This window comes from Pongo abelii, chromosome X, assembly GCF_028885655.2.
Source record: "Pongo abelii isolate AG06213 chromosome X, NHGRI_mPonAbe1-v2.0_pri, whole genome shotgun sequence".
NCBI classification, from domain to species: Eukaryota; Metazoa; Chordata; class Mammalia; order Primates; family Hominidae; genus Pongo; species Pongo abelii.
This window is the reverse complement of record NC_072008.2, coordinates 141355860-141492345: the sequence shown is the minus strand read 5'-3', so window position 1 is coordinate 141492345 and position 136486 is coordinate 141355860. Positions and strand designations below refer to the sequence as shown.

Sequence of the window (136486 nt, the reverse complement as noted above, 5' to 3'; positions counted from 1 at the left end):
CTGTTATGACTAATGATGCTGAGTATCTTTACATATTTTGCCATTCAACATGTATTTTCTTGTAAAATGTCCATTTAAATCTTTTATTCTCTTTAACAATTAGGTTGTTTGTGTATCGAGTTATAAGAGATCTTTATATGTTTAAGATAGAAAGCCTTTGTTGGATATACGTTTTGCAAATAGTTTTTTCAGTCTGTGGCTTGCCTTTTAATTTTTGCAATGTTGTATTTCAAAGAGGAGAAAATTTTAACTTTGATGACGTTTATCAGTGTTTTCTTTATGGTTCATGTCTTTTGGTCCTATGTAATAAAACTGTGCCTGTCCCAAAGTTACCAAAACCTTATCCCATGTATTATTCTAGAAGTCTTATAGTTTTTGCTTAGTATTCTGGTCTGTTACCTGTTTCAAAATAATGCTTGTTTATGGCATGAGATAGGAGACAGTGTTCATTTCATTGTTTAAATATATATTTTTAAAAATCTAATTATCTTAGCAGCGTTTGTTGAAAAGACTTTCTTTTCCCTATTGAACAATTTTGTTTAGTCTTAAAGCAATACTACACTATCTTGATTGCTGCAGCTTGAAATCGGGTAGTGTAATTATTTCGACTTTGTTCTTGCATTTCTGTTAAACTTATTCCTAAGTATATTCTTCTCTGTGATACTATTATAAATGGAATTGTTTTCTTAATTTCATGTTCCAGTGATACATTGTTAGTGAGTAGAAATAAAATTGCTTTTATACATTGATCTTCCTGATGGATTGACACTTTTATCATTATAAAACATCCCTTACAAATGTCACTAGAGAAAAAGCTTTTTGTACTAAGTGAACCTCAGGTCAGTTCAAAAACAAGGAGTCTTGCGAGTGAGATCTTCCAGGGAGCCAACAGATGGGGCAAATAATGACAATTCTTTGGGAATTAAGCTTTGTAAGAGCCCCAGCTCTGTTCTGCAACTCTGTCAGCTGTCAGGCTTCACTTTCAACACTACCCATTAGTTTCTTAAGTTGCAACAGAGCTAGAGAGTGGAGAATGGAACTAGGGCAAGTTAAAATGCCATAAAGCTTGCTATTTTTATTGATTCAGCCATGTTTTCTTGAATAAATATTTTCTGGCTAGGTATAAGCCTTTGGGTTATGTCTATAGTTCTGAAAATGTTGATCCTAACTATTATTGCCATTATCCTTGTTGATATTTTGGAGGAGAGAAATTTTGGTGGTTGTTACTCTGCCATTTTCACTGACATCACCCTCCTTGTTATGTTATGCTATGTTGAAAACTAGACATTTTAGATAATATATTGTAGTAACACTGAATATTGATCTCCTGTGGACTTACTGTTGGTGTTGCTTGCTTGTTTGTTTAGTGACTTGGCTAGACTATTTTATTGAAGTTGTCCCCCACCCCCTAGCAGAAAGCCCCTGATGTTGTTCTTGAACTTGAGCATGTGCACATGAACTTCATCATGTGCACAGTCATCCTGAGATGACAGTGGTTTTAGTAGGGCTATCTTTGACTATCTTTTTCTATGATCATACCGTTTTAGGCTCACTAATTGCCTGCTAATAGAGCTCTTGGTATTCACAATGCCTTAGAGTATACATTGCTCTGTAGCCTGATCCATTTAAATTTCAGTCCCTTTGGAAATGTAGTTTTTAGCGAAAGTCTTTGAGGTTTGTTCTGATCCCAGGAGAAATCTTCTTTACTATTTCTTTCCCTGGTTCTCTTTGGTAAACTCAGCCCTAGGTAACCATAAATCTGTTTTCTTTATAGATTTGCCTATTGTGGATTTTTTGTGCAAGTAGAATCATACCATATGTTGTCCTTTGTGTCTGGCTTCTTTCACTTAGCATACTGCTTTCAAATTTCATCCATGTTGCAGCATGAATCATTATTTCATTTCTTTTTATTGCTGAATAATATTCCATTGTATGGATATATCACATTTCATTAATCCATCCACAAGTTGATGTACTTATGGGTTGTTTCCACTTTCATATTATTGTGATTAATGACACTATGATTATTATACAAGTTTTTGTGTGTACACGTGTTTTACTTGTCATGGGTGTATACATATGAGTGGAATTTTGGGGTCATATGGTAACTCTGTTTAACTGTTGGGGGAACTATCAGACTGTTTTCCAAAATGGCTGCTCCACCAGCAGTGTATGAGGAGTCTAATTTCTCCACATCCTCACTAAAATTTGTTAATGTCCCTTTACTTTAACCATTTTAGGCGGTAAAGTGGTATTTCCTGGGTTTTAACTGGCATTTCCCTAAGCCTGATGTTATGTGCAGGTTTTCTATAGATGCTTTTTATCAAGTTGGTAAAGTTCCTTTTTATTTATGGTTTGCTGAAATTTTTTTATCATGAATGAATGTTATAATTTGTCAAATGTGCTTCAACTTCTATTGATATTGTTGGGGAGGACAAACTTTGCTTTTATCTTTTAGGTTCTGTTTTGGGGCCTGTGAATTAAACTGACAAAAGACAGGCAAACAGGAGAAAAAGTTTACAATTTTTATTGATGTTAATATTTTAAATTTTACATGTGTGAGGGCTTCATAGAAAAGAAATGAAAAACAGTGAAAAAGGAAAACAAAAGAAATGAAAAACAACAATAAAAAAATGAATAAAACAGAGAAAGAGTTAACTGGGGATACAAAATCAAAATGTGTGTAATATTTAAATTTTACATGCATGGGGCTTCATAGAAAAATGAAAAATTAAAAAATGAAAAACAAAAATAAATTTAAAAAAGAGAAACAGTTAATTGGGGACACAAAATGTAGACAAGAAAAGTTTGGTGCAAAGGGGAGAAAGAACAGATGACTAAAGAGTCAGAGGAAGAAGAATTGGTGGAGTGATGCTCTTGAGAAGGTAAGATTTCAGATCTAGTGTGCAAGTTAGAGATTTGACCTTAGATAGGAGTAAAAGCATTCATCTATGTGAACTAGTGGCAAGTCTGCATATTCTGGTGTTAGTTCCCCCCAAATTCATCTACCTAATGCAGGTACAGAGAAAAGCAGTGTCTTATGTTTGACCAGAGTTGTGTTTTTGTCAATGGTCTATGACCAAGAAAGACAAGGGTCAGTAATTGAGATGGTCAGCAACCCGGTGATTACAATGATTAACATGGAATTTCAGCCCTGTAAGGAGAGGAGAGAGGACATCATAGGTTTGAGTAAATGTGATAGAATCAATGAATGGGAATTTGCAGTGGGAATGAAAGAGTGTTAGAATCAAGATACTAAAATGAATAAACTTAAAGTTGAAAGTGCTCAGAGATTGAAGTGCATTACATTTTTTTATACTGTTCCTGATATTTTATTTCTGGTTGTTCTCTCCATTTCCTAAGATATTTATCTTATAATCTTTTGTATTTGTGGATTTGTTTATTTCTACTTGTTGTGCTCTCAACATCTGTTTTTTGTTGTTGTTGTTTTTTTTTTGTTTTTTTTTTTTTGAAGGGGTGGGTTGCCCCTCCACACCTGTGGGCATTTCTCGTTAGGTGGAACGAGAGACTTGGAAAAGAAAGAGACACAGAGACAAAGTATACAGAAAGAAAAAAGGGAGCCCAGGGGACCGGCGTTCAGCACACGGAGGATCCCGCCGGCCTCTGAGTTCCCTTAGTATTTATTCATCATTATTGGGTGTTTCTCGGAGAGGAGGATGTGGCAGGGTCATAGGATAATAGTGGAGAGAAGGTCAGCAGGTAAACACGTGAACAAAGGTCTCTGCATCATAAACAAGGTAAAGAATTAAGTGCTGTGCTTTAGATATGTATACACATAAACATCTCAATGCCTTAAAGAGCAGTATTGCTGCCCGCATGTCCCACCTCCAGCCCTAAGGCGGTTTTCCCCTATCTCAGTAGATGGAATATACAATCGGGTTTTACACCGAGATATTCCATTGCGCAGGGACGGGCAGGAGACAGATGCCTTCCTCTTGTCTCAACTGCAAAGAGGCGTTCCTTCCGCTTTTACTAATCCTCCTCAGCACAGACCCTTTACGGGTGTCGGGCTGGGGGACGGTCAGGTCTTTCCCTTTCCACGAGGCCATATTTCAGACTATCACATGGGGAGAAACCTTGGAAAACGCCTGGCTTTCCTAGGCAGAGGTCCCTGCGGCCTTCCGCAGTGTTTTGTGTCCCTGGGTACTTGAGATTAGGGAGTGGTGATGACTCTTAACGAGCATGCTGCCTTCAAGCATTTGTTTAACAAAGCACATCTTGCACAGCCCTTAATCCATTTAACCCTGAGCTGACACAGCACATGTCTCAGGGAGCACAGGGTTGGGTTAAGGTTACAGATTAACAGCATCTCAAGGCAGAAGAATTTTTCTTAGTACAGAACAAAATGGAGTCTCCTATGTCTACTTCTTTCTACACAGACACAGTAACAATCTGATCTCTCTTTCTTTTCCCCACGTTTTTTGAGATGGAGTTTCACTCTGCTGCCCAGAGTGGAGTGTTCAGTGGCACGATCTCAGATCACTGCAACCTCCATCCCCCGGGTTCAAGCGATTCTCCTGCCTCAGCCTCCTGAGTTGCTGGGATTACAGGCGCCTGCCACTACCCCCAGCTAATTTTTGTATTTTTAGTAGAGACTGGGTTTCACCATCTTGGCCAGGCTTGTCCTGAACTCCTGACCTCGTGATCCACCCACCTTGGCCTCCCAAAGTGCTGGGATTACAAGTGTGAGCCACCATGCCCGGCCACATCTGTGTGTTTTAAGGATATAATATTATTAGGTTCAGACACATTTAAAAGTAATTACAATTTTCTTATTTAGTTAGCCATCACTTTTTTCCGCCCATGCCTCAGCTGTTGGGGGTCTTTGCCTGAAGATGTGACACAGATCTTCATTTCTGAGAGGTCTGAGTCATCCATGGTACTGCCTATTTATTTTAATTGCTGTAGCTTTTCATTACCTTTTAGTATGAACATAAAAGCACCAAGGGGAACCCAAGAAAATCCTGAGTTGATTCCAAATATGGCCCTCCCCCATTCCCTCTTTTATAATGTAGCTGCATCTGATTTCCCCTTAGTAATCAGGGTAAATCACCTCAGTCAGTGACATAATCCCCTACTTGACTGTTGTTTCTATGGCATGAGGTATTCAAAATGGCCAGGTGGCAGTCTTATCTTACTATTCAGTGGAACCACTCATATGATCGCTGATGGAAGCATTCCTCCTTGGGAACTGACACTTCCAAATCAGCAGAGCTAAAAGTGGCAAGAAGAAACAAAAAATCTATGAGTTGGCTGTTAAGAGGTCCTAGTAAGAGAAGTAGCTCCCTCTTCCACCCCTTAATTCCTGGACACATGTATTCTATCTATGGGGGAAACAACACCATATAATGGTCTCTGTTTTAAAGCATATATTGCATCCTTTTAGATAGAACTTCATCCTTTCAGGATGTTGTCACCCAGGGGATTCCTGATTTTTCATTAAGTCTATCCACCTTTCAATTGTATCAAGCACTTTTGGGTGATGGGTTATATGATAAGACCAGTACTGAACTTCCTTTGATGTGAAATTAATTGTACAATCAAAAACAATGCTATGTGGAATACCATAATGAAGTATGTGGCATTCTGTGAGTCCACATATGGTGATGCTGGTATAAGCATTATGAATAGAGAAGATAATCCATACCCTGAATATGTGTCTATTATGATGAGGACAAATATCTGCCTCCTTGCCATAATATGGATGTTTGTGTCCCATTCCCCCCACCAAATTCATATGTTGAAACCTTAATCCCCAAGGTAATAATATTAAAAGGCGAAGTTTTTTGGGAGGTGATTAAGTCATGAGGGTAGAGCCCTAATGAATGGGAATAGTGTCCATATAAAACAGACAGAAGAAAGTCCCCTTGCTCCCTTCACCATGTGAAGACTCAGTGAGAAGGTACCATGTTTGAACCAGGAAGCAGGCTCTCACCAGACACTGAATCTGACAGCACCTTATTCTTGTTCTTCCCAGCCTCCAGAACTATAAGAAATATTTTTTGTTTTATATAAGCTACCTTGTTTATTGTATTTTGTTATAGCAGCCTCAGCGGACTGTGACACACATCCACAATGGAAGAGATCCAATGTAACTGTCCTGCCACCAAGTTGCTGGCAGGTTTGCCCAGGGAACGTTGCCATATCTGGAGCATAGTGTTGTTCTTTGCTATTTGTCAGGTTAGGACCTCACTAGTAATGGTAGCCAGATCAGCCTTCATTATGGAAAGTCCATGTTTCTGTGTCCATAAGACCATTGGGCAAGAGGTGGGACAGATGGACAATTAGATTGATTGTCATGCACAGAAAATGTCCCCAGTGAAAAGTAGTAGTCTTACTTGGACTACCGGGATTATGGGATAACAGAGCACACTCCATTGTAGTATATGGTGCCTACAAAATCCAAAACTTGCCCACCAATCACTGAGCTTCTTTTTTCCAATGATGTAACAGGTACAGACAATACATACAGTGAAGCATAGATGGGTATATCCATCCTGCTACAGTACATTGACATACAAGAGAAGAGCTGAAATGTAGGATATAGAACTATACACACCAATGTAGGTAAATTTCACAATTATAATAGTTGAGTGGGAAAAAAGGTAGCATAAAAGTATGTACCAAATAGTAAGAAAAACATGTCAAGCTGTGTGTGTGTGTGTGTGTGTGTGTGTGTGTACATATATTGGATACACACACACATAGATAGCAAAGGTATCCAAAAGGCAGCAGGATGTTGAAGTGGAACTCTATTTAGTCTCAGACTTAGCTAATGCTTCCAAAATTGGTACCAAGTGCTTCACATCTTGCAAGGAGTTGCCTGACTATCAGTGGAAGACTGGTAAAGAAGGCAATCACAAACAATCATGTAAGCTCTGACCACTCACCCATGTGTGAGTATGTACTCACATTAGAGAATCTGGGTGACTTGGAGAGCAGAGAGGCCCACTTAACAGAGGCTGAATAGTGTCCTCAGCTTACAGGAAGAAAATGCTCTTCACCTCAAACTTCCTGGAGTGATGGCACTTCACAAGGGCCACAAGAAGGGCTTGAATCAGCTTCTCAAAAGATAGAATCACAAAGAAACTTAAAAAGGAAGTAGGATAGCAGAAAGAGAGGAGAGAAAGGGGAGAGAGGAAGAGAAGGGGAGAGAGAGAGAAAAATAGTATTTGGTTTGGTCTGGAGTATTCTAAAGGAAGTTTTCTCAAGAGATCTGTGTGGAGGCCTTATGTCAGGGAACTGTAGGGACTTGAGACCTAGTGATTTAGTCCGTGAACAGCCATTAAAGCACTCACTGAAGAAAACAAAATCAGATTTAAACAGCTGCTAAACTCCATCCAGATAAGGGAGATGTTTACTGACCTGGAACTCTTGCCTTTCACCCTATTCAACAGACCCTGGTGGACCAGTATGCAAAAGGGGAGGGATGCAGATGATGTCTGAGTACAAGTGGAAGGGTCACCGCCCTTTCCCACTGCAGGTTGCAGCCTGGACCCAGCCTGAGCTGGGGGAAGCGAGAAGCTTTGATATGGGAAGATTAGAGTTGTGATGATTATCTTGGACAGGGTGTACAAATTACTAAACACTGACCAAGTGGAATACTAAGGTCACAAAAGACATGTTCTTATCTAGCAGTGATCAAAAAATGTGTAGGGCTAACTCTAGGATTGATAATAGGGAGCAGAGATGAAAGAACCCAGCAGAATGGATGTGGCTTGGACATTGGGAGGGGTTATGGGACAAAATAATTTGAATTTGGCGTCTACTTATTTTACACAACAGCCATACAGACATGAGAATGACAAATCCAAAATTCAGAATCGAGCTTACGTGAGGGACAAATGAAGTCCTTTAGTTTAAAGTTGCATTTTCTTTGCTGGGAGGTGAGTAAACAGGCAGTTCCTCTACTGTTACCTATGCATTTCTGTATTGCTGATCTACTTTCCCAACACCGTGGTTTTTCCAAAATATCAATTTTGTCCAATAACTCTTTTTATGGCAACTGAAGATGGTACATGAGCTCAGGCCCGTGTAATCTACCAGTCTTACCATCACCCAGAAGCATCTGGCCTTATACAGTGCTGGAATGGCCTGTTGAAAAGTCAGTTGTAGCATTATGTAGGAAGCAGAAACCTGCAAGGTTGGAGGGCTGTCCTACAGGATATGGCTCTAGTTCTGGACCTGTAAGCAACCTATAGTGCCATTCTCCATTGCCAGGATGGGATAGAGAACGACTCTCTCCACTCTTATGCCCCCCAAAAATGATTCACAGATTTTCCCCCTTCCTTCTCTCCAAAAATAGGACTTGGATAGTTTAGAGGCTAAAATATTTGAGCTAAGATGCCTCTTCCTTAGAAAATATCCACAGTTCCATTATCTTGGAAACTGACATTGACTCCTTGTTCCCTGTCCATTTTCAAGTCTTTGGATAACAAAAGTTGGGGTTGAGAAGGGGTCACTGTCCTGAAGGGGTGAGTGACCAGATGACCAAGAGGAGTTTGGATTGCTGCTTCCTAATGTGAGAAAGATGACGAGTTCTGTACCTGAGGGGATTCACTGGGGCACCACCTAGCACTTCCGTGTCAAGCTGTAATGTTCCACGGAAAACTGATGCAATTCCATAATGGTATCACTTCCAAAAATTCATATCTTTCAGCAACAAATTCCTAGGTTATTCCACCAGGTACGCATCCACCAACATTTCCAGGTGCTGATAAAGTATAAGAAATTAGTTTTGTAGGGAGATAAGATGACTTTTCCTTCACCCATTCCATGAGAATGTGTGGGAAACTTTCTTGTAACCACTAAAGTTACAATTTAGGATCCGTGTGGTATTATAATCAAATTGACCTCATACCGTGTGTTATGCAAGGGTATTTTTTCCTCTGATCAAAGCAACAGTGAGTGCTGGCTGTGGAAAAAAACTGGTGAATTGGTTAGATTATTCTCAGTTTGTTCAACCAGATATATGCTTCTCTACAAGGCTCTGTGTTCCAGAAGGCTGATACCATGGACCACATCACTTTGGCTTCCTTGCTCTCTGGTTAGTAGATGATTTGAGCAATGAGAGGCAGCAACCAGAAATGAAAGAGTAGAAGAAGAGTGTCTCCTGACACCGTGTGCGCACTCTCCACTCAGCCTCTAATCCCTGGCAATCAGCTGCGTCCAGATTTCCCCCGAGGAGGCTACTTATGGCCTCCACTAAGATTTCCTGAGAAAAATCTCTTTAGGAGAATCTGGCCAAATCTCATCCCTCTCCTGCAGCCACTCCCCTTGTAAAATTTATTTGTGAGTCTGACTTCTGGGGACACAAGTCAAGCCCATTAAGGATATGCTGAGTAGCCACAACCTTCCAGTAAATTTGAAGTGTAGGGGATTTTCCTCTTGAGAACTCAGCACACTATGCAACCCCTGTGAAGTGGCTTCCTGGTCTCCAACTCACCCAGACTTCTAGTGTGAGTAGACACCCGCAGGTGGGTGAGTGGTCAGAGGTCACATGATTGTTTGTGATTGCCTTCTTTACCAGGGCTCCGTTGTTAGACAACTCCTTGCAAGATGGGAGTTAGTTGGTATCAACTGTTTTGGGGCACTAGTCAAGTCGGAAACTGGACAGAGTTCCACTTGAATGTGCTGCTGCTCTAGTTTGGATAACTTTACTGTCTATGTATATATCCAAGTACTGCTTGGCACAATTGAGTAACTATTTGGTACATAATTCTGTGCTACCTGTTTTCTCACTCAGTATAATAGTGAGATTTATCTGCATGTAACTCTGTATCCTAAATTCTGTCTCTTCTGTTGTGTGGCCATGGAGTGTAGGAGGTTGACTGTTATCAGCCTCTGCTCCTGTGGGTTTGGCTCCTTCTTGCCCTACCTGCTGCTTTTTCAGCCTCCATTCCCCACCTTTTCTCCGCCTCACAGCCATGTTCGATGCTGGACTGCAGGTAAATAGTCACCGACTCAGGAGTGTCCAGGAAGCATTCCCCGCAAAAGTGCACCCAGGAGGCCCCTCTACCTGGCAATCTCTAACCCCTCCCCTCCATTCTACAGCCAGCTGCATCCTCTGAGGAGAGGCTGGTGGCTCCTTTTTGGTAATGCTGAATCAGAGCAGGAACAGAGAAGGCAACAGGGACAGAGGGGAGGGTGAAAAGGACATAGAGGGGTTAAATTTTCTACCCCATAAAAAATCTGAGCCAGGTGCGGTGGCTCACGCCTGTAATCACAGCACTTTGGGAGGCCGAGGTGAGCAGATTACGAGGTCAGGAGTTCAAGACCAGCCTGGCCAACATAGTGAAACCCAGTCTCTAATAAAAATATGAAATAAATTAGCCGGGCATGGTGGTGGGTGCCTGTAATCCCAGCTACTTGGGAGGCTGAGGCAGGAGAATCACTTGAACCCGAGAGGCGGAGGTTGGAGTGAGCTGCGATCGTGCCATTGCACTCCAGTCTGGGCGACAGTGCGAGACTGAGTCTCAAAAAAAAAAAAAAAAAAAAAAAAATCTGGAGGAGACCTGACTAAGGGGCAAGAGAATAATGAGCCTAAGCCTTAGATGTAGGGGAGGGGACACAGGAGGGGCCTTGGGGAATGCTGGACAGGTTGTGAGAACACAGGGAATTGGAGAGGAGAGGAAGTGGGGACAGAAGGCCTGCTCACAGGCTTATTTTGCATCTTTAAAGGACATTAAAGGACAAGAGACATGCTTAGAATTTGTGATGGCTTTTGTAAAGTAAAAATAAAATCCTAAGCCCTCACCAACAAAATTGACCCTCCTTTGGCCAAGGGGACCCTAGAAGAACCTTAGAACTGAGTTCCTGGTCATGAGCAGATTGCAGGTCAGACAAGCCTCATTATACTGCCTCTCTTTTATGGTTCAGACACAACTCATCAGCATTAATGTTCAAATAGACATCATAATAAGGACAGATAGTCTGATCTGTATCAATAAGATACAAAATTACAAACAGTATTCAAGGATGTCAGGCAAGGGTTAAGTCATGCACACTTACACTGAAAGAATAAAGTATATTCCCACTGCCACAAGCTTTTCTTTTTCTCTAGCAGTTAAACAAGCACTGACCTAGAGATAAGCAATACTGAAACAATTGCAACTCACTTATTGCCAGATGCTGACTAACTGACCCTCACTCTCCTGTACCATAGCCATAACTACAGCTTTCACTGGGCAATCGATTGATTGCAGTAACTATCTCCTAATAAGAAACCACCAGCCATGGACTGGCTCTGGCTGGATTATAGAGATTGCGCATTTGTGTTCCTATGTGCCCTGAAAGATCTGTTGTCGTACAGGGCCTAAATGTGATACAGTTAAATGTTATGCCTGCACCCCAAGGTGAACATGTGTGGTATGTTACAGGGATGTTTCTTGAAAACGAATGTGTCAGATCCTCCTTATGAATATTCATAGCTCCTCCTGTAACTTGTAGAATTTTTATGTTCAGCCAACCCATTCAGCATAAAGCTCCTGCCCCAACCCTTCCTCCTTCCAAGTGCCGGTCTGTGGTCTTGGCCAGAGGCACACTTCCCAGCCTGTGGCATGGCTGCTGTGTAGGCTGCAACCCTTTCTAAGAAATAGAGTTTCCTTGTCTCCTTTTATAAATTTATACATTGTGATTTTACATAAGTTAACACTTTTATGGTTCACCTTATGTAAGTTTCATCTTACTCCTAACTTGGGCTTGCCAATATCCACCATGGCTCTGACCTCTTTGCTCTCCCTGTCCCCACTTCACCTTTAGCTCTCACTTCTTAGTGACCAGTTGCCCATATAATTCCCATTTCAGGTTTCTTGGAGTGAGTATCTGACTTGCTCAGCACATTCCTTGGGGACAGAGCTTTTTGAATGGGAGCTATCTCACATGTCTTGTTGGACTATCGGGTGGCTTCCCTTCAGGAAAATTAACTCTCTTTGATTAGCTGTGGCCTGAAGGTTTGTTTGACATGCCAAAAAAAAAAAAAAAAAGCCACCAGGACATTCTACTTTCCCGGGGACAATGAGCAGGGCAATTGCCTCTAGTAGGCTCTGTGGACATGATATCTGCAATGTTAAGGCATATCCCACACTCCCAACCCAGCTGTTGGTCTGCTCTTAAACAATGTCTTTTCACCAGGACAAGCATTAGGTTTTAGAGGGGAACACCAGGGCTGTCTCTCCAAAATGGCTAGGGAGAAGAGTCTTTGCTCTTTGAATGCCAAGTACTACATCACTACTTCACACTGTTTTTCCGATTGATGGTGGGGGACATCTGGTGTGCAGCATGATCTCACTCTCTGCTCCGTGTCTGAGCACCCCGCACTGTGCGTTAGGATGAACAAAAGCCCCTTCCAGTGTAACCCAAGTAAGCCCTGTCAGCAAACACATATCCAACCCAAAGGAGTGAAATGACAGACTCAGTTTTAATAGCTCAAACATGGGAGGAGTTTATTGTTCTAATTGTAATTAATGCCTCAAAATTCTGGGCAGGTCTCAGCACATAAGCCACATGACTTTTTGTCCAAGGCCATGTTCACCCTGGAGTTGCTTTATGACAGCATCCATACCCATTTTGACAGGTCGATGTCACTTCTGTGCCTGCCCAGTTGTCTGTTGATTAAAAAGACCAGCACATTTTGGGTGGGCTTCTTGCATTTGAAGGACTTGTCAGGCTTCTTGATGTTCAGTGCAAGCTTGTTGGGACTGGCTTTAGGGGGTTCTATATCCATGACGCAACGGCTCCAAACAACCTCAGGAAGACAGCTCAACTAAGAAAGCCTGAAAAAGACGATGAATTCCAGTTAATCAAGTGGACCTGGGACCTCTTCTTCACTGCCACACACCCACACAGCCACATATCACGCACATCCACACACACACACACACACAAACACACACACACTCGGCTACCAGCAGTAGTCACAGGCGATTGCTTTGGGCCATCATCTGATTTGAAATGCCAACCATATCATTTATTCAATCTGTCTCACACATGGGGCTGTATAGGAGCCTGATGGGACCCGAAACATTAAGGACACACTGTTGCATCAACCCGATCTTCATCTGACACACACAGACTTGTTAGATTGCACTCAAAGCACTAGCTTAAACTCAAGTGTTAATGTAATTCTTATATCCACACTAATTTTAACTCAATTTTATGTTGCTCTTTTGCAGAGCTGCCTTCTCACCTCTGTCTCCTTTGAATATCATTGGTGAAGCAGGTATGGCTCTTACTCCAACCCGCGGTGTAAGAAATAAACTGTACATTCTCAAGCGATACCTAGTTTCTAAGGCCCATCCTGCTGAGTTTCCATCGGGGGAACGTAATCTCAGTGATTTAAAGATTGTACTCACCTCTGATACTTGACGCTGTCTCACCCTCAAAAATGCTGTGTGGTATTTTATTTGAATCTGGCACAATGCTAAGGCCAGGGGTGGATGCCAACTGTGTTCTCAATTTTGGGCTCCCAAGAGAGATTAAAGGACTTGCCCAAGGTTACATAGAGGTGAGACTGGAACTGAGAAAGCCTGTATCTGAAGCCTTGTGGTCCTACCCACTCTTCTATAGTGTCTCTGTATCAGTTTGAACAAATGACTCTCCTATACCCTCCCCTGATTACCAAACAGGGCTGGGGTTTATCAGATAGGTTAGTTAGGTAATGGCACAAAAGTATGCTCTATGATCTTAGTATATCAGGATATTTTACCTGTCAGGCCACTCATATTGCTTTTTAAGAAAGATCTGGACCAGAGGGTAAACAGTAAGAGGAAACATGCTTTGGCACTCTCTCTCTTTCCCTGAGTCCCAGGGCCTTATTGGTTCAGTACAAAGTGAAGTCATGGTTACTATGGTGACTCACAATTTCCCTCAGAACCTAGTGCCAACAGTGTGCAAGATTCAAACACTGGCCACTATCACCTGGCTTCCTTCAGGTTCAGGACTCAATAGGGTGAGGGAATTTGCTGGGTGAGGAAGCAGGTATATCCAGTGGCTTGGCGCCATCTGCGTCTCTTTCCTGGATGAAACACTCAGCTATCCTGGCCTCAGAGCTTTTTCCTGGCTTGTGCAAAATTCCTTCATTAAAATTTCTTCTTTGTGTAGATAAACAGCACCCACTGCATCTTGCCAGGTTCCCTGGGTAGTGATCTTTGTGTGCCATGCTCCAATCAGGGAATTAGTCTCAGGTCGAATTTCCCACTTACTTGTCAATCTCTGCATCCTGCCTTGGTCATGACTCTGCAATTACTCCTTCTATAATATATAATTCATGTAAATGGAATGTTTGTTTAGTTGCAGAAATTAAACACTGCAATTTGACACTGCTGTGTCTCACACACTTAACCCCCTCCCAAAGCTCAGTGCAGTGGAGCTCCACACTTTTATTATGTGAACCTAGGGTGCAAGTGGGCTTTTAATGCTTCGGAAAATCTTATGCTAAAACTGGTCCAGTTCCTTGAGACACACTCATATGTCTCAAGTCATAGTCTCTTCCAAGTCTCTGATCTAGAATAACTATATTATTGCCATTAAAGTGTAACCCATGTGAGTATTGTCTAGATGCAGGACATGATTTTCCAGGCTGTCCAAGTGTATCAGGGTTCTCTTAGAGGGACAGAACTAATAGGAGATATTTTATATATATATATATATATGAGTTTATTAAGTATTAACTTACATGATCACAAGGTCCCACAATAGGCTGTCTGCGAGCTGAGGAGCAAGGAGAGTCAGTCTGAGTCCCAAAATTGAAGAACTTGGAGTCTGATGTTCGAGGGTGGGAAGCATCCAGCAGGGGAGAAAGATGTAGACTAGGAGGCCAGGCCCGTCTCAACCGTTCACATTTCTCTGCCTGCTTTATATTTGCTGGCAGCTGATTAGATTGTGCCCACCAGATTAAGGGTGGGTCTGCCTTCCCTAGCCCACTTATTCAAATGCTAATCTCCTTTGGCAGCATCCTGGAGACACACCTAGGATCAACACCATGCATCCTTTAATCCAATCAAGTTGACACTCAGTATTAACCAGCACAAGTCCGCCCCTTGTCAACTTGAACCCATACACATCTCCTCAGAGCACACATAATCTTCAAATAAAGACAATAATTGTCAGGCCTCTGAGCCCAGGCCAGGCCATCGCATCCCCTGTGACTTGCATGTATACATCCAGATGGCCTAAAGTAACCGAAGATCCACAAAAGAAGTAAAAACAGCCTTAACTGATGACATTCCACCATTGTGATTTGTTCCTGCCCCACCCTAACTGATCAATGTACTTTGTAGTCTCCCCCACCCTTAAGAAGGTTCTTTGTAATTCTCCCCACCCTTGAGAATGTACTTTGTGAGATCCACCCCTGCCCACCAGAGAACAACCCCCTTTGACTGTAATTTTCCGTTACCTTCCCAAATCCTATAAAACGGCCCCACCCCTATCTCCCTTCGCTGACTCTCTTTTCGGACTCAGCCCGCCTGCACCCAGGTGAAATAACCAGCCATGTTGCTCACACAAAGCCTGTTTGGTGGTCTCTTCACAGGGACGTGCATGAAAATAATAAGGTCATAATTATGTCTAACATAATACAACTATCGTTCATACAACTGGAAACGCACCGATCCCCAACCCAAATATTATTACATAAAGTTAATAATACTAAATGCTGATACAAAGTCAATAAATCTTATGTCACATGATAAAGGAAAAGGAAATAAAATAAAGATATTTTCTTAGTACAAGTGTATACATGCACAAACATGTTTTTAACAAAAGGAGAAAATAATCATGACAACTACAGTCCTCATTTCTGCAGCTGGTCACGTGGTCATAGCTGGTATTGATGACTACCTTCTTCTACTACCCATTCTGTATTCCCTTTGCCTTCAGCAAGCACCTCCGCAGGTCGTGGTTTTTTTCCTGGTGGAGTGACTGAAACTTTCATTCCTGAAGGGTCTGGGTCATTTGTAGTCCTGCCTAGATTGGGCTGTTGTAGTTTCCCATTGGCCTTAATCACAGGGCATGGTAATACTAAGAGACACCCTAATGGATCTCCTGTATTCCATGCATATACTTTTTTTTTTTTTTTTGAGACAGTCTTGCTCAGTCACCCAGGCTGGAGTGCAGTGGCACGATCTCGGCTCACTGCAACCTCTGCCTCCCGGGTTCAGGCGATTCTCCTGCCTCAGCCTCCTGAGTAGCTGGGATTACAGGTGTGTGCCACCACGCCTGGCTAATTTTTGTATTTTTAGTAGAGACGGGGTTTTACCATGCTGGCCAGGCTGGTCTCTTAACTCCTGACCTCAAGTGTTCCACCCGCCTCAGCCTCCCAAAGTGCTGGGATTACAGGCATGAGCTACCATGCCCAGCCCATGTGTACTCTTTCTTATGTCCGTTGTGGAATAGTAGGCTGATTTCATCTTGATAGTCTGGGTCAGTCACCCCAGTCAACACTATAACTTCCTTCTTAGCCTGTTGACTTAAAGGTAGGAGGAGCCCAAAGTGTCCAGGTAGCAATCTTAACTTCTACTTTAATGGAATTGTTGTTGTGTCTCCTAGTGGCAGCATTCCTCCCTCTGGAACTAAGACCTCTAGGCCAGCAGAATGTAATGTCATGGGAACAGGAAGCAAAAATTTTGCTCTCATTATCACATTCTTTTTTTTTTTTTTTTTTTTTTTGGAGACGAAGATTTGCTCTTGTTGCCCAGGCTGGAGTGCAATGGCACAGTATCAGCTCACTGCAACCTCCACCTCCCGGGATCATGTGATTCTCCTGCCTCAGCCTCCCAAGTAGCTAGGATTACAGGCACCTGCCACCATGCCCAGCTAATTTTTTGTATTTTTAATAGAGACAGGGTTTCACCATTTTGGCCAGGCTGGTCTTGAACTCCTGATCTCAGGTGATCCGCCCGCCTCGCCCTCCCGAAGTGCTGGGATTACAGGCGTGAGCCACTACACTCAGCCTCATTATCACTTTCATCATCAGGAAGGCAGGAAGCATCCAGCACAGGAGAAAGATGTAGACTGGGAGGCTAGGCCTGTCTCTACCTTTCACTTTTCTCTGCCTGCTTTATATTCGCTGGCAGCTGATTAGATTGTGGCCACCAGATTAAGGGTAGGTCTGCCCATTTACTCAAATGCTAATCTCCTTTGGTAACACCCCACAGACACACCCAAGATCAACACCGTGCATCCTTCAATCCAATCAAGTTGACACTCGGTATTAACCATCACACAGAGGGACAACGGTAAGGACAGAGCTTTGTGTTTTTTGTAATGGGGTTCTCATGAGGAACTAAGATGACTATTATGAGGAGACGTGGCTTGCCTACACACTGGCTGTCCACTCAATCTTGTGTAAGAACTGAGGAAATTGAGGTTCCTGTAAAGGGACCCAGCACACTCCCTTTCTTGAGTGGCAGGGAAGGAAGGCTCAGTCTTCCGGGTTTTCTTCTACCCCATGTAGAACCATGTAAAGACCACGAGGCCATGTTCAGTGTCCTAAACAATTTGAAGAGGGAAGAGAACTTATAGGTATAGAATATTTTATTAACAAAGAAAGTGGAAAACTGTCTTTCTCTTAAGGAACTGACATCCTAGAAAACCATGGCAATCACCTAGGAAGTAGGCCAGGAGAAGCTGACTGACAGAATCTAAAAGCATGAAAATTTGCATTGTAGGCCAGGCACAGTGGCTCATGCCTATAATCCCAGCACTTTGGAAGGCTGAGTGGGGTAGATCGCTTGAGCCCAGGAGTTCAAGAACAGCCTGGGCAACATAAGGTGATCCCATCTCTACAACAAAAATAAATAAATGAAAAATTTACATGGTCTTCCAATAAATAGGGAATATAATAGAAATAAAATATCTTACTTACATTCGTCACAATCGTTATGAAACACCTAGAAAAATGATGAAGACACATATAAGGAAAACACACATACAACTTTTTATGAGCTTCCAGTTTGAATATTCAAATAAGATTTTAAAATACTACATTTTTCTGAAAATGAAGATCAATTTTTGCAATGGCATCAATTCTCCTCTAAATAAATCAGAAATCAGTATATCCAGTGCAATCCTAATCATAAGTCGCAGCAGAATTTTGAGTGTTTGTGTAACTGGAAGACCAGATGAAATTATACTGCAAAAAATGTGAAGGATTATGTAAAAGGGGGAGCTTGTCATTCTAGACTTGAAACTTACTCTGTAGGATTAGTAAATGAAACAGGAATTGATAGACATGTCCACGGACCAACATAGAGATTCTAGAAATGTATTCATACAAAGCCAACTCTTTTGGTCAAGCGCGTGCGTGTGTGTGTGTGTGTGTGTGTGTGTTAGGGAGGGGAAATGCAGAGGGGTTTCCAGGACTACTTGGTGCTTCTCCTTCAGGTAATTCTGGATTCCATCAACTTTCACAGGTCTCTCTTCTGTGCTGTCTTTCTGAAGCCATCTGTGGATTCAAGCAGTCATGGCTCAGGGACACTTTGAAGTAGGTACCAGCACATCTGCACGGAGCATCAGGAGGAAGGCAGATGAATACTTAAGATCCAGCCTGGCCGCTAAATCCGTGCTGAGCATTTTACTCAGTAGACAGCTTGGGAATCACAAAAATGACATGGATCTGACAGAGTCACTGTGGACGCTGGCACAAGCCACACCAGGCTGGAGCTGGCCTTTGCCAGCACACCATGCCATCAACTCACCTCTGCCCTCTGGCGAGGATGGAAAATCCAAGAAAATAGTGTGGATCAATAAATCCCTCCCCTGATGCAACCAATTACAAATGGAAGCTGTGTTGCTTTTGGTTGGACGTGGCTTTTGTTCATGTGGTTTCTTGATTTCTGAGCCGTCTCTGTGCTATCAGAGGTCACAAGCAGATGAACTCTACCTACTCCCCCTTGAAAGGGTGTTTACTAATGTTGCAGAGTCTAGGGGTGCTGGAGTAAACAGGGGCCCTGTTTAGAGAAGCTGGAAGGGAGGCTGACTGGACACGTGGAGAGGCCCTGCAGCCCTAAATTTCTATTGGAAGGAGGCTTTAAGGAGCCCACTTAGAGGTCTTGATTTGTCTCCCTTGACGTTTGGAGTAGACAGTGGTTAAAAGTTGGAATCAAAAGTGAATTTAAAATGGGAGTGGTTTGTAAATGGGGGAGGGAATTCTCTCAAGATAAAGGGAGCTAATGAAGCAACTAGAAATGCCCCAGAAATAAAGAATTGTCTTTGAGTTTTTGGTGTAAAGTAATTTTGAGCCTACATTACTTTTAGCCAGACATTCAAGTGTGAGGGTAAATTAGCATGCAAGGTGTTCAAGTGTGCTTTCCCTGGAAATAGACCCTGAGACACACTTGTGAGTAGAAAGTGCTTACTTGGGATGGAGTCCCAGATAGCACTGGTAGGGTTGTGGGGACGTGAGACACACAAGGAAGGCAGCCAATCAAAGGTGGGGAGAACTATCTAGCAGGTTACCACTGTGGGCAATTGGAACTAATTCCCACGGGGACCCTGTGGGAGACTGTGTGGAACGTACACCTCACATTCATCCCGAGTGTAAGGTAAAGAGGCCGGGGGTATTTAGCCACCAAATACCCAACCATACTTGTTAAAGCACTTCCCCCAGGGGTGATATAAATCTCTGTCACCTCCACCTTGCCTTGTTTCATGTCCAGCATGGTCCAAAGGTGAGAAAAAAAGTCGCTAAGGCAGAGCGTCATGTGTAGTAAGTAGCCCTATAGATCCAAAGGTGAGACTTAGCTCTGCAGAGCCAAGAGTCATGGGTGTTTTTAGTAACTTGCCTTGAGATTTAGAGGTGAGACCTGAGGGGATACAGGAAGACCACCGCAGGAGTCTGCTATACAAGGATTTAAAAAATATACTACCATATCAATTTGGGACCTAACAGCAAACAGAATTTGAATCAGATAGTTCAAGTAGTCATACTCTAATAAAGGAACCACTTGCATATGTAGGCAGAGAGAAGATACCACATAGGCTGTTTGGATCAGCAAGAATGGGAAGTTTTTAGGAAATCTAAAATTTCAGTGGCACGGGGAAGAAATAGTGTTATTGGCTAGCACTAAAAAACACCACTAACCAACAACTGTAATTGTAGAGTGAGAAATCCACTGCCGGAGACACAGTGACAAGTAACGCTTGTGGTGAGGTTGGCCTCTCTCCTCCCACTCTTGGATTTCTTGCAGGTGCCTACCACTGGCCAAACCCAACTATTAGCTGAAGGCAAGGAAGCCCAGGTAATGTAGTCTATAAGCCTCAGTCTCCTAGGGCACATAGCTTGCAGAAAAGGTTACAGGATATATCTAGGTGGACAAAACAAAAATAACCAACACACTTTATCCCTACTGTTAATTGCTAAAACTCATCTACTGTTGCCATTTACTCAGATGGAAAAACACTCTTCACAACATAAGGAAGATACAAAGGCCCATCAGTCAACATATTATCATGGGGTGATGTCAAACCAATCATAATCCCATCTGTAACCCAAATTATAACCTTAATGATTACCAGTACTTTTTCAATAGTCATGAAAATCACAGGGAGAAAGCATTCTCACTTTTCTTCCTGTGACATCAATTCCATGTTCTCCTTAATCTATGCTGGCAGCTCAAGTTCCTGGTGAATATTTACCTGGCAGGGTGACTCAAGCATTCATTGCCAAAGGATCTGAGTCCTTGCAGGTGATGTCATCACGGAGTTGCATCAGTTTTCCATTGAACTTTAGAACTGGACTTGGGAGTGCTAAGCGATGCCCCAGTGAATCTCCTCAGTTCCAGAAGTAGTCTTCTTTTCCCTGTTGTGATGCAGCAACCCAAATTCCCTTTGGTAATTTGGATGAGTCACTCACTCTTTCAGTATGGTAATTTCTTCTCAGTTCTCGGTTTTTTGGGGCAAGGGGATGAAAATGGACAGAGGACAATAGCTCAGTGTCAGTTTCCAATTTAATGGAACCATGGATGCATTTCCTTGGAGAGTCATTCTTGATTTGAGCTTTTAAAATTCCAAACCACTAAGCCTAATTTTGTGGGGAAGAAAAAGGAGAAAATATGTAAGTAGGTTTCAGGTGTTTAAATTCTGGTCTTGATTCTTTTTCATACATTTTCTTAAAAATGACAGGTAGGGAAATGAATCATCTGACTGAGTGCTTGTGGGTTTTATGACAGTAGATGCTCTTCAGCCTCTCCAGTCAGTTGCCAAAGAATACAGTTTGGAATTTTGTTATACAAAACAATTGTTATTTAATGTCCTTTTATTATTAACTAAAATTTGGGACTGGTCTTTTTCAAAAGCTTTATTTAACTTACTCTCTTCTTTTTAATTTACAAATAAGGAAAGTATTTGGCTAAGTGCTTATGGTTTTATGCCACTGAATATCCTCAAGCTGCCAGCAAGGCTAGTTTTGTGTTTTGTTTTATAACGTAAATGTATTTTTTATAACATTCTGCTGTTTAAAAATTCTTATTATTTAATAGCTTTCTTTGTCTAATAATGTGATGGTTAATTTTATGTGTCAGCTTGGCTGGGACAATGGGTGCCTAGATATTTGGTCAAACTTTATTCTGGGTGTGTCTGTGATGGTGTTTCTGGATGAGATTAACATTTGAATTAGTAGACAGAGTAAAGTAGATTGCCCTCCCTCATGTGAGTGGGCCTCATTCAATCAGTTGAAGGCCTGACTAGAATAAAAAGGCTGACCTTTCCTCAAGTAAGAAGGAATTTTTCCTGCCTTTGGACTCAATCTGAAACATTGGCTTTTGTGGGGCCCTGTGAACCCCGAACATCTGAGACAGGTCTCAGTTAATTTAGAAAGTTTATTTTGCCATGAGAATGTGCACCCGTGACACAACCTCAGGAGGTCCTGACAACATGTGCCCAGGGTGGTCAGAGCACAGTTTAGTTTTATGCATTTTAGGGAGACATGAGTCATCAGTCAATATATGTAAGACGAACATTGGCTTGGTACGGAAAGGTGGGACAACCGGAAGCAAAAGTGGGACAACTCAAAGTGGGGAGGGGAGTCCCAAGGCATAGGTAGATAAGAGTTTCTATGCTGGATTACATTTATTGATTTGCATATGTTGAACCAGCCTTGCATCCCAGGGATGAAGCCCACTTGATCATGGTGGATAAGATTTTTGATGTGCTGCTGGATTCGGTTTGCCAGTATTTTATTGAGGATTTTTGCATTGATGTTCATCAGGGATATTGGTCTAAAATTCTTTTTGTTGTGTCTCTGCCAGGTTTTGGTATCAGGATGATGCTGGCCTCATAAAATGAGTTAGGGAGGACTCCCTCTTTTTCTGTTGATTGGAATAGTTTCAGAAGGAATGGTACCAGCTCCTCCTTGTACCTCTGATAGAATTCGGCTGTGAATCCATCTGGTCCTGGACTTTTTTTGGTTGGTAAGCTATTGATTATTGCCTCAATTTCAGAGCCTGTTATTGGTCTATTCAGAGATTCAACTTCTTCCTGGTTTAGTCTTGGGAGGGTGTATATGTCAAGGAATTTATCCATTTCTTCTAGATTTTCTAGTTTATTTGCATAGAGGTGTTTATAGTATTCTCTGATGGTAGTTTGTATTTCTGTGGAATCGGTGGTGATATCCCCTTTATCATTTTTTATTGTGTCTATTTGATTCTTCTCTCATTTCTTCTTTATTAGTCTTGCTAGCAGTCTATCAATTTTGTTGATCTTTTCAAAAAACCAGCTCCTGGATTCATTGATTTTTTGAAGGGTTTTTTGTGTCTCTATTTCCTTTAGTTCTGCTCTGATCTTAGGATCGAGCAGAAGGATTTCTTGCCTTCTGCTAGCTTTTGAATGTGTTTGCTCTTGCTTTTCTAGTTCTTTTAATTGTGATGTTAGGGTGTCAATTTTAGATCTTTCCTGCTTTCTCTTGTGGGCATTTAGTGCTATAAATTTCCCTCTACACACTGCTTTGAATGTGTCCCAGAGATTCTGGTATGTTGTGTCTTTGTTCTCGTTGGTTTCAAACAACATCTTTATTTCTGCCTTCATTTCGTTATGTACCCAGTAGTCATTCAGGAGCAGGTTGAGTGAGTTTCATAATCCTGAGTTCCAGTTTGATTGCCCTGTGGTCTGAGAGACAGTTTGTTATAATTTCTGTTCTTTTACATTTGCTGAGGAGTGCTTTACTTCCAACTATGTGGTCAATTTTGGAATAGGTGTGGTGTGGTGCTGAAAAGAATGTATATTCTGTTGATTTGGAGTGGAGAGTTCTGTAGATGTCTATTAGGTCCGCTTGGTGCAGAGCTGAGTTCAGTTCCTGGATATCCTTGTTAACTTTCTGTCTCATTGATCTGTCTAATGTTGACAGTGGGGTGTTAAAGTCTCCCATTATTATTGTGTGGGAGTCTAAGAAAATGTGGCACATATACACCATGGAATACTATGCAGCCATAAAAAATGATGAGTTCATGTTCTTTCTAGGGACATGGATGAAGCTGGAAACCATCATTCTCAGCAAACTATCGCAAGGACAAAAAACCAAACACCGCATGTTCTCACTCATAGGTGGGAATCGAACAATGAGAACACATGGATACAGGGAGGGGAACATCACACACCGGGGCCTGTTGTGGGGTAGGGGGAGGGGGGAGGGATAGCATTAGGAGATATACCTAATGTTAAATGACGAGTTAATGGGTGCAGCACACCAACATGGCACATGTATACATATGTAACAAACCTGTACGTTGTGCACATGTACCCTAAAACTTAAAGTATAATAATAAAAAAAAGAGTTTCTAATTAGCCTTTCCAAATGACGCAATCAGATATGCATTTATCTCAGTACGCAGAGGGATGAGTTTGAATAGAATGGGAGGCAGGTTTGCCCTAAGCAGTTCTCAGCTTGACTTTTCCCTTTAGCTCAGTGATTTGGGGGTCCCAAGATTTATTTTCCTTTCACATATCCCATCAGCATTCCTGGGTCTCTAGCTTGCTGACTCATTCTGCAGATCTTGGGACTTGTCAGCCTGCATAATGTGTTAGGCAATTCCTTATAACATATATAAGCAATACGATATATATATACACACACATATATAATACTAAAAATTATATATAATATGCATCATATATTATATTAAATATATATAATAAATATCCTATATTGTGCGTATACAATGTGCTCTAATATGTATGTACATGTGTGTATACACATATACACACATATACATATACACACACATACATATATATTAGGGCATACATATATATATACACACACACCCTATACCCTATTGGTTTTGTTCCTCTGGAGAACCCTAAGTAATACAACTAGTATTTTTAAAAATATTTAAATTTTTTGTGGTATTTCCAGTGTAAAATTATACACATTGAGCATCAGACTGGTCAAGCCCCTGTTGTTTAATAACAGCAAATGCCTAGAAGTGCCACTGAAAGTAGTTTGGCATTTCATTCGCCAAAACAATTGCATGTTGAATGTCATGTTATTCAGTTGAATTTGACAATTTGTTCCTTTTCCGTAAATTTCCCTTTGAAAAGTAGAACATGTTCAATTTGCAAATGAGGAAATTAATGGTCAAATTAAGTACTCTTTGTTTTCAGGAAGCGAATGGCTATTGGAGGTCATGTCGTACACTTTTGAATTTCATTTGACAGCATAATTGTGTATTTAATATAATGGTATTTCTTTTAATTTTGGACTCAACCCTCTTTCCCAGGTGTCTTGCATAAAAAGATGTGCGTGGTGGTTTCTATTTACAAACAAGGAAGATGGGAGTTGTCATGGTTTCTATTTACAAACAAGGCGGATGTGAGTTGTCAGGAGTCAGGCTGGTCAGGACAAATAATGGTGAGAATAGGCTTCCCTATCTTAGGGTTCACTGGGCCCATCCCTTTGGCCACTCTGTGCTGACTGTGCCTTAATACTTCCAATGTGCACATATTGGCTGATGAAATAGTCAGTTCCTTGAGTGCCTATTTATATTTATGCCTCCATTTTGTGACAACTAATGTGTAGTCAAGGGGAGAACTGAAAGAAAGGAAAACTCTTATCTCTTTCAAAAACCTGAGAACCATAATTACTGACAGTAACCTGAATCTTGCTTTAAGATAAAACAAGAATTCTTCCCTTTTATATCATTCTATTTAAGTTTGCTTATCAGCATTTGTCTGGTTCATTCTTGATACTGTCTTGCATTATGTGTGTTAGCTCAAGTAGAAATAATTCAATGACTTCTTTAGTGAAGTAACACTGGTGTTCTCCAAATATCACCTTCCTGGATTACATTTAAAGTGAGAAGGATGGATTGCTGGTACTTGGATCATAGCACACCTCTGCCCTTGGTACTCCATGTCACACAAATTTCAGAAATTGTGACATTACCTAGCCTCAGAAATCCTGGATTCGGTCAGAGCCCTAGACCTTGAACATTATCTAAGTGTGGAAATCAGGTCCAGGTATCAGGCTTGAAGGCACTTTAATTGCATCCTCATTTCCAGTATGATCCTAGGGGCATACTTTCCAATTAAGAACAAAGTCCTCAAATCCTATATTATATGAGCGATTGTTCAATTTCATCCATTGTCTTCTATTCCAAGAGCTTATGCTTGTTGTCAGATGGCAGCAACCCCATTTATAATATGGAATTCTTAACAAAATTGTTTTGAATGTTATTAGTTTGCTTCTAATGTAAGAAATTTTCCAAATTACTGTTACTAATTAATGAAACTAATATACCATAAAATGCAGTTGTATCATGTGCATTTCATGGCATTAAGTGTCGTAGTGGGTAACATAGGAAGAAGTGCACAAAACCCATTTCAAAAATTTATTAGCCATAATCTTGCATAGTATATGAGTGTCTGTAATTGGTAACAAAGTAAGAACTCAAACCCCATTTTAAGAGTTACCCATAATTCTGAATGGGTCATTAGCCTGGATACTGAAGAATAAACTGAACTCTTTTGTCCCTCTCCCTTCTAACAAATAAGTGGCTTTGCTTCTCAGTATAATATTTTATAATTACTCTATAATGTACCATTAAAGCAGGATGAACTATATTTCCTTCGTAAGGGGTGTTTAGGCCTCTGAGGCAGCAATCTTATCTGATACTGTGTTTTTTTTCGTGCAGTCCCTACCTGTATTGGTTTCCTGTGGTTGCCGCAACAGGCTGTCATAAGTTGGGTGGCTAAAAACAACAGAAATGTATTCTTTTACAGTTCTGGGGGCCAGAAGTCTGAATTCAAGGTATCGGCAATGCCATGCTCCCTCTGAAGGTTCTAGGGAGGAATGTTTCTTTGTCTTTTCCCAGCTTCTGGTGGCTATTGGCAATTCTTGGCATTCCTTAGATTGTAAATGCATCACTCCAATCTCTGCCTTCATTTTCACATGTCTTCCTTTGTGTATCTTCTTTGTGTATGTCTCTGTGTCTCCTCCTCTTCTTAGAAGAACACCTGTAATGGATTCATGGCCCACTCTAAACCCAGGATGATTCCACATGGAGATCCTTAATTATATTTGCAAAGACTCTATTTCCATATAGGGTCATATTCAGAGGTTCCTGATGGACATGAATTTTGGGGGACATGATTCAATCTACTACATCATTTGGCATTACCATTCACTCTTTTGGATTATTTTGCACAGGCTGCATGACTGAGTACCCTGGGGTCAACAACCATTTTCAGAAGTTCCTCTGGATAAAGCAAAGAGGGAATATGTCCCAACCACTCACCTAAATGAAGTTCTAAGTTACATAATTTTTCTGCAGTGGCACTGGGCTGTCCAGCCACAGGCAAGTCTTTTGGCAGATTCATACAGCCACCATCTCCTACAGAACCTATGATGGAAAAGTCCAGTTCTGGTGAGCCTATGGGCCTGTAATATGAAGAGGGTGGAACTGGAATCACTTGTCAAGATCACCTAGACAAGTTCAGGGTATCCTTATGGTGTGCAAGGTTACGGGTGTTTTGTGAAGGGCAGTTCCCTCTTCCTGTCCCCTGTGCATCATTAACAATGATATGAAAAGCCCTTCCTGGAGATGCTAAAGATAGGGACTACCAACAGTGGCAGTCACTCCCTGAGTACTGCTAACTCACTCCATGATAGAGACTCTGTTTCTATAACCTGTTCCTTTCATTAGACAGGGGGATCTTTTTCTAGTCCTTATTTGTGTTCCTCATGTACCCTATGGGAGCCGCTGTTATAGAGACATTGACAAACTTAGACTGTTCTGATTTCAAATAAACCTAACTTTGACTTTTTTAACACCAAAGTTTTGTTCTTCATTTTTATCTTTTTTTTTTTGTTTTGGAAAGGCTTGACATAGCAGGAAGCAGCAGGAGGGTAGACTGGATGAGATTGTAGAAAACAAATTTCAGGAGTCCAGGGAATGTGGGAGTGCTGCTCAGGTGCCTTTGTCTCAGGGGTGACAACATGGATTGGAATGTTATTTAAAGCTAGCTCTATCTATGAAAAAGGGGAAAATGGAACCTGTGGACCAAGTGGATGGTGGGGAGTGGTAGTCTGCCTGTGTCTTCTTGTAGTGATGGAGTAGAATGGGCTTGTGCTAGAGGCCCTGGAGGCATAAGCCAGAAATTAACATAATATGTAGGCCAACGCTTCTCAAAATCTTTACTTTCCATACATCGTTGTCCATTTTCTTGCTTTGCAGATATTGCTGAGACCACAAAGCATGTTTTATTCACAATAAGTCTCCAGTGTCTGAGTTTGAAAGACATTTGGCTCATTTTCACTGACTTTCATCTTCAAGCCTGAGTATCTTCAGTCATAAAATGGGAATCATACCTTGCTACCACGGATGTTGTGGGATTGAGTGTGATTATCTTTGTTAAGTGCCCAGCACACAGAAGGTAGTACCCCTGTTTCCTTAATCCATAATTAGTACCCCATTTTCTTAATCCAAATATTGTAGCGGAACATTATGGTGCCTGGTTTAGCATTTCTTCCTACACAACCTCCCATCCCCCATGCACACTCAAGCACACTAGACTTTTGTCATCATTTCCTTTAATTGTTTGTTTCCTTTCCCAGGGCCAGCAAGTTTCCTCAGAGATTACATGGGCTTCTCTTTGGAAACTACACCTCTGTAATACTGCAGGAAAGCAAGTGGTGGCCCAGAACCCAGGGCTTTTTCCTTGCTCTGAGCCATGTTCTTTTCTGGCCAACTCAAGACATTTTACATGGATGCTGACTCAGCTCAGTGCCCAGCAGGACTTACTATGATCTGTCCAGCTGTGTGGGCTGGAGGGCGCCTGTTAACTAGCAGTGCCAGAAAGGTCTCTGCTCTTTTCCAGCCTATATGAAGTCACTTCTTTTCTGGGCACACATGATTAATTCATTGATGATCAAAGAATCATCAAAGCAAAGACTTTTGATAATTTCAGGGGAGGAATTGCTAAATATAAATATGAACTATTATCAAATGTTCTCAAATGTACACCGTAGGTGCTGCTGTTGATCTTTACTTTTATCCTTTTGACCTTTTTTCTCAGGTTTTTGACCTTTCTTCTCAGTAGATAACTCTGGTGATTCTATTCTTCTATATGCATGGGTTTCATTCACAGGGAGGTGTCATGCACCTGATGTCACGAAAAGCTACATAATTTGCAGAACCCCAGAGCAAAATAAAATCAGAATTCTCTTTTGCAAAAATTATCCAGAATTTCAAGATGCCAACAGCAAAGCATTAAACCAAGCATGGGGCTTTGTTCAAATGCACAGGTTTGTACACCCATGAATCTAGGTATTCCCTACATGAAGGTCAAAACCCCTAAATTTCCATTTGCTTAGAAACTAAACACTCTATCTCACTTTTCTAAAGCACACTGATATTTCAAAGCCTTTTTACTTATTATCATAATTTATTAAATTATGTTAAAGCCGAGGAAGGTTAGGATCATTGTTATTTTCTACCTGTGAAAACTGAGGCTTCATTTATTTAAAAAAAGCTTAAGACCACTTATTTGATCCATGGTAGCCAAGGTCTTCCATCAGGTGACTTGATGGTGACTAAGGGCCAGCCACTCACCATCCAGACTTTAATTGGCTCTTGACCAAAATGTTGCTCATTTGGTAGATAAAGAAGGTTGTGAAATTGGAACTTATCTGTGAAACCTCTTCTACCTTAGAAATTCAGTCATCCTGAATATCTTTATTGCACTAGGCTGAGGAAGACCTCAATGCATTGTTCGGTTCAATGAGCAATTCTGATGAGGACTGGCATTCTAGGGTCACAAAGTGGAGGAGTCCAAGAAAGGTGACTGTAATTGGTGGCAATCTCCAGAACTAGGGACACTTTCCAGGGAAATAAAAGGTGATTCGTCTTCAGATTTGTCGTAGAACATGGATCCTTGGATCATTCCCAAGGAGATGACTCCTAGGCCACTTTTCGGCCTTCTACTCATCTTCCTTCTGTTCAGTGCATGGTTCCTTATTGGTGAGAATATTAATTATTAAGGTGATGTATTCCATATCACATGCATTATCAAATTAAGTGTGTTTTCCTTCCCTTTGTTGTTATCATTATTGGAAAGAGAATGGATTATAACTGAAATTTTAAGGCAAGGCCATTGATATTGACTCTATGAATTATCCATGTAGAAGACAATTTTGCTAGTATTTAATGAAAAATCACAACACACAAAAAGGCTGGATGTGTTCAAAAATTTTTGAATAATTTTTGAAATTATAGATGTAATATATGCTTAGGTAGAAGATCTAGAGACTTCAGAAGTGTGTAATGAAATTTTAAATTGCCAAAAATCTGTCTACCTAGAATTACACCCACTGTTACCATTTTCATGTATTTCTAGTTAGGCTTTCCTATGATAATATCCACTTTTTAATTATGATCTTTGACATTGATTTTTAGCAAATACCTTTATGCTTTCCCACTCAGAAATTTGACTTCATTCAGTGGTTTCTTTTTTTACATTCAAGTGTTTTCATATGCAAACATTATGCTCACTGTTACAAAAGGCATAGTGACAGCTCCTCCAGTGAGAATTTGTTAGATATGCTAATTTTTTTAAAATATAGTTTTCTGCAAAGATTTGTATGGAGTGGCATCCAAAAGGTATAACTTCAATTTAGTACATATAGGAGTGATGAAAAGCCTATCATCCATACAGGAAGATTTGTTGTTTCTTTGTATGGCTTAATGCAGACTAATTGTCGGTCTGGCTCTTAGAAAGGTAGATGAAGTAAGAGAGAAGGGATTTTCTATTTCCTGTTGCTATTTGCACTCATGGTGTCCTGAGTTGGTTCTAGGAATAAGGTATCTCCTCAAAAAGGTTGTCAGGGTTATGTCAGGTTTCCCAAAGGACAAGAGGCACTGACTAGCTACTTTAAACCTTGCATTGAAGAGGCCTAGTGTTTTTGTGTCTACATATAAAGACACAATTCAAGAAGTTGTGTCAAGGCTTGGAAAGAGCTGATTAGGTTGCAAATCCCAAGCTATACTGGATAGAATGTCTATGTGTCTCTACTTTTAGTAGTGCATTAAGTGGCACAGAACAGCCTAGTAACTGCTATATTCCCAAAGAGCAGACCTACAGGCTTTCACTAGAGCTTTCCTATGAGAGTCAGATCTTACTTGGGTCCTTCCCCTTCTGATGATGCACTGATTGATGTCTGGGCAAGGGCTTCACTAAGGGAGATTGAGTAGGAAATGCTGGCTAGAGACATGGTGGGAAAGGAGTAGAGAGAGAGGTAGGACTATTTATGGTGCACAAAGGAACCTATGTAGCCTCCTGCTCAGAGGGTGACTTCCTTTCTTCTCTAAATGTGATATCTACCCAACACATCCAACTTATTGTTTTACTGTTTCCCTTTCAGCTGCAAAGTGCCTCCCTCCCTCAGGATTCTTGTAGAAGTAAGGATATGTGGGAGTAACAGAAAAGTAGCCCTATTTACTTTAAAAAAATTGTCGGCAGGGTATACTAGTTCTCCAAAGAGGTGGAACCAATAAGATATATAGATATAGATACATGGGAGGGTATTTATTAGGAGTATTAGCTCATGCAATTATGGAAGCTGAGAATTCCCATGATAGGCCATCCGCAAGGTGGAGACTAGGGAAGCTGGTGGTGTGGCTCAGTACAAGTCTGAAGGCCTCAGAACCAGGGAAACCAGTGGTGTAACTCTCAGTCCCAGGCCCAAGGCCTGAGAATGTGGGTGGGCACTGGTGCATGTCTCAAAGTCCAAAGGCCAGAAAATCTGGAGTTTTGATATCCAAGGGCAGAAGAAGGGTGTCCCAGTTTCAGAAGAGACAGTAAATTCACCTTTCCCCTGCTTTCTTGTTCTATCTGGGCTCTCAGTGGAGTGGATGGTGCTGACCCACATTGGGTAAGGAAGGATCTTCCTTACTCAGTCTACTGATTCAAATGCCAATCTCTTCTGGAAACATTCTCACAGATATATCCAGAAACAACACTTTACCAGCTATCTGAGTATCCCTTAATATGGTAAAGTGGACACCTAACATTTACCATTACGTAGGGGAAAGGAACCTTCTCCACTGGAAACTGTAAGTGTGTACCTCCCACTTTGAATGCTATCTTTAATCTTCCTAGTGGCTAAGTTTTTTTATTTTTATTTTTTAATTTTTTTTGCCTAGTTTCCAACCACAGATGGGAGACATTAACCACTGGAAAAAAAATGTAACTCTGTATATTCTTTCCTGAAAGATTTCCTGTTAAACCCAGCCAACAGAAGAACCCACACAGCATCAGCCAATTTAAAAGGGGCATTGATTTACTGGAAATGACTATTATGACCATTATGATGGTGCTGCTGTTGCTGGCAAAGATGATAATAAGAAAATAGCCACAGCCACCAATGATTTAAAGCTTACTAGAACCAAGAATTGTGCTCAGTTCTTTATGTCTGTCTCACTTAATCATCTCAAAAACCCTATAGGTACTACTTTTATCTCCATTTTATAGGTGAGATTAATTATTCTAGCATTCATCATCATAGTTGTTGTCGCACACTGAACCTTACCTTTATTTGGTTGGATGTTTTCCTATTGTTGTGTCACAATGAAGCATATGCATATTCCAGTATTATTCTTCATGCTTGCTGTCTTAACTGAACCTTAACATTATTATAACGGTCAGCTTCATGCTACTCTCACACTAAACTGTTTCCTTATTCCAGTATTCACATTCCTGTTCTTTGTCTCCCACTAAAAAAATAGACATATTCCAATGTCATTCCATGGTGGTTTTCTCACACAGGAGGATAACCTTATTCCAGTGGTCATCTGCATGCACGTTGTCATAAATTGAACTTTTACCTAATCCTAGTGGTAATTTTCATGCTTATTTCCTCACTGTGAAACATAACCTTATTAAAGTGGTCATCTTCATTCTTGCTCTCTCACAGCGAATTAGAAATGTATCCCAGTAGTCATTATCATGCTTGTCTCACATCGAGCCTGAACATTATTCAAGCAATCATTTTCATGCTAATTTTCACACACTGAAACTTAACCCTAACCCATGATTCCACTTCATGGCTGATGTCTCAAAGGGAAACTTAGCATTATTTCTGCAATCATCTTTATGTATTTTGTCTCACACTGAACCATAAATATATTCCAGCAGTCACCTTCATTTTTATTATAGTTTCATTGAACTATAGCCTTATTCCATCCATCATTTTTGTACTCCTTTTCTCATACTGAAACTTTGCCTTATTCCAGAGGTCATCTTCATGCCTCCTTTCTCAAAACAAATGCTATCCTTATTCCAGTGGTCACCTTCCTGCTTATTGTCTCACACTGAATACTACCCTTATTTTAGTAGTAACCTTCATCCTTATTGTTCAGGTCTTACCTTTATCCTTATCCCAGCTGTCATCTTCTTGCTGGCAGTCTCACACTGAACTGTAACATTATTCCAGTAGTGTCCTTCTAGCTCTCTGCTGCACATTGAACCTTAACATATTCCAGCTGTCATCCTCATGGTTTTTGTGTCATAAAGGACCTTAATCATTACCAGAATTCATCATAATGCTTGTTGAACATTTACCTTAGCTTATTTCAGAATCATCCTTATACTTTTTGCCTCATACTTTGAACATTGACATTGTTTCAGCAGTCATCATTACACTCGAAGTCTCACATGTGATGTTAACTTTTCCAGTGGTCATCTTCATGTTTGTTGTGTCATACCTAACTTCACCTTTATTCTAATGTTCACTTTCATGCCTATTATAGTAGTCATTTTTCATTTTCATGCTTGTGGTCTCTTAATGACCTTAACCTTTGTATTACTCTGTCCTCACACTGCTATAAAGAAATATCTGAGACTGGTTAATTTACAAAGAAAAGAGGTTTAATTGGCTCATGGTTCTGCAGGCTGTATAGGAAGCATGATGCTGGCATCTGCTTGGCTTCTGCTTCTGGGGAGGCCTCAGGAAGCTTACAATCATAGTGGAAGGCAAAGGGGAAGAAGACACATCTTACATGGCTGGAGAAGAAGCAAGAGAGAGCGAGGGGAGATGCTATACACTTTCAAACAACCATATCTCATGATAACTCATTCACTATATAATACCAAGGGGCAATGGTGCTAAACCATTCATAAGAACTCCACCCCCATGATCAAATCACCTCACATTAGGTCCCACCTCTAGCATTGGGGATTACATTTCAACATGAGATTTGGATGGGGACACAGATCCAAACCATATCAACCTTATAGCAGTGGTTATCTTCATCCTTGTAGGCTCATAATGAATCTTTACCTTATTCCTGTGGTCATCATTATCTCCCACTGAAGCATAACCTTAGTACAGTCATTATCTTCATGCTTGTCACATATTGAGCCTTACATTTTTTAGCAGTCATCTCCTTGCATGTAGTCTCACAAGGAACCTTAAAATTATTCCAGCAGTCATCTTCATGCTTCTCATGTTACACCAAACCTCTACCTTATTTCAGCATTCATCATCATGCTTGCCATTTCACATGGACCTGGAATCATATTCCAGCATATGACCCATATTCATTTTTTTGTTGTCTTTGTTAAAGATATTGAACCTTAACATTTTCCAGTTGTCTTCATCATGCTAGCTGTCCCACAATGAAACTTCATCTGTTCCAGTGCTAATCTTCACTCTTATTTCACACTGCAGTATAATCATTTGTAGGAGTCATGCCCATTCCTGTTTTTTTCATGCTGAATAGTTATTCCAGCAGTCATCATCATTATGGTGTCACATGCTGAATCTTAAACTAATTCCAGAGGTCATCCTTTTACTTATTATCTAATACTGAACATTAGCCTTATTCCAGTAGTCATCATCATCCTTACTGTCTTACACTAAATCTTAACCTTATTCCAGTGATCATTTTCATGTTCTTTGCCACACAAAACAAATTAAACCTTATTCAAGCAGTCATCTTCTTGCTTGCTGTGTCACAGTAAAGCACAGTAAAGACAACCATTTTTGGTCTTTACTTTCCTGCCTGTTTTTTCACAGTGACATTTAACTTCATTAAAGCAGTCATGTTAATGTTCCATTTACTTTTGCACACAATCTTAACCATATTCCAGCAATTATCTCTCACATTGATCTTAAACTGATTACAGCACTCACTTTTTGTTTATTCATTTGTTTTTAGAGATGGGGTCTCACTCTGTCACCAAGGCTGGAGTGCAGTGACACAATCACAGCTCACTGCAGCCCTGAACTCCTGGGCACAAGCGATCCTCCCACCTTAGCCTCCTGAGTAGCAGGGACCACAGGCACAAGCCACCTGTGGCACAACTGGCTAATTTTATTTTTTATTTTTATTTTTAGAAATGAGATCTTGCTATGTTGACCAGGCTGGTTCAAACTTCTGGCCTCAAGCAATCCTCCCACCTCAGTCTCCTAAAGCACTGGGATTACAGACATGAGCCACTACACCTGGCCTCAGCGGTCACATTCATACTTGTTTTTCTTACACTTCCCAGCAGTCATCTTCATTCTTATTGCCTCACACTGAATATTAACTTTATTACCATGGCCATTTTCGTGTTTGATGTCTCACACTGAAGCATAAGCTTATGCCAGTCATCATCTTCATGCTTCTTGTCTCATCTGAATGTTGCCTCATTCTCATTCTAACAGGTATCTTCTTGGTAGTTGTGTCACACTAAACATTAACCTATTCCCATAGCTTGTTGAAATACTCTAAATCTTAATCTTATTCCAGTGGCCACATTAATGGTGTTGGGTCCCACTGAACTTTTAACCTTATTCCAACAGTGATCTTCTTTTTTTTTTCTTTTGCTGCAGTGAACCTTAACTTTATTCTAGCAGTCATCTTTATGATGGTTGTCACTGACTGAAACTCAAACTTATTCTAGTGCTGTACTTCATGCTTCATACAGTTCTTGTTGCAAACTGTATATTGATTCCAGTGGCCAGCTGAATACAAGATATCACACATGAAGCAAAACATTATTCAACTGGCCATCTTCCTGCATTTTGTCTCACAACGAATCTTTCTTTTTTCTTTTTTTTTTTTTTTGAGACAGAGTCTCACTTTGTTGCCAAGGCTGGAGTGCAGTGGCATGATCTCGACTCACTGCAACCTCTGCCTCCCAGGTTCCAGTGATTCTCCTGCCTCAGCCTCCCAAGTAGCTGGGATTACAGGCATGCCCCACCATGCCTGGCTACTTTTTGTATTTTTAGTAGAGACAGGGTTTCACCATGTTGCCCAGTGGTCTCAAACTCCTGACCTCAAATGATCTGCCCACCTCGACCTCCCAAAGTTCTGGAATTACAGGCGTGAGCCACTGCGCCTGGCTTCACAATTAATTTTAACCTAATTCCAGCAATCATCATCATGCTTGCTCTTCCAGAAGGAACTTTTATCTTATTCCTGTGGTCATTATCATGGGGGCAGTCTCACACATAACCTTAATCTTATGCAAGAAATCATGCTCCTGACAATGTTTGACACTTGACCTTTACCTTGTATCAGGGGTCACCCTCAGGTTTGTTGACTCACACTGAACATTAGTCTAATAGCAGCAGTCAGTCAGCTTCATGGTTGATGTCTCACAATAAATCTTATCTGTATTCCAGTGGATTTCTTCATAATTATAAGCTCACACTGATCATCTTCATGCTTGTTTTATCATAGTGAATTATAACCTCATTCCAGTGATCATTTTCATGTTATTTGTCTTATGCTGACAAACCTTCCTCCTAACCTTCCTTCAGCAGTTATGTTCATGCTTGTTGTCTCACACTGAAGCTTAACCATTTTGGTAAGACATCTACTTGCTTATTGTCACATACTAAACCTTAACCTTATCTCAGCAGACATCTTCATACTAGTTGCCACACTTTGAAACTTCATCATATTCTAATAGTCATGTTCAGATTTGTTGTCTCATTCCGAAACTTTATTCCAGCAGTAATCAGCATGTTTGTTTTCTCACACTGAATACAATTTTTTTTTTTCAAGACTCACTCTGTTTTCTTGAGATGGAGTTTCACTCTGTTGCCCAGGCTGGAGTGCAGTGGCACAATCTCAGTTCACTGCAACCTCTGCTTCCCGGGTTCAAGCGATTCTCCTGCCTCAGCCTCCTGAGTAGCTGGGATTACTGGCATGCACCACCACACCCGGATAATTTTTGTATTTTTAGGAGAGTTGGGATTTCACCATGTTTTCCAGGCTGGACCCAAACTCTTGGCCTCAAGTGATCCACTGGCCTCGGCCTCCCAAAGTGCTGGGATTACAGGCATGAGCCACCGCGCCCAGCCTTCACACTGAATACAATTTTATTGCAGCACTCATCTTCCAGATCTTGTCACACACTAAAGAATAGCTTTAATCTAGTGGTTATGATTGCTGTCTCATGCTGAATATTAACCTCATTCTAGCAGTCATCTTCATGCTTACTGTCTCATTCTAATCCTTACTCATAATGCATCAGTTATTTTCTTGGTTGTTATGTCACACTGAACTTTCTCCCATTCCTGCAGTTAACTTCTAGTTTGTTGTCACACTCTAAACCTTTATCTTATTCTAGCAGTCATGTTCATGGTGGCTGTGTCATACTGAACTTAAAATTTATTCCTCTAGTGATCTTTTTTGTTGTTAATTAACAACAACAAAAAATTAACTTTTTTGTTGTTAATTAAACTTAGTTTAATTTAACCAAACTGTTAATTTAAATTAAGTTTGGCCTGAGGATGTCTCCATACCTTAAGCCTGTAAAGAAACTGAAAGCCTTATTTAGGAGTATATGTTTTTTGGTAACATCTAGCTGAGTCTCAGAAAATTACAACAGCCAAGCTTCAGTCAGTCACAGGCTGCCAATCGATAAGATCATGCCCAAATAAGGCAAATGCCAAGCTGTAACCAATCAAGCTATTTCTGTCCCTCCTTTCCATGTTCTTTTCTTCTTTTTTTTTCTCACTTCCATTTTCTGTCCATAAATACTGCCTGTCCACTTTGCAAAGCAGAGCTCTCTGAATATCTTCAGGTTCTGAGGGCTGCCCAATTTGCAAATCAGTCTTTGCTCAATTAAACTCTGTTTAATTTGTGTTTTTTTTTTTTTTTTTTTTTTTTGAGACAGGGTCTCTCTATGTTACTCAGGCCAAGCTAGTCTTGAATTCCTGGGCTAAAGCTATCCTCCCTCCTCAACATTCTGAGTAGCTGGGATTATGACGTACACCACTGTGCCTAGCTAGTCTTTCTTTTAAACAGAACCTAACCTTATTTCAGCAGTTATCTTCGGAATTGTTTCTCATATTGAGAACACCTTATTCCAGGGGCCATTTTCATGCTAATGTCTCACACTGAACTTTCATCTTTTTACTACAGTTATTATGCTTGGTATTTCACACTGAACCATAACCTTTCCCAGTGAAAATTTCTTGCTTTTGACTGACATTCAACCCTATACTTACACAAGTGGGTATCTTTCTGTTTGTGTTCTCAATCTCAATCTTTTTCCACCCAACTTTATTGACAAATAAATATTATATCTATTTAATGTCCACAATGTGATTTTTAATACACATTGTGAAATTATTACTATGATTAAGCTAATTGACACATCCATAACCTCACACAGTTACCATTTTTTTGTGTGATGAGAACATTTAAAATCTACTCTCTTAGCAAATTTCAAGTATACAATCAGTATAATTATACTCATCATGCTGTACATTAGACTTCCAGAACTGATTCATCCTGCATAACTGAAACTTTAACCTTTAAGCAACATCTCCCAATTTCTCCCACACCTCCATCTCCTAGCAACCACCATTCTACTCTCTGCTTGCATGAGTTCAACATTTTCAGATTCCACATATAAGTGAGATTATGCAAAATTTGTCTTTCTGTGCCTGGCATACTTCTCTTAGCATAATGTCCTTCAGATTAATCTATGCTGTCACAAATAAAAGGATTTCCTTATTTTTAACATTTGAATACAATTCTATTGTACGTATATACAGGCATGCCTCAGAGATATTGAAGGTTAGGCTTCAGACCACTGCAATAAAGCAAATATTGCAATACAGTGAGTGACACAAATTTTTGGTTTCCTAGTGCATACGAAAGTTATGGTTATGCTATACTGTCATCTATTAAGTGTGCAATAACATTATGCCTATGAAAACAATGTACATACCTTAATTTAAAATACATTATTACTAGAAAAATTCTAATGATCATCTGAGGCTTCAACAAGTTGTCTTTTTGCTCGTAGAGGATCTTGTCACAATATTGATGACTGATGACTGATCAGGGTGGTGGTGACTGAAGGCTGAGGTGACTATGGCAATTTCTTCAAATAAGACAATGATGTTTACTGCACCAATGGAATTTTCCTTTCAAGAAAAATTTCTCTGGAGCATACAATACTGTTTGATAGCGTTTTACCCACAGTAGACCTTCTTTCACAATTGGAGTCCATCCTTTTAAACCTTGCCACTGCTCTATCTACTAATTTTATGTAATATTCTAAATCCTTCGTTGTTATTTCAATAATGTTTATAGCATTTTCACTACAAGTAGATTCCATCTCAAGAAACCACTTGCTTTGCTCATCCAAAAGAAGGAACTGTTCACCCTGTAAAGTTTTATCATGAGATTGCAGCAATTTGGTCACATCTCCAGGCTTCATTTCTAATTGTAGATCTCTAGCTATTTCCACCACATCTGTAGTTACTTCCTCTACTGAGTCTTGAACTCCTCAAAGTCATCTATTTGAATGACTTTGTAGTTGGAAACAACTACTTTTAATCTCCTGTTAATGTTGGTATTTTTGTCTCTTCCCATAAATTATTAATGTTCTTAATGACATTTAGAATGGTGAATCTTTTCCAGAAGGTTTTCAATTTACTTTGCCCAGATTGATTAGAAGAATTGCTCTCTATCAATAATGGTAGAGAATGATTCTCATACCCACTATGGTAACCATAGCCTTATAAAATGTATATCTTAAATAATGACTTGAAAGTCAAAATTACTTCTTAATTCAAGGGCTGTAGAATGGATGTTGTTAGAGGTGGAATGGATGTTGTTAGTAGGCATGAAAACAACATTTATCTCCTTGTAGATCTCCACCAGAGTTCTTGGGTGACCATTACATTGTCAATGAGCAGTAATACTTTGAAATATATCTTTTTTTTTTTTTTTCTGAACAGTAGATCTCAATAGTGGGCTTAAAATAGTCAGTAAAGCATGTGTAAACAGATGTGCTGTCATTCAGGCTTTGTTATTCCATTTATAGAGCACGGGCAGAGTTGATTTAGCAAAATTCTTAAGAGCCCTAAAGTTTTCAAAAAGCTAAGTAAGCATTGACTTCAACTTAAAACCACCAACGGCTTTAGCATCTAACAAGAGAGGCAGCCTGTCCTTTGAAACTTTGAAGACAGGCATTGAATTTTCTTCTTTAGCTATGAAAGTCCTAGATGGCTTCTTCTTCCAATTGAAGGCTGTTTTGTTTACATCGAAAATCTATTGTTTAGTATAGTCACCTTTATGAATTATCTTAGCTAGATCTGGATAACTTGCTGCAGCTTCTACATCGGCACTTGCTGCTTCAGCTGGCACCTTTATGCTATGGAGATGCCTTTTTCCTTAAACCTCATGAACCAATCTCTGCTAATTTTAAACCTTCCTTCTGTGGCTTCCTCACTTCTCTTAGCCTTCATAGAATTGAAGAGAGTTAGGGCCTTGCTCTGGATTAGGCTTTGGCTTGAGGAAATGTTGGAGCTGGTTTCATCTTCTATCTAGACCACTCAAACTTCCTCCATAGCAACAACAAGGCTGTTTTGCTTTCTTATCTGTGTGTTCACTGGAGTAGCACTTTTAATTTTCTTTAAGAACCTTGCCCTTATATTCAAAACTTGGCAATTTGGCACAAGAGACCTAGCTTTTGGCCTATCTTGGCTTTTGACATGGCTTCCTCAGTAAGCTTAATCATTTCTAGCTTTTGATTTAAAGTGAGAGAGGTGTGACTCTTCCTTTCACTTAAACACTTAGAAGTCACTGTAGAGTTATTAATAGGCCTAATTTCAACATGGCTGTGTCTCATGGAATAGGGTGGCCTAAGATGAGGGAGAGAGATGTCAGAATGAGTGAATGATGGAGCAGTTAGAGCACACACAACTGTTTATCAATTAAGTTCACCATCTTATGTGGCTGCAATTTGTGGCAGCCTGATATGGTTAGGCTCTGTGTCCCCACTCAAACCTCATCTTGAATTGTAATCCCCATGTGTCAAGGGAGGGACCTGATGGGAGGTGATTTGATCATGGGGGTAGTTTCCCCCATGCTGTTCTCGTGATAGTGAGGGAGTTCTCATGAGATCTGATGGTTTATGTTTGTGGGGGTTCTCATCCACCCGTTGCCTTGTGCTTGCTTCTCCTTCATCTTCTGCCATGATTGTTAGTTTCCTGTGACCTCCCCAGCCATGTGGAACTGTGTCAATTAAACCTCTTTTGTTTATAAATTGCCCTGTCTCAGGTAGTATCTTTATAGCAGTGTGAGAATGGACTAATACAGATAATTGGTACCAGGATAGTGGGGAGCTTACCGCTATTAAGATACTTGAAAATGTGGAAGTGACTTTGGAACTGGATAGCAGGCTGAGGTTTAAACAGTTTGGAGGGCTCAGAAGAAGACAGGGAGATGAGGGAAAGTTTAGAACTTCCTAGAGGTTGTTAAATGGTTGTGATCAAAATGCTGATAGTGATATGGACAATGAAGTCCAGGCTGAGGTGGTCGTGGATGGAGATGAGGAACTTATTGGGGACTGGAGCAAAGTTCACTCTTGCTATGCTTTAGCAAAGAGACTGATGGCATTTTGTCCCTACCCTAGACATCTGTGGAGCTTTGAACTTGAGAGAGATGACACAGGGTATCTGGCAGAAGAAATTTCTAAGCAGCAAAGTATTCAAGATGTGACCTGGCTTTTCCTGAAACCGTACAGTTACATGCATTCACAGAGATGATTTAAAATAGGAACTTACATTTAAAAGGGAAGCAAAGCATAAATGTTTGGAAAATTTGCAGCCTGACCATTTGGTAGAAAAGAAAAACCCATTTTTTGGGGAGGAGTTCAAGCTGGCTACAGAAATTTGCATAAGTAACAAGGAGCCGAATGTTAATAGCCAAGACAATGAAGAAAATGTCTCCAGGGCATATCAGAGATCTTGAAGGCTGTCCCTCCCATCACAGGCTCAGAGGCCTAGGAGGAAAACATGGCTTCATGGGCTAGGCCAAGGGCCCCGTTGCTCTGTGCAGCTTCAGGACTTGGTGCCCTGTGTCCCAGTCACTCCAGCTCCAGCTGTGGCTAAAGGGGGCCAAGGTACAGCTAGGGCCATTGCTTCAGAAGGTGCAAGCCCAAAGCCTTGGTGGCTTCCACTTGGTGTTGGGCCTTCAGGTTTACAGAAGACAAGAGTTGAGCTTCAGGAACCTCTGCCTAGATTTCAGAAGATGTATGGAAATGCCTGGATGTCCAGGCAGAAGTGTGCTGCAGGGGCAGAGCCCTCATAGAGAACCTCTGCTAGGGCAGTGTGGAATGGAAATATGGGATTGGAACCCCCACACAGAGGCCCCACTGGGGCACTGTCTAGTGGGGCTGTGAGAAGAGGCCTACTATCTTCCAGACCTCAGAAAGGTAGATTCACTGATAGCTTGCACCATGCACCTGCAAAAGCCTCAGGCATTCAATACCAACTCATGAAGGCAGCCACAGAAGCTGTACTCTCTGGAGTCACAGGAGCAGAGCTGCCCAAGGCTGTGGGAGCCCACCCCTTGCATCTGCATGCTTTTGATATGAGACATGGAGTCAAAGGAGATCATTTCGGAGCTTTAACATTTAATGACTGACCTGCTGGGTTTCAGACTTGCATGGGACCTGGACCCCTTTGGCCAATTTCTCCTATTTGAAATGGGAACATTTACCCAACTGTAATACCCAAGATACCCCCATTTTATTTTGGAAGTAAGTAACTTGCTTTTGATTTTACAGACTCATAAGCATATGAGTCTGTCTCATATGCTTGTCGCAGATGAGACTTTGGACTTGAACTCTTGAGTTAATGATGGAATGAGTTAAAACCTTGGGAGACTGTTGGGAAAGCATGATTTGTTTTGAAATATGAAAAAGACATGAGATTTGGGAGGGGCTGGGTGAAATAATATGGTTTGGCTCTGTGTCCCCACCCAAACCTCATCTCGAATTGTAATCCCCATGTGTTGAGGGAGGGACCTCGTGGGAAGTGATTGGATCATGGGGGCAGTTTCCCCCATGCTGTTCTTGTGATAATGAGGGCGTTCTCAGGAGATCTGGTTGTTTGATAAGTGTCTAGCATTTGCCTTCTGCACTGTCTCTCCTGCTGCCTTCTGAAGAAGGTACTTGCTTCTCCTACCTCTTCCATCATGATTGTAAGTTTCCTGAGGACTCCCCAGCCATGTGGAACTGTGAGTCAATTAAACCTCTTTTGTTTATAAATTACCCAGTCTCAGGTAGTATCTTTATAGCTGGGTGAGAACAGATTAATACACACCCCCAAACAATTAGAGTACTAACATTAAAGATTATTGATCACAGATCACCATAACAGATATAGTAATAATGAAACAATTTGAAATACTGTGAGAATTACCAAAACGTGACAAAGAGACACAAAGTGAGCACATGCTTTAGCCACAAATCTGGGTTGCCACAAATCTGTAATTTGTCAAAAATGCAGTATCTGTAAAACACAATAAAGTGAAGCACAATACAACAAAATCCCTGTATGCATATCTCACATTTTCTTCATCCACTTATCAGTCTGTGTACACTAAGATTGATTTCATATCTTAGCTATTGTGAAAAGTGCTGCAATGAACATGGTAGTGTAAATATCTCTTTGGGATATTGATTTTAATTAAATATATATGCAGAAGTATTGATGGATCAGATGGTAGTTCTATTTTTAATTTTTTGAGGAATCTCAATATTGTTTTCTATAATGGCTGTACCAATTCACATTCCCACCTAGAGTATACAAGGGTTCTTTTTTCTCCACATCTTTACCAACACTTGTTATCTTGTTTTGTTGTTGTTTGTTTGATAACAGCCATTCTAACAAGTGTGAAATGATATCTCATTGTCGTTTTAGTTTGCATTTTCCTGATGATTAGTGATGTTGAGCATAAACCTGTTAGCTATTTATAGGCCTGCTTTCTTTTTTTCTTTCTTTTTTTTGAGACGGAGTCTCACTCTGTCACCCAGGCTGGAGTGCAATGGCACAGTCTCGGCTCACTGTACTCCACCTCCTGGGTTCATGCCATTCTTCTGCCTCAGCCTCCCGAGTAGCTGGGACTACAGGCGCCTGCCACCACGCCCGGCTAATTTTGTATTTTTAGTAGAGACAGGGTTTCACTGTGTTAGCCAGGATGGTCTCGATCTCCTGACCTTGTGATCCGCCCACCTCGGCCTCCGAAAGTGCTGGGATTACAGGCGTGAGCCACTGCGCCCGGCTATAGGTCTATTTTCTAAATGCTTTAGTCTCTGTTTCCCAGTTGTTCATCTTACCAGATGTTATATCTGCTTTAAAGATATTACCATTCTCTACTGCTGTGTAACGAACCACTCCAAAGTTCAACAGTGTAAAACAATAGCCATGTTATTATGCTTTCAAATTATGTGAGTTAGGAATGTGGACAGGGCACAGAGGGATGGCTCTTCTCTATTCAAGATATGTAGGGCCTCAGCTAGGATGACTCAAATGTTTCGGGGTTGCAACTGCTGGAGCTGAAGGATCCAATTCTAAGACAAAATGAGATGGCTGAGGTTGCTGAAGAACAAGCTCAGTTCAGAATAACCACCAGACAGCCTACAGGTGCCTCTCCATATTGATCAGACTTTCTACATGGGATCCAAGAGCAAGTGCTTCTACAGAACAAGATGGAAGCTACAAAGTCTTTTATGACCCCACCTCAGAAGTAACAGAGTATCACTTCTGCTGTATTCCTTTAGTAGCAGTCTCAAGCCTGCCCAGATTCAAGGGCAGGGGACAAGAGACTCCATTTTTGATGGGAAAATAATTTGAGGGTATGCTTTAAAACTCCCAACAGGTAAAGAAATCAAGACTTGGAGACTTTGTCAAGGTCATTTGTTTGGTAAACAAAGAACTTCTCGGTGTTAATTATACAATCTCTCTGCTTGTAAATGGAGGAATTGGGGTTAAGAATTGTACATTTCTGGCCAGGCGCGGTGGCTCATGCCTGTAATCCCAGCACTTTGGGAGGCCAAGGCAGGCAGATCACTTGAGCCCAGGAATTCGAGACTAGCCTGGCCAACATGGCGAAATCCCATCCTACTAAAAATACAAAAATTAGTCAGCCATGGTGGTGGGCACCTGTAATCCCAGTTACTTGGGAGGCTGAGGGAGGGAGAATTGCTTGAACCCGGGAAGTGGAGATTGCAGGGAGCCAAGATCGTGCCACTGCACTCTAGCCTGGGCGACAGAGCAAAACTTCGTCTCAAAAAAAAAAAAGTATACTTCTTTTTCTCTTCCCTGTTCCCTTGGCATGTGTGTGTGGGGTGTGTATGTGTTACAGCAGCATGTAAATAACATCTTAGGGAAAGGGACTCTAGTCTTCCCAAGATGAACTGTACTTCTTGGGAGATAAGGCAGTACAAGTGTTTCCTTCCACTCCAGGCTAAAATGAAGGGCTTCTAGTTCTTCACTGCTCACCCTCTACTTTCCCGCATTCATAGGAAAGGAACCTAGTTGAGAAGAGGTGGCTGAAGAATTACTGTAGAATACACTTCAAAGTAGAGGTAAACAGATCTCTTCTAGGGCCAACAGGTAAGGTATGATTTTCAGGAAAGGCCTCAAGTTTTAGAGTTTTGAAGTTATCTTCAGTAATTAATACATTTATATTCTTGTACTAGGTGATAAAGATGTTCATTAAATGTAAATATTTAAAATATACCAATATTTTAGTAATTTTTACTATCTTAGAATCCTTAGGAAATGTAAACTTAGGTCTTGCTAGAACTCTGAGAAGTCCTTTCTGACAATGCACAAAAAGCTGGATAGAGGCTAACCTATATATCACTCCGGGATAAAAAGATTTACCACCACTTCCAATCCCAGTGGTTAAAGTCTCAGGGATTGGGAACTGAGTAAACTGATTATCAATGCTAAGGAGAGGCTAAGAGATGAGCTCTCTTACCAACCCATTTCACATCTGTTACAGAGGACTATTAAAGAAGCAGGGGGCTGGGCCCAGACTTAAGGGTAAGCTTCAGTTATTTATGAGAATATTCAGCCCACATCAGTAGGCTAAAAATGAGAGAGGGTTATAGGAATAAAGATGACTCAGTTTTCTGGAGGTGCCCAAGACTGTTTCTCTTGGGGATTCTATGGTGAGTGCAGGTGCAAGAGGACAAAGTGTAATGACTCTCTCCCTCCACCTCATGGGGAGGCTTGGGGGCTGGTTCCCCTATTTATTCCCTATTTCTCTGGATTTTAGCCTAGACAACATCCTCAGTACACTATGAAACAATCCCTGAGAATTCAGGAGGGTCACAGTTGCAAAAACCTCAAAGTGCCCTGTGCAGGTTCTCTCTGCTTTCAGAAAGACAAACAACTATGGGGTCCTGAAGGAGAGCGTTCTCAGCCTGGTTTGAAGAGTCCAGGTCTCCCCTAGGTCCTTTAGCTTCCTGTTTTAACTGCCGGCCTCAATGCCCAGGCAGCTACTAACAATTGTTGTATAACATCCACAGAACAGACCAAAGGTGGTGGAAAAAACTTACCAAGGGAAGGGGGAGTACAAAGGTTCAGGGAGGCAGAATGGGGAGCAATTCGATCTTGATGTCACCGACCCTTCACAAACACCAAGAATACGCCCAAAGACATTAAAGCAATTGAGCGGTCCAAGGCTCTATTCTAAATTTGCACCCTATAGAGCCCTTATTTTCTAAGGTTTTAGGATACTTAACAAATTTTATCAAATGTAGGTCTTTAAAAAAGCCTAAATGAGCTTTCAAAGCAGAAATAGAATGAAACTTGTTCTCTAATCACAATGTAGCAAAACCAAAAATTAAGAGGAAAATGGCAACATTGTATATCTCTTAAGTCAAAGAGGAATTATAATGAAAACAACAACCATTTTGAAATCATCAATAAGAACATTACATATAAAAGCTATGAAGTATGTCCAAAGCCATAAAGAGAAGAAATCTATAGCTTTAAATGCTTTTATCATTAAACTACAAAGAATGAGAATATAATATAGGGGATATTTATTGAAAGCTTACAGTGTGTAGGGCCAGAGCAAAATATATTTCATTTAATCTTCATAGTACTTTTGAGGTAGGTACTGTAATTTCCCCTTTATAATAGCTAGGAGGTAGGTACTGTATTTTGCCCTTATCTTTTTGAAATGCTCAGAAGTACAATTAGGCTTAGAAGTATAATTATCCATGCAATGTTCTAAATATGTTACCTGTTTCCAAGAACTATTTCATGTGTTTCTTGATTCAATGCCAGAAATATTTATTCTTATATATAGGGCACTGTAACAAAGAATATTAGACATTCTCTAACTTGTAAAAATCTAGCCAAGTATATTTGATATAAATGAGAGGGAGGATGCAACTCATATTATGATTGCAACTAACCCTACTAGCCAAAAATGGACTGTATTAAATGCTAAAAATGATGCATAATCACAGTGCCATGGTTGCAGAGAGAAAAGCGATTCCAACTTGGGATGAGGACAGAGTCAATTGCCATGCTTGTTGCCACTGTTCAGGGAAGAAGCTCTAAGTTGTTCAAATAATTAATTAGTGCAAGTGAAGCAGGAAGAGCACATACATTTCCGCTTTATTCAAATATTGCATAAATACAGAGCAGTTGGACACATCCATTCTAAGGCACTGTTCTGGTTTGAATGCAATTCCACAAGAGAGAAAAGAGAAGCCATTACATTCTGTATTTTTCATCTCTACATTCAGACTCCTCCCATATTATACATTTATTGCTACTGGGATATCAGTTTGAGCCCCAGACTTATAGCAGCATCATACGTTGACCTGGATGACAAGAATTAAAGATACATCCTGGGTCTAGCAATTGGTATAATTGGCACTTAATTACAAACTCTCTTGCATTATTCTCCACCTGTTTCCCAACTCTTGTTTAACTAAAAATACTATAAAATCTTTATGAGCCTGATCCATGAATTATATTTCTTTACTAGCTTCCACTAAGCCTAGAACAGGACTAGTTAGGCACATAGTAGATACCCCCAAAGTATTTATATCACTTTCGAGAACTTCAATGGAATAGAAGAGATATACTTTTCCTAATTGTAGTTTAAGGAAAGGATGACTGAATATCTTCATAAAGGGAAAATGAATGTCTTATTTCTTGTATTTTATAACAAGGAACTAGGCTCAATGAATATTTTCATGTTTTAACAGGTTTAATTGACCATGAGAAGTCTTCCCTTGCTTTGGGAATTTGAGCTGTTACCATGATTACATGAGAACATTTATATAAGTAGCAATGTGTGTGTGTGTGTGTGTGTGTGTGTGTGTGTGTGTGTGTGTATGTAATCATAAGTAAAATTCAAAGAGGTTGAGAATCACTGGGCAACTTATACATTATCTGAATTAGTGATCCTCACCTTCTTAAAATGATATGTGTATATACGTGTGTGTGTGTGTGTGTGTAAATGTAAGTAAAATTCAAAGAGATTGAGAATCACTAGGCAACTTAAAAATTATCTGAATTAATGACCCTCACCCCCTTAAAGTAGTATGTGTGTGTGTCTCTGTGTGTATTACACAAATTCATATATATTTTAAGAATTTTTCGTAACACCCTTAAAACAACTGGAGATAACTAGGCTTGGGAGCAACATAACTATACTGACAGCTATAGAAATATCTGTTTAAGGCAGTGTGTTCCAAGAGACATTTGCAGAATATTAGTTCTGTAGCTTATTATTGGGTATATGAAAAAGGTTTTGGGGTCAAATAAGTTTGGAAAACATTGAGCCAAAAGAGGTGCTTTTTCTCTCCTTTCTAGAGGACCTCTCAAGAGATTCTCATATGCTGATGTGCACTATGAATCTAAGAAGGCGGAACAGCAGGAAGTAATTCCCAAATATATTTGCAGAATATCTAGCAGAACTAAGTATTCTATGACACACACATAGGGAGATGCTGAATTAAAGAATGGGTAAAATTTTAAAAAGCACTGAAAGACACATGATTGAATACCAAAGGAGAGTGAAATACCAAAGGAGAGCAAAAGACCCTGGTTCTTCAGTCAATCAAAATTAAATTAGATTCTGCTTGTATAATTTCAATTGCCAAATGGATTCTTCCAGACATAGAGCTTACTTATTCTGTGAACAAAATAAATTACCAAATTAATACTCTGCTTTTAGCAGCATTACCACAGACTGCTGACTAAGCAGACTAGCAAACTTTGCAAAATTCAAAAGTAAAGGTTAAAATCTTAATTTCCTTAAACATAAAAAATTTCAGTGGAAATAACCCAGTTCTTACCAGGCAAATGACATCCCCTTCATCCTTGTGTTCCTGACACATTTTTATTGTTTGACAAAATTCACTGTCTCCTTTCCTGCCACATGGGACACATCTAAAGCTTTGAATGAATATAATCATCTTTAATAATGACAGCAGAATAACTATAGTACTGCTATAATCAATACGTCTGATAGACAGTTTTATCCACTATATTGACCCTACCTCTAAAAGGATTGTCATAATTTATATGCTTTATGTTTACACCTATGATACAGTTGCCTTGGAATACAAAATTTTTCATTGTAATTAAAAAAAGAAGAGTTGTGCAGACAGAAGAAATCAAATCTAAGAAAATCACAGGAGTAGATAAATACTCTAGAATTCATATACCTTGGAAGATGGGTTTTAAAACTAGTAAAAAAAAAAAAAAAGAAAAAAAAAGCTGTCTATGTTCTTATAAGCTCAAACAAAAGCTTCCAAGACAAACAGCCTGCTGCAGGTTAAGATTTTTTTGAGTTAGTGTCAATTTGTGTAAGACCTGTTTCCCTTAGCAATTCTTAAATAAGTCCTCTAAAGTGAGTGACCTGGTGCATAATAAGGCCGGCTCTCTGTCTGAAGCTTTTAGAACAATGAGTACACTTGTATGGCTTCTCCCCTGTGTGGATTCTTAAATGAATAACGAGGCTTGGTCTCTGTCTAAAACTTTTCCCACAATAATTACATTTAAAAGGTCTCTCTTCAGTATGCGTTCTCTGGTGCAAAGTAAGAGCTGTCAGTCGACTAAAACTTTTCCCACAATTATGACATCTATGAGGTTTTTCACCTGTGTGAGTTTTCAGATGTCTTTTAAGACTTGATCCATGACAAAAACTTTTCCCACACTCAAGACATTTATATGTTTCTTCTTCAGAATGGGTTCTCTGGTGCCCTATAAGATGTGACCGCCGAGTGAATCGCTTTTTACATACAGTGCATTCATAGGGTCTCTCCCCTGTGTGAAGTCGTTGGTGTCTATAAAGGTCTGAACTACGAAGGAATCTTTTCCCACATTCAGGGCATTTGTGAGGTTCTTCTCCTGAATGAATTCTCTGATGCCCAGTAAGTTGTGACTTCCGAGCAAAACATTTTCCACACTGAGGACATCGGTGAGGTTTCTCTCCTGTACTCTTTTTCTTATGGGGTTTAGGGTTGAGAGGTTCTTCCAAGTTGGAGTTCTCAGGTGTCTCTCCCAGAGTGGGGTTCTGCTGATCTACCAGTTTTGCTAAATCTGTCTGTAAATCCTCTGGGGGGGTTTCCCATTGATTTTCTAACTGTACATAGTCTTTTTGCAAAATGGGACCCTGGAGAGCATTCCCCTCTAAAGTTACAATAAATGGATACATAGTCTCCATTTTTTTCTGTTTTGAAGTATCTTCTTCATTTTCTATCCCGATCTCAAAACCTGAGAGAAGAAATAGAAACTGCAGATGATATTGTGTTCCACGGAGAAAAGAAAGTGAAGGAAAATGAACAGTTATGTTAAACCAGTGGTAGGAACATAGAAATTCCTAAATAGAATTCCAAACTCTTTATCTTTATTTAGGTTAAATTTTTCTTTTTTTTCCCCACTAGTATATCAAAGAACAATTACTTACCTATCTTGGAATCAAGTAATTGTTTCATTTCTTTAGAATCCTGTAATTCCTTCACCCATGGCTCTTCTCTATTCTCCAATGAGAAGTTCATGTCAAGTTTTGGTAATGGATATCCTGGCCAGAAGAAAGATGGGAAGCATTACAGTTTGGCTCATCAAAGGTTTTTCCAAAATTTAGGCTGACTTCTTGGACACATAGCCTCTTAGTAGCTATTTCCTTCTCCATTACTATTACTTCACCTGAGTCTCTTACAACAGTCTTTTCTTTAAAAGATAAGAGCAAAATGAAAATGAGGTGGTGTTCAATTCAAAGCTACTCTCTAATCTATGGAAGGTGAGTGAATAAATTCTGTGCTGAAATCAATGCACTAACTCATTTCAGCATCTATTTTGATACTAGATTTGTTTAGGTTAGAACTAAAATATAAAGTAAATTTCATAAAGTTTTGCCATATTAATACTGGGAAACACTGCTATTGAGTGCCAAATGAAGAAAGAGAGGTGAAAGTAGTAAAGTGTTTACTGGAAAAATTTCAGTGGAGTCTTTTGAATTTAAATGAAAACTGAACTGGGTTGAACCTAGCAAAAGCAGTATTTATGTTGGTTTCTGCTGAAGTCTAAAAGTGGATTCTCTTAAAATTAGCCCAAATAACTTTTACAGGTGAAAATGACTATTAGCCAAAATGACTACAAAATAGTATTTCAAAGTGTCAATCTAAGGATAACTAGGTGAAGTTTCTAACCACTCACGCTTGCCTTGTCTGACCACCCCTCTCCTCACTGACAGCTGGTATTGCTTACATCCTCTTTTCTGAGCCCCTTATTCTCCTCCTTTATCTCTGATCAAGTTTACTGGTCTTCAATGAAATGTGGGCTGTAAATTACTAATTTGATATCTAAATGTAGGCTGATGTTTAAATATTAGTATTATTAAAATGACATTAGGAATTTAGTTTGACTAATGTTAATCTGAAGGAAAATTTAAATTCCAGAACATTATATTCGAGGCAGAGGAAGTGGGCTAAAATACCTTGTTTTAGTTTTTCATGAAAAAAAAATTTCCTTTTCAAGATTAAGAAACTAAAGCTGAATTTCAAATAAAAGTGCTGTTTAAATTCACTATTTTGTTTTCATTTGGATTTCAAAGCTAAGATGAAATTACAGGGTAATATGAAACAGGTCAAATAAAATTCAAGGCAATAGATCAAAAGAAAGCTGCTGTGAAGTAAAAGATGGAGTTTCAATTGAAACTTGGAATAGGAGAGAATAGCAAAGGCTTAGGTACAAAATACTGACTTATAATCTAAATGAATGGTAATTTGAATCCACATGACAAAGCAGCACAAGTAAAAATAATTACGTAATGAGAAAAGACAGTATTGCTTCTTTCTTTTGTTAAAAGATGTAAAAGGCAACTGTGTAAAAATATGTATATAGTGTATTGTTGGGCATACGACATATAGAAATGTAATATATTTCCTAATAACAGCAGAAATGAGGTGGGTAAGAGCAAAGTGTATGGGACTGAAGAAATGACTCCAGTTGGTAATTCAAATCCACAGGAACAAATGAAGAAAACCAGAAATGATAAACAATGTTAATATAACAAAAGTTATAATATATATGTATTTTCCTTTCTTCTTTCAGCTTCTTAAGAGTCTTAAAATTATATAAAGCAATAATTATAACAATGTATTCTTGGCTTTAAAACATTTTTGATGTAACATGTATGATAGTAATATCACAAAAAGGGGGAAAAGAGAACAGAGCCACATAGGAGAAACATTTCTATATCTCACTGGCATTAAGTTAGTATAACTTTGAAACCAATGATAAGATGTACATGGTAAATCCTAGAGCAACCACTAAAGAAATAAAAGTAGTAAAATTATTAAAGTAAGTAAAATATTACATGAGAAATACTTACTTAATGAAAAAGAAAGCAGTAAAAGAGGGATAGAGGAACAAAAAAGACTTGAGGCATATAGAAAACAGAAAGCAAAATGGCAGATATAAATCCAACCATATCACAAATGAAATTAAATGCAAATACATTAAATGACTTAATCAGAAAGCAGAGAAGGTCTGACTGGATTGAAAAGATCCAACTATATACTGTTTATAAGAGGTATACTTTAGATTCAAAGATACAAACAGATTGAATGTAAAGGGATGGAAAAAGATATATCATACAAGTAGCAACCACAAGACAGCCAGTCAAAATAGGCATTAAAACAAACAAAAAAACCCATTACTAAGATATACAGGATCATTTTATAATGATAAAAATATCAATCCATCAGGAAAATATAACAATTATAATCATGTATGCACTTAATTTCTGAGTACTAAAATACATAAAACAAAACCCGACAGAAATAGTACAAGAACCAGATAATTCAACAATAGTAGTTGGACACTTCAATGACTCCTTGCACTAACAGATAGAAAATCTAGGCAGAAGATCAATAATACAAGACATAGAAAATACTATAAACGAACTAAACAGAATAGAAATGAGAATCCAGCAGTAAATCCATATACTTGTCCTGTGGTCAACTGATTTTGACAAGGGTTTCAAGGATATTCAATATAAAAAGAATAGCCTTTTCAACAAATCACGCTGAGACACCTGGATGTCTCCAGGGGAAAAAAATATTATTTGGACCTCTACCTCCCACCCTATTAAAAATTAATGAAAAATAGATCAAAGTCTTAGATGTAAGAGCTAAAATTATAAAACTGTTAGATGAAAACACAGGAGAAAATTTTTGTGACCTTGGATTAGGCAATGATTTCTTAGATAAGACATCAAAAGCACAAACAACAAAAGAAAAAACAATTACATTTGACTTCATCAAAATTAAAAAAGTATTTTGGGCTACAAAGGACACTATCAAGAAAGTGAAAAGATGGCCTACAGAATGGGAGAAAATACCAGCAAATCATATGTCTAATAAGGGACTTTTATCTAGAATACACAGTTGACCATTGAACAACATGGGTTTGAACTACACAAATACACTTACAGGCAGATTTTCTTCCACCTCTGCCACCCCTGAGACAGCAAGACTAAACTCTCCTCTATTCTGTTGATCTACATGTCTATTCTTATGGAAGTACCACACTGTCTTAGTTCATTTGTGTTGCTATAAAGACCTTTATAATGATCCACTTCCACTTAATGAATAATAAATATATTCTCTGCCTTATGATTTTCTTAATAACATTTTCTTTTCTCTAGCTTACTTATTGTAAGAATACAATATATAACAAATATAACATATGAAATACGTGTTCATTGACCATTGATGTTATCAGTAAGGCTTCCAGTCAACAGTAGGCTATTAGTAGTTAAATTTGGGAGAAACAAAAGTTATGTATATGGATTTCCAACTGCACAATAGGTCAGCACCCTTAACCTCCACATCGCTCAAGGGTCACCTGTATGAAGAACACATACAATTCAATAATAAAAAGACAAATAATTCAATTAAAAATGGGCAAGGGAACTAAATAGGTCTATGAAAATATACAAATGACCAATAAGCACATGAAAGCATGTTCAGCATTGTTACTCTTCAAAGAAAGAAATGCAAATCAAAACCACAATGAGTCACTATTTCATACCTATAGGATGGCTAGAATAAAAATGTCAAATAATAATAATAAATGTCGCCTAGGATGTGAAGAAATAAGAGTGTTTGTACACTGCTGGTGGGAATGTAAAAGAGTGCAGCCAGTTTGTAAAACAGTCTAGAAGTTCCTGAGAAGTTTAAACATAGAGTTACCATATGACCTAGCAATTGTGCTCCTAGGTATATACCCAAGAAAAATGAAAACATATATAAATACAAAATGTCATACTGAAATTTTTATAGCAGCATCATTCATAATAGCCAAAATATAGAAACAATCTAAATGTTCATCAGCTGTTGAATGAATAAACAAAATGTGGTATAATGTCACAATGGACTATTCAACCATAAATAGGAATAAAGTACTGATACATGTTACAACATAGTTGATCCTTGAAAATATGCTAAGTGAAAGAAGCTAGTCATAAAAGACCACATATTGTATGATTCCATTTATATGAAATATCCAGAATAGGCAAATCTAGAGAGACAAAAAGTAAATTAGTGGTTGCTTTGGAGTGGGAGAGATGGGGGCCAAAAAGTGATAGCTAAAGGGTACAGGGTGGTGACAGTTGTACATATTGTGAATATACCAAAAAACATTAAACTGTACACTTCAAAGGGGTGACAATGTATGGTATGTGAATTATATTTCAATAACGCTATTTTAAAAAGATGTAAATGTAAAAAAACATTTAAATATTGACATCATTAAATGATATTAACAAATTAGTTTGGCTAACATTAATCTGAAGTAAAATTTAGATTTCAGTACATTATATCAAATCCTAGGAAGTAGTGTAAAACATATTTTCACAGGGAAAAAAACAATAGATTTTAGATTAAGAAATATAAAATACACTTCCAATAAAATGTTTTATAAACTCACTATTTTGTTAACAAAGCTTGGATTTAAACCCAGGAGTGGGATAACTGAATGATGTGGTGGAAGAGGCCCCCCCCAAAAAAACAGAAATTATACATTTAAAAAATAACTAAGAGTAGAATTGGATTGTTTGTAACACAAAGGATAAATATTTGAGGAGATGTATACCCCATTTACCATGATGTGATTATTATGCAATGCATGCAATGTATTAAAATATTTCATATACCTCATAAATATATACACCTACTATGTACCCACAAAAATTAAAAACAAAAAATTTTTAAAAGTTAGTGGAAAAAAATAAACTGGAGTTCATAGATTAAAGAAAGCTGCCATCAAGCAAAAGTGAGAAGGAATTGAAACTGAGGAGAGCAGCAAGTAGCAAAGGCTTAGGGTGGTAGAAGCTTGGAGGCCCAGGAGATCTCAATATGAAAGCCAGAAAAACAGTTTTGGGAATGACAGGAATTGTTCATATGGTTATTCTCATCTTACAGAGCACAAACTTGAAACTCTTAAGACTATAGATTTAATCAAATATCACTTCAAAACCAGGCCCAGACACCTGCTCCTTGGGTAAAAGAAGCTCTATGACCTAGTTGAAGGACTAAAAGTAGCCCTGGAAGCAGAATCTGGTACCCATGAGATCTAAGGTCAGAAGTGTTACTACCAGGCAGCTGTGTCTCATGGGCTTCCCATATTGGCCCTCAAGTCTAGCTGCTACTTTCTGCACAGCACCAAATTACAGAGGTTTGAGTACTTTTGCTTTGGTTCCTTGTCCCCAGCATCATACTCCTGGTGCCAGCTTTCAAAAAGCTTGACCCCAAATTGGGTGCATCAGGACAGTCTCCACACCTTGGATGTGAGAACACGGTGCTCATACTTGAGCTTCTTCATGGATGTCAACCTAATGCACTTCTTATATGTGTAGCACAGCCCACTCCAACCCTGTGGTCCTGAGTAATATTCAGATACTTCTGGACACTGTCACCAATTTATTTGCATTTCTCAACCTTATTTTCACAGTCCATGTCAGCTAAAACCAATTCCCATTAACTTTTGACCATGTCTCACCTTTAGGTATCAGTTCCCATCCTCTACTCTTACATATTGAATAAAATACCACCACGAATGCTGAATAAAACTGATGCTTACTGAAAGGGTTTCCACAGATATTTGCCCTACTCTGTTGGCCAACATAGCGAGAACAGTTATGGCTCTTACATAGCAAAGATAAGTGAAGATGAGCAGAATTTGGCATTCCTATATATTGTGGTGGGAGGATAAATTGGTACAATAATTTCAGAAGGCAATTTGGCAATATCTATTAAAGTTTTAAATGCCCATTAATCAATCAATTCCAATTCTAGAAATTTATCATATTAATACCCACATATATAAGTATTCTCCAAATGTTTTCTAGTTTGGCTCCATGGCTTCTGGGTCAATGCTGAGTGGCAATAAAAAAGCAGGCCTTAATGCCTACTTCTGTCAGGGGGCTCTTCTCTTTACCCTCAATGTAAGCTATCTGTAAAGCTACTATTATTGGATGAGTGGTTTTACAGTAATAGAAGAAACATTAACTGCTGGTCAGTAAAAAGAGAAGGGCCCTACACTCTACTTCTATGAGCTCATTTTCTTTTTTATCTCCCACAGGAATGAGAAACACAAAGAAATGATAAATGTTTAAGGTGATAGATATGCTAATTACCCTCATTTGATCATTACACATTGTACACACATATCAAAATATCACTCTGTATCCCATAAATAGGTACAATTATTACATGTCAATTAAAAATAAAAGGAAAAAAGGAGGGCCATACAGATAGAAACCAAAGCCTGTTACCTTAAATTTAATCACGTCTCCTGGTTTTGAGACCATAGTCTAGAATATTAGTTTTCCAATGACAATAATATATTGCCCAGGATGTTAAACTAATCCTCTGGCTATAGCTAAGAGATCCATCATAGGTATATTATATTTGACCAAATTAAGTGAAGAAATTTTACTTAGGAAAAATTAACTTAAGAAAAAAAAGGAAATTATTTTTGATTTTTTTTTTAAGTAAAAGGCTATTAAGTCCAGGCATGGCTGATTCAAAATATGCTCCCAAATTCTTCGGTATTCTTTCCTTCAAGAGGTGGAATTTCCTTTTCCTTCACTTAAGTGTGGGTTGGACTTAGTGACTCTTCTAATGAACAGAATATGGTATAAGTATGGTATATAGGTAGGTTATCAAAGACATTGTGTCATCCTTCTTGCTTTCTCTTGGATCCTTTGCCCTGGGGGAAGCCTGCTGCCCCATCATAAAGATACTTAGGTAACCTATGGAGAAATTCCTTTGGCAAGGAATTGAGGCATCCTGCCAGTCCCTGCTGACATCTTCACAACAACTACAAGAGAGACTCTGAGCCATAAACATCTAGTAGATCACTCCTGAATTCCTCTCAAAAAGAGTAACATGATAAATTTTAATTTTATCATGTTCTGAGATAAATCTCAAAAACATGATACTTTTTCCTTTAAGCTGCTAAGTTTCGGGGATAATTAATTGCCCTTCAATAGCTATCCAATGCAAAGAGGGAAAAGCAATTGGAGATTAACAAAGAAGGTGCTTCATTGAATGTTCCCCTCATCCTAAACTCAGGAAATGTCTTCATTAAGCCCCATTAGCAAAGACTGTCTAGTAAGAGCTTCACTACACCAAGAAATGTCATTACTATAGTTGGGGGTTAGATATTAGCTTATGGTAAATTTTTTGGTATAGTAGAATAATCTGAAGAAGTTTAATTTATAAGAATCTTCTGATGCTTTCTAGACAGCATTTGTTTGTCCTGTATTTTACTTTAAATTTTCATCTCTCATATTCTTTATCACCAAAAAGATGTGATCTTTTACATTTCACATACATTCCAAATGAAACCTCATCAATTGAAATGAAAAACCCAAGGCTTTGACAACTCAAAATGCAATCCAGTTTTGGTGTACGAATTTTGAACTCCATATTTTCAAAGATAAGCATGATATATTTTATGATTTTAGGACTAGCGTCTCCTTGCCTCTTTTCTTTCTGATTGCATACATTCTAATATTATTGCCTATCTCTGGCATCAAAGTGTCCAGCATGAATTCAAATAAGGGATTTTGTTTTAAAGTTTATGTCTTCCTTAGGTCACTTTATATTGTTCACTTAAGTTCTCTTTTATTTTGCAATGAATGTGTATATGTGTTTTCAGTTATATTACACGAAAAAATATATATGCACAATTCATATATACTCAACAACCTAATTTTTTGCTGATAGGAAATAGGTTCCAAACATTAATATAAAATCAATTGACTTCCATTACTTTTGAATTTCTTCTCCACTCAGCTGGCATCTTGTGCTTTCCATTCAGTCTACAATAGAATGTATTTCATGTAATACATCAAATATACTTTTGTTTAAAGTAAAAGTTTAAGTAACCTTTAAATAATAGAATAAGCCTTGCAACATTTTTCAAAGCATAATATATCACTTTAAACGGTGATAAGAAAAGGATAATTTCCTGTCCTCCAAATTTGTAATTTTTATCTGTTAAATTAATTAATTCTATCTATCCTTTGTTAAATATACTAGATTTCCATGTGCTTTAGAGAGCAAAATATTAACACCAGATAAATATTGCTACTATGTGGTATTTGTACCTGCAGTGTTGACAAAAGGAGCGAATTAACATGGAGAATCAGAATGCAAATGCAGAAAGAGTTATACTTCAAAATATTACTAGCTAAGTTTTACTACTTGTTCCAGGCATATACACATAAACCTGGTCTTTTTTTTTCCTTTTTTTTTTTTTAGAATTATTCAACAGACTATGAAATGTAGATGAGGTAAAGCTTGGAACATAAATGGCAATATTATATAGTTCTGCTTTGACCACAATATGTATACTTGTAAAGTTTTCCTCTTTTGTCACTTTTATTTAAAAATATGCTGGAGACCCATAAGCACCTCAAACTCTGTACATTCAAATCTAAACTCAACTTGACCCACCGAATCTGATCTTCCTCTTTTGTTTGTCATGTCAGTGAATAATATTACTATCTACCCAGTTCAATGGCCAGAAACCTGGATTCCATCCTTACTCCCTTCTTCTCCATCACCCTGACACCCAGTCAATCACCAAGCTCTATATTTCACACCTTCTAAGTATCCTTTGAATTACATTTTCACTCCATCATCACCAACATGCCCTTGCTGTACAACAACATCTTCTCACCTGAATGATGGCAACAACCTCCCAAATGGGGTCCCTGCTTTCAGCAGTATGTATCCATTCCTACTATAGCCAGAATAATCTCCTAAAATGCAAATTTGTGTATGTCACTCTGGTACTGGAGAACCTCAAAATGGTTCCCCACTTCCCTGATAATCAAGTGTGACTTCTCCATGAGGCTGCAAGTTCTTCATGACCCAGGACACTGCTTCTCTCTCCAGCCTCTTCTATTGCCACTCCTGCCCCACTGTTCTTCTATGTCCCTTGCACTGCAGCAGGAGGTCTTCTCTCTCCCTTCAGAACTTTGCACATGTTGTTGCTTTTGATCCCAGCCCTCTCCGCTTCCCATGTACACCACTCCACAGGCTCACTTTGATCCATCCTGTAGGTTTTAACCCAGATCCTCCTTCCTCCAGACTTCCCTCTCAGCCAAAAGCTGGTTAGGTGGCCCTCCTCCATGCTCCTGGGCATCCTATTCCTCCCAACATACCATTTACTGTCAGATTTCTGTTACATACAGGACAAAAAGTCCTACTGACATATCTGAATTGTCCACTGAACTGTAATCTCCAGGATGACCAGAGCTGCTTTTCTACCTTGTGTGCTACTGAATCCCCAGGGTCTGGCATGGTGTCTGGCTCCTCAAAGGTGCTTGTAGATAGTGTACAAATGAATAAATGATATTAATATGATGTGGAAAGGGGCATGGTTGCTAATCCTGGGTACTGAGCTAGTTATGGATGGATCAGACATTTATATTTTATAACTTGGACAGTTCTTATTTTCATTTTTTATGTGTCTTCTGTGGTCTCAGTATTTAACAGTCTCTTGAACGTGCGAACATGTTGAAACAGTGCCTGGGGGAGTCAGGGGAGAGGATTCTGGCCACACTCGGGCCAAAGCTTTAATGCGAGGGGTAGAAGAGGTACAGGGAACACTGGGTAAGAAAACCCCAAAGGAGAAGCCGGGTGCAATGGCTCACACCTGTAATCCCAGCACTTTGAGAGGCCAAGGCAGGCAGATCACCTGAGGTCAGGAGTTCAAGACCTGCCTGGCCAACATGGTGAAACCCCGTCTCTATGTGTGGTAGTGCACGCCTGTGATCCCAGCTACTCGAGAGGCTGAGGCAGGAGAATCCCTTGAACCTGGGAGGTGGAGGTTACAGTGCGCCAAGATTGCGCCACTGTACTCCAGCCTGGGCGACAGAGCAGGACTCCCGTCTCAGAAAAAAAAAAATAGAAAACCCCAAAGGGGAATAAAATATAGGAGCAACTGGACTATGTGCTCTTGCTGCCTTTCTCCACTTGGACTTTCTCCTTCTAGAACTAACCCCTGTGGTGTCTGGGCCAGTGATTCTCAAACTTTAGTGTGTGTAGCACTCACCTGCAGAGCTTGCTAAACATGCACCCCTGGTGTTCATGCTGCAAATGGTCTGCTTACTACAGTTTGAAAAACACTGTAATAGGTTTTGATTTAATGAGGTAGATATTTCCTTTAGACTGCAGTAAGCGGTTGATCTTACAGGATCTAAAGAGACTATATTACTAAAGTATTAAGTTTGAATAAGGCTCTGATGCCATAAAAGCAACCGAGGCCCTTGGGGCCCACAACATCACAGTTCCTGTTGATTAAAATTGGGCTGAGAAATGAGTCCTTATCCAGAATCCAAACTCCCATAGTTTTCCTGTGTAATATTCTTGATCAAAAGACTCCTTATCAGGGTCATTAGCTTAAAGGGTTCCTAATCCCAGGGTTCTATCCAAAGTGCTTTGTTCCCTACTATTCCCAGAGAGACTTTTTCCTCTTCTTTATCTGAGTGGTCAATTTCCATTGGGTAATTGGTGTTTCTAACCCAACCCTAACCCTTGAGAGTTCCTGAACTCTCAAAACAGAAACAAAAGAAAGGAGAGAAACCCTTGCCTTACCAGGGTCCAGAAAGGTCTGACATTCTCCAGTAGCACCATAGTTCAGCTCCGGTGGCCCTGCCTGTGGGATCCATGCCTCTGCTACTGGGGCCTCCTGGGCAGGTCCCATTACCTGGAGTGCAGGTGACTCTAGGTGCATGGTTGGTGGTATGTGTGCCGTTCCCACTGGTGCCAGTTCTTCCAAGAGCATGTCATGCATATCAACCTGGGGGAAATGCCAGAACCATCACTCTCAAGTCTAGACCAACAGTGCCCAGTAGAATTGTATGAGAATCATGCATGTAATTTTAAATTTTCTAGTGGCCATATGAATAAATTTTTTAAAAAGTAAGGCCAATCTTAATAGTACGTGTTACTTAATCCAATGCAAACAATCAGGATTTCAACATGTAATCAATATGAACAATTATTAGTGAGATATTTCACCTACTTTTTTCATACCAAGTCTTCTGCATGTGGTGTGTATTTCATACTTACAGCAGATCTCAATTGGCATTGGCCATATTTCAAGGGCTCAAGAGCTGTACATGACTAGTAGTGACTGTATTCAGCAGCAAATGTCTAGACCACATGAAGATAAAATCTTATATAGTAAACAAAACCAAGGAGACAGAGAAAGAAAGGGCAACCACCAACCCAAGTACCCTAGGGAGACAGAAAACTTCAGAAGACTCCTGTTCAGGAGCCCTGAAGCTAACAGTTCCTGCAGAGAACCCCCATAGACAAGACTGGAGTATCCCTGATGCCCATCTGGAAGCTCCTGCTCCCTTTTCCCAAAGATACTGCCCTCTCTCAGTCACGGCACTTCTGAAAAGAGGCTTTACACAGTCATTCTGAATGGCAGACAGTGCCACCGTCCCCATGGGGAGTTTTGGATATGCTGACAGGTGGTGGCTATCAGAATTTAATGGAACATAATTTACAATGCAGAACTGTTCCAGGTCCCTACTAAGTGTGGAATGTCCTACTCAAACATTCATGTGAGTAAAAAGAACCTGTCAAGAACCCCACCTTGTTGGTCAAATAAGTACAACTGTTTGTTTTGTTTTGCATAGTTTCAGCACAAATGAAATTTTCTAGGAATGCACTAATGTGAAAAGCAAAGACTACACTGCTTATTGTTCAGATTTACCAAGAGTCGTATGCCATTTTGGAAAATCACATGACAAGGAGCAACACTGTTCGTAGTACTTGAGCTTTATCAGTCTGAATTTCTGGCTGTCCCATTCACAATGATTCTAAGCATAGATGCAAACATCTGACAACTTCATGACATTTGGTCAGGCCCAAGCATGTATATGTACAAATCCCTATCAATTTATAACAAACTATGTTTCTTTTCCTTTATATTCCTTCTAGACTTGACTCAGGGTTGGCAAACTTTATAAAGAGCCAAATAGTAAATATTTTAGGCACTGTGGGGCACATTCACTGTCAGTTCTCCTTCTTCCTCTTTTTTTCAATGACCTTTCAACAAGATAAAAAACCATTACATATAGAGTATACAGATAAACAGGGTATGGCTAGAATTGGCCTTCAGGCCATGGAGCAATGTACTGACGCTTTGGGTTGATGTATGTGGGTAGATTATGTTGTCTATCAATTTCATTTGTGCATAGTAAAGTGGACATTATAAACTATTTGTTATAGAAAGGGAATTGAGTCTGATAGAGTTAAAAGCACTGACTCATTTGCTGAGTTCAGCAGAAGAGAAAAAGGAAAAGGACTCTGGAGAAATCTTGAGGCTGGGGAATGACATAGAGACAAATGTGTGGTCTAGTCCCAGCTGCCTCAGCTACTTCCTTTGGACCAATCACGAAGATCCCACATTCTTTTCTTACCTGCTGCTCTGGTATCTCAAGTTCTCTCTGTAAGTCTTCTATCAGTGACACAACTCTTTCTCTATTCTCTGGGCAGTGCTCCCTCACCCAGGTCTCTATCTCTGTGGGCAGGATAGTTAGGAATTGCTCCAACACTAGCAGCTCCAGGATTTGTTCCTTAGAGCGCATCTTCGGCTTCAGCCATTGACAGCAAAGCTCCCAGAGTTTGTTAAATGCTTCATGAGGCCCAGCTGCTTCTCTGTACTGGAACTGCCTGAAGCGCTGACGGAAAACTTCACAGTCAGTATCATACTCTTGAAACACAGAGCCTTGATTCAAGGATGCCTGGATTGCACAACCCAGGGCCACAGCCATCGCCCCCTTCCAGCAGTTTACAGTTTATCTGGAGCCTCACTTCTCAGATTCCGACTTGTTTCTCTCTGAAATCGTTGGGGTGGGAGGGAGCCACCTACAGCTAAGGACAGAAAAAAAATGAGAAAGGAGAAACAGGAGTGGTCACAAGAGGGCTTACTTACCTCCGTTAACTTCTTTTTTACCAAAGAACCTCCGTTAACTTCTTTTTTACCAAAGAACCTGTTAACTTCTTTTTTACCAAAGAACCTCCGTTAACTTCTTTTTTACCAAAGAACCTGTTAACTTCTTTTTTACCAAAGAACCTCCGTTAACTTCTTTTTTACCAAAGAACCTGTTAACTTCTTTTTTACCAAAGACCTAAAGTAGTTCATTATTTTTCTCTTGGTTTTGAGAATCTGATGAAAGCTTCAGACTCACTTCCTAGAAAAATACACATACACATCCTTTTCTGCATCTAGTTTCAAAAGTTTATAAAATCTCAAAGCCTCTAGAATTGTGCTTGCTGTCCAATATGGTAGCCAACAGCCCCATGTGACACTTTAAGTTTAGTCAAAAATTTAGTTTCTCAGTAATATTAGCTAAATTTCAAATGCTTAATAGACTTCACTGCAAAAAGGTCTATTGGACAGTTCTGCCTTAGAATTCCATGGTCCCAGGCTAAGGACCCTGAATTTATTAATAAATGAACCCTTATAGATCTCTTGGCATTTAACCCATTCCCAGTTTAATTCCAATTGTCATGTGTTTCTGAATATATGTAGATCTCAAAAGAAATGGCGAAGGAATACTAACAATACTTCCAAAAAACTCTGAAAGTCCATCTAGCTTTAAGTACCTCCTAATGGCCTTCGACCAAAGTGAACTTAGGTAGAGCCATGGTTTGCAAAGGCAGCAAATTGTCCATCTCTCATTCTTGTCCTCACCGAGTCTGCGTAATTCCCCCAGTAACCCCATGCCATTCCTTCCCCACTCCCCTCCACCATAGCATTCCAAGAGGATCTCCTATGTGAAAAATATACTGCAATAGGGAGGCCATTAGGAATTTGCTATGCATTCATAACAACGGATATTTATTGAGTTCATGCTATGTGCCAGGTACTGTTCTAAGCATTCTACATATACTTGTCAATTAACCCTCACCCAAGGTTAGGAGCTCGGTACTAGTATTATCCCCTGGATACAGATGAGGGAATTGAGGTTTGAGGATTAGGGGGATTGAACAACTTGTCTCAGGTCACATGGTAAATGCCAGAGGGAAATGGTGATTACGTCAAAATCTATATTCTCCAGCAATCCAAAGGTCTAAAAACATCAAAATGTTCTTGGTATAGTCTTTGAGGTCACAGAGACAGTCACATACATGTTTCTACAGGTCTCAAGACCTGTATCTGCCCATGTGCCTTGGGTCCTCTCTCTCTGCATGTGCTGAGACAGCTGCTGTAGTTGTCCTCTTCTCTGGAGGGGATTCAAGGGAAAAAAGTACTCATGACTCTCTTCCTACCCAGTCAACCTAAATCAGCACTCTGTCCTTGTATCCCCCTTTACCATGATGGTAGCCCGACTTTAGCAGATCGGTTTAGGTATGATAACCTGCTAGCTGTGTGACCCTGACACCCAGTGCTTCTTTTGTAACAGAAGATAATCACAGCATCTACTTTATAAAATGTTCTGCGTGGATCCAATTGCATGGGAAGAGAATAGCAGCATGCCCGGCACAGAGGAAGCACTCAATTAAAGTTTATTGCTTGTCAGGAGTCATTCCTAGGGGGCCTCTATTTCCCAGAGTCTAGGCACCTAACCGTTGCTGGAGGGCATCCAGGAACTGTGCTGTTTTTGGCTCTGGACCCACCCGTTAATCTGCTCCAGCCTCACAGCTGGCCAGCCCTTCCCTGACTGACCCAAAACCTTCCACCACGTCTACCAGGGAATTGACCCTTCGGGTTTCCTTTGATGGACCCTTCCCAGAGAAACGTTCATTTCACTGTTGGACCTGTGATTTCTCTCCAAACCTTCTCGTAGAGAATCCACCCTCATGGGGCCTATAAGAAAAGCGATGTGTGTAAAGAGAGCACTTGAGGAACGGCAAGAGTGACACGTCCCTAAAAAGTGTAAAAGCTGATTCAAATTCGGATGCTAGTGTCTGGGGCGCGGCCCCTGTTCGCTCTTGGGCGACGAGGTCCCGACGCCTGGAGAGGAGCTCCCAGCCCAGGAGGACTCCCGGGAAGGCCCGGTCGGGTCGCAGGGAGTGGCGGCGGGGACCCTGGCCGGATAGGGGCCCACCGCCCACCACTCCTTCCGGCGCCCGCCGCCCGAGGCACAGCTGGAATCACCCAGTTGGCATGGCCCCGGCCACGGAAAGGAGCCCCGCTACCCGCGCCCGCGCCCCAGGGAACGGCCACGCCCTCTGGCCGCTCGGGGACTCACCGCCTCAGCGCCCACGGTTCTCCCAAGCTCACCGGCAACTGCCCAGGGCGCAGGCGCGGGGCTGCACTACGGACTACATCTCCCGGCAGGCCACACGCCGCCCGCCGCGCTGTGCGCCCACAGGGATGCTGACGTGGGAGGGGCTGGGACTCTTCCTGGCTTCCAACCAGCCTCAAGCTGTTTTGGAAGGGCTCACGTTTCCTGTTTAAGCGCTTCTTAGTCGCAGGGTGTTGGGTGGGGCGAACCCCGGGTCGTGATCCAAATGAGCGCTTCTCCTAGAGCCTTGGAGTAACTGGAGCGGGTGGGGACCATCTTTAAATCTGTTACGACCCGGTCAGTGATTCTTAAACCTGGCTGTGTGGGGAGAATTTATAGGGAGAGCTTGTTAAAAAGTCGTATTTCGGGGCTCCACCCGCTACCCTGACGCATTGAATCTCACAGGAACCCGGGGATTCGCATTTTAATAAACCATCCTGGAGATTTTGACTCCGGTCGTCCGCCTGCAGTTCACAGTGGCTTTGGATTTGCTTTTTAGTATCCCCATCTTCAAGACCTAAGCTTCGATCTGGCGACCCCGCCCATTACCCTCTGCCTTCAACAGCCACAGAGGTTTCTGGGGTTAAGGTTTCCCTGCTGGCCCCGCCTCTTGTCTTTCAATTGGTCCCTCGCTGGTCCCGTCCTGGAGCCAAATTTTCTTTTCTGATTGGTCAGCTGCGAGTTGTGGCGAGACCTGATCCAATGGCCGCTTGATACAATGGTGTCGTTCGGGAAACGCAGCCCTAACGTTGGTTCTAAGCTGACAAATTGGTCTGTGGACGCCAAACTTCCGTGCTAGGACTTTCTGCGTGTGGACCGGGGCCCTAGTCCTGCGTGGGTCCAACACAGACAGGAGAAAGCTGCCTGCTTTTGTGCCTCCCGGAGGTCCTGGTGGAAGCGAAACGGGGGCAGGAGCTGCAGTGTCCCAAGCCCAGTGAGGCGAAGCTACTGGAGACAGCTCCGCCAGGTCCAAAGTTGGGCTCACCGGCTGGAACTTGAAACCTGGGCACGCCGGACTCCTGCTGAAGCCATCATCTCTCTCTCCTGGCCCCGGGCGCCTTGGCCGGCGGGCACAACTGGTTTCGGGGCCAAGGTGGTCTGGGAGCCTGACGGTGGCGTCTGGCCTGGGTTCCCACGAGCGGAAAGGGTTCCCCTCCTGTGAGAGGGAAACTATGGAAGTTCCTACGCCTGGAGCCAGAACTCCTGCTGCTCCCGCCCGACCCAAGTTTTAGCCTGGCGGCCTCCCACCTGTGCTTCTGAGGGTTCTGCTTCCAAGAGGCTGCTGGTGCCCGGGACCCCCGCAGGCGGCTCTTAGAGTTTCGCCATGGGTGACTTCTGCCTGAGATGCGCTCCATGGAGCAGATTCTGGCATTGCTGGTGCTGGAGGAGTTCCTGACTATCCTGTCCCAGGACATCCACAGCAGGGTGCAGAAGCTGCAACAGGCAAGCTGTGAAGAAGCTGTAACTCTTTTAAAGTATATGTATGACTTTTAAAAGAGAGAGCTTGTGAAACAGAATAGGTGAGTGAGAGAGAGGTTTTATCTGCCATCTTCCTCAAGGAGGCCCAGCCTCCCCTTTATTCACAGGGTTCTGGGTCTGGTGGGTCCAGAGGACTGAGACATCTCGCTGTCTTAATTCCGCATTCAGATTTTCTTGATTGCCCTGAGTAGAGCTTACACGGGCCAGTGATTTTTTTTTTTTTTTTTGTAATCTTCTCTGGAACATTCATCCTCCAGATTTCCCCCCAGTGCAGTGAAGAGTGTGCTATTGCTTTTGGTTTCCACGGGGAGGCAGTGTCGCTGTCATAGTGTCAGCTCTGGAGGTAGATCAAAGGGGGCTTTCAACTCCTGGCTCTGCTCCCTACTAGCTGTGCGACTTTGGGCAAGTGACTCTTGCTTGGCTGGGCTTCACTTTCTGCATTGGTCAAATGCAGAAAGGGTAATAGACCCTTCTGGGGTTGTTTGGAGGATTAAAGGGAGAGCACTGTGTCCGTGGTAATCGCACTGCTGGCACACAGCTGGTGCTTGAAACTGAGCTGCTGTTAGGTTAGGGGCAGCAGTCTGGTCTCCTCTGCAGAGATGGGTCTCAGTTAATTGTGAACTTAGTTTGGCACTGAGGCTTTGGGGTCATTGCCCCAGGGCCACCCAAGTAAGCTTGTCTAATTGAGAGGAACAGGAGCATCTGGAGAATGTGGGGGAGGAATGGAAGACCTATGGGGGACATGTGTGTACTGAAATGGGCTTTCTCCCCACACCCTCCACACAAGCACATACACACATTCACTCAGGGTCATGGCATCATAAAAACCTTGAGTTTAAACCATCCCTTTCTCTTGTTGGGTCCAAAGGGACAGACTGTGGTTTTCTATTGAAGGTTTACCCGCAGATTCCTGTCATAATTTTTCTTTTCTATCGAGCCCTGTCATGATGATAAGTGATGGCATGTTGTTTCCTAGATCATGCACCATGGACATAGCACAGAAGTGTTTTCAGAAGAGCCTTTTCCTTACAAAACAGCATGAAAGTCATTGAGCCAATGGATACTGAGATTTCAAACTGGAGCCAATGGATACTTAGAGGAGCCTTGAAGTGTAGAGTAGTTGCTACTTCTTGTTCACTAGGTCTAATTAACATGTCATCAGTGTAATAGACTAGTGTGTTGTCTTGTGAAAGAGAAAGGTGATAAGATCCCTGTGAACTACACTATGATGTAGGGCTGGAAAATTGATACACAATACGCCTGAGGTAGGATGGTGAGGGTGTATTCCTGGTCTTACCAGCTGAAAGTAAATTGCTTCTGGTGGTCTTTACTAACAGTTATTGAGAAAAAAAGCATTTTCAAGGTCAAGAGGTACATACTAGGTTCCAGGGAATGTGTTAATTTGCTCAAGAAATGAAACCACATCTGGAACAGCAGCTGCAATTGGAGTCATCACCTGGCTTAGTTTACAATGACCCACTACCATCTTCCAAGATCCATCTGCCTTCTGCATAGGCCAAACAGGTGAGTTAAATGGGGATGTCTGCATATTTGAAGTCACTGATGGTATTACTAATCTCTTGCAATCTCTCTAGGAGTGTGGTATTGCTCTTGGTTTGCTGTTTTGCTAGGTAAAGACAGTTCTAGTGGCTTCCACTTGAGTTTTCCTACCACATTAGTCCTCACTCCACAGATCAGGGAAATAGTATGAGGATTCTGTCAGTTGCTGAGTATTTTTCTTCCAATTATACATTCTGGAACTGGGGAAATAACCATAGGATAAGTTTAGAGACCCGGAGGACCCATTGTGAGACAGACCTGAACTAAAACTCCATCAATCCCCTGACTGCCATAAACTGTTAACTCTGACTGGCGAACTGCAGTGACATTTTGAGGCTTTTGGAATCCCTGGTAGTTCAGAAGCAATATACAGTAATCCCTGAAAAGTTTGATTGTTTCATTTTCCCTACTGCACATTCACCCCTAAAGCCATAGATCTCTTTGGGGAAAGCTGCAGAAAATTAGCAGTATATATTTTTGGCAGTGGAGTGGAGTGGAGTCCTTCTTTATTCATAGGGTTCCGGTCTGTAAATTGACTCAAATCTGGGAATTGATCGAAGGGCTAGGACTATTTTGGTGATTCAGATTAGACTTCTGTGCACTCAATCTAGAACTCATCCACTTATATATATCAAGTAAGAATTTAGTAGACTGCCATCTGTTTCTCTTCAAGGGACACCATGACCAACTAATCAATGCCATATGTCCCTGTGAGTCAGACTATTCTTATTGCTGCATTGAATCTGCTGCCCATTACAGTAACTATGCACACTTTGTCTTTATCAATTAAGTGCCCCCACTTGGCCCCTGCCACCCCACTTGGCCCCTGCCACCCCACAATCCAGCTATCCTCATTGCATTTAATTATACCGGTTCAGTGGCAGTAGTTTCCACTAGAATTTCTGACCTATAAAGAAGAGCAATTACAAAACTTTTTGGGGTTGCAGGGGCTCCTCTCACAAATCTGTGTTTCAGTCACGAGATGTATGTTTTTTGGGCCCTCCAGCATGGGTGAGCAGATCAATCCACTTTAACATTTCATGGGCTGGGCACAGTGGCTCACGCCTGTTCTCCTGGGCAGAAGAAGTAGAATCCAGTGACATCCCTCCCCCCTAAACACACACTCACAGAGTCCCCGGAGACTGTGCCTGCTCTAAGTTTTGGATTCCTAGCAATATCAAGGTACTTGTTCTTCTGAATTCACTTATAATTTCTATTCTCTATTAGTCCCTTTAGACCCTTCCTCAAAGATTAAAATTTCAGGGGCACTGGCATCAACATTCTAGCTTATCAGCTGTCACAGGCTTTAAAAATTCAGGAAGGAGGGTCTTTGTGCTCAGAGATTATCATTAAGCATTACTACTTATAATTTTGGGAATTTGGAATCGAGGAATATATCCAAAATGGGGAGATTGTCTAAAAAATTAAGATGCATTGATTTGATGAACTATTATGTAGAGATTAAAAATGATACCCATAAAATATGACCAAAAGCTAATCATTGGATTGTGGTGGAGGGTGTACAGGTGTTTACTGAACAGTTTTTCCAACTTTTCCATATGTAGGAAAATCCTCATGGAAAAAAGCTTGGGAAAGTCTAGAAAACATAAAACAAGACCTAAGTATGACATAATTTCTACATTGGAGCACACATGAAAAGAAAGAATAACGCTTCAGTTTGTTTTCATGTATGAAGTGCATAAAGTGAATCACAACTGTAAAAGCATTTGCACTAATTCTGAATTTGTGTCTTCATTGGGACTATCTCCACATTCTTCCTATTACTGTTTAAGTACTGTGGTGCCCAAAGTTGCGCACAGCTCTTTCAGTGACTGCTATATATGGAGAGAAGTTCAGAGCACAATTTCTTAGAGCTAGACTTGTGTTTAAGTATACGTTTGCTGAACCTCAAATCTTTTGGAGAGATATAGGTGCTGATATCTGACCCCTAGGAGGGAGTAGGGCTCTTCTAGAGCTGGGCAAGGTGGAGTGAGGGAGGGGGCTGGGCACAGGGTAAATATGTACTGTCAGGCAGGCTGTACACTGCACAACTCCAGGATATATTGCATGTGAATGAATCTACTTTAATTGAAGAGTGCACAATATGTGTAAATGTATGCAGTGACCCTGGAGGGAGGCTTGGGAAAGAAGTGGGGAGTATTGAGACAGGAACCATGAAAGGCTGGGAATTCCGGAGCATAATGGCATGCTGCCCCACATCCTACTGGTAGCTCTGGGAGTGAGACCTGCCCTCAGTGCCCCACACCAACAAGAGGCAGCAGCAGGAGTTCAGAAATGACAGCCTGGCATTTAGGAAAGAGAGGTCCTGCCACAGTGCTGTCAGATTCCCTATGGGTCATTTGTAGCATGAATGAGTTCCAGCTGCAGGCCCAGAAAGAGAATCCACAGAGGCACTGAGAAGACTGTTCAGCAAGACAAGGACCAGGACTTGAAAGAGAATGGTTCAGAGTATGTAGCTGTCCTGACTAGAGGCCATGCTGGAAACCATCAATACCACCATCTGTGTGCCAAAGGCCAGGAAGAGTCAGTCTTATCTGTTGAATATAGAGGGGAAAATGGCAAACACTCAAAGACCAAGGGAGATGAGGGAGCAAAAGGGACAGGCCCATCCTCCTTGCTGCAGTCATCTGTAGCCAGATAATTTCTTGGGGAGGAAGACGAGGGGAAGAAGAGTGAGAGTCAGAAGAGGAGTTGAAGGAGAAGGAAGTGAGGATTGGGTAGGGAGAGAGGGAGAGAAGGGAGAGGAGGACAAGAAGGAGAAAAGCAAGGAGGAGAAGTAGAGGAGGAAGAATAGCAGGAGGGAGGTGAAGAGAAGGGGGCATGAGGAGGGGATTAAGGAAGAGGAAAAGGGGGAAGGATTAGGAGGGAGAGTAGGGAAGGGCACATGAGAGGGATAGGGCAGCCTTCATAAGGATATTGGACTTTAAATCTACACAACTGAAATCAAGAACAAAATAAGCAATTAATTGCCTAAAAGTGATTATATTTTAAACCAGAAGGAATTGAGTCACCTTAAAGTGGCAAGGTTTGGTAGTTTCTTCTGTCAGTAGAAATGAGAGTTTATGAGCACGTTGAGATGAGTTATAAAGAGAGTCACATTTCTGATCAGCTCAGTTGTTACTTCAAATTACAGATCTACTAGAAAGTGTCAACATCTGCAGAGTTTCCAAATATTGCCAAAATGCTTACATGTACATTAGGAAATTTCTCTAGCTGAACTTCATGAAACAGCAGTTTTACAACACCTTATCAGCTATTATATGGACGAAAGTTCTCCATGCTAAAACAAAATTAAGAAAACCTGAGTTAAATAAAAGAAATATGTACTTGTAATTGCATGCTTTCTTGGAATCTTTGGTACTGATGGGTACCATCTGCTTCCATCCTCTGACACCCCTTCAGGTGTACAGTGCCCTCAGGCTGCCCCAGCTGTCTAGAGTCCTCTCTACCCCAGATTGCGGTGACAATTCTGAGTCTACCTGTCTTGTGCAGAAACCAGGAGACAGAAGACAGTGCAGAACAGGAAGGGGAAGGAATGTTCTCTGAGAGAGGAACAGGTCTGTTGAGTGCACCTTTCCACAGATGCACCCAACCCCCAACTGGAATAACTGTTGCTTCCTCCTCTGCTCATTGTGTCTCTGATCCCTCCCCATCCTGCAAGCTCTGTCTCCTGCTGCATCAGTGACTTTCCTCCTCCTTGCATCTCATCCCTCTCTCACATGACAGTAGATCCTTCACCTCTCAGAGCTTCTCAACGCCCAAAATCCTCAAATTGCATCATCTTTCCTCTCTGCTTACCTCACACACCAAATTGACATGAGACGCACTCTGTCCTTGCTCCCTCTCCTTCCTGACCCTTCCTTGCCTCCTTTGCCCTGAGTCTAGAGCTGACGCCCTCATCCTACTGGCCTGCTTTCCAATGACATAAGGGAACATCTCGGTAGTGAATGCCACTTACTCTTAGCAGTTTTCCTTCATATCTCACCTCTCAGAAGCATTTGATGACTGCTTGGAGAATTCTCTTTGCATTTAGGATTCCAATATTTACCTCCTCTGACACCATTTACCTAATGTACTCCTCTATTCCTGCCACCTACATGTGGGTGTCTTCAAGACTCTGTCCTGAGCAAAAAGAAGGTACAATTGAAAGTTTTCATGTGATTCCAGTTTTATAACAGGAAAAATGGATAGGTATGTAGAGAACTGAGTAGAAGGAAATATACAAAAATGTTTACAAATATTTTAAAAAGTAAAAAATGAATAAAAGTAAAAATTTGAGTGGTTCTCTCCGGATAATTGACATTATGGCCCTATAGTTCACTCTTTCTTCTCTGCTTTGTGCCATTATGAAATTATGAAACTAAAAGGCCTCTGCAGTAAGAAACCAGCTTTGTAATCAGAAAGAATGCAGTTATTTTCAAATAAAATTAAAAACACAGGTTACAAAAACAAAGTAATAACATTAGTGTAATGACTGTAAGTTGAGAGAGAAAAAATTATATACATTGTGTGTACGTGTGTGTATACAAAGTAAGGACAAGAAGAAAATAAAGCAAAATATGAAAAGCATTTTGTTTAGATGGCAAGAAAAAAGTTAATTTTCCTTATCTTCATTTTCAAGATACCTTTAATGAATATCTGTTTACCTGCTCCCACATGCAGATAAGTTCCATGTCATTCTAGGTGCTGTGGGGTTAAGGGCCCTCAGGCTACAGATAACACACACCTAGTTCCAGTCGTGTCTCTGCAACTTACTAGTTGTGTGTCCTTGGGAAAGAACTTCAAGGACTTCTTTGCAGGTATCTGATTAGTGGAGGTCCCTAACAACTTAATGACATTGGCCAATGATTGAATGTAAAGCACAGAAATCACACCATTTTAGTAGATTATGAGTTCAACTCAGAGGACTGAATTTAATTATGAACTATCAGTGTGGAATGCCTGCAGGGAGATATTTTAAGTAATTTCTGTGCATCTGTGTGTTTATGCCTGTGTGTGTGTGTGTGTGTGTGTGTGTGTTTGCGTGTGCGTGCTTGCTTTGTTCATGCCCTGATTGAGCACCATCCCTATCATTTACATTTTTTATTTATTGTTTATTTATTTATTTTTAGATGGGTTCTTGCTATGTTGCCCAGGCTGGACTAGAACTCCTGTGCTCAAACAATCCTCCTACTTCAGCCTCCTGAGTAGCTGGGATTACCATGCTTGGCTCATTTTTAAATTTTTTTGTAGACATGGGATTTCACTATGTTGCCCAAGCTGGTCTAGAACTCCTGGCCTCAAGTGATCCTCCCACCTCAGCCTCCCAAAGCTCTGGGATTACAGGAGTGAGCCACCATGCCTGACCTTGTTGAAGCCTTTTAATAAACCCAAGGGTGAGCACACTGACCAAAGTGAGAAGTCACTAGTGGGAGAGCTACCAATGAAAGAGACCTCCAGTGTGCGTCAGGCCATTAGCAGGATTGGAAGAACACATTTTTCTCTAAGTTCTCCTGTCTAGACTGTTGATTACTTTTCTTATATTACATGCAGCATCTTAAAAGACCTCAAAACTTTATCAGCAATTCCATGATTAGGTATATACCCAAGAGAAATACATATATACATTTACCAGAACACACATACAGGGACATTCATACCTGCCTTATTTATAAAATCTAAAACTGGAAACACCCAAATGAGCATCAACATTAGAATGGTTAAATCCACTGTGTTCTATTTGTACAATAAAATCCTATACAGCAACAAAAATGAATGAACTAAACTTCATGCAAGAATGTGAATAACTCTCACAACTTGATTTTGAATAAAGAGGTCAGACCAAAAGAAATATCTTGGTATGAGTCCATTTAAATATACATTAGAAACTAGTGAAACCAGACTATAATGTTCAAAGTTATGATAGTAGTTCACTACCACTGGGAAGGAGGGAGGGAAAAATAAATGGGGAAAAAGAACAAGGGGTTTCTGGGGGTAATGGTAATGTTCTTTTTCTTGGCATTGTCAAGGGCTGAGGTGAGCTGCTAGGTGTCTGAGTGCCTGTTAGGACAGCAAGTCAAGATGAAAGTAACAGTCAAGCCTTTAATCACTCACTGTGATAGTATAAGCAAGAGGCTAAACCAGAGAAAGTGCCAACTCCATCCTGTTCCTTTTTCCCCCATGGAATAGCACTGACTCAAGGGTCAGGTGGATCAGCACAGGCATGAAGAATAGTCTCACTGTCAAGGGATCCCTGAACAGAGGCTCCTGTGGTTTTACAAACCTGGGAATAAGGAGAGGGGAAGGTCTGGAATGAAAAAGTTCTGAGTACTGAGCCAGCATGGAGAAAGGTGTTTTGAAGATTTCTTTTCCTCTCTCCGTAAGGAAGTTCAGGCAGAGGCACCAGGGCTAAAGGCCCCGGGTAAGTGGGCTAGGAATAGGGCTAGGGCTAGGAATGCAGATATAGGTAAGAGGATGGCTGCCTGGGTAGGGGACTGAGCCCTTGACTGCAACTCCCTTTGGACAGTGCAATGCATTGGCTGTGGACCACCTCTGATGTGAGGAGGGCAGCCTTTCACCCAGATCATGAGGGCTGCCTAAAAAGTCACTCATACGTTTTTGGCCAGGAGCCAGACTCCTCAGATATGGTTAGATATTTCATTCCATTTTCCTTTGAACATGTTCCTGCATATTATGTACCACAGTCTTTGTCTATTTGGCCTGCTATAACAAAATACCTTTGACTGGATAATTTATAAATAGCAGAAATTTATTGCTCACAGCTCTGGAGGTTGGGAGTCCAAAATCAAGGCACCAGCAGGTTTGGTCTCTAGAGAGGCTTCACTCCCTTCTTCATAGATGGTGCCTTCTTGCTGCATCTTCACATGGCACAAGTGGGTAGGGGACTCACTCAGGCCTCTTTTAAAAAGACACTAATCCCATTCCTGAGGGTACAGCCCTCATGAATTAATCTCTTCTCAAAGGCTCCACTTCTTAATACTATCACATTATTAGGTTCCAGCATATGAATTATGTGGGGACAGGAATATTCAGACAGCAACCACAGTAACAAAAAGGTTACTTTTTCTTAATGAAGAAAACATAAGGATAGTATTTAATGATGCGAGTTTAGGTGGGGAAGCAAAAACAAAAAAAGAATAAGTTGGTGATTACCATAAAATTCAGGATAGTGGTAACCTTTAAGAGGGAGGGAGAATATTGTGATTAAGAGGGGCCAGGTGTGAGATTTCAAAGTTGCTGGCAAGTTGTATTTATTTATTTGGATGGCAGTTCCAGGTTTTACTTGCGGTAGATCATTGAGCTGTGTATATCTATGAAGTACTGGTTTATCTGTACACACAGACATGCATATAGCACAATTATATATGAGTGTATGTATGTGGGTGCTCAGGACTTGGAGGTGAAGTCTTTATTTACCATGCCAGGGCAGGTAAAGCACAAGCTCAGCTTTTGATCTGTTTTCTTCTCCCAACACTCAGAACACAACTCACTCATCCCGCCAAGGAGAGTAAACGGCTGCATCATTTCCTTGGAATTACCTTGAAAGTTGATCCTAAGTCACCATAGCTGTGAGGGAGGGAGAGTGTCCTGGAGAGTAAATTGACTAGAGGGGCAGAAGGGGAGTGAGAGGGCAACTTCAGGGAGGCATTAGGTAAGTCCCAGTGGTCGAGCTAGAGCAAGCCAGGAGAGCAGTGCCTCCCAGAGAAGGGGCATTCAGGAGCTGCTCCCCGTGATGCACTGGAATGGGGAAAGGGGATAGTCAATACTCTCCATCAAACTTAGAAGAAGATCCCAAACCTTCTCAGATACAACAAGGTCCTAGGAGAAGTTGGCCCTGCCTGCTTCTCCCAGTCTACCTCCTCTTAAACTTCAACCTCTCATCACTGCCCCAGCCATTCTGCCTTCCTGTTCTTTAATCCCCATGAGGTCCTTTACTCACACACATTCTTTTCTCAGACTGGGAATTAAAAAGAAGAAGGTCCTTGCAGCAGTTGGGACTAGAGGGTTTGTAGAGTTGCTTGGGGTCAAAACAGAGGTTAGGGGTGAAGAGGATTTGGAAGGTGCTGCCACTGCTAAGAGGCCCAGGAGTAGCAGCATACAGGGAAGGTAAAGATGTAAAGATTCTGGACCTCCAATCTTCTCTGGGCCATGTGCTGCCTCATAACTGTGGTCCTGGGGGTAAATGTGAGGTTAAAAAGAAAGTATTTCAGGCACTGGATTCCCTGGCACTAAGAAGAAATAGTATTAGCATGCACATGTATAAATATATATGACACACTGGGCGATGATCAGAGACCCTGCACTGGAATCATGGAGCTGTGTGTTATGATCATCGCCTAGAGCACAGGCCCCTCCATACACAGCAGGGAGCCCCTTCATCTTTTTTCCTTCAAGCTGGCACTAGCTCGAAGTGGAGTGAGAGAGAATAGGGCAGCCCATAGAAAAGATGGAGGGAGAGGGGGTCTACCCCTTCCTGGTTTCATTCTTACTTCTTGTTCCTGTTCCTTTTCCTACCCCTAGAAGGCGGAGCAGTGGTGGGCATTGTGCTGCTTTCTTTGAGAGCCTTTGGGAATGATCAAGGATCTCCCTGGATATTTGGCATTGGTTCTTCAGGCACAGGACAACGGATGTTGGTCAAGCTCCACAGGAAGTGAACTTATCAGACTAGGACTGTGAGCCCCTAGACAAACCAAAGGAAACCAGAGGCCTGGAGGCATCCTAAGGCTGATGAGTGTGGACATGACTGGTCCTATGGAGCAGGCCCAGGGAAGAGTCACTCTCTACCCCAACCTGGCCTGGGGGAATGGCATCATAGGTTGCTTGGGGTAGAAAGTGACCCCTCCCAGTATTATACCAAAAAATCATTTACAGATTTTCTCTTTTCCTTCCTGCCAAAATAGCAATTGGGTGGTTTTCAGGTTAAAGTCTTCAAGACAATATGCCTCTCCCATGGAACATATCCATGGTTCCATTAAATTGGAAACTGACAATGACCAATTGTTTCCTGTCCATTCTAAGCTGTTCACGTTGCAAAACTGATAGCTGAGAAGGGGAGTTGAATAAGTAAGTAAACTGGATTATTAAGGGGGAATTTCAGTTTGCTGCTTCATAGAGATGAAAAGATGATTGTTTCTGGAACTGAGGGGATTCACTGGGGTACCTCCTAGCACTCCTGTGTCCAGTTCTGATGTTCGTTGTAAAAGTGCTACAATTCCATAATTATATCACCTCTAAAGACTGAGATTTTTTAGACTGATTTTTTTTTGGGGAATTAAAACTTTGGTTGCCCCACCAGGTAAAGATCCACCAATATTTTGAGATTTTGGCAGAATTTGTTTTGCGGGAAGGTAGGTGGGATGATCTATTCTTTGTCCATCCCATGATATTGTGTAGGGAAATGTCTCATCAGCCTTAAGGTTACAATTTACAATTTAGATTTCAAGTGGGATTATGATAAAAAGTGACCTCACCCTATGATAATATAAGGGCTAATGGGACTGTGTGTGGTACCCTGTGCTAGGCAAAGGGTTCCTTCATCTGCTCAAAGCAACAGTGGGTGCTGGTTGTGGGAAAAGTGGTGGATTATTTTTTGTTATTCTCAGTTTGTTTAATCAGATATATCCTACTTCCTTCTCTATACTGCTCTGTTCCTCAGGTACTTGACACATAAAGGCTATACAACCTGGCCTTCCTTGCCCTCTGACTAGTGGGCCAATGAGAGGCAGCAGGCATATGTATTTGGCCAATAAGAGGCAGCAGGCAGACATTGAGGTGTGGAAAGAGAGAGTATTTCCATGACACAGAATAAAACACTTCAATCAGCCTCCAGTCCTGAGGTTCACCTGCACCAAGAATTTCTCTGTTAGGGTTACACATAACCTCCTCTAAGATCTCTTAAGAATATTCTTCTTAGGAGAATCCCAGCCAAATTTCTCTTTCTCTCTCTCTCTCTCTCTGCCTCTCTCTCTCTGCCAGTCACTCCCCTTTTGGATTTTTTACTTGTGATTCTGACTTCTGGAGCAACAAATCAAGCCCTCCCAGTGAACACTTAGGGACTTAATTTCCCCAGTAAATTTGAGGTGAAGGGTACTTTCCTTCTGTAAACTTAGCATACTATACAACCTCCGTGAAGTGGGGCTTCTCTGGTCTCCAGCCTACCCATGTTCTCCCATGTGTGTACATACCCTCACATGGGTGAATAGTCAGAGTTCATTCCACTGTTTGTGATTACCTTATTTACCAATTCTGTGTGGATGGACAGGTAACTGCCTGTGAGATGATGAGTAGTTGATATCAGTTTTTGTAGGAAGTCAGCCAAGTCTGAGACTAGATAGAGTACCAGTTGAACATCCTGCTACACTAGTTTGAATCTTTACTATCTTTGTATGTAACAAACTTGTCTTACTTAGTCCAATTGGGCTGCTATAACAAAACACCATAAACTGGGTAACATAATAAAAAGAAAGTCTATTGCTCCCAGTTCTGGAGGCTGGGAAGTCCAAGATCAAGATGCCAGCAGATTCAGTTCCTGGAGAGGGCTCACATCCTGGTTTATACAACAGCACCTCCTCACATGGCAGAAGGGATGAATGAGCTCCTTTGGGCCTATTTTATAAAGGCACTAATCCTATTCATGAGGGCTCCACCCTCATGACCCAATCACCTCCCAAAGGCCCCACCTCCTAATACTATCACCTTAGGATTTCAACATATGCTTCAGAGCATAGCATAAGCACTACTGGACACTTCTGTGCTACTTGTTTTCTCACTCAATATGATGGTGAGATTTATCCATGTGTAACTATGCATCCTAATTTCTGTCTCTTCAGTTGTGTGGCCATGGGGTATAGGAGGTTGGCTGTTATCGGCCTCTGCTCCTGTGGGTTTGACTCCTTCATGGCCTACCTGCTGCTCTTTCAGTCTCCATTCCCCACCTTTTCTCCTCCTCGCAGCCACTGTTTGATGCTGGACTGCAGGAAAATAGTCACTGATGCAGGAGTGTCCAGGCAGTGTTCCCACCAACAGTGCACCCAGGAGGCCCTTCTACCTTGTAGTCTCTAACCCCATCCCATTTCATCCTACAGCCAGCTGCATCCTCTGAAGAGAGGCTGGTGGCTATTTTTTGGCAATATTGAATCAGAGCAGGGACAGAGAAGGTGACAGGGACACAGAGGAGGGTGAAAAGGACATAGAGGGGTTAAATTTTCTACCTAACACAAATCTGGAAGAAACCCGGCTAAGGGGAGAGACAGTAAGAGCCCCTTAGATGTAGGTGGAGGTGGAGAGACAGGAAGAGGCCTTGGGGAGTGCTGGACAGGTTGTGAGGACCCAGAGAATTTGGGAGGAGAGGAAGAGGGCACAGAAGGACTGCTTGCGGGCTTATTTTGCAGCTCACATGAAAGGACAAGAGAAATGCTTGGAATTTGCGATGGCTTTAATGGTTGACCTTATGTTAATTTCATCTTACTCCTAACTTAAGCTTGCCCATATCCACCATGGCTCTGACCTCTTTGCAATCCCTGTCCCCTCTTCAGCTTGAGCTCTCACTTCTCAGTGACCAATTGCCTACATAATTCTCATTTCACTTGTCTCAGAGCGAATACCTGTATTTCCCACTCCTTTAGGTTTTTTTTCCTGGAAGCCATATCACAGTCTTGTTATCCTCTGGGCTAGTTCCACTTCAGTCAAATGAATTCTCTTCAATTGGCTGTGGCCTAAACAGATTTATTTCACATGGCACAAATAAGTGCACCTGGGGATTCCACTTCTTTGGGGACAATGAGAAGAACAACTGCTTTTAGAAGGATCTGAAAGTATGCTGTTCCCTATATTAAAATGCCTTGTGCTCTAATTTTTTAATATTAAATAGAATCAAAAATCCACAATGCTGTAGTTTCTAAATGGTACTCTCATGAGCATCAGAATAAAAAGGTATCCTAAACCTCCCACCCAACTCATGGGTTCATTATTCTCAAATATCTTTTCATCTGGGTAAGCAATTAGGTTTTAGAGGAGAACTGGATGGATGTCTCTTCAAAATCGTTAGGGAGAGGAGTCTTGCATCCTTGCATGGCCTGGTACTAACCTAAGTACTCCCTTGCTTTGAAAAAAAAAGAAAGATTTATGGTGGAAGAAATCTGATCTGCAGCATGACCTGTATCTCCCCTGTGTCTGAGTGCTCCTGCACAGAATGTTTAGAATGAATAGAATCCCCTGTCCAGTGTAACTCAAGAAAGCCATATCAGCATAAAAACATATCAAACCAAAATAAATGAAAACACAGCTTCTATTTCAATAGCTGAAGCTAGGGAGGAATTTTATTCTAATACTTTTTAAAAAAAATTATTTTCCAAGATTCTGTGTAGGCATGTGCTTGTAAGTCACGTGATCTTTTTTGGCAAAGGCCAGCTCCACCCTGGCGTTGCTCATGTCAGCATCCACAACCACTTTGTCAGATCCACATCATTTCTGTGCCTCCCCAGTTGTCTACCGAGTAAAAAACTCAGCACATTGTTGGGGGACATGTTGGACTTTTAAGTATTCATCTGCCTTCCTCCTGATATTTGGTGCAGGTGTGCTGGGACTGACTTCAGAGAGTCCTTTGTCCGTGACTGGTAGACTCCACGTTGCTTCAGAAAGACAGCACAACCAAGAAAGCCTGGTAAAAATGATGAAATCCAGATAACCAAGTGGACCCAGGGGTCTTTTCCTCACTGTCCACTATCACATCCCTATCACATCACCCCCACACACCCACACCCATACCCACACAGACACGTACTAACACACTCTGCTACCAGCAGCAGTCATAAGAGATTGCTTTGGGCCATGATATGATTTAAAATGCCAATGATACTATTTCTTTCATTCTGTCATACACACGGGTCTGTATCTAGAATCTGCTCTGTTTTATTGAGGCAATTTTCGTTCCTGTTTTAATTTCTAAATCTATCATGTAGGTTTTCATGTCTTGTAGGTTAAGCTCCCTATCAAGGTTATTCCCATATGTGTTCTTGTCCTTTTAATTGAATAATCAGCTCATTTTGTTTCATGTCAAATTCATATGGAGGTTCATGACTGTGCTTGCACTGAGTTCACAGATTAAAATGGTGGCAGAAATGATATAGTAATTAATTTTTCAATCTAGAAATAATGGTATAATAGTGTCAAACAGGAAACATATAAAAATGTTTCATGAATAATTCCCAGTATTTAAAAAAATCATATTCAAGTATATCTGATGGCCAGTGTGAACTGGATATATTATTCCTATTATTTCATAATTTATTCTTAGAGGAGCATACAGTATCTTCTTTTATGTGTTTAGCTTGTGTCTACCTTACATTTTTGTCAAACTGGGTGATTTCCTTGGTTGACAGAGGCAATTTTTCTGAATTCATATTGTTAATAGATTGTTATATCAATAATATGAAATAAAAAGCAGCCATTGAAAAAGATGATGGGGTTCTCTATTTAAAGGCATGACAGCACTTTGGGAGGCCGAGACAGGCAGATAGCCTGGGCTCAGGCATTTGAGAACACCCTGGAAAAAATAGTGAAACCCCATCTCTACTAAAATACAAAAAATTAGCTGGGCATGGTGACATGTGCCTGTAGTCCCAGCTACTCAGGAGGCTGATGCATCACTTGAGCCTAAGAGGCAGCGGTTGCAATGAGCCAAGATCATACCACTGCACTCCAGCTTGGGCCACAGAGTGAGACTCCGTCTCAATAAATAAATAAATAAATAAATAAATAATTTTTTTAAAGGCATGAAAAATATCTCTAAAAAGTGTAATTGAAGAAAGAAACTTGCAAAACATTATGCATTTTATCATCCTATTTTTGTTTCTTCATGGAGCCATATATAAAAGTAAATGCAGAAAATAAGGTCTAGACGAATTTACAGCATAGTGATAATGGAAGTTCTGGTATAGAAATGTAAGTTGGAGGACTATAAGAAAGGAGTTTGGACTATCAGTTATATAAGTGTCATTTTTGAGTGTATTTCCACAAAAAAGCATGAGAATATGTGTGCAAGCCAATTCTGTCAGTGGTATTTAAATGAAACAAGATTCTTCAGAGGTACAGATTTGAGACATGGACAGGCAACACTAAGGCAAGTCGACCTACAGTCATTGTCTCACCTATTTCTTCCAAAGGAATTATTACACAAGGAGCATGGTCAGAGGGAAGTCATCCAAAACCAAAAACCTGCAAAAACATAGACAGTGAACCTGTCAATGGAGTTCAAGGAAAGAGAACAGACATAGCCAGGGAAAATTGTCAACCCTGTCTGTGACTTTAAGAGGTTCTCCTTGCAGAGGGAAAGTGAAGAGGTGAAGACATCTATTGTCTAGTCCCTTAGGCTCCCTTGGCGTCCCCTGTTTTACCAGTAATACAGTAATGAGAAGAATAACACCAGCAATACGAACATTACTCACCCTCCTCAGCTGAGCACTGTCTGCTTGCCAGGCACTTCTCTGAGGGCTTGACATGCAGAAACTCATCTAGCCTCATAACACCTTGAGGTGGGTGCAACTGTCATTCCCATTTATCTAGGGCAGGAGACAGGCACAGGAAAATCATGGAATTGGCACAAGGTCACATAGTTAGTATGTGGCAGTACCAGGATGTGAACCCAATTAGTTTGGGTTCAGAGCCACAGCTTTCCACTTATTTAGGATGCCTCCTCTTGATCCCTGTGAAAGGCAAGCAAATGATTCTTGTCCCTCTCCAATTTGTTTGGAACACTAAACACGGCCTCAGGGTCTTTACATGGTTCTACCTGGGGTAGAAGAAAACCTGGAGGACTAAGCCTTTCCTGCTACTCAAACAACAGAGTTTGTGACTTGGGTCACGAACGTCCCACTTTCAGGCACTTGTACCTCAATTTCCTCCCTTCTTATGTGAGACTGAATGGGGAGCCAGTGTGGACACAAGCCACATCTACTCATAATAGTCATTTTATTTTATTTTATTTTATTTTTGCACATTTAAAATTTTTATTATGCCAATTATGGAGAATTTTTTTTTATTATACTTTACGTTTTAGGGTACATGTGCACAATGTGCAGGTTAGTTACATGTGTATACATGTGCCATGCTGGTGTGCTGCACCCACTAACTCCTCATTTAGCATTAGGTATATCTCCTAAAGCTATCCCTCCCCCCTCCCCCCACCCCACAACAGTCCCCAGAGTGTGATGTTCCCCTTCCTGTGTCCATGTGTTCTCATTGTTCAATTCCCACCTATGAGTGAGAATATGCGGTGTTTGGTTTTTTGTTCTTGCGATAGTTTACTGAGAATGATGATTTCCAATTTCATCCATGTCCCTACAAAGGACATGAACTCATCATTTTTTATGGCTGCATAGTATTCCGTGGTGTATATGTTTAGTTCCTCAGGGAAACAGCACTATAAAAAACACAAAGCTCTGTCCTCACCATTATCCCTCTGTCAGCCTGGAAAATTCATGTCCTGCCTCTGGACAATACCCATATGGGTCACACTTTAATGGTAACAATATAGTTATTCTAGATCAGAGACTTGGAAGGGAATATGGCTTGAAACATATGGGTACTCTCAGTCAAATTTCTGCAATTAAACACCCCATTTACGTGAATTCTGTATTATAAAAGTGATAATTACAGTCATGACCAAAGCTGGATGTAGAGATTGAGGGAGAAAAGGGAATATTACCTTGTACTGAGTTCTCTTGTAGCTTTCACTGGGTGATTGGATCTTGAAGTCAGAATTGCTGATCATTGCCCAGTGGACCTGTGGAAATGCAATGAATACTGTTAACAGATTTTGGTAACTCCTCCCACAGAAGTTACCAAAATATTTTAACAGTGTTCTTGGCCTGTTAACAGATTCTGCATGAGCCAGGGAATAGCTCTGAGGCCAAGATAACTGAGTGTCTAGGGAACAGATATTACGAAGTAATATCTACCCCCCTCTGCCAGCACCTCCCACTTACTCACTGTATTCAGCCCTGAACCAGGAGTAACCCTGGTGGTAGTGGCTAGTGTTTAGTTCTTGTCATTGCAAATTGTGGTAACAGGGTTCTCAGCTGCATTGTGAGTCATCATTACTCCTGTTGGCACTCAACCAATCATGTCCTGGAACTCAGAGAAACAATGTAGGAGAAACAGAAATTAATTTTTCCTCTCTCTTCTTAACCCTCTCTCCCAGACCAATTGCTGCTCCTTTGGGAACTGTGGCTGCTCAGTGGTCTGGGAGATAAAACATCTAGATACATCTAGATAATGTAGCATCTTTACTTGCCATCAACAAACTAATTGAACTCATGAACTCCAACCCTGCTGTATAATGGTAGGGTGGGGACTGTCATTTGTCCAAATTAGTAAAACATCATTACATACAGACATGGCTGAGAACACAGGCTCAAGAGACAAGTGGTCTGATTTTTAATCCAAGATCTGTGGGATTTTGGGCAAGTCCTTAAACCTCTGTGATCTTCAGGTTCCCCTTTTGTATGGTAAAGATAACAATAGCACCATCATTCTTGGGAGTTTCTGAGGATTATATGAGATGATATTACTAAAGCACTCAGAACAGTGGCTGGCATGCACTGGCTCTGAGCACTCTCTGCATGCCAGCCACTGTTCTGAGTGCTTTAGTAATATCATCTCATTTAATCCTCCTCCCTTAGCATTTATCATGTGGTCACTTCAGCCAACCTCTGATTTAAGCAGTCACCACTGGATATACATTTCCTTGAAAGTGTGTCTCATCAGTAGGGTTGTTTCCCCTGCCTTCTTCCCATTTCCAAAGAAGACATCTTAGAGTAAGGCAAAGCTCATGGTCCTCACAGTAGCAGAAGGGGCAGGGCTCCTGAGTCTTAAGCTGGTCTCTGCACCATGGCCAATGGTCAGGTCCTTGGCTGTGGAATTGCTTGTTTTCACTCAGGAGAGGACATTCCATTTTTGTCCCTGAGATTTCTGCTAGCATCTGCTGTTGAGAACGTCAGCTGGGCTAACACAGCATGTACTGTATTCTCAGAGACCTAAGACTACCCTTGCAGCCATGCATGACCTCAATTCTGGTTCTCCCAATGTTCCAGTGTGGGCATCTGGGCCTGAAGCCCTGCCACCAGTGATACTAATGGTGCTCAGGTGAGTCATGACCTTAAGTCACTTGCAACACTGTGAGATCCAATAGCCTACTGACACACTGACCTTCAGCCTCTGACTACAGTGTTACTGGTGTCACAGAGGTGTGTGTGTCCTGAGGCAAGAAACTATATTTTTATTAGTGCACTAAGAGGCACTAATGTAAAGTAATGTCCAGTTCGAACAAGAGTTAGTATGCTAACAGCAGCATCCTCTGTTTTAAAGTGTAATTGTATACTGCACATAATTGTTGCAACATGTATTATTAATTTAACAGGAATCCACACATAATAAGACAATGTCTCTCTATTACTTTGGAAATCAACTTTTTACTAGTTCAAATGTTTTCCACTTTACCTGGCCTGGATTAAGAACATAGTCACTAACATAAGGTAAATATGTATCCAAGTTCCATTGTTGACACTTATAAACTATTTTTAGATCAGTCGGGTTCACTTCTGTAAGCTTCATTTTCTCATCTGTAAACTGGGGTCATAATCATTCCTACTTCAAAGTTTGTCAAGAAAATGTGTCATCAAGTATCTTACCTCCATTTTTCATCTTTTACTGTGACAGATTTTAATCAGTGCCTCAGGATGCCTGCCCTCCTCTCCCCAGAAAGCCTTGGTATGTGAGTAATAAACCTGTTAAAAACCTTCTTTGGGGGTGTGTGTGTGTGTGTGTGTGTGCTGCAATAAGTATTGATACAGTGAGCACGCTTTCTAAACAATGTCCACTATCACTGAGTATCTTTCATCTCTTTGGCTTCCTCACTGGCTCAGCTGCTGACTGAAAGGATGCACTTTGAGCTGCTTTCTACTAGAAAGCTTGCTCTTTGAGCTATGTTTCTTTGCTCTGCATTTATTGAATCCTACCAAGCTTCAGTTTAACTAACCTACTATGGAAATTTCAACAGTTAACTCTGGGGATAGAATTATGGGATCAGGGTCATCCTTAAAATGACCCTGGGTAATGTATCTGGTTCTAAATGTATCTGTGTGTCTCAGATTACATTGTCTGAATTCCAGAGTAAGCCATGACTGTCACTGGGCTCAGGGGAATGAATCTTACCCTGTGACTACTGTCTGTGTGTCTCAACCAGGCATTGGCCCCATTCTACAGAACTCAATGGAAAGAATAATGCCCTGTGCAATCTATGTGCCCGTGAGGTGGTCACTCATATGGAGGAAGAGCAGTTACCATGTGGCAGGCTGACTTCGTGCTCCTAAAAGCAAAAGCCTCACTAGGACCCTACAAAATGCTTTTGTTGTCACTGCAGCCTATGACTTTGTAACAACAGAACCCCTGATTATGTTATTGGAAAATGCTAATGATATTTTCATGTGCCCTGTTGCACAATCAAGGGGTCCATTCAAACCCGACTTAAGCCCAGGATCCTTAAACCCAGTAAAGCAATCATTGCCATAAGGAAGGCCGCTAACTCTGATAATAATGACTTGAGACTATCTGGAAGAAGAAACCAATAAATTGAGCAGGGTAGGGAAGACCTCCCAAAGTGTATTTAGCATTTCCTTAAAAAACCTAAATACAAGAGTGAAGAAACAAAATTGACCCAATCGGAAGGCAAACATTTACTAAAATACTATATACAACAGAAAAACAAAAGGGTGCTGATTTGTTTTTATGCCTCTGGATTCAGAATTAATTTTAACACCTGCTAAAATACACCAATTGGTAAACCTTCGTGTCCTTAATCAGTACTGCGGTCCAAAGTACAGCTATATCTGGGGATCCCACTACATTTAAACAAAGTACCCCCTATACTCTTAGGGCAGTTATCAAACATAAAATAGAAGATACACAAGTATGCCTTACCTTAAACAACAGAACTGTTACATTGCCTAATTTTCCATGGCCATAGTCCCCATTGCCCTATCTCATAGTGGGCATGGATACTCAGACTCAATGAGTAAAAAGTTAAAATTAAGTGTTTGGCACTTACAATCAGCTTAAGTTTTAAAAGGATCCCCATAGACCCTGTACGTATTACCTCATCTCCACCAGTTGAAATAATGCAGGCAAATATAAATTAAAACAGGTCTTTTAAGTATTGAAACCCATTATCTGTATCTATATGTCTATATCTGTATCTATCTATCCTATCTACCTATCTCTCTCTCTCTCTCTCTATAAATACATTTGGCGAGAAAGAGAGAGAAAGTGGTAATTATCTCCATTGTATCTCCATTTAACAGCTCAATTTGACTTGTTCTTTAAACTTGGAAAAAATAAATGGCACTTCATGGCATATTTCCTCAACTTTGATGTCAAGGTTGAAAGGCCTTGATTAAGGCCTTTGTATTAGTTTTCTGTTGCTGCTCTAACAGATAACCATGAACTTAAGTAGCTTAAAATGACACAAATATATTAACATTATGAAAGTCAGAATTCTAAAATGGGTTGACAGAATTATGTTCCTTTTGGCAGCTGCGGGGGGTCCGTCCTGCAGACCCTGACTCAATGATGGATGAATAAAGTACACTGACACACAGATATTCTGCTTTGCCAGTCCAGCTGAGTGTCTGGGCCACTTAGTAGTAGCCAAGGTCCCGACCAGCTAGTGAGACTTGCATTTATTCAGTAAATATTAATTGACAAAGGCTTGAGTCAACACCACTAGAGGGTAATTGACATTGTGGACTTCCCGAATAGAAAGCAATTAAGCACCTGCAGTAAATCAAAGGTTAGTCTTAGGACCACATGAGTAAACAAGTTAGTTAGATAAACTACTCTACATTCCTTTGTATTTGTGCCCTGAGCTCTCTGGCTCCTGCATAGAGACTCTGGCTACTTCAGCCAGATCTATTACTGAAGTTATGCAAACTCTCAGGCCTTCCAAGAGCATTTGTGGCTATTATAACTAAAATTTTTCCCACCAGCCTGATTGAACCCCCACAGGCAGCTCTAGGGAAGAATATATTCCCTTGCCTTTTCCAGCTTCTACATACTTCTCACATTCACTGGTTCCTGGTTCCGTCGCGTCAACCTCTACTTCTGCAGTCATGTCTCATTCCCCAAATCTGACACAAAAGCCATTAGACATGAGCTCCTTTATCAACATCCTGACATCTTCCAGCTTTCTCTGCCTACTCTCCTGTAACAATGGAGAGATGTCTAAGCCCTTTCCCAAATCCCTCCACTGTGCACATGGCCTTCATGAAGATTTTTGCCTTTTGGGGACTTCACTCCTACATAAACATCCAACACTAATTGCTTCTCTTCCTACATCAACAATGTTTCCTCTTTCTAATTAATCAAAAGAAACAATTCTGGAATCTATTTAAAAATATAAAATTATATAAATAAACCTTGCTATAATTTGAATGTGCCCCCTCCAAAATTCATGGGTTGGAAACTTAACGCCCAGTACAGCATTGCTGGGTGGTGTGGCCTTTGGGAGGTGATTAGGTCAAGAGAGTTCCATCTTCATGGATGCATGGATGGATTAATGCTGTTATTAAAAGGGCTTGCAGGAATGGATTCACCCACTTTCACTTTTCTGCCGTATGAGGACACAGCGTTCATCCTCTCTACCCCTTCTACCTTATACCATGTGAGGATGCAGCAAGAAGGCCCTCACCAGACTAGGTGTCAGTGCCTTGATCTTGGACTTGCCAGCCTCCAGAACTGTGAGAAAATACATTTCTGTTCTTTATAAATTACCGAGTCTGTGATAATCTGTTATAGCAGCACAAAATGGACTAAGATAACCCCCCTTCAACCTTGATTCCCCTTAAGTCTCATTTCTTTCCTCTGTAGCAACTTCGAAAACTGACAAGATGAGCATAAAGAGAGATAACCATAAGATCATTTCCATTTATGGAGATGCAAAAATCCTGAAGAAAAATAACCAAACAAATCCCATAATGCATTAGAAGAATTGTGCATCATAACAAATGGAGATTATTCCCATAAAGTAAGAATAGCATAATTTTAGGAAAATGACCCATATTTTTCTCCATATTAAGAGCTCACAGGGAAAAAAGTGAAGATTTTGAGGATGCTAAAACACAATTGGAAACCATCATTCATCATTTTAAAAAGTCACCTAATATGGATAAACATTTATTTGCCAAAACCATAAAAAATATTTCAAAGCAATTGTCAGTATCATGTATATACAATAAAACAGTAACCAGACAACCAGATAAGGGCTATAAGTAGTTTTTCTTGTATTTCAAGATGCTCACTTTTTTACATTTTAACGTTTCTGAGATCAAGAAGATAATGATAAGATATATATACTTTAAATTTATATCATTAAATTAATGGTATGCCTTAAGAATTAAGGATATTCTGCTCTAAAGGCCAATTAGTATGGATTGGGAACATATATTTTATTTTCTAGATTCTAAGATCTTTTTTTTTTTGAGATGGAGTCTCACTCTGTTGCCCAGGCTGGAGTGAAGTGGTACGATCTCGGCTCACTGCAACTTCTGCTTCCCAGGTTCCAGTGACTCTCCTGCCTCAGCTTTCCAAGTAGCTGGGATTACAGGTGCATGCCACCATGCCCGGCTAATTTTTGTACTTTTAGTAGAGACAGGGTTTCACCATGTTAGCCAAGTTGGTCTCGAACTCCTGACCTCGTGACCCGCCCGCCTTGGCCTCCCAAAGTGCTGGGATTACAGGCATGAGCCACCTTGCCCAGCCAAGATCCTCTTTTAAGGTTCTGAAATTATATCATTTTTGTTATATATGTCAAAAATCTGACAAATGTCAGATTTTGGAAGTTGCAAAGATAATTTTTAAAACTAAGAAACAGTAGGTAGAATATTAAAATATTTAGAGAATGCCAAAAAGATTCTCACACTGGCTTATCTATTTTGATTCTCATCCTTCAAAACTAAACACTATGGTATAATGAGAAAACACCACTGACTAAGAGACAAAAGTTCTATTTCAGGTTTGACCAAGAATTAACTGTGTGCCCATTACTTCCATTTCAGGTCCTCATGACTTCTGAACTGATCTTTTGCAGAACCATATTGGTCCCCCCAACTTTACCTTATCCTTAGACATTTCAGTAAATTTCCCTAGTCACCTCCACAATCATTCAAAATATATTTGTGGCCTCATGTAATGGCCAAAAAGACCACTCCTCATAGGAAGATGTTAGATTACCCACAACATTTCTTACCTTTATTACAAAGGAGAGAGTTTCTACCCTGGCCTGGAAGCCTCTATGCCCCTGCTGCCAATATTTTGTCCTCAGTGCACCAGATGACGTACTTCAGAGTTCTGCTCTGGTGCACTTGATAAAGCACGTTGCAGAACCACACACTTCTTTGATAATGTTTATATTTGTTGCATGTAATACAAAGTGGGAACTTCTACAACAAAATAATTAATTAGAAGAACATAAGTACTTTACAGAATCCAAGAAACCAAAGCAGCAAACATGCTTCAAAAGGGCAGAAACAAGGGTAGCTCAAGAGAACTAAATAGTAGGTATTCTAAATAGTGTTCTCTATACAGAAATGGCAGTAATGAAACTTAGAGGAAAATCACTGAGTTTTGGGGTCTAGTTCCAAACTCCAAATTATCAGGAAAAATACCTGATTGGCTCATCTAGGGTGAGGTGACAAGTATCAAACCAAGTAGCAATGGCCATGGGACTCAGTCACACAGAAAATAGAAGAATGTGTGTACAGTTGGAAGGTCTCAGAGAAAAGGAGTCTGTTGGACGGAATGACCAGTCTGTGACTACTGCCATTTTTCATGACTGTATATCAACCCACATTACAGATGTAACTTAGTGAGAGAAAACATCTCCCTGTTTTCCTTCATATATTATGAAATGTTTACTTTTTCTAGTATTTTATCTATCTTACATCAAAGATTTAAATATCTTTGACCTCCTGTACTAAATACCATGCCATATCAAAGTTTTAGCTGCCTTTCTTTTTTCCTTAGGCTAGTTTTTTGGTATACCATTTCTAAACCAATGGTAGGAACATTTTAAGGCATCTTTTGTCTGGAATATGTTTTAGCATGTTGTACAGCATGAAAGTTTTATATGTTTATTAATTTTTGTTTATAATAATTTGTTAATGAATATTAATTTTGTTAATGAATATATATTAAACCAATTAATAAACAGTCACAAAGCTGCAAACCGTTTTAATAATTATTAAAGTTTTAATTTTTTAATGGATTTTGGTCATCTAAGTTCCAAACTGAAATACAGCAAACTTGTTCTTACTTTGCCAAATTGTCCTACTGTTTCTCAGAATCAACATTTTTAGACATTATGTAGAAACACTCTTTAACCTAGTTGTGTCAGGCTTAGTAGAGAAAGGAAAAGAAAGGAAGTTGGAACTGGAAGAGGAAGGTAGGTAAATATGGTCAGTAGTGCATTTTGTGTGACCAGGCAAATTCTGCAGAACCTCTTCTGCAACACCTTCACCTGTGTAAAATCCCAGAGGCATTAGTTAATCTCCAACCACTACGGCAGGATATGCATCTGAGAGCAAAGAGGCAAATGGCAAGCAGAGATCGCGAAAGTGCAAGAGCTAGAGTAGTGATAGAACCAGTGCCAGGACGATCTAAATTCCCTTGCATTGTTGATACGCAAATAAAAAAAAAAAAAAAAATCAAGCCATTGCTCACCCTGGCTCTTAGACACAAGCGACTATAGGCTACCACATCCAGGGCTAAGGTGAGGGCTGAGGTGTGAGTGGTGTGTGCACTCGCCACCTGCCGACCTAGGCTGCTGTCACTGAAGGTGACACTGTACCCAGTAGCAGCTGTGCTGTTACTGCCCACCCAAGCATCCTGCCAGTGGTCTGATGATTGCCCTTCCCCTGCCTCTCATAGGCAGCACCTGTACATATCATCAAGAGGCCCGAGGACAAGCCATCCTAGCCAAGCTTTGTCCCTCCTCATCCTACCTTCGGCCAGAGCACATAGTCCAGGAGCCAGGGGATTACCAAGCCCAGTCCACTAACATTGGCACCTGAATACTCCTCCCAGGGGCCTGAGGTTGTTCTTACCCACCCAGCTGCCTCTACCACAGGTGACACCTACCTGTGGGCCAGTTTCCAGGCCACTACAGCCACCACTGCCTGTACCAGCATGAACCACTTGGGAAGCAGAGCATCATCCCACCACCGCCACTGCCATCACCCTCACCACACTGACTGCCCAGGGTCCTGAGAACCCACCCACTTGCCTGATCCATATATGCCACTACTGGCATCCAAGTAAGCTACCTGAAGGCCCAAGCATTGGCATGCCTGGACATGCTAACAATGGTGCCAGTGTATGCCACCCTGGGATCCAAGGACAGGCATGCTCAGCCCACTGCTGCCACCAGTGGGGTCCAAAGACTGGCATACTTGGTGTACCAGTCCCCAGCAAAACTGTTTCACAGCCTCCACCAATAACTTCACCATAAGCCACCAAGGAAACCTTAGATACCACTGACACTGTTTATAGCCAAAGAAATCATACAGAGACTACACTACTGCATGCACCCAGAATAACAGCCAAAGTGCCCTACTCAACCAATACTATAGATAGATCTTCAGGAAAAAGCCCTCCTCTAACAAAGCAAATTCAAAAAATTGAAAGAAGTGACTGATATACCAGATAGGCAAGTATCAATGTAAGGACACAGGAAACACGAAAAAGCAAGGAAACATGACACCTCCAAAAGGAACAAAATAATTATCCAAAACCAAATTTCAATCAAAAAGAAATTAATTAAATCCTGGAAAAATAATTCAAATTATCAATTCTAAAGAAGTTCAGTGAGATAGAAGAAAATTCTAAAAAATGATACAAAGAAATCAGAAAAACAATTTAGGACATGAATGAGAAAGAAATATCTATCATTAAAAAAAAATTCTGAAACTGAAGACTACATTGAACTGCAAAATGCACTTGAAAAACTCCAACAATAGACTAGATCAAGCAGAAGAAAGAATCTAAGATCTTGAAGAAAGGTTTTTAGAAATAACCTGGACAAAAATAAAAAAGAATAAAAAAGAATGAACAAAGCCTTTGTGATATGTGGGACACCATAAAGTAACCAAATATACAAATTATTGGTGTCCCAAAAGGCAAAGAGAGAACAAAAGATTTTGAAAACCTATTTAATGAAATAATAGATGAAAAATTTCCAGGTCTACCAGGAGGTTTGGACATTCATATACAGGAAGCCCAGGGATCCTCAAACATACAACGCAAAAAGATCTTCCACGTGGTACATTATATTTGCAGTGTCTAAAGTCAATCACAAATAATTCTAAAAATAGACAGAAGCATCTAGTTACCTATAAAGGAACCCTTATGAGACTAACAGCAGATTTCCCCACAGAAATATTACAGGCCAGAGAGAATGAAATCAGATATTCAAAGTGCTAAAAGGAAAAAAAATCTGCTAGCCAAGGATACCATTTTTGGCAAAATTAAATTTCATAAATGGAGGAGAAATAAAGTCTTTCCCAGATGAGCAAAAGCTGGGGGAATTCATCATCACTAGACTGCCCCTACAAAAAATGCTCAAGGGAGTCATAAACCTAGAAGCAAAAGGACAACATTTACCACCATGAAAACAAAATGTTAAGTATTAAGCTGAATGGTAATGCAGACATACAGATGAGAAAGAAAAAGTGCTCAACTGATACCACTACAGGTAATTTCCAAACCACAGTGACAAACAATAAGGGGAAAAAAGGAACAAAGATTATACAAAATAACCAGAAAACAATGAATAACATGACAGAACAGAACCTAACATATTAATAGTAACCCTGAATATAAAAGGATTAATTTCTCCACTTAAAAATATGGACTGGGTAAAAGGGTAAAAAAAACATGATCTAACTATATACTGCCTGTGATAAATGCACTTTACATATAGACATGTATGACTGAAAGTAAAGGGGTGGAAAAATATATTCCACACTAATGAAAACCAAAAGCCAGCAGGAGTAGCTATGCTTATATCAGATAAAAGATACTTTAAGCCAAAAATAGTAAAAAAGACAAAGAAAGTCATTATATAATGATAAAGGGATCAAACCAGCAAGAAGAAATACCAATTCTAAATGTATATGCAACCAACACTGGAGCACCCAGATTCATAAAGCAAATATTACTAGATCTAAAGATTTAGACTCTAATACAGTAATTATGGCGGACTTCAACACCCACTCTCAGCATTAGACAGGTCATCTAGACAAAGAAGAAGTAACATTAGATTTAAACTCAGCTTTAAGCCAAATGGACCTAACAGACATTTATAGAACATTTCATCCAACAAATGCAGAATAAACATTCTTTTCATCAGCACATGGAACATTCTCCAGGATACAGTATATGTTAGGCCACGACCAAAAAAAAGGCTCAACAAATTATAAAAATTGAAATCATACCAAGTAACTTCTCAGACCACAATGGAATAAAACTAGAAATCAATATTAAGAGGAACTTTGGAAACAATACAAATTCATGGAAATTAAAGAACATGCTCATGAACAACCATTGGCTCAATGAAGAAATTAAGATGGAAATCAAAACATTTTTTGAAACAAATGAAAATAAAAATAAAACATAACAACACCTGTGGAATACAACAAAAGCAGTGGTAAGAGGGAAATTTATAACAATAAAGGCTACATTAAAAAAATAGATTTCAAATAATCAAACAATGCACCTCAAGGAACTAACAAAGTAAGAACAGACCCAAAATTAGAAGTAAAGAAACTTAAACTATCAGAGCAGAATTAAGTGGAGACTAGAAACAATAGAAAAGACCAATTAAATGAAAAGTTGGTTGATGAACAAAATTGATAAACCACTAGCTAGAATAATCAAGAAGAGAAGAGAGAAGACCCAAATAAATAAAATCAGAAATGAAAAAGGAGGCATTACAATTGATACCACAGAAATACAAAAGATCATCAGAGTATTATGAACAACTACATGCTCACAAATGGGAAAACCTAGAGGGAATGGGTAAATTCCTGGAAACATACAACCTGCCCAGCTTGAATCAGGAAGAGAGAAAGCCTGAACAGACCAATAACAAGTAGTAACATTAAATCACTAGTAAAAAATCTCCCAACAAAGAAAAGTCCGGGGTTGGATAGGTTCATTGCTGAATTCTACCAAATATGTAAAGAAGCAATACCAGTCCTTCTCAAACTATTAAGAGAAGGGAATTCTCCCTAATTCATTCTACAAGGCCAAAATTACCCTGATACCCAAACCAGACAAGGGCATAGTAAAAAATAAAACTATAAGCTAATATCCCTGATAAGCATAGACACAAATATCCTCAACAAAATGCTAGCAAACTGAATTCAACAGCACATCAAAAAGGATAATACACCATGATCAAGTGGGAGTTATACCAGGAAATGTAAGGATGGTTTAATATATACAAATCAATAAATGTGATACATCATATGAACAGAATGGAGAACAATAACTATATTATCATCTTGATAGATGCAGAAAAAACATTTGATAAGACTCAACATCCCTTTATGATAAAAACTCACAACAAACTATGCATGGAGGGAGCATATCTCAAAACAATAAAGGCTATATATGACAAGACCACAGGTAAGATCATACTTCATGGGGAAAAGTTGGAAGCCTTTCCTCTAAGAACTGGAACAAGTTAAGGATGCCCATTTTCATGACTCGTATTCAACATAGTACTGGAAGTCCAAGCCAGAGCAATCATGCAAGAGAAAGAAATAAAACACACCCAAATTTGAAAAGAGGAGGCCAAACTGTTCCTCTTTGCAGGTGACATGATCTTATATTTAGAAAATCAAAAGACTCCACCAATAAACTCTTAGAGCTGATAAACAAATGTGATAAAGTTGCAGGATACAAAATCAACATACGAAAATCAGTACTGTTTCTGTACGCCAATAATGAAATAGCTGAAAAAGAAAGCAAGAAGACAATCCCACTTCCATTAGCTACAAAAATATAAAATACCTAGGAATAAATTTAACCAGGGAGATGAAAGATTTCTGCAAGGAAAACTACAAAACATTACAAAACACTGATGAAGGAAATTGAAGAGGACACAAACAAATGGAAAGACATTCCATGCTCATGGATCAGAAGAATTTATATTGTTAAAATAACCATATTGCCCAAAGCAATCTGCTGATTCAAAACGCTAATGCCATTTTTTTTCACAGAAATAGAAAAAAAGTCCTAAAATTCATATGGAACCAAAAAAAAAAAAAAAAAAAGCCAGAATAGCCAAAGCAAACCTAAACACAAAGAATAAAGCTGGAAGCATCACACTACTGGACTTCAAAATATATTACAAGTCTATAGTAACCAGTACAATATGGAATTAGTATAAAAATAGCCACTTAGACCAATGTATAGAGAACTCTGAGATAAATTCACATATTTACAGCCCACTGATTTTTTTTTTTTTTTCGTTTTTTTTCCCACGTATATTTTTTGTTGTTTTTTGTTTTTTTTTTTTCTGTAAAATGTCCCGGTTCTTCCATAACTTATAAACATGATTTATGCCGAGGAGATGGGAAAGTGGACGGGGCAGAGTGGACTGACTGGGGATGGGGAAGCTCCTCTCGCTGCCCCCTCAGGGCGGGCCCAGGCCCTTTGGAGGATGGGGACGCCAGGACACTCCTCCCTGAGGTTGTCTGGCCGCCTCTGCCCCTGGTGCTCAGAATCCTGCGTGCCCCTCAATTCCGGAATCCCTCCCGGGACCCCAGGCCCCCTGGGCACGCTGCCCCTGCTACTCAGAATCCCGAAGCGCCATTCGGTTCCAGAATCCCCTCCTCAGCTGCTGAGGTGGCGGGGTCCCTCCTTTCCGATGTCCCCCCCGACCCCCGAAGGGGGAGGGAAGGGAGGGGGGCTCAGGTCTCCCCTCTGTGGCAGGGGGAGGTGGAGGTGGAGGTGGAGGTGGAGGTGGAATCGGAAGGGCGTGGAAGGCGGGGGCCAGGAGGGCTCAGCCGATGGTGAGGCCAAAGCCACACTGGAACTTGTTCTTGCGGTGATTCAGGAAGGCCCCAAGGGCCAGTGTCAGGGGCAGGGGCGGGAGCTTCTTCTCCAGCGTGGCACCCACGATCCAGTTGCTATCCACAGAGCCTTTGAAGAGGAGGTTGGCCTTGGACAGGTCCAGCTGGTACCCGAAGGAGACGCTGGTGTCCTGCATCCTTGTGCTGGCCTCAAACTCCACACCCACCTGCAGCTTGTCACTGGCTTTGTGGTAGTATGTTGTGTGCATGCCCGCCTGGCCCAACGTTACCGTTGCCAACCAGTTGTTCAATGTGTATTTCGCAGCTAGAGACATGACAGTGCCCTCCTCTCCAGGCCGCCGGTGGTAGACCAGCTCTCCGCCCAGGGCCAGGCAGGGCGTGATGCTCTGGAGGTAGTGGGCTACGAGGATTCCTGAACCCACGAGGACGTCTGGGTTCCCCAGGGTGATGGCTGCTGTGAAGTCAGAGCCCCGATACTCGCCGTCCACCTGCCAGTTCACAAACTTCGATTGCTGGGTCTGGATGGCCATCTTGGACCTGAGACCGGGGCCCAGCTGGTGAATGACCTGAGCGTTGAGACTGCCACTGTTGTCCATGTCACCCACCAGTACAGGGAACGCCTCTGTGGGACTCAGCTGCTTTGTCCCCACATACGTGACCCCGAAGTGGTAGTTGGACTCCCCGATTGTGCTGAGGGCTACTGTGTGGTTGACCTGGAAATGGTTACTCAACCCTTTGTTGACTGTGAGCTTGATACCCTCCATCTGAATGGGAAACAGCTCCTTGCACTTCCGGTGGCACTCCTCGAATGTGCCCGGGTTGGGCAGGCAGCCGCAGGCCCCATCCTCGGCGGCCCCTGAGGCGCTGGCGGTTGCAGCCCCGGGGGTCCGTTCCGAACCTCGACTCGTACTGGTGCCGGCGCCCAGGCTGCCTCCCAGCGGCGGCAGCGTGAAGCCCGGCGGCGAGGGCGGAGGTGGCGGCAGCCCCACGAGGGCCGGCGCAGGCGGCGGTGGCGGCCCTGCGGGCGGCGAGCTGGCGGCCAACACGTTCCCCATGGTCGTTGGCGGCAGTGCCTGCTCCCGGCCTGGGCTCCGCTCCCACCCCGTGCGCCACGCGCAACCGAACCCGCTGCCGCCGCCGCCGCCACCCCAGCCCACTGATTTTCAACAAAGGCACCAACAACATGCACTGAGGAAATGACACCCTCTTTAATAAATGGTGCTGAGAAAGTTGGATATCCGTATGTGGAGTAAGGAAATTAGACCCCTACCTCTAACCATATACAAAAATCAACTCAAGATGGATTAAAGACTTAAGACCCAAAACTATTAAACTAGTAGAAGAAAACATAGGGAAAAATCTTCAGGACATTGGCATAAGTGAAGATTTTATGGCTAAGGCTTCAAAAGCACAGACAACTAAAGCAAAAAGAGACAAAAAGGACTATATTAAACTAAAAATCTCTGCATAGCAAAAGAAACAATCCATTGAGTGGAGAGATAACATGCTGAATGGGTAAAAATGTGTGCAAACTATTCATCTGATAAGGGATTAATATTCAGAATATACCAGAAACTGAAACAAGTCAAGAATAATAAAACAATCCTGTTAAAAAGTGGGCAAATGCCATAAATGGACAATTCTCAAAAGAAGACATACAAATGGCCAACAGGTATACGAAAAAAATACTCAACATCACTAAACATCAGGGAAATGCAAATCAAAACCATGATGAGATACCATCTTACCCCAGTTTGAATGGCTACTATTAAAAGACAAAAAAAAAGTCACAGATGCTGGCAAGAATGTGGAGAAAAGAGAACTCATACACTTTTTTGGGAATGGAAATTAGTACAAACACTATGAAAAACAGCATAAAGATTTCTCAAAAAAACTAAAAATGTATCTACCATATGATCTGGCAATCCCATTACTGTCTATCCAAAGGAAAATAAATCAGTATGTCAAAGGGATACCTGCACTCACATGTTTATCACAGCACTATTTACAATGGCAAAGATATGGAATCAATCTAGGTGTCCATCAATGGATGAGTGGAAAAAGAAAATGTAGTGTATATACACCCATGGAATACTATTTGGCCATAAAAAATTCCGCAATCCATGTTGCAGCAACATGGATGGAATTGGAGGTGATTATGTTAAGTGAAATGAGCCAGGTACAGAAAGGCAATAATTTCATGTTCTCACTCATGTATGAGAGCTAAAAAAGTTGATCTCATAGAGGGAGAGAATGGAATAATAGATACCAGAGTCTGGTAAGGATGTGTTGGTAGGAAGTGATAAAGAGAAGTTGGTTAATGGGTGCAAACATACAGGTAGATGGAAAGGATAAGTTCTAATGTTTGATAGCAAAGTAAGGCGACTATAGTTAACATCAAACGTACTATGGATTCCAAAATAGCTGGGAGAGAGAACTTGATATGTTCCCAACAGATAGAAATGATAAATACTTGAAGAGATGGACACCCCAAATACCCTTACTTGATCGTTACATAGTCCATGCTTGTAACAAAATATCACATGTATCCCATAAACAGGTACAAAATTATCAATAAAAAATCAAGCCATGTCCTGAATGGACCTAGGGGACATTTTGCTAAGTGAAATGAGCCAGGCACAGAAAAGGCAAATACTGCATGATCTCCCTTCTATGTGGAGTCTAAAAAGTTGAACCCATAGAAGCAGAGAAGATAATGATGGCTGCCAGGGCCTGGAACAGTGAGGGGAGATGTTGGTCAAAGAATACAAAATTTCAGTTAGAAAGGAGAAACAAGTTCAACAGATCTGTTGTTAAACATGTTAACTACAGGTAGTAACTAACTGTATTGTATTCTTGAAAACTGCTGAAAGAGTAGATTTTAAGTGTTCTCACCATATACAAAAAAATGATAAGCATGTAATGTAATGTAATTAGCTTAATTTAGCCATTTCACAATGTATACACATTTCAAAGCATGATGTTGTACATGACAATTTTTATTTATCAATGAAAAATGAATTAATTTAAAAGATTGGGCTATTTCCCACTGTGGGTTAGAGACTACACCCAGCTCTCCTTCTTCCTGACTGCCTTACTGCTGTCAGCTGCTGATTGCACCCTCAGAGTCTCAGCCTTCTTCACCATGCTTTGCTGGCTCACTCCTCTTCTTAGTTCATTCACTCTTCTCAGCAATTTTGTCTACTGCCATGTTCTACAAGGCCTGAAATTCCATGTGCTGCCTTGGCATAATTGAGCCTCACAGGGTATCAAAGGCCTAGCCACGATTTTCCCTGCTCTCATCAGATATGCTCCCTACCAAGTGGGGAAAGCTCACCCAGCTACATCCCCTATCAGCCAGATCAGCTGCATATCCCCTGGTATTCAACCAAAAAGACATTCTCTACCAGCTGGTACAGCCACTGTTTGATCCTGAACTGCAGCAAAATAGTAACCAACAGAGGAGTATCCAGGCAGCTTTCCCACCAAGAGTGCTCCCAAGAGGCCCCTCTACCTGGATGTCCTCTAAACCCTCCCCCTCCAACCTACAGTCAGTTGCATCCTCTGAGGAGAGGCTTGTGGCTCTATTTTGGCAATGCTGAATCAGAGCAGGGAAAGCAAAGTTGACAGGGACAGGGAGGAGAGTTAAATGGACATAGAGGAGTTAAATTTTCTATCTAATACAGATCTAGAAGAGACCTGGCTAAGGGGAGAGAGAATAACAGCCCCTTAGATGTAGGTGGGGGAGGGCACACAGGAAGGGGACTTGGGAAATGCTGGACGGGTTGTGAGAGCACAGGGAATTGGGAAGGAGAGGTGGAGGGGACAGAATGACTGCTTGCAGGCTTATTTTGCAGCTCACGTTAAAGGACAAGAGAAATGCTTGGAATTTGTTATGGTTTTAATGGTTCCTTTTATGTTAATTTCATCTTATTCCTAACTTAAGCTTGCTCATATCCACCATGGCTCTGACCTCTTTGCTCTCCCTGTCCCCTCTTCAGCTTTAGCTCTCACTTCTCAGTCACCAATTGCGCACATAGTTCCCATTTCAGATTTCTTGGCGTATCTGACTTGCTCAGGATATTTCTTAGGGACAGAGCTTTTTCAATGGGAGCCATCTCATATGTCTTGTTGGACTATTGGGTGGCTTCACTTCAAGAAAATTAATTATCTTTGATTGGCTGTGGCCTGAAGGTTTGTTTGACATGACACAAAAAAGCCACCAGGGCATTCCACTTTCCTGGGGACACTGAACAGAGCAGTTGCCCCTGGAAGGCTCTGTGGACATGACATCTGCAATGATGAAACCTGTCCCAAACCCCCAGCCCAGCTGTTGGTCTGCTCTTAAATGATGTCTTTTCATTAGGACAGGCATTAGGTTTTAGAGAGAAACACCAGGGTGGTCTCTTCAAAATGGCTAGGGATTAGAGTCTTTGGTCTTTGAATGCCAAGTACTACATCACTTCGACTTTGCAGTGTTTTTCAGATTGATGGTGGGGGAGATCTGGTGTGCAGCATGATCTCACCCTCTGCTCCGTGTCTGAGCACCCCTGCACTGTGCGTTAGGATGAACAAAAGCCCCTTCCAGTGTAACCCAAGTAAGCCCTGTCAGCAAACACACATCCAACCCAAAGGAGTGAAATGACAGACTCTGTTTTAATGGCTCGAACATGGGAGGAGTTTATTGTTCTAATTATATTTAATTTCTCAAAATTCTGGGCAAGCCTCAGCACATAAGCCACATGACTTTTTGTCCAAGGCCATGTTCACCCTGGAGTTGCTTTATGACAGCATCCATTGCCACCTTGACAAGTCGATGTCACTTCTGTGCCTCCCCAGTTGTCTGTTGATTAAAAAGACCTGCACATTTTTGGTGGGCTTCTTGCATTTGAGGGATTTGTCTGACTTTTTTTTTATTATTATTATTATACTTTAGGTTTTATGGTACATGTGCGCAATGTGCAGGTTAGTTACATATGTATACATGTGCCATGCTGGTGCGCTGCACCCACTAACTTGTCATCTAGCATTAGGTATATCTCCCAGTGCTATCCCTCCCCCCTCCCCCCACCTCACAACAGTCCCCAAAGTGTGATGTTCCCCTTCCTGTGTCCATGTGTTCTCATTGTTCAATTCCCACCTATGAGTGAGAATATGCAGTGTTTGGTTTTTTGTTCTTGCGATAGTTTACTGAGAATGATGATTTCCAATTTCATCCATGTCCCTACAAAGGACATGAACTCATCATTTTTTATGGCTGCATAGTATTCCATGGTGTATGTGTGCCACATTTTCTTAATCCAGTCTATCATTGTTGGACATTTGGGTTGGTTCCAAGTCTTTGCTATTGTGAATAATGCTGCAATAAACATACGTGTGCATGTGTCTTTACAGCAGCATGATTTATAGTCTTTTGGGTATATACCCAGTAATGGGATGGCTGGGTCAAATGGAATTTCTAGTTCTAGATCCCTGAGGAATCGCCACACTGACTTCCACAAGGGTTGAACTAGTTTACAGTCCCACCAACAGCGCAGAAGTGTTCCTATTTCTCCACATCCTCTCCAGCACCTGTTGTTTCCTGACTTTTTAATGATTGCCATTCTAACTGGTGTGAGATGGTATCTCATTGTGGTTTTGATTTGCATTTCTCTGATGGCCAGTGATGGTGAGCATTTTTTCATGTGTTTTTTGGCTGCATAAATGTCTTCTTTTGAGAAGTGTCTGTTCATGTCCTTCGCCCACTTTTTGATGGGGTTGTTTGTTTTTTTCTTGTAAATTTGTTGGAGTTCATTGTAGATTCTGGATATTAGCCCTTTGTCAGATGAGTAGGTTGCAAAAATTTTCTCCCATTTTGTAGGTTGCCTGTTCACTCTGATGGTAGTTTCTTTTGCTGTGCAGAAGCTCTTTAGTTTAATTAGATCCCATTTGTCAATTTTGGCTTTTGTTGCCATTGCTTTTGGTGTTTTAGACATGAAGTCCTTGCCCATGCCTATGTCCTGAATGGTAATGCCTAGGTTTTCTTCTAGGGTTTTTATGGTTTTACGTCTAACATTTAAGTCTTTAATCCATCTTGAATTGATTTTTGTATAAGGTGTAAGGAAAGGATCCAGTTTCAGCTTTCTACATATGGCTAGCCAGTTTTCCCAGCACCATTTATTAAATAGGGAATCCTTTCCCCATTGCTTGTTTTTCTCAGGTTTGTCAAAGATCAGATACTTGTAGATATGTGGCGTTATTTCTGAGGGCTCTGTTCTGTTCTATTGATCTATATCTCTGTTTTGGTACCAGTACCATGCTCTTTTGGTTACTGTAGCCTTGTAGTATAGTTTGAAGTCAGGTAGTGTGATGCCTCCAGCTTTGTTCTTTGGCTTAGGATTGACTTGGCGATGCAGGCTCTTTTTTGGTTCCATATGAACTTTAAAGTAGTTTTTTCCAATTCTGTGAAGAAAGTCATTTGTAGCTTGATGGGGATGGCATTGAATCTGTAAATTACCTTAGGCAGTATGGCCATTTTCACAATATTGATTCTTCCTACCCATGAGCATGGAATGTTCTTCCATTTGTTTGTATCCTCTTTTATTTCCTTGAGCAGTGGTTTGTAGTTCTCCTTGAAGAGGTCCTTCACATCCCTTGTAAGTTGGATTCCTAGGTATTTTATTCTCTTTGAAGCAATTGTGAATGGGAGTTCACTCATGATTTGGCTCTCTGTTTGTCTGTTATTGGTGTATAAGAATGCTTGTGATTTTTGTACATTGATTTTGTATCCTGAGACTTTGCTGAAGTTGCTTATCAGCTTAAGGAGATTTTGGGCTGAGACAATGGGGTTTTCTAGATATACAATCATGTCGTCTGCAAACAGGGACAATTTGACTTCCTCTTTTCCTAATTGAATACCCTTTATTTCCTTCTCCTGCCTAATTGCCCTGGCCAGAACTTCCAACACTATGTTGAATAGAAGTGGTGAGAGAGGGCATCCCTGTCTTGTGCCAGTTTTCAAAGGGAATGCTTCCAGTTTTTGCCCATTCAGTATGATATTGCCTGTGGGTTTGTCATAGATAGCTCTTATTATTTTGAGATACATCCCATCAATACCTAATTTATTGAGAGTTTTTAGCATGAAGGGTTCTCGAATTTTGTCAAAGGCCTTTTCTGCATCTATTGAGATAATCATGTGGTTTTCGTCTTTGGTTCTGTTTATATGCTGGATTACATTTATTGATTTGCATATATTGAACCAGCCTTGCATCCCAGGGATGAAGCCCACTTGATCATGGTGGATAAGCTTTTTGATGTGCTGCTGGACTCTGTTTGCCAGTATTTTATTGAGGATTTTTGCATCAATGTTCATCAAGGATATTGGTCTAAAATTCTCTTTTTTGGTTGTGTCTCTGCCCGACTTTGGTATCAGGATGATGCTGGCCTCATAAAATGAGTTAGGGAGGATTCCCTCTTTTTCTATTGATTGGAATAGTTTCAGAAGGAATGGTACCAGTTCCTCCTTGTACCTCTGGTAGAATTCGGCTGTGAATCCATCTGGTCCTGGACTTTTTTTGGTTGGTATGCTATTGATTATTGCCACAATTTCAGCTCCTGTTATTGGTCTATTCAGAGATTCAACTTCTTCCTGGTTTAGTCTTGGGAGGGTGTATGTGTTGAGGAATTTATCCATTTCTTCTAGATTTTCTAGTTTATTTGTGTAGAGGTGTTTGTAGTATTCTCTGATGGTAGTTTGTATTTCTGTGGGATCGGTGGTGATATCCCCTTTATCATTTTTTATTGCATCTATTTGATTCTTCTCTCTTTTTTTCTTTATTAATCTTGCTAGCGGTCTATCAATTTTGTTGATCCTTTCAAAAAACCAGCTCCTGGATTCATTTATTTTTTGAAGGGTTTTTTGTGTCTCTATTTCCTTCAGTTCTGCTCCGATTTTAGTTATTTCTTGCCTTCTGCTAGCTTTTGAATGTGTTTGCTCTTGCTTTTCTAGTTCTTTTAGTTGTGATGTTAGGGTGTCAATTTTGGATCTTTCCTGCTTTCTCTTGTGGGCATTTAGTGCTATAAATTTCCCTCTACACACTGCTTTGAATGCATCCCAGAGATTCTGGTATATTGTGTCTTGGTTCTCGTTGGTTTCAAAGAACATCTTTATTTCTGCTTTCATTTCATTATGTACCCAGTAGTCATTCAGGAGCAGGTTGTTCAGTTTCCATGTAGTTGAGTGGTTTTGAGTGAGATTCTTAATCCTGAGTTGTAGCTTGATTGCACTGTGATCTGAGAGATAGTTTGTTATAATTTCTGTTCTTTTACATTTACTGAGGAGAGCTTTACTTCCAAGTATGTGGTCAATTTCGGAATAGGTGTGGTGTGGTGCTGAAAAAAATGTATATTCTGTTGATTTGGGGTGGAGAGTTCTGTAGATGTCTATTAGGTCTGCTTGGTGCAGAGCTGAGTTCAATTCCTGGGTATCCTTGTTGACTTTCTGTCTCGTTGATCTGTCTAATGTTGACAGTGGGGTGTTAAAGTCTCCCATTATTAATGTGTGGGAGTCTAAGTCTCTTTGTAGGTCACTCAGGACTTGCTTTATGAATCTGGGTGCTCCTGTATTGGGTGCATATATATTTAGGATAGTTAGCTCTTCTTGTTGAATTGATCCCTTTACCATTATGTAATGGCCTTCTTTGTCTCTTTTGATCTTTGTTGGTTTAAAGTCTGTTTTAGCAGAGACTAGGATTGCAACCCCTGCCTTTTTTTGTTTTCCATTTGCTTGGTAGATCTTCCTCCATCCTTTTATTTTGAGCCTATGTGTGTCTCTGCACGTGAGATGGGTTTCCTGAATACAGCACACTGATGGGTCTTGAGTCTTTATCCAATTTGCCAGTCTGTGTCTTTTAATTGGAGCATTTAGTCCATTTACATTTAAAGTTAATATTGTTATGTGTGAATTTGATCCTGTCATTATGATGTTAGCTGGTTATTTTGCTCGTTAGTTGATGCAGTCTCTTCCTAGTCTCAATGGTCTTTACATTTTGGCATGATTTTGCAGTGGCTGGTACCGGTTGTGCCTTTCCATGTTTAGCGCTTCCTTCAGGAGAGGAGCTCTTTTAGGGCAGGCCTGGTGGTGACAAAATCTCTCAGCATTTGCTTGTCTGTAAAGTATTTTATTTCTCCTTCACTTATGAAGCTTAGTTTGGCTGGATATGAAATTCTGGGTTGAAAATTCTTTTCTTTAAGAATGTTGAATATTGGCCCCCACTGTCTTCTGGCTTGTAGGGTTTCTGCCGAGAGATCCGCTGTTAGTCTGATGGGCTTCCCTTTGAGGGTAACCCGACCTTTCTCTCTGGCTGCCCTTAACATTTTTTCCTTCATTTCAACTTTGGTGAATCTGACAATTATGTGTCTTGGAGTTGCTCTTCTCGAGGAGTATCTTTGTGGCGTTCTCTGTATTTCCTGAATCTGAATATTGGCCTGCCTTGCTAGATTGGGGAAGTTCTCCTGGATAATATCCTGCAGAGTGTTTTCCAACTTGGTTCCATTCTCCCCGTCACTTTCAGGTACACCAATCAGACGTAGATTTGGTCTTTTCACATAGTCCCACATTTCTTGGAGGCTTTGCTCATTTCTTTTTTCTCTAAACTTCCCTTCTCGCTTCATTTCATTCATTTCATCTTCCATTGCTGGTACCCTTTCTTCCATTTGATTGCATCAGCTCCTGAGGCTTCTGCATTCTTCACGTAGTTCTCGAGCCTTGGTTTTCAGCTCCATCAGCTCCTTTAAGCACTTCTCTGTATTGGTTATTCTAGTTATACATTCTTCTAAATTTTTTTCAAAGTTTTCAACTTCTTTGCCTTTGGTTTGAATATCCTCCCGTAGCTCGGAGTAATTTGATCGTCTGAAGCCTTCTTCTCTCAGCTCATCAAAGTCATTCTCCGTCCAGCTTTGTTCCGTTGCTGGTGAGGAACTGCGTTCCTTTGGAGGAGGAGAGGTACTCTGCTTTTTAGAGTTTCCAGTCTTTCTGCTCTGTTTTTTCCCCATCTGTGGTTTTATCTACTTTTGGTCTTTGATGATGGTGATGTACAGATGGGTTTTTGGTGTGGATGTCCTTTCTGTTTGTTAGTTTTCCTTCTAACAGACAGGACCCTCAGCTGCAGGTCTGTTGGAGTACCCGGCCGGCCGTGTGAGGTGTCAGTCTGCCCCTGCTGGGGGTGCCTCCCAGTTAGGCTGCTCGGGGGTCAGGGGTCAGGGACCCACTTGAGGAGGCAGTCTGCCCGTTCTCAGATCTCCAGCTGCGTGCTGGGAGAACCACTGCTCTCCTCAAAGCTGTCAGACAGGGACATTTAAGTCTGCAGAGGTTACTGCTGTCTTTTTGTTTGTCTGTGCCCTGCCCCCAGAGGTGGAGCCTACAGAGGCAGGCAGGCCTCCTTGAGCTGTGGTGGGCTCCACCCAGTTCAAGCTTCCCGGCTGCTTTGTTTACCTAAGCGAGCCTGGGCAATGGCGGGCACCCCTCCCCCAGCCTCGCTGCCGCCTTGCTGATTGATCTCAGACTGCTGTGCTAGCAATCAGCGAGACTCCGTGGGCAAAGGACCCTCTGAGCCAGGTGCCGGCTATAATCTCCTGGTGCACCATTTCCTAAGCCCGTCGGAAAAGCACAGTATTCGAGTGGGAGTGGCCCGATTTTCCAGGTGCTGTCTGTCACCCCTGGAAAGGGAACTCCCTGACCCCTTGCGCTTCCCGAGTGAGGCAATGCCTCGCCCCTGCTTTGGCTGGCGCACGGTGCGCTCACCCACTGACCTGCGCCCACTGTCTGGCACTCCCTAGTGAGATGAACACAGTACCTCAGATGGAAATGCAGAAATCACCCATCTTCTGCGTCGCTGACGCTGGGAGCTGTAGACCGGAGCTGTTCCTATTAGGCCATCTTGGCTCCTCCCCCCTAACAAGACCTTGTCTGACTTCTTGATGTTCAGTGCCTGCTCACTGGGACTGGCTTTAGGGAGTTTTTTATCCATGATAAAAACATGTGTGTGTTTTACTCCACACAACCTCAGTTAAACAGCACAACCAAGGAAGCCTGAAAAAGACGATGAATTCCATGTAATCAAGTGGATCTGGGGACCTCTTCCTCACTGCCACACACCCACACAGACATGGTTTGGGCCATCATCTGATTTGAAATGCCAACCATATCATTTATTCAATCTGTCTCACACATGGGGCTGTGTAGGAGCCTGATGGGACCCGGGACATTAAGGACACACTGTTGTATCAATCTGATCATCACCTGACTCACACAGACCTGTTAGTTTGTACTCAAAGTGCTAGCTTATAGCTCAGGTGTTGACGTAATTCTTATATTCACACTAATTTTAACTCAATTCTATGTTGCTGTTTTGCAGAGCTGCCTTCTTTTCACCTCTGAGTTTTCCCTGTACTTGGGATAGAGGCTTCCTTCTACTGCATTTTGTGCAGCAAGTTGAGAGAGTAGGTCTCTTTGGTAAATCCATCCATAACAAAATTTATTATTTTACTTTTGTATTTCTTCATTCTACAACCTACAGGCTGCTATAATTTGTTTCCTCATTCCAAATCTCTTTATGTGACTTTAGCTTCAAATAGGATTTGCCTTCTTTGAAAATCATTGGTGAAGCAGGTATGCATCTTACTCCAAACCCTTGTGTAAGAAATAAACTGGACATTCTCAGGTGCTACCTAGTTTCTGTTTCTAAGGCCCATCCTTCTGCGTTTCCATCCTGGGAACATAATCTCAGTTATTTAAAGATTGTACTCACCTCTGATAACTGACCCAGTATCACCCCAAAAAGTGCTGAGTGGTATTATACTTGAATCTGGCATAATGCCAAGGCTAGGGGTGGATGCCAACTATGTTCTCTATTTTGACCTCTCAAGAGAGATTAAAGGACTTGCCCAAGTGATAGAAAGGTGAGATTGGAACTGAAAAAGCCTGTATCTGAAGCCTGTGTTTTTACCCACTGCTCTGTAGTTTCTCTGTATCAGTTTGAACAAATGACTCTCCCAGACCTTCCCCCCGATTACCAAACAGGGTTGAGGTTTATCAGGTAGATTAGTTAGGTTATGGCACAAAAGGATGCTCTGTGATCTTGGTATATCAGAATATTTTACCTGTCATACCGCTCGGGTTTCTTTTGAAGAAAGACCAGGACCAGAGAGTAAACAATGAGAGGAAACATGACTTCTTTCCTTAGCACACTCTCTCTTTTTCCCTGAGTCCCAGGGCCTGATTGGTTCAGAACCAAGTGAAGTCACGGTTACTGTGATTACTCACGACTGCTCTCAGAACCTAATGCCAACAGTCTGCAAGATTCAAATACTGGCAACCATCACCTGGCTTCCTTCTGGTTCAGGGCAGCATAGGGTAAGTGGACGTTGCTGGGAGAGGAAGTAGGTATATCCTGTGGCTGGGTGCCATCTACATGTCTCCTTCCTGGATGGAACATTCAGCTATCCTGGCCTCAGAGCTTGTCCCTGGCTTGTGCAAAATCCCTTCATTAAAATTTATCCTTTGTGTAGATTAACAGCACCCACTGCATCTTGCCAGGTTCCCTGGGTAGTGATCAGCAACTTTGTCTGCCATGTTCCAATCAGGGAATTAGTCTTAGGTTGAATTTCCCACTTGCTTGTCAATCTCTGCATCCAGTTTTGGTCATGACTCTGCAGTTGCTCCCTCTATAATACACAGTTCATGTAAATGGAGTGTTTAGTTGCAGAAATTTAACACTGTAGTTAAACACTGCTGTGTCTCGCACAACTGTGTAACCCCCTCCCAAAGCTCAGAGCAGTGGAACTCCACACTTTTATTCTTTGGACCTGGGATGCAGGTGGGCTTTTAATGCCTTGGAAAATCTTATGCTAAAACTGGACCAGTTTGTTGAGACATATGCATATGTCTCAAGCCATATTCCCTTCCAAGTGTCTGATCTAGAATAACTATATTGTTACCATTAAAGTGTGACCCAGGTGGGTATTGTCTAGATGCAGGACATGGATTTTCCAGGCTGTCGGAGGGATAACGGTGAGTACAGGGCTTTGTGATTTTTATAGTGGGGTTCTCATGAGGAACTAAAATGACTGTTATGGGGAGACGTGGCTTGCCTGCACACTGGCTGCCCGCTCAATCTTATGTAAGAACTGAGGAAATTGAGGTTCCTGTAAAGCGACCCAGGTCACACACTCCCTTTCTTGAGTGGCAGGGAAGGAAGGCCCAGTCCTTCAGGTTTTCTTCTAGCCCCCACAGAACCATGTAAAGACCCTGAGGCCGTGTTCAGTGTTCTAAACAATTTGCAGTGGGAAGAGAACTTATTGGTATTCAGTATTTTATTAACAAAGAAAGTGGAAAACTGTCTTTCTCTTAAGGAACTGACATCCTAGAAAACCATGGCAATCACCTAGGAAGTAGGCCAGGAGAGGTGGATTGATAGAAGTTAAATGCATAAAAGCTTTTCATACTAGGCCAGGCACAGTGGCTCACACCTATAATCCCAGCTGGATTATAGCCTCTGGAAGGCTGATGGGGGTGGATCGCTGGAGCCCAGGAGTTCAAGACCAGTCTGGGTAACATACGGAGACCCCATCTCTAAAATAAAAATAAATGAATACATAAATTAAAAATCTGCATAGTCTTCCTTAAATAGGGAATATCATAGAAATAAAATGTCCTATTTACATTGGTTGCAAATGTTATGAAACACCTAGAAAGATGAGGACAAATACAAGGAAAACACACATGCAACTTTTTATGAGCTTCCAGTTTGAATATTCACATAACATTTTAAAATACTACATTTTTTGAAAAGGAAGATCAATTTTTGCAATGGCATCAATTCTCCTCTAAATAAATCAGTATATCCAGTGCAATCCCAATCATAATTTATAGCACAATTTTGAGTGTATGTGTAACTGGAATGCAATTATACTGGAAAAAATGTGAAGGATTATGTAAGAGGGGGAGCTTGTCATTCTGGACTCAAAACTTAGTCTGTAATATTAGCAAATGAAACAGGAATTGATAGACATGTTCATGGGCCAACAAAGATATTCTAGAAATACATTTATGCATATGTGGGACTCAAAGAAATGATACAGCTGACATTTAAAATCACAAGTTGTCACAAAGCTGACTTTTATGATCCCGTGTGTGTGTGTGTATGTGTGTGTGTGTGTGTGTGTGTGTGTATCTCTGTTGTCCTGTCTTCCTGAAGCCATCTGTGGATCTGTGGAGTCAAGCAGTCACGGCTCAGGGACACTCTGAAGTCAGTCCCAGCGCATCTACACGGAGCACCAGGAGGAAGGCAAACAAATACTTAAGACCCAGTCTGGCCTCTAAATCCATGCTGAGCATTCTGCTCAGCAGACAGCTTGGGAATCACAGAAATGATGCAAATCTGACAGAGCTGCTGTGGACACAGACGCAAGCCATACCAGGGTGGAATTGGCCTTTGTTAAAACACCATGCCATCGACCCATCTCTGTACCACAGGCAGCATAGAAAATCCAGGAAAACGGTGTGGATCAATAAATCCTTCCCATAATGCAACTATTACAAATGGAAGCTGTTTTCTCACTGCTTTTGGTTGGATGTACCTTTTGTTCACATGGTTTCTTAACTTCTCACCTGTCTCTGTGCTACCCGAGACCACAACAGATGAACTCTAGCTACTCCCCTTTGAGAGGGTGTTTACTAACATTGCAGAGTCTGGGGGTGTTGGATTCAAGAGAGGCCCTGTTTACAGAAGGTAGAAGGACGGCTGAGTGGGCACGTGGAGAAGCCCTGCAGCCCTAAATTTCTAGAGGGAGGTGACTTTAAAAGCCCACTTAGAGGTCTTGATTTGTCTCCCTTGAAGTTTGGGGGAGGGAGTGGGTAGCTGTTATAATCAAATAAATTTAAAATGAGAGTGGCTTGCAGAGTGGGGAGGGAATTCTCGCAAGAGATATACTTCTTCAATTGAGAAAAAGAGAGAGGGAGCTAATGAGGTAACCAGAAATGCCTAGGAAAGAAAGAATCGTCTTTTGGCTGTTGGTGCAAAATAACTTTGAGCCTACAATTCTACTTCTAGCCAGACATTCAAGTGTGAGGGTAAATTAGCATACAAGGTGTTCAAATGTGGGTTCCCTAAAAATATACCCTGAGGCACACTTATGAGTAGAAAGTGCCTACATAGGAGAGAGTCCCAGGTAGCACTGGTAGGGGTGTTGTGAGATGTAGAAGGAATGCAGCCAATTAAGTGGCAAGAATAATCTAGCAGGTTACCAGTGTGGGCAATTTGAGCTAATTCCCCGGGGGATCCTATGGGCGACTGTGTCGAACACACACCTGACATTCATCCCAAGGGTAGGGTGAGAAGTCTTGAGGGTATTTAGCCACCAAATACCCAACCATACTTCTTAAAGGACTTCCCCCAGGGTTGATATAAATCTCTGTCACCTCCAGTTGGCCTTGGGTCAAGTCCAGCATGCTCTAAGGGTGAGACAAAAAGCCTCCAAGTCATGGCAATTGCCATAAGCAACCTCGTAGATGCAAAGGTGAGATGTAGCTCTGCAGGGCCAGAGTCTAAATATGTAAGTCAGTGTCAGAATCTTTTTGGCACTGTCTGTTCCTTAAATTAGTCAATACTCACCATTTGTGAAAATCTTCATTGAACTGGAGCTACATTTCCTCTCTATAGGTAGCATGTTTTAAATGTTTTATCAATTATCAATTTTAATTGGAAACTGATTGTAGGAACTCTGTCCCAGAGAGTTGTGAGATGCATGGTTAGCCGTCAAAGGAACATTTGCATTGTAGACATCAAAATCTTCCCCCTGGGGAAAAGAAAGCAGGATTTTTGTAATGTGTCCTGCTTGCAGATGTGCCGTGCTGGGTGTTGGGCACAGGTCTCTCCCTGGGATTTCATGGAGATCTTCGGCTGCATTTGTCAGAAACTCTATTCTTACCATTCAGGCTACAGGGGCCCAAGTTGCAGTGTCTCACCTCTTGTTGAGAGGTTCCTCAGCACGTGGAATACAAACCTCCTCCTCTCCAGGTCTCCCATAGCAGCTGGAACTTTATTCATGTTCCTATCATTATATTCTCTATGGAGTAGGATGAGTTGCTGGTTAGCTTGCTTCCACCCACCTATGCCCATCCAGGCCCACGCTCAGTACACTGTCCCCACAGTGGGTGCCCCTATCCCCAGGGATTCTTGGAAATGCTGTTCTGGGTGGTGACTCCATTTCAGCACTGACATAGTCACTGGCAGCCACAGATGGCCTTCTTAAGCTTATGTTGGGAGTCTAGTAATGAATCCTTTTTGTTACAGTTCAGATGGGACTTGCAATGCCCAGTTCCACTGGTGTTGCTTTTTGTTTTTCTTCTATCTCCAGTCTTACAAATCAGTGATTATTGATGAAATGCTGAGAAGCTACAACAACTTCTGGCTGCTCTCTTTGAGCATTATGTTAGGTGACTGGGGCCTCCTGTTTGTTCTGTTTAAGGAGCCCAACTGCTTGTCCTCTCGATTAACTTTAAAAGAGTTGAATTAGACCAGGCATAGTACCTGTTTACAGCAATGCAGGCTATAGGGGCTTAGAAAGAGGCTATACTTAAGTATATTCCTGGGAAACTTCTATACTTGTATATCCCTGAGTCTACATACCTAACTGTTGCTGGTGGGCATCTGGGGACCAACCATTAATCTGCTCCAGCTTCACAGCTGGCTAGCCCATCCCTTGTGGGGAAAAGAGAGATCAGATTGTTACTGTGTCTGTGTAGAAAGAAGTAGACATAGGAGACTCCATTTTATTCTGTACTAAGAAAAATTCTTCTGCCTTGTGATGCTGTTAATCTGTAACCTTACCCCCAAACCTGTGCTCCCTGAAACATGTGCTGTGTCAGCTCAGGGTTAAATGGATTAAGGGCTGTGCAAGATGTGCTTTGTTAAACAAATGCTTGAAGGCAGCATGCTCGTTAAGAGTCATCACCACTCCCTAATCTCAAGTATCCAGGGACACAAAACACTGCGGAAGGCCGCAGGGACCTCTGCCTAGGAAAGCCAGGTATTGTCCAAGGTTTCTCCCCATGTGATAGTCTGAAATATGGCCTCATGGGAAGGGAAAGACCTGACCGTCCCCCAGCCCGACACCCGTAAAGGGTCTGTGCTAAGGAGGATTAGTAAAAGAGGAAGGAACGCCTCTTTGCAGTTGAGACAAGAGGAAGGCATCTATCTCCTGCCCGTCCCTGGGCAATGGAATGTCTCGGTGTAAAACTCGATTGTATATTCCATCTACTGAGATAGGGGAAAACCACCTTAGGGCTGGAGGTGGGACATGCAGGCAGCAATACTGCTCTTTAAGGCATTGAGATGTTTGTGTGTATACATATCTAAAGCACAGCACTTAATTCTTTACCTTGTTTATGATGCAGAGACCTTTGTTCACGTGTTTACCTGCTGACCTTCTCTCCACTATTATCCTATGACCCTGCCACATCCCCCTCTCTGAGAAGCACCCAATAATGATGAATAAATACTAAGGGAACTCAGAGGCCGGCGGGATCCTCCGTGTGCTGAACGCCGGTTCCCTGGACCCGCTTTTTTCTTTCTGTATACTTTGTCTCTGTGTCTCTTTCTTTTCCAAGTCTCTCGTTCCACCTAATGAGAAACGCCCACAGGTGTGGAGGGGCAACCCACCCCTTCACTGGCTAGCCCATCCCTGACCTATGCAAAACTTTGCACCACACTACCACATTATACTCCTTCCCTTTTGTGATTTAGATCACGACTGACTACCGTTACTGTTCAAATAGAGATCGCAAGGCTAATTGAATGCACTCTTTGTGGTAATAAGATACCAAATTATAAACAAAGCCTAAGGCCATGCCAGTCAAGGGTTAAGTCCCGCTCTGCTACACTTAAAGAATAAAGTATGTTCTAATTGCCACAAAACTTTTCTTTCTCTCTAGCAGCTAAACAAGCACTGCCCTAGAGATAGGCAATATTGAAACAATCGCAGCTCACTCACTTGCTGACTTACTGACCTCCACTCACCTGTTCCACAAGCCATAACTACAGCTTTTATTGGACAAGAGATGGATTTCAATAACTCTCTCCTGATAAGAGACCACTGAACATGATCTGATTCTGGCCAGTTTAAGGCTGCACACTGAATGCCTTCATATCCTTGCTTCACCTTTGATGTATAGGGCCTAAATATAATGTATTTAAATGTTAGGTCTCTGCCCCAAAGTGAACATGAGATGCATGTAACATATGTGTTTGCATATCACACATGCACGTATCCCCGCTTCATGAATAGTCATAGCTCCCAGCCACTCCAGCTCCAGCCACGGGTAAAATGGGCCAAGTTATAGCTTGAGCCATTGCTTCAGAGGGTACAAGCCCCAAGCCTTGGCAGCTTCCACGTGATGTTGGACCTGTGGGTGTACAGAAGTCAAGAATTGAGGTTTGGGAACCTCCACCTAAATTTCAGAGGATGTATGGAAATACCTGGATATCCAGGCAAAAGTCTAATTCAGGAGCACAGCCCTCATGGAGAACTTCTGCTAGGGCAGTGCAGAAGGGAAATGTGGGGTTGGAGCCCCCATACAGAGTCCCCGCTGGGGTACTGCCTAGTGGAGCTGTGAGAAGAGGGCCACCATCCTCCAGATTCCAGAATGGTAGATCCACCAACAGCTTGTACCGTGTGCCTGGAAAAGCTGCAGGCACTCAGGGCCAGCCATGGGAGACTACCCCTTTCATCAGCATGCCCTGGATGTGAGACTTGGAGTTAAAGGAGATTATTTCAGAGCTTTAAGATTTAATGACTACTCCACTGTGTTTGGGTCTTGCATGGGGCCTGTAGTCCCTTTGTTTTGGCCAATTTCTCCCATTGGGAATGGAAGCATTTATCCAACACCTATATCCCCATGGTATCTTGGAAGTAATGCATTTTCTTTTGATTTTGTCTTGTCTCAGATGAGACTTTGGACTTGGACTTTTGAGTTAATGCTGGAATGAATTAAGACTTTGGGGGACTATTGGGAAGGCATGATTGTGTTTTGAAATGTGAGGACATGAGATTTCAGAGGGGCCAGGAGTGGAATGATATGGTTTGGCTCTGTGTTCCCACCCAAATCTCATCCTGAATTGTATTCCCCACATGTCGAGGGAGGGACCTATAATCCCCGTATGTTGAGTGAGGGAAGCGATTGGCTCATGGAGATGGTTTCCCCCATGCTGTTCTCGTGATAGTGAGTGAGTTCTTATGAGATCTGACAGTTTTATAAATGGCAGTTTTTCCTGCTTTCTCACTTCTCTCTTGCCACCTTGTGAATAAGGTGCCTGCTTCCCCTTCACATTCTGTCATGATGGTAAGTTTCCTGAGGCCTCCCCAGCCATGTGGAATTGTGAGTCAATTAAACCTCTTTCCTTTATAAATTACCCAGTCTCAGGTATTTCTTTATTGCAGTGTGAAAACAGACTAATACGCCTGTTGAATATTTATGCTTGGCCAACCAAGCATGCATATGGTTCAGCATAAAGCCCTGCCTCATCCTTCCCTCCCTCAAAGCGCTTGCTTTTTGTTTGCAGCCAGAGGCTGCACTTCTCACCTGCAGGTTGTCATCCCCTACTTAAGAAATAAAGTTCTCCATTCTAAATGGATAAATTGTGTGATTTTTTTTTTTTTTTTTGAGATGCAGTCTCACTCTGTCTTCCAGGCTGGAGTGCAGTGGTGCAATCTCGGCTCACTGCAACCTCCGCCTCCTGGGTTCAAGTGATTCTCCTGCCTCAGCCTCCCGAGTAGCTGGGACTACAGGCATGTGCCACCACACCCAGCTAATTTTTTGTATTTTTAGTAGAGACAGGGTTTCACCACGTTAGCCAGGATGATTTCAATCTCCTGACCTCATGATCCGCCAGCTTTGGCCTCCCAAAGTGCTAGGATTACAGGCATGAGCCACCGCACCCAGCCAAATTGTGTGATTTTTAAGTTGACACAATGAAGGTCCACTTCTGACTTTCCCCTTTTGCATAGGGTCCATTTGGCCCTGAGCTGTCGATTTCCAAGTATGAATGCTACCTACTTTGTCCCATCACTTTATGCCTGGAAAAAAGTGCAGGGGCAAGGACAAGGGGAAGCTTTATAACATTCAGTTCATTTCCTTCTTCTGCTTCTTTGTATAAGAAAGGGCCAACTTTTGATCATTTTTTGTTCAGCTGTGATATTCTGCTGCATAAAGAAGATTGAACACCGAATACCACATTAATGTGGTATTCCTAGATGACTTATTTGCAGAAACTGACCTGTTTATCCTAAAATTCATATGGAAATTCAAGGGACCCAGAGTCTAAAACAATTTTGAAACAGAAGAACAAAGATGTAAGATTCATATTTTGTAATTTCAAAACTTACTACAAAGCAACAGTAATCTAGACAGTGTGGTATTTGCATAAGGCTAGACATTTAGATCAATAGAATAGAATTGAGAGTTCAGAAAACAAGCCATACACCTTGAGTTAACTGATTTTCACCAAGGGTGCCAAAACAATTTGATAGGGAAAGAATAGTCTTTCAACAAATTATGCTAGGTCAACTGAATATCCATATGCAAAAGAAAGAAGGTGTACCTCTATCTTAGATCATACACAAAAATTAACTCAAAATGGATGAAAGATCTAAATAAATTAGGGGCTAACACTATAAAACGTCTAAAAGAAAACACAGGTGTAAATGTTTGTGCCCTTGGATTAGGTGGCTGTTTTTTCAGATGTGACATAAGAAACCAAAGAAAAAATAGATAAACTGGCCATTACAAAATTAAAATCTTTTGTGCAGCAGAGAACACCATCAAGAATGTTGAAAGTTAACCCACAGAATGGAAGAAAAATATGCAAATTACATGTCTGGCTTGTGTCTAGAATATATAAACAATGATTACAACTCAATAATAAAAGACAAATAACAGTTAAAAATGAGCAAAGGATCTGAAAAAAGTTTCTCCAAAGAAAATATACAAATGGCTAATAAGCACATGAAAATATGCTCAATATCATTAATTATAAGGGAAATGCAAATCAAAGCACAATGAGATGTCACGATACACTCACTAAGATGGATATAATTTAAAAGGGCATGTAATAACAAGTGTTAGCAAGAATGTAGAGAAATTAGAACCCTCACACAGTACTGGGGGGAATGTAAAATGGTGTAGTCCCTTTGGAAAATAGTCTGGCAGCTCCTCAAATGTTTAAACATAAAGTTAACATATGATCTAGCAATTACACCACTACAAATATATGTAAAATAAATAAAAATATATGTCCACACAAAATTTGTCCACAAATGTTCATAGCAGCATTATACATAATGGTCAAAAATTGAAAAAATTCAAATACCAATTAACTGATGAATGGATAAACAAAATGTCATATATCCACACAATGGCATATTATTCAGCAGTAAAAAAGAGTGAAGTAATGACACATGTTACAATATGGATGAAGCTTGAAACCATTATGCTTAAGGAAAAAAGGGAGACACAAAAGATCACATATGATATGATTCCATTTATATGAAATATCCAGGACAGGGAAATGTATAGAGAAAAAAAAGTAGATCAGTGTTTGCCTAGGGTTGGTGCTGATTGGGAGGTGGGGGATGACAGGAAATGAGAAGTTAAAGCTGCATGGTTCAATATTTTTTTGTGGGGTGAGGTAAATATTCCGTAATTGATTGCCACGTTGGTTACACAACTCTTTGAGTATATTTAAAAAACACTGATATTTAGAATACTTTAAATGAATGAATTATGTGATTTGTGAATTATATCATAATTTAGCTGTTTAAAAAATTCTAATTACTAGAACCAGAAATCAAAGTCATGTTTAACAACTCACTATTATGAGGCCTTGATTTTGAAAGCTACCAATTTTAGAATTGAATCTCCTCTGAAACTGTTCAGAGTAGATTCTGCTTGTTTGACTACTACTTGTTACATCTCCTTCAGCATGAAATGAAACCTTTAAAATTCAGTTGTAAAATAAAAAAAAATCAGTGAGGTTGTCCAACCTCTGTCTCACAGCACATCATTTAAATTTAGCCATCTGTTGTTGTTCTTCATCAGTCTCTCCTCTTTTTTTGAACAACTTCCTTTGTAATCACAAATTTGAGAGGGGGAAGGTAACCCTTTTCTTCATTCTCATTTATATCCTATCTTTTTCTAAGTTGGTTTCCAGTTTTCCATATTTCTCGAAAATTGATCTACATTTTTCCTCCTCTAAGCTGCTATTGGCTGAATGTGTACACCCAAAACTCCTAGGTGGAATCTGTAATCCCCAATGTGATGGTATTTGGAGGTGGGGCCTTTGGCAGGTAATCAGGTTTAGATAGGGTCGTTAGTATGGAGCCCCCATGATGGGATGGAGCCCCCATGATGGGATTAATGCCCTTATGGAAAAAAAAAGACATCAGATCTCAGTCTGTCTCTTTGCATATACACACCATAAAAAGACTTCAGATCTCAGTCTGTCTCTTTGCATATACACACCATGAAAAGGCCCTTTGAAGACATGACTAGGAAGAAGACCCTTACCATAAACCCAACAACCATGCTGGCACCCTGATGTCAGACTTCCAGTTTCCACACTATGAAAAATGTTTACTGGTTAAGCCTTCATCATTTTCAGGTTCCTTTCTGTAAAGACGTCTTAGGTATTTGCTATAGTTGTTTGTTTTACTCCATCTCAACTTTGCTCACTTAAAAATTACGCATTCTTAGGTTGCAGGTTTGACTTTGGAAACTCTTTTTCCTTCTTTATCTTGCTCATCATGAACTTATTCAAAATTACGATATTCTCTTTAAGTTGCTTCCACCTATAAAGTTGTTTGCAGCTCAAGATCACACCTTGATTTATTGGGGGAATCAAGGTTGAAGTGTTTAGGGGAAAGCAAATGACTTTTATCTGACCATCCTCACTGGTTAGTGATTCATTGAAATGTAAGCCTGGGGATTATACAGAAGTCACAGTGCCCTGACTTCCTCTTCATTGAGTTATAAAATGTTATGTTGAAAATGCCTGACTTGAAGAATATAGTTTTGAAAGAACCATTCTGAAGACGATGCTCTGATGAACCAAACATTTTTACTAAGTTTATATATCATAGATAATGCACTGTGTCCTTTTACACACCTTTGGGGAGCTTCGATTTTGAATGATGATTGACTTTAACTTAGTGTCATCTGCATTTATATATAAAGAGTCAAACAGGTGCTTTTTATTTTCCTCCTGGACATGCAGACATCTCTTTGGCTTGTCTGAGTGGTTTTTCACACTGGCTTCCAAAATATGTCAGTTTCATCCCCATTGTAAAACTAAGCTACACCCAGTTTCTCCTGTTTAGATTCACATTGGCAATTTTTGTCCAAATGGCTCAACACTTGGTAAATACTGAAAACTTGGAGAATACTGACAACCCAAGATATTCAGCTTCTTAGAAAGATGATTCTGTAAATATGAAATACCTTACCCAGAGAACTATGCTAAGCACTGCAGGAGATAAAGATGGAAGCAAGATTTCTGTCCTCCAGGGAAAGCATAATGTAGTAGAAAAAGGACAGGATATGACAACAGGATACCTAAATTCCTGGCTAAAATCTGCCACTGGTAATCTATGTGACCCTGAACATGAAGTAGTAGGTGAAGTCATGTCATGTCATACCATTTCAAATTATTTATATGTCAAAGAGAAGTATAAATGGGACCTATCTCAAAAGGTTAAAATCTACCTAACAAGAATAAAACAAGATAATGGTTGGGGAGCACATGTCTGATAACTAGAATATGGTTTTGAAAATATAAGGGACTCTTGTTTCTGGTCTAGCGAGAGGCTTGACCAGGATCAAATTGCCTTTTACTCAAGGAGGCTTTTGATAAGCCTAGTGACTACAGCTGGAGCTCTCTCTGGCTGGGACTCAGGAAGGCCCAGAACGCAGCTCTGCCCACAAGAGTGCTGAAGTGGTTCTGACTTTGTGAGCCACTCTTCCGTGGCCCCTAGACCTTTGAGGTGGCATCCCTTACTGGGTGAGGCTCCCGGTAGAATGGGCTGCCAGCCTCCGGGAAGCCAGCAGGAACAATCTGGATGCACAATACGTGGCAAATCAGGGATAGGAGACCTTGGCACCAGGAGTCTGTAAGCTACATGGCTCCCAGGGAAGAGCCATTTGAGTGGCTCCTCTCGGCTTCCAGCAGGGCTAGAGACTCGGTAGCATTAACTCTTTCTTGCATCCAGGACCTAACTGGAGCAGGAGGCTGGTTCTTCTGGGATGGAAAGGACCCCCGGGACAGTTCCTAACTTGGCTAGGCTGAGACTTCGCAGGTAGAGGGAGGGGGATAGCTGGGCGTAGCTGTCACAAAGCCACCGGAAATGCATCTTTCATTTTCTGGTTGATTCCGGTTCAGGTCCACAGAACTCGACCCTGGAAGAGAGAGTCGGGGTCAGGTCTTCGGGAGGTGGAGGGATCGAATGAGGGAACTGATATTCCAAGACTCCCCACATCTTGGAGCTTCACTCGCCAGGCATCCCGCGCTTTCCTGACATCGCTTCCCCTAGTGGTGCAGCAGCGGAGAGCTTTGCTACCCAGAGCAGCAGGGAGGCGTGGCCACAGAGGCAGAGGCGTAGTCGAGCCGAGGAAGAGGAAAGTGGCCTCCGGGGAAGCCAGAGCTGACTGAAGGTAACCGAGAAGCTGATTTTCTCTTTAGATTCGTTTGGCGATCCCCTGAGAAATACCGGCCGCTCCTGCCAGTTGCAGCCTTTAGGGCTGCTGCATAGCGGAGAATGAGGGTGGGGAATGTGATACAGTATTTTTCAGTAGGCAGTGGCGCCACTGACAGGCGGCAGGTCGCCTGGAGAGCTGGTGGGAGTTGTCCACAGCGAGTCCGCCTGGCCGCAGGCTCCTACAGCCACTTCTTACCTATGGAAGCAACTTCTTTCTACCGGATGTACAAATATAACCCAGGGATGCTAGTGAAGCACACTCAAAGGCTGCCCACGTTCAGAGTTCTTGTGGGCATCTCTGTGGTTGATCTAGAAGTTGTAGTGAATCAGGGATGGGGATTTGGGGCAGTAATGTCTACCACCACACCCAGTGAAACTTCCTGATTTTTGATGGCTTATAAACATAACACCAAAGAAAGGGTCATTTCAACATTAAAGACAATGGCTTCTGCTGACAAAAAAATATAAGAAGTGTTCCTGTACCTCCTGAGCCTGAATGGTCAGCAAGGAGCCAACCATTTTTTTGAATACCTGTGGCATCCTTGAAAGAATTTTGTTACTGTTTCTGCTGGATGACCTCAGGGAAAATCAGTTTTGAGGACATGTTAAGTCAGGAGAAAGGTTACCATTACTAGGACCCTTCCCATCTATAAAGAACCTTAATCATCACCATCTCTCTTTCTTTTTTTTTTTAACCACCTGACATTTGTATATATGTAAAGGAAGACCATCTGTAAATTTTTCCAGTTAAAGTAAACAAAAAATTTAATACGCAAATACAAACCTGTGCAGTGCCCTTTATAAGTCTTTCGAAGAAGTACTACACCCTGCCACATCAAATGTTGATGATCTGCTTGCTTAGCGGGAGGGCATTTGCTTACTTTTTCTCTAATTACTTTACTTCTACTCTGATCTTGCTGTCTCAGTTCTCCTACCAGCATTGATACAATATAAAAGGGAATATTAAGAGTTCCATTTAGTAAAGGCTTCAATCTAAATGAGATGAAGGGATATAGAAACTATTTTTCCTCTGACTAAAGAAAAATGATTGGGATGATCTGTTAAAGTTTCGAGAAACTCAAATAGGTCCTATTTGCTAATATAGGACAGGAAACCCACAGATTAAGTATTGGATAATCTCAAAGCTCCTTTTGGCCAATTGGTGCCAATTTTCTCACCCACCAATCTTTCCTCAACTGTTAAAAAAAAAAAAAAAAAAAAAACCAGGAAATACATTGATTGACATTTGTCTTCTCTTAGCTGTGCTTTGTTTCAAAGTTGAAAAACAAAGAAAAGGAGAGAAACTTACCTCCTGAGTAATCTAATCATGAATGTTCTAATTCTCGGTAGTTGATTTTAAAGGAGAAGCCAGACAGGAACTTTTCTCTTCATTTTCTTCTAACAATAAATAGCAAGTGAATATGTGTCATGTGGTTTTCTTCTTGACATGTACTTTTCTTCTGCTCTCCCTCAGTGCTCTTGGGAAGAACAATTCATTGATTTGGTACCAAACCTGATGCACCCTGATTTGTCAAAGGTGGTACCAGGTGGGTGTCAGTGTCACATACAAGAGTGAAACTGTTCCTAGAGCAAATGACGATGAGAGAGCTGAACGCAGATTCATGCTCAAGCCCCCAGATGGGGGCTATGTGGGAGACTAGTGGGTCTGTGAAAGAGAACTCCAGTCAGAGTAAGAAATACAGCACAAAAATAGAGAATCTTGGTCCTGAGAGCGCTTGCAGGCACTTCTGGAGCTTCCGTTATCATGAAGCAACTGGACCGCTTGAGACTATCAGCCAACTTCAGAAATTGTGCCATCAGTGGCTGAGGCCAGAGATCCACTCAAAAGAGCAGATCTTGGAAATGCTGGTGTTAGAGCAGTTCCTGAGCATTCTGCCCAAGGAGACCCAGAACTGGGTGCAGAAGCATCATCCACAGAATGTCAAACAGGCTCTAGTCCTGGTGGAATTCTTGCAGAGGGAGCCTGATGGAACAAAGAATGAGGTAAGAAGAAAGATTCCCTACATGTACAATGAAGTACGATAAAAGTGGATATATCAGAATGGAGGAGTTATCAGAGAATTAGACAGATTAAGTCACTCTTCTGTTGCTCCTTTAGGACAGCTAGCAAGGATCTGAAATGACATACATGCATCAGTAGTCCACAGGTTGCAAAATTTCTGGCAGAGCCTTTCCTTGTCTTAGAGAAAATAAATGCATTTTGTCTTCTCTAGGGCCAGGGTGAATTGATGGTGGTGGGCCTAGTCTGGCACGGGCAAGGACAAAAGAGTTGAGTTCTTAGAAAAAGAGAAATAAAGGGCAAGAAAGAGTTGGGAAAGGGGAGAAGATCCACAAGATGGGCAGCACTTACAGAGACCAAAGGAGAGAGAGGTTAGCAAACAGAAGTATGAATCAAGCAGCTCTGGGGAGACTGCAAAGAAAGAGAACAAAATGGAAAGAAAAAAAGGAAACAAGGATATGGAAAGAAGACAATTGCCAACAGAGAAGTGGTGGGAATCAGGATGCTAAGGGGTAGTATCTTCTGTAGCAGAAACACACATCTCTGGGCTGGGAGGAAAGAGCCTCCATTGCCCTCACTTAGTGGCTTGTCATTGGCCCTTCTGGTGAGTGGGAAACCAAGGTTTGTCCTTGGAAGATGGCAGCACACTTTCTTTTTTCAGGAGCCTACCTTGAAAAATCCAGGGCAGGGCATATTTTTGGTGTCTTATTACTACCAAATCATGTGAAGAGATATTAGAGCCCAACTCTTCTCCCCATTTATTCTTCCATCCATCTCTGTTCCCTGTGAAATTCTTTCCTGGAGGATTGGAAACTGGCTAACAGGAAAGCTTATTTTACTCAATTCCTTTTCTTTTACAGAAAACCAAAGGATAAAAATTCACTAAAACAAGGATCCAAGTCAAGAAAGTAAACCAGTGAAAGTTCCCCAGCAGGGGAACAGGCTGCCCACCCAACTCTGCTAGTGGCTTGAGCCAGGGCTCTGTGCATCGGGGTGGGGGCCACTGGGTTGGGGGGCGGGGGTCTGCAGTAGTCACAGCTTTTTCTATTTTATCCTAATTATCCCAGATTTTGAGTATAGTTCTTTATGAGAACATAGTGGCACAATACCTCTTCATTATTTTTATTACTTCTCTAATGTCATGCACTCCCCGAATCTGGGCTCTGCTCTTGTTCCTCCCTCCACTACCACCCCAAAACCAAAAGTAAGTTCTGTGCTAATGAGGATGGGGATTATTTCTAGGTCACAGCCCATGAGCTGGGAAAGGAGGCAGTGCTCTTGGGAGGAACAGCAGTGGCCCCAGGCTTCAAGTGGAAGCCAGCAGAGCCCCAACCAATGGGTGTGTTCCAGAAAGAATATTGGAATACATACCGGGTACTACAAGAACAGCTGGGCTGGAACACTCACAAAGAAACCCAGCCTGTATATGAAAGAGGTGAGGAGCTTCATCATAATTGTCTTCTCCTGGGAGCTGTGATAGTAACTAGTTCACCTAGAATGTCCTGGGAATTTTCCAGGTGGCCAGCCATGCTAGCAGCTATGATGTCTCCCAGGTGGGAGTACAATGGGTTGATGGTGGTTGAAGGTGGGGGTCAGCCTGGGGGACAGAAATATCTAAACCACAGAACCCTGCTATTCACACTATAGACTCTACTCCTTTGAAACTTGAGAGGAGAGAAGAAGATGGAACAGGGACAGGAGGGGCCACCTCCCCCTCACAAGTTGTAGGAAAAATTGGGGGCAGACATGGGCTATCAGTGGCAGAATGTGATAAAAATTGTGCACTAGGAAAAAATAATAAAAGACAAAAGTCTCCCACATTACCTACTGTACACTGGAGGACCTGAGCCTTTCATTTTCAAACCTTCAATTCTTGCCCAGCTTATGGTATGAGAGGAAAAATGAATAGATTTCCTTTGATTAATTTCTTTTATGAAATCTAAAGAATTTGTGAACTGGGGAACTGGTTGTATAAGTGGTAGATATTTGGTTCTTATTTACAATGAGATGGCCACTTCTTGGCACCACACACACACTTGTCAATGTGACCCATCTTTACTGAAGGCATCCTGATGTTCTGTATTTTAGAAATCAGCTTGGGATGTTTGTAAATAGGAAAGAGAAATTTTCCCTGGCTATTTTCTACCCACAGCTGTGCATGATCAACAGATGTTAGCCCTTTCTGAGCTGAAAAGAACCAAACACTGGAAGATGGCATCTAAACTCATCCTGCCTGAGTCCCTGGTGAGCTGTTATTTCTGGCTTTTTTCAGGTGACTTGACTGTGGCCTTGCCTCTGCTTCTCCCTACTGCCTAGGACTCATAGTGCCCACCAGGTGCTTTGAGGCATTTTAGCCCCAGTTATTCTCTAGGCAACTAGGCTTGGCACAGTGGGAACTGGGCACCTCCCAGGTGATTTACTGATCCTCTTTGCTCCTTCCTTTCTGCCTTCTCACTTTTTTCCCCTAAATCTTGTACTGTTCACATCTTCAGCACCTGGCCTACCATGTAATTCAGAAATGGGTGGTAGGACAGCTTCTGAAGTGGCAAGTACTAAACTATAGCCCATTCTCTTCTTTAGAGTTTGTTGACATTTGAAGATGTGGCTGTGTATTTTTCTGAGGAAGAATGGCAATTATTGAATCCTCTTGAGAAGACTCTCTACAATGATGTAATGCAGGATATCTATGAGACTGTCATCTCTCTAGGTAAAGATTCTTCCTTCCCATTGTGTAGAAGTTAAGTAATATGTCCTCTGTTTATGGAAAATGCACCCCTGTGAGAGAGTCCCAGTGTTCCAACAGCTGATTGATTCTCAACTTGATGATGTGTGGGAAATAAAGGGATTATCAGGATCCTCTGGAGAGCTTTTTGTAAATACATGTCTCACTTCCGCATTCTAAATAGAATTATTTTGACTGTGAAAGATTTTACTTTTTTTATCTTTCATCCAAACACACCCTTCTCTAAAAAACATAAAAGCATGCACATCAATGGCATTATTCTACAGAAAAATTAATAACTAATCTGTAAATCAACAACAATAACAATGCAAACAAAAGTTTAAATGATATGTGAAAAGATTTACAGGTAGGCATATGGCTCTTAGTTTAGAAAATAATAATTCAAGTCAATATCAATAAAAGTTAAGGAAAAGTTTCTAATTTCCAAACATTTTTATACAATTTTTTTCCAACTACAATATTTTATAGATCTTTTGTGAGAGGAATATTAGTGTAATCCTAAGAAAGATAACATTCAAGTGATCCTATGCAGGTCAGGTTGCCTTGTTAAAATGAGTTAGAATTCACATAATTCCAATAGTATTATTGCCTCTTGAAATTTAAATGTAGAGCATATCCATCATATTCAAAATGAGTTCTACAACTTACATTTATTTTGATCTAGTTGGAAATAAACCCTAAATTTAGGACTGGTAAAAAAAATATATTTAACAAAGACATGGGATTGATCTAAATTTTACTTTACAGGTAAGAGAAAATTACAATTCAGTATGAGGACACTTCATAAGTTTTACCAACACCCCCATTTATAATTAGGCCAACTGTATCTTGAGTGTGTATGAATGTTTGAATAAATACATACTAACATATACAAACCAATTCACACCACACGATTCTTCAAAGATGTTGCTTGAAATGGCTTATTCTCTGGTTTGGGATAAGCGGTATAACACAGTCACTTAATTTTCTCTTAATCATTTTTTCCGTTTTGTTTATCATGATTCACTTAGTATGTTTCATGTGGGTCATTGATATATTTTTGCAACAAAAATCCAGTAGCAGTAAGCAGAAATGTTAACTTAAAGGACTACTAGGCAATCAAAGTTTAAATTATCACATGAAAATAGAGCAGATCACATGTAAACGTCTTCTGCCATGGGATATATTGTTCCATGACTGAAAATTGTGGTTTGGTTCCTAAAACATAGCTCTTGCTCTAAGGTGATACATATTAATGTGTAGCTCCAGTCCTTACGAATTAAGTCTGTACTTTACTGGTTTGAGAAGGTGAATTTCTTTGTGTGTGTGTGTGTGTGTGTGTGTCTGTGTGTGTGTGTGTGTGTCAGAGTCTCACTCTGTCACCCAGGCTGGAGTGCAGTGGTGCAATCTAGGCTCACTGCAACCTTCACCTCCCAGGCTCAAGCAATTTTCCTGCCTCAGCATCCCGAGTAGCTGGGACTACAGGTGTGTGCCACCATGTCTGGCTAATTTTTGTATTTTTATTACAGACATGGTTTCACCATGTTGGCTAGGCTGGTCTCAAACTCCTGACCTCAAGTGATCACCTGCCTTGGCCTCCCAAAGTGCTGAGATTACAGGCGTAAGCCACCACGCCTGGCCTGAGAAGGTGAATTTCTTGCCACAAACAAATGCAAAATGCCTCTGCAATAGCGGGTGAAGCCCACTCCTAAGGGCTTAAGAGTTCAACTTTGAAACAGGGCAGCATGGGCTGCCTCTGCATTTCTTCATAGCAAGTCTATATGCAAGCCACTGAGCAGCACCACTGATGGGAATCCAAAGGAAAATGGCTATAGCACAGTGAAAATCCACCATGGTAACATAAAGTGATTTCTCAATTAAATATTTTGCTATATCAAAGAGAAGTAGGCAAAGGCACATGGTAGTAAATCTAGTTAGAATGTCTGCAGGTCCCCATTACCTCAAATATCAGTGAACTCAGGGACCAACCAAGGTTTACACTGATTATTTTGATATATATATATAAAAAAAAAACAGAAAACCTTAACGTTTTCAAGCATTTATGGCACAGACATAGGGAAGTACAAATATCGTAGCTTATATCTTCAAAAAGCTGGGCAATTTAAAGTGCTGCTACAGTGAATCAGAGTCACAATTTTGACTTCATTCTGATATTTGATACATTTTTGTGTGTAGAGTACAGGGTGTGCAAATTAAGCAATTTCAATAAATATTAGAAATGTCAATTATTTTGCAAATATAAAGTGAGTGAAATCAGCTAATAATGCAATACAATAAGACATGTGTTAAATAGAGCTTTTTCCCCATGAATACTTTTTACTCTTTCCTTTGAACATCTCGATACTTAAATACATTTCCTTTTATTGGCTTGCAGAAATTAAGCAAAAAGTGAACTATTACCTAGCTAAAAGATACTAAATAGTAATAAGAGTTTGGAGCTGTCCAGTTGTAATAAATAGAAAATAACAAATATAGTGAAATATGCTGCAAGTTAATGCTCAAAAATGCAGCCTTCTGAATTACAAAGTACACAATCCTACTAGTCTTTTGAAGTTGTCATTAGTTCATGGAAAAGGTAAAAAAGAGCAGAAACTCCATTTAGCTTTTACCTTTCCAGCAGCTCCAGTGCTAAAGTTATAGAATCATGTATGTTTGCCCAAGACCAACTGCACACTGGCGTTAGTCACGTATTCTATTTTATCCAGAGTTCAATCAACAAGTCTTTATTTGCACTTCTTTTTACATTCAGGAAACAATAAGCCTACCCAGGCGGCCTTCTGTTGATAGTTGCCTTCTTCTGTTGGGTGTGGGGATATAAGACACCCTGCTATGTTATTTTTTTTGTTCTGGGGTCCTAAACCAGTTTGTCTTTTTCTTACCATTTTTAGAATTTTCTTTTTGTTATCTCATATTACTTAATGGGTTTGTTGTTGTGCCTATCAGGGAGGATCAAGGAGAAATGGGTCTATGCCATTTTGTCCAGACTGGACCAGAAATCACTTGTTCCTGTATTTCTTTTAAAGCAATCATCATTGACTTTTCTCTCCATTTATGTAGGTTTCTTGCACTGGGACACAGATGGCTAATTATTCTGTTTATTCTAACAGGGTTAAAGCTAAAAAATGACACTGGAAATGATCATCCTATATCTGTTTCTACATCAGAAATACAAACATCAGGATGCAAAGTATCAAAAAAGACCAGAATGAAAATTGCCCAGAAAACAATGGGCAGGGAAAATCCTGGTGATACACACAGTGTACAGAAATGGCATCGAGCTTTTCCAAGGAAGAAAAGAAAGAAACTTGCAACTTGTAAACAAGAGCTTCCAAAACTTATGGATCTTCATGGGAAAGGCCCCACAGGGGAGAAACCTTTTAAGTGTCAGGAATGTGGGAAAAGCTTCAGAGTTAGCTCTGATCTTATTAAACACCAGAGAATTCACACTGGAGAGAAACCCTATAAATGTCAACAATGTGACAGGAGGTTTAGATGGAGTTCAGATCTTAATAAGCACTTCATGACCCATCAAGGAATAAAACCATATAGATGCTCATGGTGTGGGAAAAGCTTTAGTCATAACACAAATCTACACACACACCAAAGAATTCACACAGGAGAGAAGCCCTTTAAATGTAATGAATGTGGAAAAAGATTCATTCAGAACTCCCACCTTATTAAACACCAGAGAACTCACACAGGTGAGCAGCCTTATACGTGTAGCTTATGTAAGAGAAACTTTAGTAGGCGATCGAGCCTTCTTAGACACCAGAAACTCCACAGAGGAAGGGAAGCATGTCTAGTGTCTCCAAACTGAGGAAAGTTACCATGTAGAGCTTGACCTTAGAAGTGGTGAAAGAATACAAAATTATGAGGCACCCAATGATAGGAATCTGTCATTAATAAAACATTTGGGAAGGGTACATGTTACACTTCACAAAAAGGAATCTAAGCTGTCTGTCTTATTCAGCATTGCATCTTCTGTGCCTAGCATGAGAGTTGATACATAAGGAGTATTTTATAAATAAAAAAATGAAAGTGTAGTGATGAGATTCCTTTAGCTGTCTATCTATATGTATATATCTGGTTATTCAAAGCTTCCCCACCCCTAGTCATCTAAATTTTTCAGGTATCAAGTGCTCAACAGACATATGACAGTCAAGGCTCTTAGTCTCATTCTTTATTCTTTATCAAGAGAAATGGAAACTAAGAGTACTTGGGCCCTCTTAAGGGAGCTCAGAGAGAATTACTAAATTAGGGACAGTTTCAATAGTTATCATTCTATCTATATGAACAATCAAGACCAGGACTCAGGGAACTTTACTCTGTAACAGAAAGAGAGGATTCAATGTTTGCCCTGGGAGAATTGTCCCATTCTTGCTGCTTCTCTCCTGAGTACCCACTACCACAATGTCTTCTGTCAAGGAATTACAAGTAGCAAGGGAAGGTCTGAATGTAAGGGCAGACCTAGGGACCTTGTAAGCACTTGATGTCTCTCCTCTTGCTGACTTTGTCAACATAGACATATAATGAAATGATGAGGGAGGCAGTCTTGGCCCTCATCCAGGTATCTGTTTTTTTTTTTTTTTTTTTTTTTTTTTTTGTAGAAAGCACAGATAAGTGGTGAATGGTCTCTTTTTGACTTTCATTATGTGGACTGGTTGGAGGCTTTCAAACTGGTGCCATACTGCTGCAGGACCTAAAGGGAGCCCCATCTTTATGGCTGATCAACTACAACCCTATATGCCTGAATACTCTGCAAGAAGGCCTTGAGATTTTGCAAAACTGATTTATTGAGAATGGCAAGGAGAGCCTTGTGAAATTTTAGCTTTGGTGCACAGCTGATACCAGGAGGGAACATCCTGAAGTGTCAGAGCAAAGTAAGGCATATGGCTCAGAGTGATGACGCCAGTCAGAGCCAGGCCAGATGGAAATTGTTTTCTGATGTTACTGGTTTTCTTTTCCCTATTAGCCAAAGTGACTATCTCTTAAGAGAAGATAATGTGATGTCAAGGGAAGTTGGAAGGCATGGATTTATATCTATGTCAGATCCTGGTTTATAATGTTGGCCAAGGCTTATTTATATATGTTTATTTAGTATTCCATAAAATTGTACTTTGTAATGAAAATGACATGTTTTATGTTAAATTTAGACAATAAACAAAACTTTGTTACCAAATCACTCAGAAATGGCCAATGTTTGCTTTTTTGAAATGGATGTCTTCAGATATTTTTTCCACCAAGAGACCGTTCTAAGCCTGTTTCCAAATTTATAAAATGAGGATTATAATTCCTACTTCTTAGGGCTACTGTGAGGATTAAATGCACACATGTGAACATGTCTGACACAATGATTGGCCACATTTGGTGCTTCCTAAACATTTGGAACTTTCTTCATTCTTCCTTCACCTAGTTATTTAGAAAAGAAAATAAGCTTTGTCTACTTGCCCAGCTTTTAAGCATTCTTCATTAATGAGTTTTCCATCATTTCTAGCTGGTTTTTAGGCCCACTAATGATGGTCAGAATGGTAGCCTTCTGGCATGACACTCATTTGGTTCTAGAGGTGCTCCTCTCTAGTCAGCCTGAAACAATACACTGACATCCCAATTCAGCTAGGTATACTGCTCATGAGTAACAAAGCCAAAATATACTACAAACCTTCAACTTGAGATTCCTGAAAATGGAGGGGAGGTGATGGCTAGGGGTGGAATTTTTGTGGACAGTATTTATGCTATTAGGTGCATCCTCAAGCCAATAAAGTAGAAATGAAAGAGGAAAGAGGTGACTGCATGTAATGGCGACTAAAAAGAATGAAAGTGCTAAGCCAAAAGGAGGAAGTGACCTGGGAGGAAAGGATCTCATTATATTCCCAAAGGCTTGGAGACTATGACTGCCTCACCACCTGCCCCACCCCCACCAGAATGATCTGAGATTGTGCCCTTGAAACTAAAAGGGGAAATTCAAATTCCTGCAGAGGACTCCATTCTCTTTGTGTGAATCCATGTTTGCTAGCATCCTGGATAGCTGCTATCATACCACCATTCAAATAAATTTATTCATGTAGCTTTTATAAAGAAGGGAGGTTAACTAAAAAATTCAAGGATGTACTAGGTCAATGGACCCAGCAGTTATACTCACGAGAATCAGCAAAGTCCCCCAGAACAAGTCAGCAAAAGAGAACTCCATTTTCCCAAAGCTGCTTACCCCTGTTATAATACCTGTTACCTTCAAAGCTTATCGTGCAGGTCCTCATCTACACTGGCATCATTATCAGCAGGGTTTGAGAGCAGAGAACATGGGTTCTATTTGAGAGATCAATTATTTAAGGCAAGTGGCAGGAAGTGACTGCCTTTAGATGGGTCTGAGCAGAAACAGATAACTGAGATTTGTTATTCCAAGTTCAGATACTCCATCATCATTTGAATACAAGGGCCCTAGGAAAAAGCACATTCTCATCCCTGAGGTTGTGGAACAGGATCTAGAAATCAGTGCTCCTGGCTGACTCATTAGTGCCCAGTCTGCCCTTTCAGCTGTCTGACACAGTCTCCTAGGGCCACATTCCCCAAGCATCCTGACTACTCATGTCATCCCTTGCCAACTCAGAAAAAGAGGAGAAATGTATGTCCATGGAGACATGGGAAGTAAGGAAATAAATGGCAGAATGAGATAAAGGGAAGAGATGTCGTTCTATTGCATAACTGCCCACCACTTTCTCAGCACATGGCTAATAGACATGAGCTCCATTGCCTTTCTGAGGACACAAGAGAAAGGCAGCATACAAAAGCTCAGGAACTGGAGAATTGGACAGATTATTCATTCATGGGACAGAGTGAAGAGGCAGAATGTTCCAATTCTTGATCCCACAGGCGGAGATGGAACTGAAGACCTGAACCAAGTGTGAGGGGGTGTGAACTCGTTTTCCAGTCTGTGCTCCCAGAGAAGATGAGCTGAGCAGAGAAATATATGAAAGGGTCTAGGAGAGCAGAGTATAGCAGGCTTTTTCTACTTGTGTGCATTTGTGAGGACTGAGATTGGAAGTCAGGGACTCAGGGAGCCGAATGCCATTGCTTGCTGTGGATGAGACACAAGAGCATGTGAGTGGGTCAAGCCTACCCTGTGCCAGACTCAGGTCTCCACCTTTTCCCTCTCAGCAAACAATGACATGGCTTCTACCCATGGGCCTTTTCGGGTTCCTTCTAGCTCATTCTCCACTCCCAAGAAACCTCTTCCTCCTTTATCGCCTTGTTCCGTCTGCCACAGGCCAATCCTGCTCCTGCCACTTTGCCACTTCCATTCTTTCAGGGAAGGGGAGGAGGAGGGGCCCAAAGACAGGGTGTAGTGAGTGTTATTGTGTTCCACTGTTCCCAGAGGAATGGGCACAATAACTGAGAGTGGAAAGGCAGAGTTGGGGAGAGAAGAATAAACAAAACGGAATCATGGCCTAGTCTTTTGTCAAGTAATTTATAGGCTCTCCTTGCTACCTCCCCTTTAATCCTTGAAAAACACTAAATGGCAGGTAGGTGGGCATGGCGATGACCATGTTGGGGAGGAAGCTGTTCCTCATTTAAAGGAGGGGGCTACCTACAAACTTCTGTTCTTAGCTCAACAGCGAAGCCCTCCCATTCTCATTCTTGTTTTCTTTGTCTTCCTCTTCTCCCTCCATGCTGCCTGATCCTTCCTACCATTGTGGGTTCATACATGGGACACTGGTGGAGAAGAAGGGACAGGGAGCCAGGGAAACTCTCAAGGACCATCAATCATGAGATATAAAGGGAGAGGTCAGGAGCCATGTTTGAGAGCAGTAAAGGGACAGTATCACTCTTATATCTGGACAACCCAGGGAAAGAAGAGAGGGAAGGAGGCCAGGTCAGCTTTGAGAAGCAGTTCTGCTCCAGGGCTGGGAGTTAGGGAGGAAGTAGGGAGGAAGACCTATGCAATGCCAAGAAAGATTTCCCTTGTCCCTCTTTAGGCTCTGTGTATCTCAGTGTGAGACTTGGGATGATTAGTTGACCATAAATGTATGATTTTGGTGGCTGGCAAGATGGCCAAATAGGAACAGCTCTGGTCTGCAGCTTCCAGTGAGATCAATGCAGAAGGTGGGTGATTTCTGCATTTCCAACTGAGGTACTCAGCTCATCTCATTGGGACTGGTTAGACAGTGGGTGCAGCTCATGGAGGGTGAGCAGAAGCAAGGTGGGGTGTCACCTTACCCTGGAAGTACAAGGGGTTGGGAGAACTCCCTCTCCTAGCCACGGGAAGCCCTGAGGGACTGTGCCCTGAGGGATGGTGCATTCCAGCCCAGATACTACACTTTTCCCACGGTATTCACAACCCACAGACCAGGAGATTCCCTCAGTTGCCTACACCACCAGGGCCCTGGGTTTCAACCACAAAACTGCGCAGCTGTTTGGGCAGACACCGAGCTAGCTGCAGGAGTTTTTGTCATACCCCAGTGGCACCTGGAGAACCAGCAAGACAGAACTTTTCACTCCCTGGAAAGGGGGCAGAAGCCAGGGAGCCAAGTGGACTAGCTCAGTGGATCCAACCCCATGGAGCCCAGCTAAGATCCACGGGTTTGAAATTCTCGCTGCCAGCACAGCAGTCTGAAGTCGACCTGGTACGCTAGAGCTTTGTTGGGGGAGGGGCATCCACCATTACTGA

The 136486-nt window shown here is 41.2% G+C and overlaps 5 protein-coding genes and 1 long non-coding RNA gene across 14 annotated transcripts; 1 reads left to right on the top strand and 5 right to left on the bottom strand.

Moving 5' to 3' along the window:
* Positions 1–12565: 12565 nt before the first annotated feature.
* On the bottom strand, positions 12566–12922 carry LOC100936563 (embryonic testis differentiation protein homolog B-like). Its single transcript, XM_054544244.1, has one exon. The coding sequence runs from the start codon at positions 12743–12745 to the stop codon at positions 12566–12568; it is 180 nt and encodes a 59-aa protein (XP_054400219.1). The 5' UTR covers positions 12746–12922.
* Positions 12923–47378: 34456 nt separating this feature from the next.
* On the bottom strand, positions 47379–66112 carry ZNF449 (zinc finger protein 449). The gene is made up of 5 exons (XM_002832149.6): positions 66036–66112; positions 63258–63711; positions 61417–61621; positions 50706–50819; positions 47379–50512 (listed from the first exon to the last, which is right to left on the bottom strand). The coding sequence occupies exons 2-5, from the start codon at positions 63609–63611 to the stop codon at positions 49629–49631; spliced, it is 1557 nt and encodes a 518-aa protein (XP_002832195.2). The 5' UTR covers positions 63612–63711; positions 66036–66112; the 3' UTR covers positions 47379–49628.
* Positions 66113–66215: 103 nt separating this feature from the next.
* Positions 66216–133001, top strand: ZNF75D (zinc finger protein 75D). 8 transcript variants are annotated; one of them, XM_063721431.1, is made up of 9 exons: positions 66219–67591; positions 68888–69074; positions 86847–86897; positions 122746–123017; positions 124536–125065; positions 126324–126516; positions 127234–127325; positions 127662–127788; positions 130932–133001. In XM_063721431.1, exons 5-9 carry the CDS (start codon positions 124655–124657, stop codon positions 131639–131641), a joined length of 1533 nt encoding a protein of 510 aa, XP_063577501.1. In that variant the 5' UTR covers positions 66219–67591; positions 68888–69074; positions 86847–86897; positions 122746–123017; positions 124536–124654; the 3' UTR covers positions 131642–133001. The 8 variants fall into 8 exon arrangements, with proteins under 8 accessions (XP_054401094.1, XP_063577502.1, XP_063577501.1 ...); XM_063721430.1 differs by having other exon boundaries at positions 68527–69074; XM_054545116.2 differs by lacking the exon at positions 68888–69074.
* Positions 81539–85187, bottom strand: LOC129053071 (uncharacterized). Of its 2 annotated transcripts, none has more exons than XR_008518192.2 (5): positions 85115–85187; positions 84835–84912; positions 83576–83689; positions 83279–83345; positions 81539–81789 (listed from the first exon to the last, which is right to left on the bottom strand). It is a non-coding gene; the product is annotated as an uncharacterized LOC129053071 (long non-coding RNA). The 2 variants fall into 2 exon arrangements; XR_008518193.2 differs by having other exon boundaries at positions 85119–85187.
* Positions 97717–99414, bottom strand: LOC100455036 (mitochondrial import receptor subunit TOM40 homolog). Its single transcript, XM_009235284.4, has one exon. The coding sequence runs from the start codon at positions 99331–99333 to the stop codon at positions 98248–98250; it is 1086 nt and encodes a 361-aa protein (XP_009233559.1). The 5' UTR covers positions 99334–99414; the 3' UTR covers positions 97717–98247.
* Positions 103061–109284, bottom strand: ETDC (embryonic testis differentiation homolog C). The gene is made up of 2 exons (XM_054544197.1): positions 109219–109284; positions 103061–103183 (listed from the first exon to the last, which is right to left on the bottom strand). The coding sequence occupies exons 1-2, from the start codon at positions 109282–109284 to the stop codon at positions 103061–103063; spliced, it is 189 nt and encodes a 62-aa protein (XP_054400172.1).
* Positions 133002–136486: the final 3485 nt, after the last annotated feature.

Excerpts from the sequence above, each read along its gene's own strand:
- LOC100936563 (XM_054544244.1), bottom strand. The coding sequence starts at position 12,745 with ATGGATATAGAACCCCCTAAAGCCAGTCCCAACAAGCTTGCACTGAAC.
- ZNF449 (XM_002832149.6), bottom strand. The coding sequence starts at position 63,611 with ATGGCTGTGGCCCTGGGTTGTGCAATCCAGGCATCCTTGAATCAAGGC. Across the intron at positions 50,820-61,416 it reads TCAGACCTTTCTGGACCCTG|GATATCCATTACCAAAACTT; the intron begins GTAAGGCAAGGG and ends TCTTCTGGCCAG. Across the intron at positions 50,513-50,705 it reads ATTACTTGATTCCAAGATAG|GTTTTGAGATCGGGATAGAA; the intron begins GTAAGTAATTGT and ends TTCTTCTCTCAG.
- LOC100455036 (XM_009235284.4), bottom strand. The coding sequence starts at position 99,333 with ATGGGGAACGTGTTGGCCGCCAGCTCGCCGCCCGCAGGGCCGCCACCG.
- ETDC (XM_054544197.1), bottom strand. The coding sequence starts at position 109,284 with ATGGATAAAAAACTCCCTAAAGCCAGTCCCAGTGAGCAGGCACTGAAC. Across the intron at positions 103,184-109,218 it reads ACATCAAGAAGTCAGACAAG|TCAGACAAATCCCTCAAATG; the intron begins GTCTTGTTAGGG and ends ATAAAAAAAAAG.
- ZNF75D (XM_054545117.2), top strand. The coding sequence starts at position 124,655 with ATGACGATGAGAGAGCTGAACGCAGATTCATGCTCAAGCCCCCAGATG. Across the intron at positions 125,066-126,323 it reads CTGATGGAACAAAGAATGAG|GTCACAGCCCATGAGCTGGG; the intron begins GTAAGAAGAAAG and ends GATTATTTCTAG. Across the intron at positions 127,789-130,931 it reads TGAGACTGTCATCTCTCTAG|GGTTAAAGCTAAAAAATGAC; the intron begins GTAAAGATTCTT and ends TTATTCTAACAG.